The sequence below is a fragment of the Dermacentor albipictus genome, chromosome 2 (genome assembly GCF_038994185.2).
Source record: "Dermacentor albipictus isolate Rhodes 1998 colony chromosome 2, USDA_Dalb.pri_finalv2, whole genome shotgun sequence".
Taxonomy (NCBI): Eukaryota; Metazoa; Arthropoda; class Arachnida; order Ixodida; family Ixodidae; genus Dermacentor; species Dermacentor albipictus.
In genome coordinates, this window is record NC_091822.1 from 154,723,767 (window position 1) to 154,867,945 (window position 144,179).

The 144,179-nt window shown below is 47.3% G+C and overlaps 2 protein-coding genes across 6 annotated transcripts; one reads left to right on the plus strand and one right to left on the minus strand.

The window, feature by feature from the left end:
• Positions 1 to 10,177: 10,177 nt before the first annotated feature.
• On the plus strand, positions 10,178 to 89,925 carry LOC135915518 (putative nuclease HARBI1). 4 transcript variants are annotated; one of them, XM_070534116.1, is made up of 5 exons: positions 76,635 to 77,093; positions 77,278 to 77,382; positions 83,150 to 83,258; positions 86,687 to 86,807; positions 89,038 to 89,925. In XM_070534116.1, exons 3-5 carry the CDS (start codon positions 83,160 to 83,162, stop codon positions 89,199 to 89,201), a joined length of 384 nt encoding a protein of 127 aa, XP_070390217.1. In that variant the 5' UTR covers positions 76,635 to 77,093; positions 77,278 to 77,382; positions 83,150 to 83,159; the 3' UTR covers positions 89,202 to 89,925. The 4 variants fall into 4 exon arrangements, with proteins under 4 accessions (XP_070390216.1, XP_065304615.1, XP_070390215.1 ...); XM_070534114.1 differs by lacking the exons at positions 76,635 to 77,093; positions 77,278 to 77,382; positions 83,150 to 83,258; positions 86,687 to 86,807; positions 89,038 to 89,925 and adding exons at positions 10,180 to 11,958; positions 12,189 to 12,302; positions 22,023 to 22,183; positions 26,942 to 27,175; XM_070534115.1 differs by lacking the exons at positions 76,635 to 77,093; positions 77,278 to 77,382; positions 83,150 to 83,258; positions 86,687 to 86,807; positions 89,038 to 89,925 and adding exons at positions 10,178 to 11,958; positions 12,189 to 12,302; positions 12,385 to 13,276.
• On the minus strand, positions 13,418 to 49,266 carry LOC135915527 (angiomotin-like). 2 transcript variants are annotated; one of them, XM_070534117.1, is made up of 3 exons: positions 49,130 to 49,266; positions 47,167 to 47,287; positions 13,418 to 16,778 (listed from the first exon to the last, which is right to left on the minus strand). In XM_070534117.1, the coding sequence occupies exon 3, from the start codon at positions 14,361 to 14,363 to the stop codon at positions 13,971 to 13,973; it is 393 nt and encodes a 130-aa protein (XP_070390218.1). In that variant the 5' UTR covers positions 14,364 to 16,778; positions 47,167 to 47,287; positions 49,130 to 49,266; the 3' UTR covers positions 13,418 to 13,970. The 2 variants fall into 2 exon arrangements, 1 of the variants encoding a protein (XP_070390218.1); XR_010568640.2 differs by lacking the exon at positions 13,418 to 16,778 and adding an exon at positions 45,787 to 46,042.
• Positions 89,926 to 144,179: the final 54,254 nt, after the last annotated feature.

Consider the following 144,179-nt stretch of genomic DNA (forward strand, 5'->3'; position numbering starts at 1 on the left):
AATGCAAAAGCATTTACCGTATGTCGATCTCGGAATGTCACGAACGCGTACTTTCCACGCATGAACGCGCTCACGAGAGCACGCACTATAGGCGCACCTGGAGTCGGCGAGAACCGTGGAGCTGCCGCGGCGTCGACGAAGCGTGCTCATCTCGGATCCGTTCCCGCCCGGACCTAAATTGGCCACATTTCCTTATCGAATCCATTAATTTACTTTGATCACAGTAACACCCCCCGAGAAATTTGATGTGAATCAGAGCATTCTTGACGGCTTTTTACTCTTCGTGTCGTGAGCCAACTTTAGTATCGTCTTTCAGTCACGCGACGCCGACAGATTTTCGTGCATAAAGGGGCATACAATGCATTCGCACTAAAATATTTTTGCGCGAAGGTCCCCCTGGTGGGTCTCAAGACATTCTTGGAAATTTTCTCATGGTGAAATAACACCAGAGGGATGCTTGCTTCGAGCATGCTTATTAAAATTCCTGCTGAATGCAAAATCGGCAGCAGGAATGTCGATGAAAAAATTGCTATCGAAAACAACTATAACCCGGGCTTGTCCCTTTTTATTGCGACAGCAATTATATAAATTCCCAAGCGCATTTATGCCGTCGCCGTCGTCTTGGTGTTCCGTATAAATTCCAAACACGCTAACATCTTCGATGCGCGCTGTACGTTGTATGTGAGAGTAAAAGTTCGCGAGGGTCAGCCGACGATCGCGGCTCAATTTCTCATGTGCGACGGAGGAAGGCGCGGAGGAAGCGCACCGTCTTCTGTCGCGTGCGAGGCACGGTAGGAGGTGAGGGAAATGGGGGGGGGGTTGTCCTACTTCGGTGGCTTCTACTTACGGTGCGGTCGCGCGGATGCCGTATATTGCAAGCGATCTGCGAAGTGGACGGAGTACACGGAGTGCCGGTAGCATCCTATGCGACGTCCTTTCGACTTGTCGTTCGCATAGCAGCGAGAGACAGCGCGATGGTAAATTCGCTCCCTGCTGCTGCCGCGCTTCTTCATTGCAGCGTTTTGATCGTAAGTTTCCGCGGTCATTGAGCGAGATGTGTTCACGTTTACCTGTGAGCGCGTGAAACCGTGCTTGTTAATTTAGTAAGTGAGCGAACGTTTCCACGTTTATACGCGCGACAAAACTAACATATTTTCTTCGTATAGCTATCTACTAATTTGCTATCGCAATCTACGCTTCTATTTTCGGGCAAAACAGCGACATTTTTTTTTCGTTAACAATTTCTTTCGCGCTAGAAACTATTTCACTGAAAAAGTCACTGCTAACCTCAATACAATGTGCTGCTTGTGAGTCACTGTTCTTCGAAGTCTTCTGCTGCTTGTGTGCTGCGCCTAAAGGTAAATTATCGTTAATAAAGTGAGCATGTGTCCCACAATAGCGTGTGATCAGGCGAAAGTTGAAAAAATTGACAGTGCACCATCCTTAATAAATGTTGGAGACTTTATTGCTTTTACTGATCAATCTTACGACTAGTACGTAATTGTTTACATGTTATTTATACGATGATTATTATGAAAGGGCAAAAATATTCATTGAAAGATAATCTGTGATCCAAGTAGGCATCAAAGAAGTGTACTCGAGAGGAGCGTGTAACCAATACCAGATACCCTGTGTCCTGAGTTGGCATCCGAGAACCTCATGGAGGAGCAACACAGCCCGGTGCGGACATACATACATACATAATTACGTGCATACATACATACATACATACATACATACATCGACACCAGGTGCTGCCTTATTGTAAGAGCGGGGGAGGGGGGCTGCGGGAGAGTCGAGATAATAGCTGCAGTTGCGCTGCATGTTCGAGTGTTGTTTTATTCCAATAGCAACTATATGGGCATTCAGACAATTCTGCCGCAGCCGCCGGCGTCGCCGTGACGTTCCGCATAAAGTCCAAGGCAATAAATAACCACTTCGCGCGCTCGGTATGCTCTATGTGCGAGCAAAGCGGGCGAGGGTGGATCGACATGACGCACGCAAGGTAGGAAAGTCGGGAGGAAGCGCGCTGTCTTAACTTCGCGCGCAAGCCAACGGGGGGTGGGACAGACAGACAGAGAAAGAACATTACTATTGGACCTAAGGAACGGCGCTAGGGTACCTCGCTTTTCAGGGAGTCCCAGTAGCCGCACCCAAGTCGGGGTCGGAAGATCGTGGTCCTCCTCTTCCCTGTCGCAGGCCCTCGGACAGCCCGTAATTGCTCTGGGAGGATGCCGCTCTTAAGAGGAAGCTTTAGCTCGAGTGCTCCTATCTAAATACATGTAAAAGGAGAATTCGTTTTTCTCGGCAACCACTGCACCAAATTTGACGAGGTTTAGTGCATTGAAAAGACAAATTTAAAATCTAGTGACTGTTGGTTTCGAATTTTTGAGTTAGGTCGTCAATTTTTTATTAAAAATTGGCAAAAATCAAAAATTTTCAAAAAACGAAACTCTCAAGTTTACAACTCTGTAACTCAACCACTAAAAATGATAATACGATTCTGTGAATTGCATCTAATAGTACATCTAAAGCGGACAAAATTGATATGTTACACATGAATACAAAAAAGTTTAATCATAGGGAAATACAACTTTTGCAAAAACCATTGTAACCAACGTAACAAATTCACGTAAGATGTAAAATGACATATTGAATTTGTCCGCTTTGAATGATCTAATGGATGCCGTTTACAGAACCGGAATATCAGTTTTTGATGCAGAGCTATGAATTTGTAAACTTCGTGCTTCTATATTTTTCAAACGGTCAAATATTTGAAAATCGTTTTAAGAAAATTCAAGCCCTAAATCGAAATTCCGCTTCCAACAATCACTAGAATTTAAATTTCTCTTTCAAATGCAACAAATTTCATGAAAATCGGTCCAGGGGTTATCTCATAAAAATGTTTTTGCGTTTTACATGTATTTGAATAGGCCGCGTCGGAGTTGGGCCCGAGCTAAAGCTTCCTCTTAAGGGCTGCCTCCGAGTCGGTTAGAGCGGTAAGGATGAGCTGCGTAACGCAGGGCATCGCCACAGCATATGAGATAAGGAGCAGTACGCCTCCCCACAGTCTGGACAGTGGGGTTCTACCTTAGGTGCGAAGTGACTGAATCGGCCCCTGGAGGGGAACGACCCCGTTTGGAGCATGCGAAAGGCCGGCGATAGTGGTCTAGCAAGTTTTCTACTCCGACTGTGGCTGCTTATGTCGTGGCCGCGCGCGCGCTATATTGAAAGCAATCGCGATGGGGACAAAGTGCGCCGACTGTGCATACCTTGGTCTGCGGTGTGTTCTCGTCGCTTACTTCGCGTTGAAGCGAGAGGCAGCACTAAGGTGAATTCGCCCGCAACTGCTGCTGCGCTTTCACACTCCAGCGTTTTGACAGCTAGTGTGCATAGTCATCGTGTGTTCATGTTTGCTTTTGCGCGCATTAATTTATCCTTGTTAATTTATACAGCCAGTACTATCCTTTCCTCGTATAGCTGTCTACTGATTTGCTATCGCAATCGATGGTTCTCCTTTTGAGCGAAAGTGCGGCTCATGTGATGTTCACCGGTTACGTAACTGCCAAATAATAACACGATATACCTTGCGACGCTCCCTTCACTACATATCTTATCAATGCATCACGCACTAGCGATGTGACAACCGGAGGGGGAAACAACAAGGTTTTAACGCCTTTTAATGAAAGGTTCCACTCCACGTGGGCCAACTCAAATCTACCAGGTTGTGCATGAACCACTGTATTGATGCTACAAGGTAAACACGAGCGTTCCTTCAGCGACGGCTGCATATGCAATCACCCTGTGTGTGTGTGTGCGTATATATATATATATATATATGCCAAAGTTTTACAAATGAAAGGCACTCGGGACGAAGCAAATCCAGAATGTTAACACGTGCCTACCTAGAGTTACTCAGGCAATGTTTGTTATTTTCCCCTTAACTAACGGATTAGTTATGTTTAATTAATAAACTTTTTAAGCATTGGCTGCAGACCCCAAGTGTGATGCGCAAAGTTGTAGAGCACCTTGAGAAACCTCTCGATAAATTGTTTTCAACACGATATATCTCACGTGGTCGTTTTTTCCGCGTTCTAAAGAAAGCCCTCGAATTATGAAAAATACCAAGTGACGGGAGCATGCGTGCTGTTACTGTGCTGCTCTCAAGCGTGCGATGAATGAACGAAGTCGGCTGCAGCGAGACTGGCCGGCGACAGTGCGTTATGCCTGGTGCAGGTATCTTGGCATGCGCCTCTTATAGCATGACGGTGCAAACTCAGGCTGCCGGCGGAGCGTGGCCGAAGTGATAAAGCGTTTGAGGCCACGCAAAAGAAAAGACGAAAGCAGCATTTTGATTCTGCTTGAAAGAAGGGTGAAGCGCGTGGGAACGATGGAAGGCGATGACGCCTGCTACAATCGTGCCTTTGTATAGAAATGACCTTGTAGTAGTTCTCGAATTGAACAATGATGCCAATAGTTCAAAACCGCAGGGCTCGAACAACAGTGGGTGAATCACACGGGGACAAAACTAACTAATGGTAAAAAGAACCTTGGCTATACCGAAGGAAGATTACGCATGTCTTCTTCAGACGTTGACTCTTTTCGCACTGGCCCCGTCTGCTCTGCTTCTCACACACACTGTCTACCAGACGTTCTTTTTTTGATCTCGCACCCCGCACGTGCGCATCGCTTCATGATCGCAGTGTCGACTGCCGCGTCTGGCTTCACACTTGTGCACAGTGACCGGCACGTCAGTCCATGAGAGAGTGCGCCTGCAGGCTGTTCCAGTTCACCGGATGTACATCATACCTAATGTACCTCGTTCGAAGAGTGCTCCTTAGGCGCCCGTATCCCTGCGTGTTCTCCACAGCAAAGCTATTTGGCTGTGGCCAACCTTAAACGGCAGATCTGGCTTACTCCAATGAGGAAAGAGCGGATATGGTTTTGGCTCTAGGTGCATCAAGTATATAACAGCTGTGTCTTACCAGTACTCAAGTATGGGGCAGAAACCTCGAGGCTTACGAAAAGGGTTCTGCTTAAATTGAGGACGACGCAAGGAGCTACGGAAAGAAGAATGATGGGTGTAACGTTAAGGGATAAGAAAAGAGCAGAGTGGGTGAGGGAACAAACGCGAGTTAATGACATCTTAGTTGAAATCAAGAAAACGAAATGCGGCATGGGCAGGACATGTAATGAGGAGGGAAGATAACCGATCGTTATTAAGGGTTACGGACTGGATTCCAAGGGAAGGGAAGCGTAGCAGGGGGCGGCAAAAAGTTAGGTGGGCGGATGAGATTAAGGAGTTTGCAGGGACAACATGGCCACAATTAGTACATGACCGGGGTAGTTGGAGAAGTATGGGAGAGGTCTTTGCCCTGCAGTGGGCTTAACCAGGCTGATGACGACTATGATATGGATTCTGACCACTTTGTACAGGAAGCGTGCAAAAGCAGATTCGCGAATTTTTTTTTCCAGTCTTTAGCGCGAAATTTGTAGTCTGGCCACGTACAAACGCAAGCCCAGTAGGCTAACTCAAACTAATTTCCATCGCCAGCACTCAGCCAGGTGATGAATTTAGTCGGGCATATGTTTTAAACTAGTGGCACCAAGTATGTTCCGAACTCTGATCTCTACAAGAGCTTGTGCCGCTGTGTGCCACACACCTTGTGCCGACTCGTTTGCCAGGTGCTCGAGACTTTGGAAGCGTGGTAATGCAGTACGGCAGGTTGTCTCTCGTTGACCGACAGGCCCGTGTTACACTGTACTATCTGTGTTTTCAACGCTAGTTTTGTGCTTATGGGCGCTATCAATCGAGCTTGCGATTCTGTGGTCTTTGTGATTTTTGGCTGCGTTGGCGAGCTTTGAATCAGGGGTGTGTTTACTACAACCTTCTTGGTTTACTGTCAGCCATGGCTCTTAGTAAAGAGCGGGAGCAAAAACAACATCTGCAGGTGATCTTGAAGCTACGCAACCGAATTTCGCTGCACTGTGGTACCGAGGAAAGGCCAGCATTTTGCGTTCTGCACAGTGTGTGGCTGCAGCATTAGCATCTCGCACAGAGGCAGAATCGACATTACTGCTCACGTTACGTCCAAGAAACACACAAGTCACGTGCAGTGCCAAGAAAAGCAGCAGCAGCAGTTGAGGCACTTCTTAAAGCGGAACTCTGATAATGACGTGATCCGAGCGGAATGCCTCTTCACTGGGTTTCTGCTCGAACATAACCGTCCATTGACCGTCTCGGACCATGTGGGCCCCCTGCTCCGAAAGATGTTCCCAGCTTCGGATGTCGAAAAGCGGCACGGTGTGCCAGAACCAAGACAACTGCAGTTGTCGGTGAGATAGCTAACCATGCTCAGGAGCACATGGCGAGTTCCTTCAAACAAAAAGTTTTCTCGGTTGCCATCGACGGCACAGTGATAGCCACTCGTAGTCGTACCCGATCATGGTGACATATACGCGGGCAGTCGGGCTTGGTTGACAGTCAACTACGTTGTGTACGTTGACGGTACAAGCAAGTGGTCGCAACATAGGCAACGTAATTCTGGAGGCACTCGCGTCGCTTCATGTACCGATCACAAACTGTGGTGTTTTGTTCTCACAGCCACAATGTAAGGATCGGTAAAAAGAAAATGACGTGTCAGCGGCACTGACGGAAGTCCAAGAAAATTTTATCAAAATCGGATGCGGAAGCCACCTGATAAATATGGCAGCTCAGAAACGAGCACTGTGCCTTCCAGCAAGAGAGGACGAAGTTCTTGTAGCTATATTTTATTACTTGGAAAAGAGTGCTAAAAGAAAGGAGGCCTTGAGGTTCTTACACACAGAAGACTGACCCACCCTGTCTGATACGTGAGGAACGGCTTTATGTTCTTCTCAGCCTGGAATCCAACAAAGCATATTGCCTCTTTTTGCAGAAGACTATTCTCATTTTCGAGAAAGTGTTCTCGCTACAGACGCCAGCTCCCCAGATCTACATGCTCTAGTCACTTTGAACTTCTTCGACACATTCTCTCAAGATTTATAAACCCGTCCCTGATGAAGCAGTACCCAGAAGTGCTCGACACACAACATGAGGAGGGAGGTGCAGAAAGGGGATAAAGACTTAATCATTGGACAAAAAACTAGGAGTGTGGTGGATAAGCTAAAACCCAGTGTAGAACAGGTATTCTTCCAGGCAGTTCGACACTACTTTACAAGTGTGCGACAACATGAGACACAAATTTCCCCTGACGGAGCCTGCTCTGCTTAATGCAGATGCAGCTCTAGTGAAGACTCTGGATACCATGTCCTTCCGAAACGATTGCTTTTGTGTGGACTCATTTGAAGCCATGTTCATTGTGTGACAGGGAGAGTCCAAAACGGAAGCAATCAACGCATCGGAAGTTGCGTTTTCAAAGTCGTAGGCTCTAGATGTACCCCCAGATCTACTCCAAGAAGAACGGGTGGACACCCAGTGGAGAAGGATCTCACAGTTGAGAACAGCGGATGGGAACTTGAAGTTCAGCCAGATTGCTGAAGTGATGCTTGGAATCTTATCAATTTCACATAGCAATGCCGAGTGCGAGCGCCTGTTCATAATGTTGAGAAAAAAAGATGAATTTCGATCACCCGTGTCTGACAAAACTCTCAGACATGATCTCCTTGCAAAGTTTCATCAAAGCGGACATTGTCACAGCCAGACATACTCCGAGGACTTCTTGAAGGACAAGTCGGCGACCGCAACCTTTCTGCCAAAATAAAAAACAAGCCCCTCCCCCCTCCCCCCCCCCGCCCAATGGTTTTGCAAGGTCTTCCAAATTTCGTGACCCAGTACTTGGCAGGTCTGAGAGCCCCATTACAGCAAGATTCAAGGGCATGGAAATAAAACTGGCAAAGTAACTTCTCAACTTCATGATTCCAATGCTACGAGAAAAAATTGTTGGCGTCAGCTACCCCGAAAAAGGGCATTCACCAGCGCTTAAAGAATATGGATTTGGCATCTGGCGGCATCAAGATGCGAGCCTTAACCCAACGGAACGTGCCTAAACCATCTGAAAACACCTCCTGAAAACGGTCCACAGCTTCTTCTGCAGACGACACAAAACAGATTCCGGCTTGCTGATTCCCAATTGCAATTTCTTCATCCAGCTTCTACCGAACAATGCTAGGCACTGCCCGTTTACCACAAACAGAGGTAGCCGTCTCTCCTCCTCCCCCAAGCTTTACAGCGGCCGCAAAATTCCCGACGACTGGCAGCGTGCCTCCGCAAAAACTTATCAGCTGTACGTTGGAAAATTCCAAGACCGCTGACGGGAACAGTTGCGTGAACTTTGTTTCACTTACGGTTGAGGCACTAGAGCCCGTATCAAGTTCTATATCTAGTGGAATGGCGTTAATGACAACCTCAATGTGCATAGGTGCCGGCTCAGCCACCTGATGTGCCCAAAGGTAGCATGCTTCCGGCGTTTCACTCGCTCCGGGTGCCCCAAGCACTTCATCCACGGTGTTCAGGCGCCTCGAATCTGCACGCCGCACCTATCTTTTTACTCTAACATTTTTGCACACTCGTGCCAGATGCCATTGCGGCCCGCGTTTGTAGCAAACTGAGTTGACGTGTTGGCACTGGTGTGCTTGATGGCTCCCGCCCCAGCGGAAACACCCCCGTTCGCGACGCCCAGTTTGCACTATACGTTTGTTGCCACCATGGCACTTTCGACTGGCAATTGGACTGGCTCCGACTGTGGCAATGGGTGAGCGCTCAGAGTACGGGAATCTTCCCAAGCAGAAGCCTCGACGGCCCATACCGTACTCATTGCGGTTTCCAGGTTTAAATCGGCTGCTTGAAGCAACCGCATTTGTATTGGCACGTCGTCAATGCCACTCAGGATTTCGCCTCGCAGCATGCGGTCTCGGAATGACCCAGGTTTGCAGTCGTCGGCCAGTAGCTTTAACGACGCGAAGTACTCGCTCACCGCCTCTCCGTCCCACCTATGTTGTGAGAAGTACACGAAACTTGCTACCGCTTCCGACATCTTTGGCGCGAAGTGGTTGTTGAGGGCTTCAAAAACTGGCGCCAAGCTCGACGCGGCTGGTTTTTCGGGGCCCAGTAGGCTTCGCAGGAAGGAATACGTCGCGGCTCCGCAACACGTTAGGAATATGGCCGTCTTCTTACCGTCTGACACGTCGTTCACCGTCAGTAGTAGTTCCACTTGCTCTCGATACTTGGACCAGACTGCAGTGTCCGCGTTGAAATTGTCTATCTTTACACTGGCCGGCATGCTTGTTCTTGTGTCAGTGTCACTGGTGTGGTTTACTTCAAGCGTTTTCCTTCGTCGCCAGTTCTAGTGACCGGACCCGCGACTATATAGCGCACGGCAATGAAGACACAGTAGCTGCTGTGAGGGGCAGAGGCACACTGACCGCACAGGTCATGCGCTCCTCCGAGAACGTTCAATTCCCAAGCAGCCTGTAGCATTAACCAGTAAAACTGCCCACGACAACGTTATTAGCATATTCTAGTCGAGGTCCAAAATGCAAATACCAGATTGCGTTGTGAGGTTGCGGCGATATTCAGCTTTTTCTTAGATTTCATGGCCCGTAATAATCTGTCCGCGACTGTACATCGCGCGCCCCTTGGTGGTGTCAGTTACTGCAGGGCGGACGGACGAAGCACTGGTGCTTGATTGGATAAAGTATGTGTCCTGTCGGCGGCCTTCAGCACTGCTGGGGCTCCCATCAGTACTTGTACTGGCTTCTTTTCGCTGTCGCCTGGCTGACTTCGTGAAGAAACTGCTGCCCATGTTGCAACCACTTGATGTGTGCTAAAGAACTGCTATGTGGAGTAGATGAGGTCGAGAGAGCCTTAAGTGACTTCTGCCGGATCACTGAAACAGGTCTCACCAGCGATGCTCTGCTCATGAATTGCTTATGCTTAGGACTGCATTCCCAAGGAGCTTGTCCGTCGTGCATTAAAGAAATGTTCGATGTTTAACGCACTTCATGTCACTGAAGACGAGCTCCTCTGGCAGGATATCTCTCACAAGAGACTCTTTGAGGAACGTGCGACAGACAACTATGAGTAAATAGTGAAACGAACAGACAACGACGAACAATTAGTGAAATGCTATAGGCAATGACTAAACAGTGAAGTACAGTGGAAATAAATGCGTACAGTTGTGATGTGTGGTGCGCGACATGGTGCGGTGATCGGGACGGTCAGGAGCAGACGACAAGGAGTGCGCGCGCCGAGGCAAATTCCGTGCTGGAAGGTGAAAAACGACGACGCCGAAGAACGTCCGGCACGTGAACGCGCGGCGCAAGAAAAACATCTAAAAGAAGAAAAGCAAACCAATTAGGAAAGACCGCGGGGCGTCAGGCAGCCAATCGGAGAATGCCTAATCGGCCAGAGAAAAGAAAAAGCGTGGTGCGCTGGCAGAAGTGGGAGACGCATGGGAGACGCCAGGAGAGTTCCAGAAGCGACACAAAGAGCAGGTCAACCAGCGGAGCGGGCGTTGAAGACGGGCCGTCGGGTTCCGGACCCGAGCCACCAGGACTTCACCCGACCGGGGCCCCCTGCCAACCTGTTCCTGTGCGTCGCCCGTCTACCCGAGCGTGCCGTCAGCTCCTCAAAGCCGGTGAGCTTCTGTGCTCGTGGGCACGACGAGAACAATCGGGCTACGGGCCCGAGTTCTACGCCAGCTGCCCGGCCAGAACGCCGCCCCCGTCTGTCGTGCCGCCTGCTGCCCGAGGCCGGCGTTCGAGTTTCTGTGCCCGTGGGCAGGACAAGAGCAGTCGGGCTACGGGCCTGAGCTCTACACCCAGCTGCCCGGCCAGAACGCCGCCGCCGTCTGCTTGTGCCACCAAGCCGCCTGCTTTACCTCTCCAAGCCAGAGCTGGCGCGCTCCGGTCGCCCGGTCAGTCAACTTACACCACGACCTTTGGTGAGACCGGCGCAACTCCTTGCGTCAATTTGTCGCCGCGTCTCCGCATCGAGACTGGGCCTCTTCGATTTTCGGAGTTCTGGGAGCCCGCTGGCAGCCAGACGGCAGCCAGCTAGTTCCGGTTCTGAGAGGAAATTGCGTCATTGTCAGGTGGGCTGAAATTTGAAGGCGAGCCTCAGTTCGTAAAATCGAATGCCGCGGAAGGAGCGCCGGCGTCGTCTGCTCGCCGGCGTCGTCTGCTCGCTTGCGCGTTCTCCGCGTGTAAACATGATTGCCGAAGAACTCCTCCGAGTGGCTACATCGCTGTTCAGCCTGCTTTTCGCGAGACCATCCCGTAATGACAACGCCGACGAAGATTTCATCGATGATGAGTTCGCATTAGTTCACCATTTAACCAAGCTGCAAAGACAGGATCGGCACAGGGTGCCTTTGTACGTTGAAAGTGTCGTGCCAATGTACCTGGAATTTGAGTTTAAGAAGTTGTTCCGGCTCTCAAGAAGCACGTGTGGAGCCCTGGTCGAGGAGTTCGAGGCGTCGAGCTACTACCCAGAAGGTACCCGAGGACGTCCCCGAATTTCGGCCGAGAAAACGGTTCTTATTGCGCTAACCTACATAGCCACGCAACAAACTATGTATCACATTGCCGACAAGTTCGATGTCAGCGAATCAACCGTCCACGCTGCACTTAACCGTGTCTTGGATTTCATCTTCTCCATAAGTGCGAGAGAAGTCTGCTGGCCTGACCGCGACGAAAAGGAGCGGAGCAAGCGGGCGTTCATGGGGTTGGTTCGTCGCAGGTCGGGACTCCCGGACGTTATCGGTGCCATCGATGGATGTCACGTCCGCATTTCTAGGCCGTCGGAGTCTGAGCAAAGTTATTACAACAGGAAGAAATTCCACTCGATAATTCTTCAGGGGGTCTGCAATGCAGATATGCTGTTCATCGATGTGTTCATCGGAATTCCCGGGAGCGCCCACGATGCTCGTGTTCTCCGGGACAGCTTCGTGTACGACGAAGCACCGGCCAATTGCGAAGGTATGAAATCACCTCATTTCGTACCACTAATGCATATTTATTATAATGCAAAATTAAATTAAGTATAGCACGCAAGGGGTCAGAAAATGCATGCATATGCCCACAGGCATATAATGAATAAGCTGATGATGCGTAGAAGCTCGAATGTTTGATATAGCTGTAATATTTTCGTGTCATATTCAGTCTGTGTGTGTTTGAATTATTTTATCACCATACATTAACCGCCGCAGGAGGCTATCTGTTGGGGGACGCTGCATATCCTTTAACGACGTGGTTGCTGCCACCCTACCGCCAGACTACGGCGAACTGGCAGCCGTGGATGAGTGCCTTCAACTACGCGCACAGTAAGCAGCGAGTAGTAATTGAGGGGGCCTTTGGAATCCTCAAAGCGCGGTTCCAGCGGCTGCTATATATTGATGTCGGCAGCATCAAGCAGGCGGTACAGATTGTTCTTGCAGCCTGTGTGCTGCACAACAAGGCTCGACGTTGCGGCGACGTCGTGGAGGATCTCGAGGCGAGCGACAGCGGTACTCGTCTGCTGAACCCGCCGAAGGCGATGACGCACCAGCCCTGTCGGCAGCAGCCTTCCGCGATAGCATCGCCCAGAGCCTCTAAATCACGACCTACTGTATAAGGGTTCGTTCGCAAAGGTTATTTACACTTGTGGCTTGACTGTGATTTATATTTTACTGTACGCATGGCACACACACATATACGTTTCGTTTTTTCAGTATCCGTCCACTTGCGTGCCTCTTTTTTTTCTTTTTGCTTTTATTCTCACGCATTGATCAATCGAAACCAATATAATTTTCATATATGCTCCTGTTTTATATACCTGCACTAGCTCTTTAATATTCACGTGTCTTGTGCAGAAATTTAATCATATATACTTCCAACTTCATTGTATGCTTACTTTTGTAATGTCGAGCGCACATGTGTATGTACTTTTTGTTGCTTGTTCACTTCATCCTCAAGAGATATTACTCTTTTGATATATGCAACTAATTAAGAGTCTTTCATTGTTTGTATACATTCTAGTATTTTCGTGTGATTACTGTGCCATTGTGTTACACAATTTGTGCACCCTTTTGATAAGTAATTAACAATTTGATTTACTATTCATCCGAGCACACATTATGCCTGCAACCTGGGGTTGTTTACTACATGCTACATCTTGGAGTACATGGATGTGATGTTCCCTTTTTGAAATGCAGTCAGTTTTTATTCTCTTAATGATAAAAATAACCTTTATGGCTCTTCTGAACCAGGCCTGTATTGATGATGCTCAGTAACTACAATAAATATACTTTGCACTTGTTACACATGTATTCTTTGCGATGCATACACACGTGCATACAGCACGTGTTGGCACTACTACATCATTGACTAGTGTATTTTCGTACTACAAGTTTCCGAACAATTGCCTCACTGCATGCATATTGTTTCTTTATTCAAAATCCTACCAGATTAGATAAATATTGCCAAAATTTCAATACAAAATTAGGGGCTCTAAATTTATTTCGCCCACACCATACATGCTAGGCCACACTGCAACATGTAAACTTGTTGCATAATGGCTAGGATTTGGATAATCAATGACCCAAGATTTTTTTTCAATGAAATGTTTATTCCTTGGATAAATTTAACTCGCACAAAAGGTACAACACTACAGTTAAATGGCACAAAAGAATATATAACAAGTGAAAAGGAACAGTTGATATGAAAAAAAGCGCAATGCAACAAATAAAATGAACATTATAATTTAAATATGAAGGAAAAGTTAGGCAACACAACAATTAAAGGGTGCAAAAGGACAATATATAATAAATGAAAAAGAACAATCTATATGATTGAAAAGGTGCAATAAAAGAATTAAAATGATCATTATAATTTAATTATTAAGGAAAGGCTAGACAAAAGAACAATATATGTAACAAATTGAAAAAAAATTATATGAATGAAAACAAGATTACATAAATAAAATAAATTATAATTTAAATTTCATGAAAAAGCTAGCTAGCATCAGGAGCAGGCTGCTGCTGCTGCTGCACAACAGCATCTGCCACCTGCTTCAAGACAGCCAGGGCCTCCTGCATGACAGCCAGGGCCCCCTGATCAAGCCTCATGCGCTCATTGTGGCGCCGTTCTCTGTTCTCTTCCGACTGCTTTAGATAATTTAGAAACCCTTCTATAAGCACCCGGTTTGGATCTTGTCGAGGTCGTCTTCCTGAAGGGCCCTGTGGTGGTTGCTGGGCAGGACTGGGCTGCTGGGCAGGACTGGGCTGTTGTGCAGGACTGGGCCGTTGTGCAGGACTGGGCCGTTGTGCAGGACTGGGCTGTTGTGCAGAACTGGGCTGTTGCGCTGGACTGGGCAGTGGTGATGGACAGTCTGGGTCCAGCTCCATCACGTCTTCTGATATGTTGCCCCTACTTGTCGTTGCCTGGGGACTCTCGACAGCTGGCGACTGGGGGCTTGAGACAGCTGACTGGGCACTGCTGGCAAAATATTGTGCCCCAAGTTCAACTGTTTTACAAGATAAAGAGCATTCTACACTGATGAACTAGGAAGCAGTAATAATATTACTTATTGCCTCATCACTTAATTACAATAACGAATAGGTGCTATTTAGGCATGGAAGCTAGGTGATTATTGATGATATGCACACAATGCATTTCCATAAGAAAAAAAAATGAATTATAACTTGCCTCAATACTCGTCGACGTCCTGCCGCCGCGACGTAGACAGGATTAAATGAGTGCATAGTCTCGAAGACCTCAGCCAGCTGTACCCGCCGTGGTTGCTCAGTGGCTATGGTGTTGGGCTGCTGAGCACGAGGTCGCGGGATCGAATCCCGGCCACGGCGGCCGCATTTCGATGGGGGCGAAATGCGAAAACACCCGTGTGCTTAGATTTAGGTGCACGTTAAAGAACCCCAGGTGGTCAAAATTTCCGGAGTCCTCCACTACGGCGTGCCTCATAATCAGAAGGTGGTTTTGGCACGTAAAACCCCAAATATTATTATTATTATTATCAGCCAGCTGCCTGAAAAACCGAAATCAAGGCTACTTTTGTGGCAAGCTTTTAATTGGCAGACTGCTTTTCAGCATGTACCTTCATAAATCATAAGTTGACGGCTATACAACGGTGGACTCATTGGAATTAAGCTGAAAGCTGGTCGATTTGCTGATTTATGAAGTAGTTTCGATTTTTGAGCATCAAAAAAGTGGCTACAAAAGAACACAGAGAAAAAGTGTTTTAACCATGCAGAATGTATAGCTCGAACACTCAGCCATGCGAGAGCATTATGTAGAATTAGGTCGAACTAACATGCAGGGAAGGGTTTAAAAATGTTTTCTCACTCTTCAAAGTCGCAGGTCCTCCGGTCACTGCCAGACAAGCTGTTATGTTGCTTCCCTAGCCTGTACTTTTAGAGCGCAGCTCTTTGGCGTCCGTTCCTGGGTTTCGCGTCGTCGTTGTCGTCGGCCTCGTAACCAGCTCGCCGACGAATCTGCTCCGCCGCCGCGCATGCGCGCTGTCGGCTCTCCGGGCGAGGGAGGATGATGGAAGGGAGGAGGAGAGACTGTGGAGGAGGGCTGGCTACACAAATGGCTCTTTGGCGTCCGTTCCTGGGTTTCGCGTCGGCGTTGTCGTCGGCCTCGTAACCAGCTCCGCCCCCCTTTCATCCCCACAGCGCTAGCAGCGACCGACTGATACCGCTTTCGTGAGTCCGCTACCGCACTCACGAAAGACGTCGTGCACTTCCTGCAACTCGCATTAACCGTCCATCGATCCACACCGATGTTAGTAGTGGGGGACTTTAATGTTGACATAAAGACAAACAGCAATTTCCTAACACTTATGCGGGAGAACATCCCGTTCCTCTCGCCCGTAACGCGTCCCACGGCTGTGACAACCTCGCGAGGCACTTGTATAGATCTCGTCTTTGAGAATCAAGCATTGGTGTACCAAGTCGAACATATATCAGTCTATTTCTCCGACCACAAAGCTTCCTTCATGACTGTCAAGAACTGTTAGTGGAGTCTTTGTTAAAGGAATACGTGTGAAAAATAAAAAAAAATATGTGATAGCGCATACATGTGTTGCTCGATTTCTTTGCCTCAATCTATCGAAAAGGTGAAACAGCTTATTTGCTGCGCTCAAATTTCGCATTAGGAAGTAACGTAATCGTCGGTAATTTTTTTTCTAGCGATCTCCACTTATTTTCTATTTGCGAAAAAACCATTTCGCAATTAAACCTCTGATTAATTGCGTCCGCCAGCATTTCCCAAACCTGTCGTATAGATTTCTTCCTATTTCTTAAGTCGGATTGATAGCTCTTGTACAGTTCAATAAGGAACAAAACTTTGGCCTCGGGCCACATCTCCTCTACCCTCTCCTTTGAGGGACCTGGGACTGCATCTTCTGTCGCTTCAGAAATAACTCGAACTTGCACGCCTTCTGCAACAACAAAACCACGCTGCGCTAAGATTGCATGAGAAGCTACACAAATAGTAATATCGCGATCATGAGAGGAATAGTTTACTGTACCTGCGGTAATGTAGACCGGGTTGCCGTTTTCTATGATGGGAAGTCCGTCATCATCGAGGGCTGGGAAAATTTCCGTTTCTTCGTCTCCGAGGACCACTCGTAGAGACATCCTGCAACGGAGCGAAGTGAGCAAGGAATCGGGAGCTGCAACCGCGACGTCTTCGCTAATTGTAGGAAAAAAAAGAGGAGGATACCACCCATTAGAAGCAGGAAGAGATATCACCACAGAAACCGCAAAAGGAGCCGCAACATAGAAGCACCTAGCTGCAACCTGCGAGACACAAATCAGATGTACGTATATGTACATTTCGCATTAGGAAGTAACGTAATCGTCGGTAATTTTTTTTCTAGCGATCTCCACTTATTTTCTATTTGCGAAAAAACCATTTCGCAATTAAACCTCTGATTAATTGCGTCCGCCAGCATTTCCCAAACCTGTCGTATAGATGTCGTATAAAGCAAGAAAGCCGCAGTGCACCGCAAGGATTCCAGCTTTCGGCTCATGGATTGCCTGTTCACTATTTTACTTCTCGATCATTTCACCAGTGCTAAAGCAGAGACGGTTTATTTAACGGTTGCTAATAAGGTGTTTACGTTTTCTCTTCCCCAGCTTAAACTAGCGTGGACGAAAACGCGGGACTCTTTTCTTTTTGCCTAACTTCTATCGCACCGTCTCACAAGTCGGAACACAGTTTAGAAGATAAAGACGATACGCGCGCAGTGAGAAAACTACACGTGAAAATGATCATATCTCCGAAAGCTGGCAGCGACCGCGTCGCTCACCGGCGTTTCATCATACACTTGGACAAGACGCAGAAAAACAGGATGTCGGTAAATTTGCGGCACCGCAATGTGCGGGAATGAACGTCTACAATCTGCGTGGAACACGGCGAAGATAACATGCACACATGTGAGCGCGGCGCGCTGCACGGACAGACGCTTTACGGTAGACACACACACACACACACAGGTGCACACACAACTTCTATTGCTCGCCGCCTCTCGTATCGCACCGCCTCGCAAGGCGGTACGATGCATTAGAACGTTATAACCGAAGGTGACCGTAGCCAGCTGGCTGAGCGAGGTAAAAAGGCCCTTAGCGCCTGCGCTTCGATCCGTCAAGTCCCCACAAATATGGCGGCGAGCGCCCTACGCCTCTTTTAGTCGTCTGCTAGCCAGAGAACTTCCAGAGAGCAGCCAGACCAAAATCGTCCTGGCAGGTTCTGGCAGCCCGCGGGTAGCCAGAACCGTCCAGCCCGAGCAAAACGAACGCCCGGCGGAAGTGCGTAACGGGGTGGGCGGAGCAACCCGAGAAAAACGAAGACGCTCTGGCTGGCTCTGGCAGCCCGCGGGTAGCCAGAAGTGGAAAATCGAAGAAGCCCACTGTTATGCGTCCCTGCCGTCGGGGCAAGCCCGGACTCGCGCACTAGTTAGCTTCACACTAGCCCCAAATGTGTCTTACCGCCCTGATGTCTATTTGAGTGTTTCTTTTATGTTTTCTATTCTCTGTCATTTATTTTAAGCCTTTTTAGTTCCATTAAAAGTTTGTGTGTGTGTTCGAAACCAACGGCTTTGTCCTCAATTGGGTTCTCGGAGGCTCTGCCTAAGAGAACTGTTAAAACCTTTGAGTACACGAACCGTTGTCGCCATATTTGGGCATCACAACAGTAACAGCCTTCCACTCTTTAAATTACACCTCTGATTACTTGTGCGTGCAAGCTATACCCGTTTTCATGGAACATGTAGTCAATGAATTGCTGAACTTCTACATGTATACGTTTGCTTTCTTCCATAGTGGTAATGTGCATGCACTGATTGACAGCTTATGTCCAATGTTCCTTGCAAAATGAGCTAAAGAACTGGTTGAAACGCTCATGAGCATAAAATGGCAGCCTGGGAGGTCCCATCCTAGAAAGGAAATATATTGCCCCATTTCTATGCTCATAAAATCATAGTGAACAAGTGAACTAAGGGCAACAGAACCAGTAGCAGTGGTTTCTCACTAGCTCAGAATACAGAAACATGGACCTGACACCATGCGAGAAAAACGAAGCAAACTACAGCCTGCGGAGAGATGGTTAGGCCGATAACAGCTTCCTAAAGAAAAAATTGACTATGATAAATCACAGGCAACTGGCCACACATCTCCATGCAAGGAACTGTGTGGGCACTGATTTACCTGCCCATCGGGCCTGTTTTACAACATCTGTCATGGGCTCCCAACCCTGGTCATTTCATGACCACAGGCCAGTGCCACAACCATCTCCAAGTTCTCTGAGAAAAGTTTATAAAGCAAGAAAGCCGCAGTGCACCGCAAGGATTCCAGCTTTCGGCTCATGGATTGCCTGTTCACTATTTTACTTCTCGATCATTTCACCAGTGCTAAAGCAGAGACGGTTTATTTAACGGTTGCTAATAAGGTGTTTACGTTTTCTCTTCCCCAGCTTAAACTAGCGTGGACGAAAACGCGGGACTCTTTTCAGAAGCGAACTCACTTGTGCGCGCTTTGCCTCCGTGGCTTTCCCTTCATTGCCACAAAAAGTTGTCCGCGAGATATGTGCAGTTCGCTGTTTCGAGATGGAACGACGATGGAACAGGCGACCAGGTGCTCCCCTTCGGTACTGTGACCTCCGTCAAGTACCGGGGGATCCAGAACGAGAGCGCCAAGAAGCTCGTAACCCTCATCATGAACCACCTATAGGTACAATAGACTTTGCCGTGTTTCCACCTGGGCCGGTATATTGTAGCGATGCCTTTTCCGATTCTATGCTTCGTTGTGGTGCCTTCATTTGTTTTAAGGAAGGCATCAGGCCTATTTGGACTGGTCTTCCGATTCATCCGTGTAAGGTGCATACCACTCGTGAAAAAGAGGAGTGCAAGTCTAAACTTGCTGCTGCTGAAGTAGGGCAACTTGGGCTCAACAGATTGCCAAGCAGAAAGCAGCAGAAGCCATAGCTTGCCACTGACGCTGAGCAGACAGTTTGACAGAAAGTTCAAAAAATGAGGCCAAAAGGCTTCAGTGAAATGACACTGAGTTGCATGCAATAAGGCCAGCCAACTTCACCAAAAGCACTCTTAAGTACGAGCATGTGACACTTGCTCACAACTATACCGGGGAGACCTTGACCTGTAGGAGCATGAAAAAAACCAGGAGGTTCAGTCTTGCTTTAAACAACCCTGAGGTACGTTCTGTTTATACCAAGGAAAGAAAGGTTCACGCCAGTATATAATGATGATGATGATGATATGTGGGGTTTTATGGCGCAAGGGCCACTCATGGCCAAAGAGCGCCAGGCAATGTTTTAATGGAGTCAGTGATGCAAGTAATGATCAATGGCGTCGTGGTTAGCTACAATAATGGAACCTGGCTGTATAGGGGCCTTAAAACAATAGTAAAATTAATATATATCTGTTAAAATTGTCACAGTGACTTTTAAGGTGTACTATGAATTTAAAAGATATGTTCTCATGGAGGGATGGAATGAAATATGTAAATGCCAATAGCACTATTGCCTCAAGAGGCCCTTAAGTGCAAGGGCCTGTAGGCACGTGCTCTACAAATTGCTACTATCGCAGCAGCAGCGTCTGGTAAGGTGCTGTGCTACGAATCTCTTCGGCCTATAACTTGCAATGAATTAACACCTTCCAGAAAATTAAAAACTGATTTTCTGTGAAAAAATGCGTCAGCACCAAGCAACATTGCAGGATGAAAAGGAATGTTTTGTCGGTAGGCTAGAGGGAAGTGTTTTTTCCTTTCAGTTTCCATTTCTCTACAAACAAACAGCCCGGACGGGACTCCGTTCCCGTCCGGGCTGCACATCGTCAACTGCTGCCGTAAGGCTCACAAGAATCGCTCATTCCGCCATTCTGCTGCCGCCGATGCCGGATCCGATGCTACTAGCGTTGCATCTGCGCGACGCGTTCCGTCGCCATTCCTGACATCGCATTGGCGGCGAGGATAATATGCCTCCATTGCGCCTACATTTGAGTTAGGACGCACAATTTGCTTCTACACCGCGTCTTCTACTTCTGCTGCCCCCCTTTTAAGCAGGATTTCTGCACCTTTCTGAGTTTTGACGCTACAGCGACGTAATCTGCCTGACCGTTTGACACTACTGCGGTGTCTTTCTGCTGTTGTTACCTCAATACGAACGCAGCGATTCCCCCTGCACACTTCTTGCCATGTCCCGGTGTACCGGCCATTCCTTGGCTCAGATGGCAATGTGTTTCGCAGGACTACGTGGACGACGACGCCAAGACCGTTACGCCGGACCACAGGAAAGCGCTTCTCAACGCGCTGGGGGTAGAAGGCGCCAGCATGTACTACTCTCATGGAAGGAGAGACGCAGGCCGGAAGTGACGGTGGGACAGGGAACTCCGAGGCAATTGACGTACACAAAGCGCGCTTCAAGTCTTAGACAAACACTTTCATGAAGGACGAATTTTGCAGTCGCGTGCTATTAAAACTCAGAATACAAAGTCCTGCGGAGCCGACGACCAAATTCATTTGGGATGCTAAGACGGCTCGCCAAATCGTCAGTTTGGCACAGCTACCGACCTCATGGTTCAAGACGAGATCCTTTGCTGCTTGCAGTCGCATCAGCTTCACCACCGCTTCATCCAACTCGGCCAGAGCTTTACCGTCAAGAAAGCAATGGAGATTTCTCAGGAAGAGGAATTCACCGACAAATTAAAGCAGCAGCTCGGCGTTCTACAAGTAGACGCCATCCACTGTTCTCATCGCAGCGGTTCGCCGCGTTTGCAGCATCATACGGCGTCGACTATGTCACCAGCAGTCCGCACTACGCTCAAACTGAGAGGCAGAGAGAATGGTTCAGACAATCAAGGACGCATTCCACAAAACAAAGGATGCTAATCTGACCCAGCTCAGCTAACGGGATACACCAGGAGTAAATGGCATTCTGATAAGCGTTCTGATCTCCATTGCCATACAGTTCACTAGCGACATTAGGAACATAGCTGATGACGGCCGTTGACGCCGTCGAAGGCCAGCTTTTCTTTTTTTGCGACCGCTGTAACTATAAGGAATTTTTTTAGACATTGCATAGGCATCTCACATAAAATGTTCCTCATTCTCTTAAAATTTCAACTTTGTCACATAATGAGTTTTTTCAGGACATTGGGAATACTTGCGCAGTTCCTAATTCACTCTTGTATAAGCAATATTAAACATGGGACGTAGCGGGAGCAGGCTTGTGTTGAATAGAGAGAGAGATTGAAAAAAAGGTGACTTCACGTTCCGCCTGCGCGCTCCATGCAGCGCGCACGCCTGCATAATTTAGCTGAGCGGTTCACAGCAGCTTGTGCTACCGCGAACTCTCTTCTTTTTTCTTTTTCCAAGCCCGAAAGGTCGTTCAGGATCCCATTAACTGTTTTACACTGACAGGAAAATGTGCTAACTCGTGCTCCGCTCCCAATTTCTTTCTAGGAAAAGATGTTGGCAATACTTGTGAATAGAAGCTCTTGTATTAAGAAATGTTCTTCTAATATGCAGCATTCCCCGACAACACCCTACAGTTCGCTGTTTCGAGATGGAACGACGATGGAACAGGCGACCAGGTGCTCCCCTTCGGTACTGTGATCTCCGTCAAGTACCGGGGGATCCAGAACGAGAGCGCCAAGAAGCTCGTAACCCTCATCATGAGCCACCTATAGGTACAATAGACTTTGCCGAGTTTCCACCTGGGCCGGTATTTTGTTCCGATGCCTTTTCCGATTCTATGCTTTTTCAGGCTTTTCGCGCTTGGCCAGTGGTCAGAGCGACGGTCTGCCCACATTATCATCAGGATCAGGCGGCCGTGTGTGGTGGATGATAAGAATAGCATAGAATAAGGCATAAGGCATCGCTACAAAGTAGCAGCCCAGATTTCCTGTTTCCATCATTGGATGACATTTCGGTTGAGACCTATGCAGCGCATAAATACGAACACTGCATTAGAAATAACGTCGCATACGATTAATGCGTCGCTATAAAAGCTTATAAAAGGAAGGCGCGCAAAACACCCTTCATGATTGATGACTGCTGTTGGGTCTGTGTTTTCTTAGCCAGCCCAAGAGGTGGTTCATGGACCCTTTAACCAAGCCTCCTTACACCGAAAAAGACTTTACTGACTGTTGATCCATTTCCTTCTAGGATAAGTTGTTGGCAATCCTAATGATAAAAACATGATAAAAAACTACGTACAGCGTAGAGGACAAGGACTGCGAGACTACATACACTGCGCTGTGTATGTCGTCTCCTGCAGTCCTTGTCTTTCGGGCTGTACGTCGTTTTTTATCGTGAATTGCCTACTACCCCAAGCAACCACCCTAGAATGAACACTCGAATAAAAAAAATTGTTTTTCCAGAGCTCGGTAGTGGCAAGGTCAAGGTTCATCTGGAACACAAAAACACACCCCTAGACAACGGAAAGAGCAAGGCGGGAACTCGTGACCGCCGTTTACCGCGGTTTGAGTGACGAGCTCGCAAGGAAACTGGTGAAGAGCTTTGAAGAGGGATTGTAAATAGTGTAAGTATTGTAAATATTGTAAATATTTGACATTTATTTTGAGTTGCCTCTACCTCTTCAGTTAAAATGTTATTGTGTGTGACTAAAAGCTTCGTCGCAAGTGTGTGCATACGTGCGACGATATGAGGACAGGCACATTAGAAGCACCACAGACATGTTTTGTTCAGTTTCCACTGCGATTAATTGAAAACTATTCCACCGAGCTGGGGTGTCTGCCTCTTGCCCTACACGCAGCTAGGGAGGGGGGACATAGCAGTCCCCATGCGTTGATGACGGTTCATTTCCACTGCGAAAACCTTGCACAGACACAATATATTTAAATATATAGAAACGACGAAGTTCATTTTATTTAAGAGAAGGAGGTAACCAACTTGGCTATTTCTAATGGTATGAGTAACCTATGCCTGGAGAATGAATACGTTGCGATATGTTAACCCCGCTTCAAATTGCTCTCCATGCTCTTCTGACCCTGAAAAGAACTTGCAGTGAACCTTTGGTAGTGTCTTGCCAACGGCAGTTGAAATCCCCATGAAGGCTATGTGCCTCATTACTGCTTCTCTTTCTAGCAAGCAATATTATTTACAACATTTATTTGGGATGGAAACATCGTCACGAAGAGGTCATAAATATATGTAATTGACTCAGTAACCGAATTGGGACCAAGCTGGTTTCATTCTAAATCGTAATGAATAGCAGTCGTCCACACCAGCGCTTATACTCGGAGTCGCAGTAAAAAAAAAGGGCTGCAGTTTCACCAGAAAGGTGAAGCAGTATTAGTGATAGTGAAGTATATGCCGTATTTATTCGAATGTAGACCGATAGTTTTTTATTCATACAATTATATTCCTAACTCTAGGTCGGCTTAGATTTGAGGATTTTAAAAATGCGCCAGTTTTTCATTGAAACTGCTAAATATGGTGCATAGCTAGCGCCATCAAGAAAAGTCAGTATCGCAGCTGCTACTAGCCGTGCCAGTAGCCAACCGTACACAAGCGAGGTATTAAGACAGGTAGGTAGGTAGAACCATAACGCAGAATGGACCATTTGTTAAAGAATTGGTTTTCTTCAAATGACGATCCATCTATAAGATTTATATAATGAGTGGGACATTGCACCAAACTGGTAGCCCATGACGGTGAGGTGCTCATTGTTACCAACCTTCTAGTGAAAAAAATATACTTTCAAAGAACGCCCAAGAAAAGAAATGTATAGACATTGTTTTATGATGGCCCTTGACAGTGCGCTTTTTGCTTGAGAGGGTGAATGTTGCAAGTTTACAGAGATGCTGAGTGCATAATTGAATCATAGTGTCCGTAATTATGTATGCTGATGATGGTTTTTCATGATAGATATACAATGGAACAAAACTGCTTAATAGCTAGTGCTGTGGGTAGCTGAACAGAGAAATGCACATTATTGCAGGGACCTGAGCTTTAATCAAAGTGGTGACAATAGTGGTCAAAGTTTTCTTATTATTTGTTCTAATGCAATGTGAAGGTGGGGATCACAATCCTGGCAACGAAAAATGAAAATCAGTGACGGCAGCGGTCGGTGTCAGCTGAAAGAACTGGGTGGACAGGCAGACATGGGAAACCAGTACTTACGTGGTGTCGGAGAAAAGCTGGAACTTATGGCTGAGCCAAGTAACTTATCTGTGGCGCACACGATAGCTGCGCGCGGCTATGATATACTAGAAATCATCAAGCAGTATCTGCCACATGGTGTTAGCGCATGCTGTCTGCACTGATAGATCTCCCACCGAGCTCCTACATCTATACGAATACACAGCTACAAAATGCATGCCGAGATGCAGGATCCGTCCAGTAAAGGGAACAAATTCGCCAGTCGCTTAATATGACATTGACCGACACCTACAGAAGTCGCTTAATCATTTAAATAATTAGGTGAGAATGACTTGGTTCGACAGGCAAGGTTCTGACTGGTGTTGTATAAGTCGCGGGTCGCTTTTGAAGTCGCGACGACAGATTGGATTTTTTACAAGCACTGCTCCAGGAGGGCACATGACACCGGAGGCCTCGGGAGAGGTCCTGAGGTTACAATAAAGCACGCGGCGCAGGATCCCAAGGGCACCCAAGGGCTAGTGGGGAGATCAAAGCTGGAAGCAGGATGGCCCGTAGATTGAAGTGGCGTGCGAGGCCTAAGCGAGTGGAGGCCTAAGCGTGCTGGACTTAAAATAAATATTATTACGTCCAGACGCCAGCTTGTGCAACCAAGACTTCTACAACAGCAGTCAGAAGTTTGCCGTTTGACATACTAAGGCAGCAGCGGAAGCGGACGAAGACACAGAAACGTGAAAAAGAGACTCCACGCTACAAGTTAGTAGTACTTTAAAGTTTAAATTATGGCAATTGAATAACGCGCAACTGAGCCCTCTCGAAGCGTTCGACGCATGGAAAAATGCGCGAGAACGGTAAGATACCAGTGCGACAGGGGCACAAGCAAGGAACGAAAACGCACACACAGGGCAAGCTGTGAAGATGCTATATATTTTGCTATATATGTAATATATGCTATATCTATCAAGTGACTAGTGCCATGCTCTAATCTTGAAAGGTTGCAATGCTTTCGCAATGAAACTTGACAGTGTGCGCTGTGTGTGTATTTTGTGTTCCATCTCACTGCTCATCACGATGACGCCCGATTCTAATCGAATTTCGTGGTCGCGATTGCCTCCTTTGGACAAAATGAGCGGGAGACCCAATCACAGTCGAGAATTTCGATCCGGATCGGTACCGATCGCGATCAGAAATATACGTGTGACGCTGGTAGTGACAGGGCAACGCCATATCATACTCGCCTTCACGGGAGACCACTGACCAAACGACAACAATCGTTCGTGCCAGTGCACTGCGCCAGCAACACCCAAGGAGACGCATGAGGAAAACTTGTACACGATGCACGGATCGCCAGCCGACACATGGCAAAATACCGGCACGCCAGGGCACGCCTAGGGACAGAACGACCAAAGAAACTGCTCCTCCGTGGTATCTAGGCAAAGGGAGAAATTTCAGGCGCAAACGCCCCCAGACTTTCTCTCTCGCACTCGCTGAAACGACTGGCCAATCCCGTGGACTGCCGATTCCTCAAATGAACGTCTCGTGATAGTGGCTACATCCAACTTGCGCATTTTCAAGCGCTGTCGGTAGCTCAATACGAAGTGAAGCATGCAAAGGAGCCAGAAGTGAGCGCGCGCTGGAAAGAGTGCGTTCGCTCTGACCTTAAGTTTCGCGTTGTTCGAGGGTAGTTCAGTGTTCAAAATTAATCGAAAAAACGAGACCCGACAGCTATCATATCGATAGGCAGGGTGGGCAATGTACAATTTCTTCACGGGTGATCGGGGCCGAGCGTAACCAGAAGATAGTCGGCTTCCTGAGGCACGTAATTATGGAAATTCGAAAGCAGATTTTCGGCTGCTTTAGCCTGTTTACTAAACTGCGTCGGAAAATGCACAAATAGACAGTAGAAAGAAGCACACAGATCCAAACTTCTCCATTGGTATCACCTATTGGTCAATGGCAGTGGCATATGAGAATCTGCTATACTACGAAATAAAGTGCCCACAGTGGAGTGAGGAGCAGCCCTCTGTTGAATGGATCAAGTGTGAGAAAGAGGCGACTTCGCGCTTCGCTTGCGATCTCCAAGCGCCCCGCACGGCTGCAAAAGTTTGCTGAGATATTCACAGCAACGTATATTATCCGCGGTGTGCGTTTTCTTTCCGTCAAGCCCGAGAGGTGGTTCAGGACCGCTTTAACTTAATCTCCTTAACGCCGAAAAAAAAAACGTGGCAACACGTGCTACGCTTCCCATTTCCTTTTAGGAAAACTTGTTGAAAACCCCTTGTGAATAAATCCTCTTCAATTAAAGAAATTATTGTGATTTCCAGATCTGGTCAGTCGCAGCATCCTCATGGAGTTCGCCCTGGATGCTGGGAAGCAGGTTGGAGACTTCGCGCGTGGTCCAACGACCACCGTGACCTCCACCTTCAAGTGGGTCGACCCAGAAGACGCGAAAAGAGTGATTAGCTGGGTGATCTCGAAACTTTAGTTTTGAAATCTCCCAGCCGATCACGGCCCTCGATCGATGCTCAACAAAAGAACAAAAAAAATTAAAGTGTGCATTTCTGTTCCTTTCTGCGTGAGGTTTATTGCACTTGAGCAAATGATGGCTTCAAGGTCTTTTTAGCCTCTATAGCTAATGACATAGCACTCTTCTAAAAGCTGGTTTTATAGAATATTGGACCTTTAATACGGGTCTTCTAATCTGCAATAACGCTTTCCCACTCGAAGGTGTTATGGATAAGACATTACCTTCTAGCCAATGAGGTGTAAGGCTGTGATGGGCAGTATATTACTTCTTGTCCTCAGGGGCGTAAGTATGTGACGAGCAATAGAATAGCCCTTGCTATGAAGTTGTAGTATGGCGTTCTCTAGCAGGTACATATGCACTTCACTGCATGTTTCAGAAGTTACTGTGATGCTAGCACTCAGGAATGCTATGTAAGCATGGTGAGAATTCTATAGGTAATGTGTGCAAATACAGTTCATAACAGCTTTTGGGGAGAAACATTCACATATGTGCATTTTGCCTGATATTGTTATATTAACTACAGACAAAGAAAGCTTGAGTGCGTGGAGGGTCAATTATTCTAACCTTCTTTACAACTAAGCCTTGTAGTGGCGACGACTCTTCTGGCCATGCCACTTTTCAGGACAATCGCATCCAAAATCATGTTTCAGGGCACATGTTAGGCTGGTGGTGCCGTTGTGTAGCTTCGTTTCAATGTGCAAGGATGAGCCATCACAGATAAAGCATTTTCTCCAATTATCACGCTACCATCTCGTGCTTTCTTCCTACAAAAGGATTTGTTAGTTTGATGTCAGGAAAAGTTCATGAAACATAAGAACCAGGGCTTTCTTGTATCATTATTTTCCATTATCTTGGTTCCCACAAACACATGGATAGAGAAGATGCTCACACAAGTATTCCTTGCTGCCATGAAATTGCTATTCGGAAACCATAATGCATTTAATACTTCCCTCTATCATAAGTGTAGGAGAGACCGACTATATGATTATACCCGTTACACGCATAAAACTATTTACGAATGTAAATTTACATTTCTATATACAAACGATGTATTTACAAATGGAAAATGCTCGTGGAGACAGAATAGAGTCCTGCAAAAATAGGATAGGATATCTTTCTTCAATGGCGGGTATCCGCTGCGGGGGATTGGCCAATATTTGGAGGAGAAGGAAAACTTTATTTGCTCTAATTGGTTAGAAATTAGCGGTGGCAGATGTGGTCGGCCGTCTTCACGGTCATCTTCCCCATCTGCGCAGGGTCGACGCCCCTATTCCAAGATTTGGATGGTATTAGGAAGATGCCGGTATTACAAAAACTGCTAAAGGTGTCATGTAGAAACGGGCGCCGTGTCAAGTTTTCGTAGTCTTTTGAGTATTGTCGTCGTTCCCTTCTTCACCTCAACGTAGGACAAGCTCAGTCGACGGAAAATGGGACCAAATTACCATGAGGGAAATTCGTCAAAACTGTACGTCACGTTGCCGCTGATTCTAAATGTGCCTTTGATCTTCTTGCGATGCCAACAGACGAGTGCGGCCAAGCTGCCTGGCGTGGTCAGCATGGGCAATGGTGTTGCGGGCACAGACGCTCCTCGAAGCACGATCCGAGGAAAGCGAAGCATCCAAGTTCAACGCAGGGTCGAGACCGGACAAAAGATAAAACGGTGAATAACCGCCAGCTCCGCAACGTGAGGAACTATAAGCGGACGTGCCAGTAACAGTGGTTTGGCAACACATATCTTGGCGGCATGTCGGTGATGGTCCAGTTCAATTACTCCTGCCAGTGGCATCAGGAGGTTACGAAGAGATGAGCTGGTGCTTTGTAGAGCAAGACTGCATACTGTCGGCAATTACTTGGGAAAGCAAGGTACAACCACGATCCTCGGGCTGTCCTTGGGCGCCATGCACTCATATGATGTCGTCGAGGTGGAAATACGCGGCGTCACTTGCGCAGCTGATGGGAAGCGCTCTGGCAATTACGCAGCGCGTCATGTAATTCGTAGCCACAGTGACCCACCTGTTGCCGGACTTGGACTACGAAAATGACCCGAGAAAATTTAAACCCACTCGAAAAAATGGCTCAGCAGGGATGTCGAGGGGTTGAAGGTGCTCGGCAGGAAACGTCGCTGTTCTTTTTTTTTCGTTGCTGACGGTGCTCGCATGCCGCAACGTATCGCTACAGGGCGAGCAAGGCTGGCGCAGTGGAAGTGACGTTGGACACGGTTGTAGGTGCAAGCGACACCAAAATGGCCTGGAATTGGTGCGTCATGAATGTCGCAGAGGGCGATTGAACGAAGGCTTCGAGGGATGACACAGAAAAGGCAAGGAACGACAAAGTGAAAATTAAAGCGGTACAAAACGCCGTTCAGGAGGACGAACCACCCTATGTAGAAACTGGCGCTTGGAGATCATCTGTGGGCAAATTCGTTCGTGGAAGAAAAAAATTGCATTTCTATCTGCTAGGCCACTCTATTCCTAGCTCATTTGAATCAAGTGTGCGAATACCGGCTTCCTTATTGAAAAACAACGGAGTACGCGAATTCTGCCCATTGTTCTCTATGCGTATATGATCGAAGCTTCGCCGTACTACTTCAAAACGAAAGGCAAAGATAGGTTCACTTAAGCTAATTTCGCGCATGCGGGCGTTTCTGAGATATAATTGCGATTAAACTACGCGTAGTGGCACGTTATAAGTGGATTGGTTTTCCCGATCGTCGACAACTTGCGATGAGATTATGTGAGCACGAGTGGGACACCCACACAGCAGGAGTCGTTTTGCATTGAAGACGGCCGTGACACTGAAGTCACCGCATGGGCGTCTTGTTTGGCTCACTCCAGTGGAGTTTTCTGGAAAAGTCACCAGATGGATCTCTGGCCCTGTGATCGCTCAGCGTCCACATAAATAATAGATCGGGCATTGATGTGCGTAATCTTTATGCTTGTGGCTTCAGACTTTCTTGTGGCGCTAATTATTTCGTAATAGGACTTCCTGTGGGGCCGGCTTGTGCGTATACATTACATAGTGAGCGCGAAAAAAATAAAAATAACGCCCTTGTCCATCGCTGCACTTTCGCCTGTGTCTCTTTTTGCACATACTGTGTTAATTATTGTATTTGCTCTTCGTAAATTTATAAGCAATTCAAATTTATAAACATAGAAAGGCAAGGAGTTTCTCTGATCGTGTATAAACATTCTGAATCCTTGTATATATGGGCAAATAGATAAATAAATATTGAGAAGTATAAATTACCGAAGTCACAAAATTGTTTGTACTAACCATCATGCTGCCTGAACGCCCATAGGCTAGCAGCCCGCGTAGACGCTACAGTGCCAGATACCCTCTAGTAATCGCGTAGGCAAATTATGGGGCTCAGGGCCCGTGCAAGTATGTCACTGGGATCATTGGAAGCGGCCGGGTTACTTCAGCGGATATAAGCAGTTCTGCTACCAAGCGCTGGGTCGGAAGTTCGAATCCAAACAGCTGAATGGCCTCATTCCAACAGTTGTTAAAACAATATAAAATAAACCAACAATTCCGATACACCCTAATGCGAGAAATGGGCGCAGCTCTATACGTATCATTTCACGATATATAGGATGGTGTGGAGAATCTGTCTAGTGCTGCACGTTGCAAACGGGGCGAAGTGTGGCGCGATTGCATCGTCGAATCGAGAGGTCGCGAGAGGCTGCGCATGATTGACGCGTTGGCGCCGTTCACAGAATTGCCAACTGTTTTAACGCGAAAGCGTTAAGGAGCTTGTGTCGCAAAAAAGCCGGTGTCGGCGGCGTTGGCCATGAGCGATAAATCCCGGCAGGCACTTCATGAATAAAAAACAACTTGCAAGATGGGCTGGGTGGGAATCGAACCAGCGTCTCCGGAGTGTGAGACGGAGACGCTACCATTGAGCCACGAGTTCTTTTTTTTTATTGCCTTTTCACAAACGCAAACAAAAAGATCAAATACACTTCAAAGCGGTACAAAAGCGCCTCTAGTGAATGAGGTGTTGCCTTAGAAACGATCTGTTTCTAAGGCTCGGGCGAGCGTCGCTTGCTCAGGCGCACATTTCGTTGCCGCGCCGAACGCTGCGTTGCTCGACGCTCACCGCGTCTGATGCGGGGCGCGTAGTCGCTGCGCGGTAGCCCGCCCTTTGTCTTACACCCCTTGGCGGGTCGACGGGAACGCTGTCGCGTTCCACTCTTGAAGGGGCAGCTTAAGCGTCCTCATATTTTTATTATCGTGTCGGTGGTTTTCTACTCATCGAAAACTATGTTTATAAATTCCGCTTCGACATCTAGGACCGCCTTTGTGCAGTACTGTTGTACTCTCACTTGGAGCAACGGTATTAGGATACAGCCAGAGGTACGTTTGCCAGTTGGAATTTCCTCCGTGACACAAAAATATTGCCTTAGTAATACTTCGCATTTGCCATGACTGATATATTTCTCCATCAATAAGCGGTAAATATAGAAAATTCAAAGCAGAAACACAAATTCACAGTTATATTAATAATAGTATTATTCGAAACTTGCTCATTTTTACGTCTATCCTCTGTGTATATTATTAAGAAGTTTGTGTTACGATATTCCTATCTACAAGGCTGAATACCTTATTATACACTACTTTATTTCTTTTATTATCAGTTTATTTCTCATCTTGGATTATTCATGTATTTGCCCTTTATATCATTTATTTATTTATTTATTTATTTATTTATTTATTAACTACTTTATTTCATTTCTCAGTCATATTACCACCCGGTTCGTGGCCTGTCACCCACAGTGGATTTGTACCATTAATTCGGCCTTCACCATCATCATCATCGCTAACACCTAGCCTCTACATATACATCTAGATAGATCGTACCTCACGCTGGCCCCTGGAACCAGCCCTCGAGGTAAGCCCCCATTGCCGCAACGAACCATTCCTGTCTTGGGTGCCCCAGCGCGAGGACGTGTTCACACAGGCTCTGGACATCCTGTCCCTGACGTTCCCTCTGGACGCTCGAGAAGATCCAAGGTAAGCGCTGCAACTCTGGGGCGTTTGTGTAGGCGTTGGGTGGTTTGAGCTCGATTCTTGGCAATAATTAAGCGTCGTCCCGTCGATAGGTACCCGCTGCCATCACCGCGCGTTGTTGCTACTTTATCCGGTAGATCGCGTCTTGACAGTGTCCTCATAAATATACTCCATTTCATAAACTCAGGTGAGACGCTGTCGAGGCTAGTCATACGTCTTGCAGTGGCTGCGTCCGCACTTAGTAATAGCTTGGTGTTCTTTCTTGTGTCGTGCTGTACCCTGGCGTCAAAACTAGCACTGACTATTATCTGCAATGATCGCATGATGGCCAATGAGGTGTGATCACGCCACCTGCGTGATAGCCAGTGGCATGATGCGACATGTCTTTCAAATGCTATACGAGTCGAATAAAAGCCACGTTGACCAGACTCCAAGCGTCTCCGCGAACCTCGCTGCGTCGTCCTACCAGACGCTAGGCTCACGGCGAAAATTAGACCTTGGATGAAGCCGAAGAAATCGGTCAAGAATCGGAAGCGGCGTAGAATGCCGACCAAGCGTTCGGCGACGCCGAAAACGTTCAGCCTGTCGGAGGTGCGCAAGATGGCGGTTCGGCGGCGCGGCGTTCGGGTCAATATGGCCATGGCCTCCTGCCCGCCAAGGTGGCTCAGCGTACTCAAGATAGCCCAGCGTGTCCGAACACCTGCCCGGCGCGTCGCCGGACGGCGTCCAAACCAGGGACAATCGGCCGAATGAAAATCGTTCATGTTCTAGTCAAATCGGTCCGTGTTACAGGTGTGGCGGCTTGTGGCACTCGGCGTCTTCAGGAATTGTCCGGCCAGGAACAAAACTTGCTACATTTGCCGCATCAAAGGACACCTGGCCACCGTTTGACGATGAAAAAAGGCGCATCGCCAGTTCAAAATGTTGTTCGTGATTTAATACTTTCAAGCACGAGGGATTTTAGCGTTTGCCTGGACGTTGGTCGGGTGTGATCACGCCACCTGGGTGATAGCCAACGGCGTGATGCAACATATCCTTAACATGCTATACAAGCCCAATAAACGCCACGTTGGCCGGAGGACCCTTTCAGTAGGAAGAAGCGACTCCGCCAGCCTCACTGCGTCGTCCTCCCAGACGCTGGGCCCCTCCCGTCGGCCGGCCTCGGGTTCGAGGCTGCATTCTCGATCGCAATTGTGCGAAACTTCTTGGTATAGGCTGCGTATTGAATGAAAAACATCTTAATCGTCAGAAACAAACAAACTGTTCTATACGGTTATCTAATGCGTTTTTTTTGTATCAATTTGCTTTTCATTGCGTTGTTACTTTTTTTTGGCAGCCCGTCGCGGCAGCCTCCCGTGCAAGCTGGCGCGAGCATCCGCCTTGGACGCCCAGCCAGGCCCGGACGCAACGCGCGGAGTGATACATTTTCGTCATCGAACTTATTGCGTAGCTTGCAGAGTGTTGCACCTGAGGTCTGAAATGGAGTACACAGCGTGGTGCAGACCGAACCGTTTCCGATGCTACTGCGGCAGCGGTGAAACAGCGCGGTCAAAAGATATGGGACGCCTAATATCAAGCCTGTCGGAGGGTCTAGCTCAAGTGTTTACATGAAAAATGATTCAGCCTTTCGGTACTGTGGCGAGCTCCAACGCCAGCTCGCAGATTGCTGTCTCATCCCCTTAGACACGACGCTGAGCAGCTGACAGATCCTTTGCCCGTTATTGTAGAATGCTCTGAAATTTCATGGGGCATATTTCTCGTTGGCGTTACATACCGTATTTAGTCGAATGTAACGCGACCAAGATTGTAACGGGAGGGTAGACTTTCCATTCAAGCGAAATAAAGAATAATAAACTGCGAATGTAAAGCGACATGAAAAGAAGAAAAAATCTGACGGCATGCATGTTAATTTATTTAGTAAGCCAATGTTTACAAGTTTATACGGCCGATAAAACTAACCTCACTTCATGTAGCTATCTACTAATTCGCTATCGCAATCGTTGCTTCGCCTTTCGGCAAAACTGCGACATTTTCACACATGATGTCGCGGTGTGTAACACAGAACACGTCCCGATTGAAATTACACCAACCAAGAAAAGCGAACGCAGGGTCTTTGTACTAAACCTATGCAGTTCGCTGGGAGAGCGACAACGTTTCGGGGCCCTGTTCGGCTAAACATTAGACATAACGAAGCATAACAACATCATGGTTGCTGGGGATTTCAACCCCCCACATCCGTCATGTTACCGCAGCGGTACCTTTAAGGGACAGAGCCTGTGGGCAGAGTTGGAGGCGCAAGCTAAAAGCCCTCCATACTTTACCGCTGTGATGCTAAAGCCCCTCAATACTTTTATTGCTGTGACGAAAGGAGCTTATTGGTAATCGAACACTGCCTTAGCGGTGCTTCCGCTCCTTCTTCAATGTCTTGCACTGCGAGAGGTACGGTGTAGCGGGGCGTGCCTACAATGCTACGCCTCCTATACGTCACCGTGGCGCGCAGTTCAAAGTTGTTCATGGATGTTAACGTAGACTCCACTATTTCCGGTTTTGGCGCCTGCGACACGCCAAACGTACGCCAAAGACCTCAGCGAGCCGCACTCGTAGAGTTTCTCACCATAACACGTAGAGGGAAATCATGGCGCCGCCATATGTGGGAGTTTCCTAAGGGGCGCTGTGTGCATATGTATAGAGGCTACAATGTTATATGTATCTGCGACGCTTGTGTTGGATGGTGGTGTAAGAGGCTTCGTCTAAAAAGTGGATATATGGCTACAGAAAAACGCGTTCTTAAAGCACAACCTTCATAAAATGCTTCCATTCACGTATATTACATCTTCCAGTGAAGTTTACTCCCCTACAATGCATAAATAAACCAAGAACAGCAATACCAGACGACAAATTGTTTCAAAGCGAGCGCGAATCTAGTTCTCTGTCCTCCAACTTTAGTGGCCCGCTGATACTTTTTTTGTTTTCTTATCGGACTACTCCCCATACTTTCACGGGTAAAACGCCCTGCTGAACTCTTTCTGCGACGCAAACTGAGAATTCGGCTAACACTGCTCCCACCAAATGTTAGGAGGGAACTGCTGGAAAAGGCCGAGACTGAAAGTGCCTGCAGACAATCGGCGCGACATGCCGCGGTCAACTTCTGTCGGTGATTCTGTTTTGGTGGGCTCAATGCCAGGTCAAGTTATTAAATGGTTGCCAGGAAAAGTGACACCAGTGAAATCACTACGTGCATATTTGGTAATTGTCGCTAGCCGCGTGCGATACGGACATGCCGATAATTCGAGGACTTTTCTGAAAAGAGACGAGAACTCTGGGCATCGCGAAATTGATTTGCCTCATGCTGCGCAAGTGCTGCGAAAGATCCACTCGTAGAAAAGTTGGGAAGGAGTGTTACATCGAACGCGCGGCGGCGTTTCATCGAAGGCTTGGTAGCGCTGCATCCAACGCGCTGCGGCGTTGCATCGAACGCGGCTCGGGAGAGTGCCGCGACTGTGATCGGGGGACTCGTGTGTTCTGAGCATTTGCTATGTGAGGTGACAGTATTCTTCGTTGCTCCGGCTCGGACTGTAATATAATCGTTTTAAACACACAGATTCACCAACCGAACGTCTTTCTCGCGCAGACCTCGCTACCCTAGAAATTCGAGCTATTGTTCAACGATTGAAGTTCCGATACTTGGTATTACACAGTGCGCTGAAGTTGGATCCTGCCACTTTTCTAAAGTACAAGCTTACTAGACCGACTCGGCATAAACACGCTTTCACGCTAGAGGAATATCTTTGTAACAACAATACTTTTTTTCTTTTCATTCTTTTCGCGAGCTGTGCGAGAGTGGAACTGCTCAAACCCTGCTATTACTGCCCAGCCCACATCAGAAACATTGCTGGTGTTCACACACCGGCAAGCCCGGCTGAGCGCGACCCGCAAGTCGCAATCCCGGAGATTATCGTTCTCAGCGAGAACTCTCCGAATCTACGCGGAATTTGCCGCGACGCGGGAGGAGTCCGGATGTAGACACATGAAAGATCACTTCCGGTGTACCGCTGATTAGTTTTGCGACCACAGTCGCGCGACTCAAAAATCGCCCAGACACTGCACAGTACACGGGCCTCTGGAATTTCGCCTTCATAGAAATGGCTTAGTAGCTTTGGCGGCAGTTTTGGCGGCTGGCCAAAAATGGCCGCTTTTCGAGAAAAGCGACCGTTTGCGACCATTTGCGACTGGTCGCTTGGCGACCAACTTGGTCGCGCGACCACTGTCATTCGCCGATGTGAATTAGCCCTTAAACCCAGTGGCTCAGGCCGGGGATCTTGGGCAGCATTTAAATGAACCGAAAAAAAAATGGCTGTGGCTTAGGTAAGGTTAAGCCCAGGATGCGAAGCATACTAGCCTTTATTTTAGTTGTTGAACCACTGTTTAGCCTGGTGAACTGCTGTTGCTTGGCTATATTTGGTTCGGCTAGACGAAGAAACAACTCATGCATTACTTCTTCGCCTTCAAGAGTGGAACGCGACAGCGTTCCCGTCGACCCGCCAAGGGGTGTAAGACAATGGGCTACAGGGCAGCGACTACGCGTCCCGCATTGGACGCGGTGAGCGTCGAGCAAAGCAGCGTTCGGCGCGGCAACGAAATGTGCGCCTGAGCAAGAGACGCACGCCTTAGAAACAGCGCGTTTCTAAGGCAACACCGCATTCACTAGAGGCGCTTTTGTACCGCTTTGAAGCGTTGTACTCGTGGCTCAGTGGTAGCGTCTCCGTCCCACACTCTGGAGACCCTGGTTCGATTCCCACCCAGCCCGTCTTGCAAGAGTTGAGCCAAAGCCACTTCTCCTCTGTCGTGACGTCACGGTGTCACGTGATTTCATGGTCACCGCCGCGCCTGAGGAGCTGGGTTGAGCCCTCGTAATATGCTTCGCATAAAAAAAAGAACGCTCGCGTACTTAGATTTAGATGAACTCTAGCAATGGGTGATAAAAATTGCCCGCTATGGCTTCCCGCATAATACGCCGCATTATCTTGGAACGTTAGCCACCGCGATTTAGATGCGACGCTCGACCATGGATAGTTCAGATAGATAAAATCCGCAGACTTCTGTTTGCTAAAAAAAAAATAGCAGAAGGGGAATGATAGGTAGCGAGCATTATAAATAATAATAAACAAATAATTGTGGGGCAGCACACAATGAGACTGTTTAGCACTGCAAGCTAGCGTATGATAGGTGTCGCTCTTTAGATGAAAACAGATGCCTGATTCACGAATTATGATACTTCGATCGTTGTTGGTCGAGGCCGGAAGCGAAATAGATGCCAATGTTTTCTCATTTCACACAAATAACGAAAGAAAGTTTCCGCCTAATTGCATTTGTGGTGACAAAGTTAAGATGCACATTGATTTTGAAAAGAGAGTGAGTGAGAGAGGGAGGCAGAGAAATGCTCATCGCTCAGAGAAGAGCAACGAGCTGCGCATCGGCAACGAAATGCTACGCAGCCAATTGCGACTTTGTGATGCGGTGTAACTGAAGGAACCGTGTAACAACAGCGTGACCAGCGTCTCTCCTGTCCCGAACCGTTTCTTTTTTCAGCCCCCTGTTGCGTCTCAACAATGCGTGCGGGGGACGCCTGAGCGCGGGAGGCGCTCCGACACAGGATACCCGCTGCATGTAACGGGAGTAGCGTGGCGGCTGGAGGAGGCGCGGGCGCGGCCTATCGTTTTAACGCGACAGCGTTAAGGAGCTCGTGTCGCAGAAAAGCCGGTGTCGTCGGCGCCGTCGGCTTTGGCCGTGAGCGAAAAATCCCAGCAGGCACTTCATGAATAAAAAACAACTTGCAACATGGGCTGGGTGGGAATCGAACCAGGGTCTCCGGAGTGTGAGACGGAGACTCTACCGCTCAGCCACGAGTTCGATGCTTCAAAACTGTACAAAAGCGTCTCTAGTGAATGCGGTGTTGCCTTAGAAACGAGCTGTTTCTAAGGCTCAGGCGTGCGTCGCTTGCTCAGGCGCACATTTCGTTGCCTCGCCGAACGCGGCGCTGCTCGACGCTCACCGCGTCCGATACGGGGCGCGTAGTCGCTGCGCCGTAGCCCACTGTCTTAAATCCCTTGGCGGGTCGACGGGAACGCTATCGCATTCCACTCTTGAAGGCGAAGCTTAAGCGTCCTCCCATTTTTTCCAGTCGTCCGGCAACTCGAGTTGCCCTCCGGCGACACAGAACCTCGGCGGCAAAAGTGTACCACGTGCACCGGCCACACGTCGCGTCACGCAACCGGTGTCGGCGTCTACGCGTCGGGGCCTCGTTTATCCCGCTTTCACACGGCCGCCTCTGGGGGCTCAGTCACCGTGGCATTCTGCTGCTGAGCCACGGAGCTGGTTGTTGGTTCGATTACGCACGTGGGCCCACGATACCTATACGATGCCACACCGGGCCCATGATACCTATGATGTCACTGTCAGTGACGTCATCGGTATCGACAGCGTCAGTTAGGAACCGCTTATTAATTTACCGATTGATAAAGCTTCCACTTTTAAAGCACCACGTGGCTGAAAAATTGAGGGTTTTCAGCGCTTTCTCTGCAGAAAATGGTAAAAGTGCGAAAATGCTTCGAAATCAGTGACGCCGTACAGACGTACCTGCGCTGCGGTTCAGGCTTGAAACTCAGAAAGACGTATTCCGCCGTTCATTTTCTTCTCTGCTGAACTAACGCAGAAGAGCGACAACGGTCCAGGAGCAGAAAGGCAACTGACTTTATTGCCAAGAAAGGCTTCTTCTTATACAGAAAACGCTATGACGTCACAGGGTCATGTGGCGTCACTATATCAGAGCATAGTTAGATATCACAAGACGTCGCACACGAAGCTTGCGCTACGACATCTGCCAGCCAACGTTTTCCCGCCAGGTGAAATACCTGTAAGGTCTTCAAAGCTTTTCACCTGTCTCGAGTAATTTGCCGATAGTCAGTGTCGCTCAATAAACAAAACACGTAGGAAAAACACACAAAGATCTCCCATTTTCGTCTGGGTGGTTATCGTGGTGGTTCCCGCACATGCTGCTCACTGCGCAGGTTCCCTTTACTGCGTGCACTTACATGCGTGCACTTACTGCGTGCCTTACGTGTTCTATAAGCAAGCATTTTGTTCTACCATTATATTGAGAGCAGTGATCCCTACTCACTGGTACGTCTTTCATGCCACAGGTGTTCTTCGTATGCCACTGTTGATTTCAACCGTATTGCGTTCATGCCCAGATTGTGAATATAGCTTATACAGCGTCTCGCCTTGCCCATTTCATTAAGACCAGGCGTACTTCATTGCTATTTAGGTATGTCCTGGCTTGAATATGTCTCACCATGATTTTCAGCAAGCCATGACGATCGGCTACAGTTTTCAAGGTGCCGCGAGCGGCCACTTGGCCATAACGGACTCAAAGGTGACCGAGGCGAATGCCAGGTTGTCAGAAAAAGGGGTAAGCGTTTGCTTTCTGTCAATTCAAATACACTTCCTTTGGTTTTTGTCACAAGCTTTAGTGTATATGTCAACTCTACCAATTTTACGTTACGTTTACGAATTCCGAGGCACCTAAGCGGGCCCTAACCCACTTAATGTTTATCGAAGTGGAGAAATGATGATGTGTGGTTTTTTGTGGCGCAAGGGCCAGGTTTGGCCAAAGAGCGCCATGACAAGTGTTAATGTTGACGGTGTATTATGAAGATGTGACTTGGCTGTAGAGTGGCCTAAAAATATTCGCTGTAAAGTGCGTAAAATCTACGTACTATAAAATTATGGCGATGACTAATGAATACTATGAACATTAAAATCCATCGTACAAGAATGATGCAAAATATAAAATGTATAAGATGGTAACATTACTTGGAGCACTGCTGCCTCGCCAGAGCCCTTGAAAACAAGGGTCTAGAGGCATGTGCTATACCAAGGAGCTATCACAGCGGCGTCCTCTGAAGAGAGGACCCGCTATGAACATGTAGGGCTAAAAACATGCAAGACAACATCTTTCAGAAAACTCAGGACTGCGTTGGTGTCAAATAAAGGTTCTTGGCCGAGTAACATAACAGGATGAAGGGGGATGCGCTGCCGGTAGGCTAAGGGAAAATGTTTCTTTCTTTCATATTCGGCTTCCCGACACTCCAGGAGGACGTGGAGGACGGTCAGCCTCTCCCCGCATCTACCGCAGGTTGGAGGATCATTTTCAGTGAGTAAATAGTTATGCGTGCCAAATGTGTGTCCTATTCTCAGACGACAGAATAGGACATCTGTTCGGCGTGATTTTGTTACAGAGGGCCAGAATCCTAACTTTGGTTTTATCACGTGGAGCTTATTATTTGTTTCCGCGTCCCATAGGCGTTGCCAGTGGTTCCGTAGTTTCCTCCGTAAGAAGGGCTTCAGATCTGTGACAGGAACTGGAGCAGTGGGATTAGCAGAAGGCCGTACAACTGACGTGGCCATCTGGTCCGCCAGAACATTACCTTCGATGGTCCTATGACCTGGCACCCAGCATATAGTCACATGCTGGTTAGATACATATGCTTTACATAGGACGGAATAGAGTTCAATTATAACAGGATTTTTGTGCTTGCAGAACGATATCAAAGCCTTCACAACACTTAGGGAGTCCGTATATATAACTGATTTTTTGAGTTTTAATTTCCTTATATGCTTCACGGTCGACAATATTGCGTAGGCCTCAGCCGTGAAGATACTAGTTTCCGGATGCAGTGCGTCGGATTCCGAGAAGGATGGCCCGACGGCTGCATAGGACACCCCGTCATGTGACTTCGATGCGTCTGTGTAGAACTCCGTGCAGGAGTGTTTGTGCTGGAGTTCCCGGAAATGCATTTGGATTTCGATATCTGAAGCGTGCTTTGTAACTTGAACGAAAGATGTGTCGCATTGTATCAGCTGCCACTCCCAAGGAGGTAGCAGCTTGGCTGGATGCATTAGGGGGAGCTCGAGGAGTGGGACATGCATTTGATCACTAAGCTCCCTCACACGCAGCGAGAAAGGCTGTCTTACGGAAGGACGATTACGAAATAGTGTAGCATATGTCATATCATTAATGGTGTTAAAACAGAGATGTTCGGGATTAGAGTGGACTTTCAAAAAATATGTTTGGCTGATGTATGTTCTCTGGATATGAAGTGACCACTCATTCGATTCTGCATATAAACTTTGTACGGGACTCGTTCTGAAAGCTCCTGTGGCTAAACGGATACCCAGATGGTGAACAGGGTCTAGCATCTTTAGTGCGCTCGGGGCGGCAGAGTGATAAATGACGGCACCGTAGTCAAGTCGTGATCGAATGAGGCTTTTATATAGATTCATTAAACACTTCCTGTCACTACCCCACGTAGTCTGGGAAAGAAGTTTCATTATGTTCATTGTTTTCAGACATTTTTCTTTAAGATGTTTAATGTGGGGGACGAAAGTGAGTCTGTAGTCCAATATGACACCTAGAAATTTATGTTCTTTGTTTACAGGTATCTGTTGTCCACACACTTCCAAGGAGGGATCCGGAACTAGGCCTCTCTTCCTTGTGAACAAAACACAAGAACTCTTATGAGGATTGATTTTGAATCCATTTTTCTCTGCCCACCCTGACACCTTGTTCAAACCATGCTGTACCTGTCTCTCGCACACTGCGAGATTACAGGATTTGAAACCGATTTGAATGTCGTCCACATAGACGGAATACAAAATGGCCGGTGGTAAGGAAGCATGAAGTGTTGTCATCTTAACAATAAAGAGTGTGCAACTGAGCACGCCACCCTGGGGTACACCGGTTTCTTGTGCAAAAGGACGTGACAGCACATTGCCTACTTTCACCCGGAAGGTACGATTGGACAAGTAGCTTTTTATTATGTTTAGCATATTACCATGAATGCCCATTTGTGACAAATCTTTCAAGATTCCGTAGCGCCAGGTCGTATCGTACGCCTTCTCCATATCGAGGAATATCGATAAGAAGAACTGTTTGTGTACAAACGCGTCACGAATATGTCCTTCAATACGTACAAGATGGTCGGTTGTGCAGCGCCCTTCTCTGAAGCCACACTGAAAGGGATCAAGCATTTTGTTTTGTTCAAGGAAATGGATGAGTCGCCGATTTATCATTTTTTCAAATACCTTACACATGCAGCTTGTGAGGGCTATCGGGCGGTAACTTGCCACTGAAGAAGGGTCTTTGCCTTGTTTCAAAACAGGGACTACAATGGCTTCCTTCCACGCGGTTGGAAGGTACCCTGCATCCCAGATGGTGTTGAAAAGTGTAAGTAGTGTAAGTTGCGTGTCATTGTGTAAGTTTTTGAGCATTTCATATAAAATTCTATCAGATCCCGGTGCGGAACTCTTGCATGCGCTCAAGGCCGCTTTCAACTCGGCAGCACTAAATCGGCAATTATAGGGTTCATTCTGTCGGCATTTATTGATGAGTGGCTTGCATTCTTCTATTTCTTTATATTTCAGGAATGATTGCGAATAATGCTTGGAGCTTGAAACACTCTCAAAGTGCTCCCCAAGTGAGTCTGCTTGTTCAAGCAGGGTATCGCCTTGTGGGTTTACCAGGGGGAGTGAATAAGTTTGTCGTCCTCTTATCCTGTTAACCCTATTCCAGACCTTCGATTCCTCTGTATAAGAGTTGATGCCCGATAAAAACTTTTGCCAGCTTTCTCTTCTAGCCTGCCGGCGGGTTCGCCTGCCTTGTGATTTTACTTTTTTAAAGTTAATAAGGTTCTCCGCAGTGGGGGAGGCGCGTAGCAACCCCCACGCTTTGTTCTGATTTTTACGTGCGATCCTACAATCGTCGTTCCACCACGGAACACGCGGTTTGCACGACAGGCCTTTTACTTGTGATATACATTTAGATGCGGCATCTATTATAAAGGCTGTAAAATATTCGACAGCAGCGTCAATTCCTAGCGAGGACATGTCATCCCATGAAATACAAGATAGAGTTCGGAATTTTTCCCAGTCGGCAGTGTCAATTTTCCACCTAGGAGCCTGTGGTGGATATTCCTTTATTTCAGATGTTCTAAGCAGGATTGGGAAGTGGTCGCTCCCGTAAGGATTTTTCATAACTTCCCATTCGAGTTCAGGCAATATACACGGGGAAACTAGGCTGAGGTCAATTGATGAAAATGTTCGGTTGGCGAGAGAATAATATGTGGGTGCCTTCTTATTCAGCAGGCATACACCAGAAGAGAAGAGGAACTGTTCAACAAGACGACCTCGCGCATCTATACGAGAGTCGCCCCACAGGCTGTTGTGCGCATTGAAATCCCCAAGTACAACGTACGGTTCTGGCAATTCATCTATGAAGGACTGAAATTCATGTTTGCTTAGTTTGTAGTGTGGAGGTATATAAATCGAGCAAATAGTGATAAGTTTGTTTAGCAAAACAATTCGAACCGCCACTGCTTCAAGGGCCGTTCGTAGCTGTAAATGTTGACATGCTATGCTCTTTTGGATTACAATCGCAACACCTCCCGATGATGCGATTGCATCATCGCGATCTTTGCGAAAAGTAACATGCTGTCGGAGAAAGTTTGTGTGTTGTGATTTGAGGTGTGTTTCCTGTAGACACAGCACTTTTGGATTGTGTTTGTGTATAATCTCTTGCACATCATCAAGGTTCCTAAGAAGACCTCTGACGTTCCACTGTATGATTTGTGTATCCATATTTAAAGTAAGTTGGTGCTGTGTGTACGGAAACTGAAAGATGTCTTAGATTACAGAGCTCTTTCGAGGCCCTGTAATCGGGGTTTTGCCCTTTTTGGAGCGTTCGAGGGAGCCTCGCCGCTCCTTAGGCGCTTGGCGCGCCGTGAGGGCAGTTGTAGTGTCCATTGCCTCTTGTGAGGCGCTGGACACATGCTCTTGCGAGCGAGTTTTCAGAGAGGGTCCCGCCTTGGAGGGCAAGACCCCTGCTCCCACCAGCCCGGAGACCGATGGGGCTCCCTGAGGGATCTGGCTGCGCCGGCCGTTGCCAGCGCTGGATGGGGCCGGGGAGGTTGGTGTAGCCTCGGTTGCGCCCACCTTCGGGGTCAATGGCCCCGTCTGCTGTGTTGGCGTAGCAGCGTTAGCTGCAGCCGCCGAGGGGGCGGATGGCGTCACTGCCGCCTCACTGAGTGTGGGTCGGACAGCCGCCGGAGGCCGTTGTGGCGCTGCCCCCTGACGCGCCACTTCGGCAAATGTGTTCTTAGGCAGGTATGCCACCCGCCTACGTGCCTCCTTGAATGATATATTTTCTTTCACTTTGATCGTGACAATTTCTTTTTCTTTTTTCCAAGATGGGCACGACCGCGAGTACGCGGCGTGCTCTCCATCACAGTTTACACAATGCAAAGAGTTCGTGCAGGCTTCAGACGTGTGTTCATGAGCACTACATTTTGCACAGGTTTGGCGGCCGCGGCAGTTCGATGAGCTGTGGCCAAATCGCTGGCATTTAAAACATCTCAGAGGGTTTGGGACATACGGTCTGACCCGGAGCTTCACGTATCCTGTCTCAATACTCTCAGGGAGCACACTTGTACCAAAGGTGAGAATTAGATGTTTTGTTTTGATTTCTTTTCCATCGCGCCTTAGCAGAATTCTCTTTACATTGATTACGTTTTGATCATTCCAGCCTTCTAATAGTTCAGCGTCCGAAAGTTCCATCAGGTCATCATCCGAAACTACACCACGGGTGGTGTTCATCGTGCGGTGCGGGGTAACTGTGACTGGGACATCTCCAAATGATAGAAGGTTAGGCAGTTTCTCGTGTTGTTTTTTGTCACGGAGCTCCAAAAGGAGATCACCGCTAGCCATCTTTGATGCTTTATATCCTGGTCCAAACGCCTGAGTTAGAGTTCTTGAAACAACAAAAGGTGAGATTGTTCGTGCTTGTTTTCCTTGTTTTTCAGAATGGATTACATGGAATCGCGGGAAAGTTTCTTTTTGGCGTCCAAAAAATTCAAAGATATCTTCGGTGCGCCCCCTTTTCAGGGAGCGATCAGATAGTGGAGGGAAAGAACTAGCCATAAGTGGGAGTGTATTTTTCGGTAGTAGCGCCAGCCACCCACCATGGAGCCCAACAAGGGGACGCTGCAGGGCCTGTAAAACAGGGCCTACAAGCGCCAGCTGTACGCTACCGCTATAACCAAATATGATATAACCAAGGTTGGCTACTCACACAAGGTTAACCCTTGCTGCCAGGAAGGTCGGAAGTAATAAAGAAATGAGAAGGAGACAGGAAAGGTGGAAAGTAAGGAAAAGACGAAGGTTGTAGGGAGAGAGAGACAGGAAAAGGCAACTACCCATTTCCACCGGGTGGGTCAGTCCGGGGGTGCCGTCTATGCGAAGCAGAGGCCAAAGGGGTGTGTTGCCTCCGCCGGGGGGCCATAAAGGTCCAATCACCCAGCATCAGCTCAACCCCCAGGATCCCCCTTTCCCCAGACACGGCTAAGCCGCGCACGGCTACACGCGGGAGGGTCCAACCCTCGTGTGCTCGGGTCCGTGGTGTCGCCACACACCAAACGCCTGCTTGCGCAGACGCCCCTGCGGGGGAAGTGGAGAAAAGCATTCGAAGTTAAAATACGCTATTTATTAAACACCTTTTGACGAAAAGTACTTCGATGCGCTTCAACAGAAGTGGATTTATTTGCAATCAAATGCGGCGTTCGCGGTGCGTCCGCTCCTCCTTCAATGACTTTCACCCCTCCCCTGCTTGGACCGGCTCACAGACGTCCAATCACAAATGACGCAACACGGCGAGAGAGGTCCTCTGTTAACCCTGTGGCGACAACCGTCACACGGGTGCCTGTTGGGTGTTCGTGGCCAAGCCAACACCGCTGGTACAGCGTCTGAAGGTGGAATCGGGCGCGCATATTTTCCAAATCTGGAAAGAGAATTTTTTTTATTCGAGTGTTTATTCTAGGGTGGTTGCTTGGGGTAGTTGGCAATTCACGATAAAAAACGACGTACAGCGCGAGAGACAAGGACTGCAAGAGACGACATACACAGCGCAGTGTATGTGGTCTCACAATCGTTGTCCTTCACGCTGTACGTAGTTTTTTATAATGTTTTTATCATTAGGGTTGCCAACAACTTATCCTAGAAGGAAATGGATCAACAGTAAGGACATTCTTTTTCGGTGTAATGAGACTCCGTTAAAGGGTCCATGAACCACCTCTTGGGCTTGCTGAGAAAACACAGACCCAATAGCTGACATCAATCATGAAGGGTGTTTTGCGCGTCTTCCTACTGTTACTGCGTGAAGTAAATGAGGATCTGCTTGCGATATTATAATAATTACGTACAATAATAATTACAGCCCATGCTCGGCCTCAAGGGTGAATGAGCAAGCAGCACGGCCTTAAAGAATGATAGAATGGTCCTTTGTACAAGTCTAAAAAATTGCAGTTAGTTACAGCCCGCAAGTACGACTAGGAATAAAAAAAGAGCAAGCCTTCCAAAGTGTCTATCGCACGGCCGTCATCAACTTAGTTCCTAGTGTCGCTAGCGAGTTTTATGGCAATGCAAATGCAATGAATATTAAATCCAAGTCGTGGCACCGTTAACTTTTATGGTGAAATTAGGAGCGTTCCCAATAATTGCTGGGTGCTATTTGTTTGGATGTTAAGAAGTTTTGTAGAATGTCTGCCCTGTATCTTCGGTGGACTAAACATGAAGCCTTGCTTACAGTTGATTAAAATTAGGGGCAAGTTATGGACCAGGTATAGACGAAGTTTCAAGCATGTGGAATAATGAGAGCCTCAGCAGTAGTAAATTATGTATGCAAGGGCTCTGCAGCATTCATGGTCTAGAGCACCACTGCAGTGCGATGTGCCCAAGACCATGGAGGCACTGGATTACCCACATTATGAGTTGCGATCACTGCTATGCAGGCGCAGTTGGTCATGCGTGTCTCTTGGTGCAGAATATCAAACTCTACTATGCAGTCGTATCATATATCGGGAATTCTATGGAATCACAGATATTGAGAGACGGGGAATCTCTTACCAGTATTTACAAGATGCGTGTGGTGTCCACATGTAGGTTCAGCCGGAAAGGCATTTGCTGCTTGTTGGAGGTTGTCTATGCTCAACGACAAGTTGCACTCGTCGATATTTCTTGCGCGCACCTGCAGTAAGAATATTTCTTTCAGTCTTTCTAAATTAAACAATGCTGGATCGAGACATGGTGAGAAAGAAAGTGCTTGAATTTTCCTTTTCTAGGCAATCTAAGCTGCGCTGTAGTAGCTCGAGAATATTTTAGCCATTCCAATTGGAGCTGTAAAAAAATGCTTTATGGTTTCAATTCGAAATTGTAGTGAACTGATGGGTTCACTAACAAAGCGTGCCTCGCCATACTGACAGTCGCTTGCTACCGTTTCGTGCTACCTTTGCGTGATGGGTGTGCGATATTGTCGATAAAGGCTACTGAGCGCCACTATGAAACATTTCATCGCTTGCAATTGATTGGCTCTCGATCTCAACAACGAAACTTTTCTCTCAGGTGATTGCTACTATGGTATTTGTGAATTAACTATGTAAATACTCTACGTGACATGCCGTCATGTTAGCAGCCATGAGCGTTTCGTTTTTTGGAGGCCTGTTTCAGGGAGGGGTGAAACTAGCAGCAAACTTTTTCATATAAAATGGGCGCTTAACTCTTTCTTTTACGCATTAAGAAATGGCCATATTTGGCTAGAACAACTCACCAGAGTAATAAAGAATCATGATGACAGCTTCGCAGGGCAATGTCTTTCTAACACGGATAACATCCTGACGCCAATCACCAAGAAGTTTCTTTCATGTAAAATGCAGTGTCTCTCATAGCTGAATACTAACGGAATATTAAGTGTTTAGTCAAGCATCGTACACAACTTCGCGTATTGAATTTGCAGACATTCTTTTTACGCAAAATTTATGGACAGAGACGGCGCATATATGCATTGTAAAACCAGTAGCCCCGTTCAACGCTGCATAGCTTGCGATATCCAAGCCCGAAATTTTATTGACTCACGTGCTTTAGGAGAAGGAACTGTGGTTCAGGCATGGCAGCAGAAAGAAGCCGACATACCCTTCAATAAGTGCGGCTCGAGCAACCCATACCCCAAGCATACACGAAGGAAACGAGCGCGCGCGGCTGCCGAGCGAGACGGAGCGAGCGGGGTCCTGGCCGTGACGTCACACGCGAGAGGGCGCCACTCCTAATTCTCGCCGCTGATAGTGTAAATATGAGCGTTGCCAATAATTATAGATACTAGTACTTCGGCAGGTTCTGCAGAAACGGAGTTATTGGCAATCAATTTAGAAACTAGATTTCCCTTTTAACAAGCTTTGTAGAAGGTTTCTCCTGTATCTTTGGTGGACTGAATATGAGGCGTCGTTTATATTTGAATGAAATTAGGGGCAAGAGTTGACGAAGGTGTAGTAAAAGTTTGAAGTGTGCATGTGTAATTATTACAGCCTCAGCAGTAAGTATACGTATGCAAGGGCTGTGGAGCGGTCGTGGTTTGACTCACCGCCTCACTGCAATGCACACAAGACCGGTTGGTACCGGATTGCCTATCTTATAAGCCACGCTCGCTTCTATATAGGCGCAGTTGGTGACGTGTGCATTTAGCTGTGCAGAATGTCGAACGCTTCGTAGGAACCGGTGAGCACATTTGCGTGTCTCTCCGTTAACGCGACGTCCAAGGAAATAGCGTGAATGAGCAGGCACCAGGGCCGTAATGGAAAAAAGAGAGTTAGCTGGCCACTCTAAATGTTGGTGCGATGTCGTAAGCTGACAAAACAATTTTTTTTTTTTGCTCCAGCGGTCATAAATTTACGCCTTGTATCACATTCGGTTTTATACAATGTTAGGCTCAACAACAAACGTCAAAACAGTGACCACATTTTTTAATTTTGTGCAGCACTTTCCGGGACATGCACATTCTATGCCAGCAAAAAATTTCGAAATACTGAAAAGCACTTACTGTCAGCACATGATTGTCGGGTGTCCCCGGCGATCACCTCGATTTCCTGCGTCATTTCCTGTAGCGCGTTGGTTTGGTGTACGCGTGCCCAAATTGTGTTGGGCTCTTGGAAGTAAATTCCCACCTGTAGAAAGATTTCTTTTAGCATTGTGGTGTCTTACTACAAGATCTCATAAGTAAATGCCCATCATAGCAATATTTAACATACGTGAGCATAGTAAGTAATATAATGAAATAGCAAAAAACTAAGGCTAAGTGATTTGTGAAGTATTTTTCGTGTCCGCGGAAGCTGAGGCTCGCGAGAATCGCAGGAAAACTGAAAATAACCGCGAAGATGTGTGCAAGTAGCGCATACATGTTGGCACTGCCACTGTAGCTACAGACCGGCGCTACGTAATGAAGATGCGGTGGCGCTGCCATAGGGAGCGACTTTCACGCGGTATAGGCACGTGCTCCGCCCCAGAGCGGGCGCACCTACACCTCGATTGCCGCCGGGTTTCCGCAGGTCCGTGTGCGATTCACTGTTCTACAACAAAGGAAACGCAGTACGACAACAAACTGCGTTGCGGTAGATTGCGCCGAAAGTGACAAGAGGCTGGAGTTTTTGTTTTCACAAGTTGCGTGCTCGGGAAAGTATAGTCGCAAGCAACGGGATTCTGCGGTGAAAGACGAAAGTACGATTCCGTCACCAGCTCGTTGAACATGCGCCAAACGTGTAGTTTCGTGAAAGTCACGCTTCTATGTTATTGGCGTGAATTAGCCAAGAAGTTGCTTAGGATCGTTAACAGACTGTCGTTATAATTTCTTATGCCCGTTTCACATGGTGAGAACTTGAGTGCGTTTTTGCACTTGCTAATCCGCAGTTGCGCAAATATACGCCGTCGCATCCTTCGTGCACGCGATTTTTGGATGTTCGAAGTGCTGAATTTCGAAGTGCGGCATAACACAGATGCGCAAAGGACTGGGGACTCATCACTAAGTGGATTGTAAGCATGCCATTGCGATCTGCCTTCTTAATTTTTGTTTTTAAAAAGTAACGCACTCAAACACAAACAGCTGCCACGAAAGCAGTTTCTGAGTTGTTTTACTTTGTTTTCGCCGAACCAAACTGACGCCAAGAATCCTCCGTTCGGCGTTCACACGTGCGAAAGTCGCAGATGCCGCGCTCGGTGCATGTACGCGAAGTTTGCATTTGCGGAAAGCGTAGCTGCGAAAAACGCAGTTTGAAATCGCGCCATGTCAAACAGGCTTTACCCTACCGCGAGAAAGCTCGATTAGGATAACCCTTACACCTAGGCGAAGCGAGTAGATAGATGCACCTGACGGGCACACGTCATATTAGCAGTGTAGATATTCAACAAATACACATAACGAAGCTGCATAGTCATTGCAGTGTGAATATTGTGACCACACCCAAAAGTTTCACATGCGCGAAATGAAATGTGCAGAGTTGGCCATTCACGGAAGCACGGATGAACTCGATTTCGGCAATGCTTTACTCGTCGGAGCAGGTCACACGTCGCATGACCTTGCGTCTGACTTGACGTCCCGACAGCCACCCAAACGATTTCTAAAACACCGTGACGAAATGCAGCCTCGGCGCTGACGGCCCGTTATCGCTGCACGATGGCTGAAGCGATTGGACGGTCGAGGCCGAAAACACCAACGACGTGTAAGCCTCTACACCGCCAGCGTCAACGTAGGGTAGTTATCCCCCGCCGTTCCCATCGCCCAGCGGGGGCATCGCATCTATTGCTGCGTAGGGCGAGTAAAAGTAGGCTACAGTTATGTCTGCGGGCCTGTAGCGTAAAGCAGGAGCCAGTACCACACCACTGGCGTGATCGCGAGAAACGATCCGACGGCATTTCGTTTACCAGTAACCGAAGCGCCTGGCCATAAGGTATGTTTGCAGTGTCTGCCAAAGTGTCTTGAGAGCCTTTGTGAAAATTTCAAAGTCCACGATTCGACTTATTTACGTGATTCACGACATAAGCAGCACACGAGCGGGCGTCTGGGGTGATGTGAAGGTCCATGTGTTCGTGTCGAGTATGGAGGCGGCCCACATATTTAATGCGTTGATACATGTTATATCGTGCATATCACTCAGTACGACAGGAATGGATACATTACTCATCCTCTGCGTTTATTCCATCCTCATTTGCCTGCCCCTTGGGCGGCTCCAAGCGCGCGCCTTCTCATGGCGCTGCGGTAGGCAGCGACGCCTTATACAACATATCCCGTCGTGATAAAAAAAAAAAGAATGTCCGGTATTTCTTGATGTAGTCATGCAGCTTCCTTGGTGTCTTGTTGCGGGCGCTTCTTCTCACGCGCTCTTCGCATCTTGGCATATTACTTGAAGCTTGTTGTGTGCGCCCTGCAGCAGGTGGTTCAGGATTCAGGGGTGCATTATCTGCGCTTGATGTGCCAGGTTGTGACGAATGGCTTACAGCCGCACTAGTTGAGTGATCGGATGCCGGTGACCAGTTCATGACAGCAGTGTTACCTAATTTCATTCTGCTGATAGCTTCAGTGTGAACGGCCGCTAATTTGGAAGCATTCCACACATCATCATAAAAACTTTATTGTAAGACTGAGGAGTTTGGAGCACGCAGGCTCTTGGGCCGCCGCACGATTCCACTGCACTCAAGCGTTTATGTTGCTTCGCTCCATAACGCTGGCAGCCCGATCAGTAGCCATAGTCTGCACGGCCGGGTCTCTAGAGCGCAGCAGGGTCTCCCAGTCCTCCCAGGACTTCAGGTGCTCGAGGCCCCGCGGGGGAGTATCCGCCGGGCAATGAGAAAGGAGGTGGAGAACAGAAGCGCGAGGTTCGGGACAGAGACTACAGGCAGATGTGAGGAAAATTGGGTGATAATGAGAAAGAGTCAGAGGAGATGGGAGAGTGTGAGTTTGTAATCGGCGCCAAAGTTTTTGTAATACCGGCATCTTCCTAATATCATACAAATCTTGGAATAGGGGCGTCGACCCTGCAGACGGCCGACCACATCTGCCACCGCTAATTTCTAACCAATTAGAGGAAATAAAGTTTTCCTCCTCCTCCAAATCTTGGCCAATCCGCCGCAGTGGATACCTGCCATTGAAGAAAGATATCCCATCCTATTTTGGCAGGACTTTATTCTGTCTCCACGAGCGTTTTCCATTTGTAAATACATGGTTTGTATCTATAAATGTAAATTTACATTTGTAAATAGTTTTATGCGCGTAACGGGTATAATCATATAGTCGGTTTCTCCTGCATTTATGATAGAGGGAAGTATTAAATGCATTATGGTTTCCGAATAGCAATTTCTTGGCAGCAAGGAATACCTGTGTCAGCATCTTCTATATGCAAGTTTTTGTGGGAACCAAGAATATGGAAAATAATGATACAAGGAAGCCCTGGTTTTTATGTTTCATGAACTTTTCCTGACATCAAACTAACAAATTCTTTTGTAGGAAGAAAGCACGAGATGGTAGCGTGATAATTGAAGAAAATTCTTTATCTATGATGGCTCGTCCTTGCACATTGAAACGAAGCTACACAAAGGCACCACCAGCCTAACATGTGCCCTGAAACACGATTTTGGATGCGATTGTCCTGAAAAGTGGCATGGGCCGAAGAGTCGTCGCCACTACAAGGCTTAGTTGTAAAGAAGGTTAGAATAATTGACCCTCCACGCACTCAAGCTTTCTTTATTCGTTGTTAATATAACAATTTCAGGCAAAATGCACATATGGGAGTGTTTCTCCCCAAAAGTTGTTATGAACTGTATTTGCAAACATTACCTATAGAATTCTCACCATGCGCACATAGCATTCCTGAGTGCTAGTATCACAGTAACTTCTGAAACATGCAGTGAAGTGCATATGTACCTGCTAGAGAACTCAAAAGAGAGATATCAAAACTAAAGTTTCGAGATCACCCAGCTGATCACTCTTTTCGCATCCTCTTGGTCCGCGCCCTTGAACGTTGATGTAACAGTGGTCGTTGGACCACGCAGGAAGTCCCCCACCTGCTTTCCAGCATCAAAGTCGAACTGTATGCATATGATCCGGCTGATGAGGTCTGGAAATCACAAAAATTTCTTTAATTGAAGAGGTTTTATTCACAAGGGTTGCCAACAAGTTTTCCTAAAAGGAAATAGGAAGCGTAGCACGTGTTGCCACGTTTTTTTTTTCGCCGTTAATGAGAATAATTTAAAGGGGTCCTGAACCACCTCTCGGGCTTGAGAGAAAAAAACGCACACCGCGGATAACATACGTTGCTGTGAATATCTCAGCAAAATTTTGCAGCCGTGCGGGGCGCTTGGAGATCGCAAGCGAAGCGCGAAGTCACCTCTTTCTCACACTTGATCCATTCAACAGAGGGCTGCTCCTCACTCCACTGTGGGCACTTTATCTCGTAGTATAGCAGATTCTCATATGCCACTGCCATTGACCAATAGGTGATATCAATGGAGAAGTTTGTTTGGATCGGTGTGCTTCTTTCTACTGTCTATTTGTGCATTTGCCGACGCAGTTTAGTAAACAGGCTAAAGCAGCCGAAAATCTGCTTTCGAATTTCTATAATTACGTGCCTCAGGAAGCCGACTATCTTCTGGTTACGCTCGGCCCCGATCACCCGCGATGAAATTGAACATTGCCCACCCTGCCTATCGATATGATAGCTGTCGGGTCTCTTTTTTTCGATTAATTTTGAACACTGAACTACCCTCGAACAACGCGAAACTTAAGGTCAGAGCGAACGCACTCTTTCCAGCGCGCGCTTACTCCTGGTTCCTTTGCCTGCTTCACTTCGTATCGAACTACCGACAGCGCTTGAAAATTCGCAAGTTGGATGTAGCCACTATCCGTTGATTAAACTGGCGCAAGCCAGACCGACGATACGTTCATTTGAGGGATCGCCAGCTGCTTGTGCGCAGGCGCGAGTAAGAGCGGACGCGAGAGAGAAAATCTGGGGGCTTTTGCTCCCTAAATATATGACTCTGCCTGGGCACTGCGGAGTAGGTTTTTATGCAGGTGTTTGTCCCTAGGCGTGCCGCCGTTGCGGATTGGGATCGTTGGTTTACGTTTGGACGATTGCTGCTGGCGTGGTAAAACAGGTGAAGCAGCGGGCACTGACGGCCGACTTGGCGACCGCTGTGTCGGACAGATTGTCTCGCACCTGCGGCGCTCGTGCAAACTCAAATCGGGGCGGATCATAGCTTTCTCGCGCCTTACGGGAATGTGCCTTGTAAATAACAGCACAGATATTTCTGTGGAGCAGTAGCGACCGTATAGTTGAGCCCGGAACGCGCATATTGAATATCTAGACGGCAGAGCGCGTTAGCAACCGCGCTCTAACGCAAGTGGCTGAAAGGCCGCCGGTGACGATGACTGATTCAGCACCGGCGCCGCAGGTGCGAGAAAGTCTGTCCGATGTACCTTCAGGGGCAAAGTTCTGTCTGGTGTTGCAGAAGACGAGGGGCACGGTAGTGCTGAACTTAGCGTCACAAGTTGGACGTAACTGTTGGACGCTGGACGTAATTATATTTACTCAATCGTGTTTTTAATAACTGTAACAACGTGTCATTATTTCATATTGGCGGCGACTAGTAGCGTACTATCAGGATGAAGCTGTGACCCCAGCAAGATATGTTTAAGCATAAACACTAAAGATCGCAGGAGCAGTCGAATACCACTGCCTCGATTGAAGATTTAACAAGGATTGCTACGCCCGCGCCCCTCGTTTTCCTCTCTCCGCGAAAAGCTTGATAAGAAGGAAAGACTAAGTCATCTGCTATGTCATTGTGCAACCAAGCTTCAGGAAGGACTGAAATGTGTGGGTCATGTTCAATTAACTTTAATTTTAGGCTATCTTTCTTGTTAATAATGCTCTGGGCATTAATATTTAAGTCTCAGGTACTTTTTCTTTGGCTTAGCGCGAGTAACATAACTAACGGTTTCATTGTAAAAGTGTGATGAAGTGCTGCTTTTGATACTATTGCTCATGTTTTGTGCTGTATTAGCATGCAACTGCGCGTCTAAGGGCGATTTGGTTTGTTGTTTTCACTTTTTTTTTTCAGGTGTACTTTATCATCTCTGTTCTCAGCCCACACATAGGCCACGTTATTGATATAAAGTTTATCAAAAGCCAAAGAAACCTTATCATGCTTTTCACGGTTTATTTTTGCACTTGCCCATAACTTTCTTCTGACCTCACGTACTTTAAGCGAGAAATCTTCGCCAATAGAATATTCAGTATTTTTTAGTTTATAACCTTTCTTTAGAATTTTTACTTTATTACGCGAGTTCGTTAACTTGAATATCACTGGCCTTAGCTTTCTAGTGTTTGGTCGGCCCAACCTGCGAATGCGCTCTGTATCAATGTCATTAATTTCAAGAATTTTCTTAAAAATAGCTTTATTGATGGCATTTTCAAGTGATTCGGTATCTTCTTTCTCAGATTCCGGAAGACCACAAATGATTAAATTGGATCGTCTCCTATGGTTCTCTAAATCGTCAATTCGCGCCTCAAGTGACTGAATTGTGTTACTCATGTGTTCAATTTGATTCTGGCACGATGAAATTTTCTCTTCCAAGACAGCCAGAGCGTTCAATTTAACACCAATAGCGGATAATCTTATGCCTTTGATATCTTTGAGGTCGGACGCCATAAATTTCAGTTGATTCGCAATTTGTGGTAGGTCACGACCAGGATTTGACTCTGTATCCCCTGCAAGTAACAACAACGGTCGGAGTGAATAAAGTACCACATGCAATACAAGGCTCATCAATGGGCACGGCAGCATCAGCAAACATGGGCTACTAGATCGAAAACATTTAACATGACGCCTTCTCACCTGCGTAAAGAAGAGAAGCGGATTGTGAAGCAGCCGCATGTTCTGGAAGCCGCCGTGCCCAGTGGCAAGGAAATTTCCTGGAAGTCCTTGACGCCCCCTGCAGGTCCCACAGGAAGCACACAGTGCTTGCTGACGTGATGCGATGCAGGAAATCCGTTGGCATCCATATCGGATCTTGATACACGTGTCGTGGTGAAGCGTCGCGGTCATGCGCAAAGGCGGTGATCGCAATGACATCCTGGCATTTGTCAATGCCAATGATGTCAATCCAATGATGGAAACAATTCACGCAGATGTCGAATTTATTGCACGTATGCAAAGTTCAGAATTAGGGAAACTATTTTCAGCGCCGTCGTCTGGCCGATTCCTCGGTAGACCACGGCCACTTCGGTGCCAAAGGGCTGCAGGTGGTCACCGTGGCCGCCGTCTTGCCAACGGCTCAGCTGCAACCTGAGGACGCCAGTGCCCAGGGCTGCAAATCACAAGAACTTTTTAAATACAAGAGCTTCTATTCACAAGTGTTGCCAACAATTTTTCCTAGCAGAAAATGGGTAGCGGAGCACGAGTTAGCACTTTTCCCTGTCAGTGTAAAGGAGACTCAGGTAATGGGATCCTGAACGACCTTTCGGGCTTCGCTAAAAAAAAAAACAGTCCGCAGTAGCAAAAACTGCCGTGAACAGCTCAGCTAAATTATGCAGGCGTGCACGCTGCATGGAGAGAGAGAGAAAAAACCTTTATTTTTACGCCAGCGTCCGGCGCTCAACCCTGGTCGGTCAGCTACCAGTCTTCACCCAACACGTCTCTGACGTGCTGCATAAGCACCGGAAGGAGAATGTTAGTTGCATAGGGTGGTGGAGTGAGCCAGTCCGTCCATGACCGTGGCTTGATGTTAGTGGGAATGGTAGAGAGGGCTGACTGCAGTTTGGGTTGAGTGTGAGGGCAATGCCATAGACAATGCTCTAAGGACGGATATTCCATGCAGTTCGGGCATTTCGGTGGCCCAGGTAGGCCTTGAATATAGTGACGGAAAAGAGGAGTCACTATTGAGTTTGTTTGAAGTCTTCGGCGAATAGAGCTGTCTTCTCGCGAGAGGTTAGCAGGGGGAGTAATAAAGGCGACGGCATTGGCGCGCGAGAGAGAGAATAAACATTTATTTCATAAAGCGAGTAGAAAATTTCCTCGATGAGTGGGGCCCTCAGTCCAGGGCTCCATTGCCATGCGCGACTTCGCGAGCCCGCTGGATCAGCCGTTGCTGTTCCTGCTGGCTTGTGCTGAGCAGCGCAGACTCCCAAGAGGAAAGGGTAAAGTTGGGTATAGGAGGAACACCTGAAGGGTTAGGGCATTCCCATATGGAGTGATACACCGTGGCTTTGGCCCCACAGTGGGGACAATAGGAAGGGTACAGGGTGGGATGAAAGATATGTAGCATGTGGAGAGAAGGAAATGAATTGGTCTGCAGTTGCCACCAGACAGCGGCATCTGCTCTATTAAGCGAAGGATGAGGAGGGGGATAGTTATGGCGACGTTGTCGGTAGTACTCGAGCGTCTCAGTGTACTGTAGGGGCTCTTGCGGTGCGTTGTCTGGGTTGGACAGCTCTTCCGATGGTGCCCGGCCTGTCAGACCTCGGGCGACCGCATTAACGCGTTCATTACCATGGAGAGAGGCGTGTCCAGGAGTCCAGACGATACGCACCCTGTGTAACGTGGGAGGGGGTACAGAGGAGAGAATTCGATGTGTGTGTGCAGTCACGAGTCCTTGCGCGAAGGCCCGGCAGGCAGCCTGCGAGTCTGTCACTACGGGGATGGGGGTGTCTTGTGCGGAGAGGGTCGAGGCATGGACAATGGCCAGGGCTATCGCCCCTTCCTCTGCTGCGCAGCTGTGCGTTGTTAGAACTGTGGCACACACCCTAAGCGCGTCTGTATTGTCAGTTACAGCTAAACACATGGCCCGCCTCTCTGGGTAGCGGGCCGCGTCCGTGTACAAAACCGGTGTAATTGTGGTGCGGTCTCCAAAAATGCGTGCCAGGGCCTGAGTTCGGGCGCGTCTACGGCCGGCGTGTCGCTAGGGATGCATATTGCGGGGAATTGGAGCTACTTGTATGCTAGCGCGTAGAGCAGGAGCGAGGCGATATTGTGGGACGTGTGTGGGTGTCTCAGGTACACGGTAGCCAAGGCGAGAAAGTATAGCGCAGCCCTGACGGCTGCGTCTGAGACGTTGGAGCTGACCATTGCGATGAGGATCCAAAAGCTCGCCTACGGTGTTGTGAACGCCAAGCTGAAGAAGCCGTTTTGTGGAAGCATGTGGAGGCAGCCCAAGAGCCGCTTTCACTGCCTTCCGCAGAAGGGCGTCCATCTTCCGAGTTTGAGTGAGGGTGAGATTGTGATAGGGGAGGTGGTATGTGAGCCGGCTGATTATCAGAGCCTGTACTATGTGTAGGACGTCTTTCTCGCGAAGGCCTTTTCTACGATTAGTAATGCGGTTTATCATATGTGTGACTTGTGCTATCTGCTGACTCAAAAGGTGCGTAGTGTGCGAGGCTTTGCCATCCGACTGAATGTGGAGGCCCAAGATGCGGAGCCTAGCCACTTGAGGGATGGGGCTGCCGTGTAAGAACAGGGAGATATTAGGGGATTTGTCGGTTCTGCGGCGCCGCCTGTGCACGAGGAGCAATTCGGATTTTTCGGCTGCACAGGAAAGGCCTCCCGTGGCTGCATGGTTCTGCACGACACGTACAGCTTCCTGGAGAGCATCCTGGATGGCCCCGTCGGATCCCTGGGTTGCCCAGATCGTAACGTCGTCGGCATAGAGAGCGTGCCGGATGATGGGTATCTGGTCGAGTAAGGGGGGCAGCTTAGCCATAGCCACGTTGAAGAGGGTGGGCGATAAGATCGAGCCCTGTGGCGTTCCTCTACCTGTGAGTGCGATGACGTCCGACCGGAGCTCTCCTATGCCGATAGTGGCTGTGCGGTCCGACAGGAAAGCTCTGACATAGTTATAGGTACGTGTGCCGCATTGTGAAGAAGCCAGATTGTCGAGAATTAGATCGTGGGAGACGTTGTCGAAAGCCCCTCTGAGGTCCAGGGCCGGAATAGCTCTGGTTTGTGCCGTAGTGGGGCCATCCACAACGTCCTCCTTAAGCTGCAGCAAAATGTCTTGCGCAGAGAGGTTAGGGCGGTAGCCGAAGAGCGTATCCGGAAAGAATTGGCTGTCTTCGAGGAAGGGTTGTAGCCGCGAAAGTACAACGCGCTCGAAGAGTTTACCTACACAAGAAGTTAAGGATATAGGTCGGAGATTCTGGAGGGACAGTGGCTTGCCTTGCTTAGGAATTAGCATGATGTCCGCATGGCGCCATTCCTGTGGAAGCGTGCCATTCCTCCAGTGCTCATTGTAGAATGCAGTTAAGTCTTTAATAGCCCCATCATCTAGGTTGCGTAGGAGTGTGTATGGAATCCCATCAGCCCCGGGTGCAGTGTTGCGCCTAATACCCTGGAAGGCAGCCCTTACCTCGGCTTCTGTAATATCGGCGTCTAGGGAGGTGGCGTCTATGTGTGGGTAGTCTGTAGGTGGGGCGGGTGCCTGTAGCAATGTAGCGTTTCTGTAGAGTGTGAAGTAGAGTAGTGTCATCGAGGCCTGATTTGTGGAGTATGGTGCGGACTCTGTTGCTAGTGTGTATTTTGGTTTGCGTAGGGTTTAATAATGCGCGGAGTAGCGACCAGGTCCGACGTGTGCTTAGAGTGCCGCTTAGGCGATCGCAAAGGCTATGCCAATTGTTATTAGTGAGGGTGTTCGCGTAGTCATCTGCCTCCGTAGTTAGGCGGGCAATACGCAGACGAAGTTTCCGACCTTCCAGAGATGGAGCAAATGGAGATCCGCATCGGGTGTCTCTGTTGTCGCAGTGATGTGTTGAGTTGCCCTTTTTAGATCAGTTTGGAGTTGTTTGATCCACTCCTGAAGGGAGAGGGTGTCCTGAGGAGCTAGGGAGGACCGATTACGCCTAAATTTATCCCAATTGATTAGCTTAACAGTACGTTCAGGAGTGCGTGTTGGTTGTACCTGCAGTTCAGTAGCTAGAATGTAATGGTCGCTGCCCAAGTTCTCCACGAGATAGCGCCAAGAGTGTTGACCTACCCCTCTGACCATGGTGAGATCAGGGCACGTGTCTCTGCTTACGCTGTTGCTACAAAATACCGGCCCAGGTGGAAACTCGACAAATTCTATTGTACCTATAGGTGATTCATGATGAGTGTTACCAGCTTCTTGGCGCTCTCCTTCTGGATCCCCCGGTACTTGATGGAGATCACAGTACCGAAGGGGAGCACCTGGTCGCCTGTTCCATCGTTGTCCCATCTCGAAACAGCGAACTGTAGGGTGTAGTCGGGGAATGCTGCATATTAGAACATTTCTTATTACAAGAGCTTCTATTCACAAGTGTTGCCAACATCATTTCCTAGAAAGAAATCGGGAGCGGAGCACGAGTTAGCACATTTTCCTGTCAGTGTAAAACAGTTAATGGGATCCTGAACGACATTTCAGGCTTGGAAAAAGAAAAAAGAGAGAGTCCGCGGTAGCACAAACTGCTGTGAACCCCTCAGCTAAATTATGCAGGCGTGCGCGCTGCATGGAGCGCGCAAGCGGAACGTGAAGTCACCTTTTTTCAATCTCTCTATTCAACACAAGCCTTCTCCCGCTACGTCCCATGTTTAATATTGCTTATACAAGAGTGAATTAGGAACTGCGCAAGTATTCCCAATGTCCTGAAAAAACTCATTATGTGACAAAGTTGAAATTTTAAGAGAATGAGGAACATTTTATGTGAGATGCCTATGCAATGTCTAAAAAAATTCCTTATAGTTACAGCGGTCGCAAAAAAAGAAAAGCTGGTCTACGACGGCGTCAACGGCCGTCATCAGCTATGTTCCTAATGTCGCTAGTGAACTGTATCGCAATGGAGATCAGAACGCTTATCAGAACGCCGTTTACTCCTGGTGTATACCGTTAGCTGAGCTGGGTCAGATTAGGATCCTTTGTTTTGTGGAATGCGTCCTTGACTGTCTGAACCATTCTCTCTGCCTCTCAGTTTGAGCGTAGTGCAGACTGCTGGTGACATAGTTGACGCCGTATGATGCTGCAAACGCCGCGAACCGCTGCGATGAGAACAGTGGATGGCGTCTACTTGTAGAACGCCGAGCTGCTGCTTTAATTTGTCGGTGAATTCCTCTTCCTGAGCAATCTCCATTGCTTTCTTGACGGTAAAGCTCTGGCCGAGTTGGATGAAGCAGTGGCGACGCTGATGCGACTGCAAGCAGCAAAGGATCTCGTCTTGAACCATGAGGTCGGTAGCTGTGCCAAACTGACGATTTGGCGAGCCGTTGTAGCATCCCGAATGCAATCCTAATTCTGCTTAAAAGGGGGGCAGCAGAAGTAGAAGACGCGGTGTAGAAGCAAATTGTGCGTCCTAACTCAAATGTAGGCGCAATGGAGGCATATTATCCTCGCCGCCAATGCGATGTCAGGAATGACGACGGAACGCGTCGCGCAGATGCAACGCTAGTAGCATCGGATCCGGCATCGGCGGCAGCAGAATGGCGGAATGAGCGATTCTTGTGAGCCTTACGGCAGCAGTTGAGGATGTGCAGCCCGGACGGGAACGGAGTCCTCGTCGCCAGTCTTATGTCGGCGTGGCCGCCGCGATCGTCACGCCAGGCGCGTGGGGCATGCCGGGACAGTGGCCTGAAGAGAGACGCAGTGACATGGGGACCGAGGCTGAGAGCGAGATTGTTGAAAGCGTTGTGCTTTAAATAGGATTAGCGTCGCTATCACAACGGCCCCCTGAGGGCAAGTTTCGGTATCGAAACCGAGTCCCCGAAGTAACAGTTTTCATAGCTCTGATTATGGACTGGCGTGAACCTTTCTTTCCTTGGTAAAAAACAGAACGTACCTCAGGGTTGTTTTAAGCAAGACTGAACCTCTTGGTTTTTTTCATGCTCCTACAGGTCAAGGTCTCCTCGGTATTGTTGTGAGCAAGTGTCACATGCTCGTACTTAGGAGTGCTTTTGGTGAAGTTGGCTGGCCTTATTCCATGCAACTCAGTGTCATTTCACTGAAGCCTTTTGGCCTCATTTTTTAGAACTTTCTGTCAAACTGTCTGCTCAGCGTCAGTGGCAAGCAATGGCTTCTGCTGCTTTCTGCTTGGCAATCTGTTGAGCCCAAGTTGCCCTGCTTCAGCAGCAGCAAGTTTGGACTTGCACTCCTCTTTTTCACGAGTGGTATGCACCTTACACGGATGAATCGGAAGACCAGTCCAAATAGGCCTGATGCCCTCCTTAAAACAAATGAAGGCACCTTCCACAACTAGGATGGTGATAACAAAAGATTACGGAGACACCAAAGCCACCACCATTCAGTAGAGAGGAGAAGCTGAGCAGTCATCAGTCAATAGCAGCGGATGTTGGTGAGGGTGCCTCTCCTGTCATTATTCTCTGCTTTAGCACTGGTGAAATGATCGAGAAGTAAAATAGTGAACAGGCAATCCATGAGCCGAAAGCTGGAATCCTTGCGGTGCACTGCAGCTTTCTTGCTTTATAAACTTTTCTCAGAGAACTTTGAGATGGTTGTGGCACTGCCCTGTGGTCATGAAATGACCAGGGGTGGGAGCCCATGACAGATGTTGTAAAACAGGCCCGATGGGCAGGTAAATGAGTGCCCACACAGTTCTTTGCATGGATATGTATGGCCAGTTGGCCGTGATTTATCAGAGTCAATTTTTTCTTTAGGAAGCTGTTATAGGCCTAACCATCTCTCCGCAGGCTGTGGTTTGCTTCGTTTTTCTCGCATGGTGTCAGGTCCATGTTTCTGTATTCTGAACTAGTGAGAAACCACTGCTACTGGTTCTGTTGCCCTTAGTTCACTTGTTCACTATGCTTTTATGAGCATTGAAATGGGGCAATATATTTCCTTTCTAGGTTGGGACCTCCCAGGCTGCCATTTTATGCTCATGAGCTTTTCAACCAGTTCTTTACCTCATTTTGGAAGGAACATTGGACATAAGCTGTCAATCAGTGCATGCACATTTACCACTATGGAAGAAAGCAAAAGTATACATGTAGAAGTTCAGCAATTCATTGACTACATGTTCCATGAAAACTATAGCTTGCACGCACAAGTAATCAGAGGTGTAATTTAAAGGCAGCAGAAATGGAAAAACATGTTTTCAACTGCATATAGTCAGAGGAAGGCTGTTACTGTTGTGATGCCCAGATATGGGGACAACGGTTCGTGTACTTAAAGGTTCTAACGGTTCTCTTAAGCGCAGCCTCCGAGAACCCAATTGAGGACAAAGCCGTTGGTTTCGAACATACACAAACTTTTAATGGAACTAAAAAGGCTTAAAATAAATGATAGAGAATAGAAAACATGAAAGAAACACTCAAATAGACATCACGGCGGTAAGACACATTTGGGGCTAGTGTGAAGCTAACTATAGTGCGCGAGTCCGGGCTTGCCACGACGGCAGGGACGCATAACAGTCTCGGTGCGGAGGCGCATGGATCGTCATTTGAAGAAAACCATTTCTTTAACAAATGGTCCATTCTGCGTTATGGTTCTCCCTACCTGTCTTCGTACCTCGCTTGTGTACGGTTGGCTACTGGCACGGCTAGTAGCGGCTGCGATACTGACTTTTCTTGATGGCGCTAGCTATGCACCATATTTAGCAGTTTCAATGAAAAACTGGCGCATTTTTAAAATCTTCAAATCTAAGCCGACCTAGAGTTAGGAATATAATTGTATGAAAAAAAAATCTATCGGTCTACATTCGAATAAATACGGCATATACTTCACTATCACTAATACTGCTTCACCTTTCTGGTGAAACTGCAGCCCTTTTTTTTTTATTTACTGCGACTCCGAGTATAAGCGCTGGTGTGGACGACTGTTATTCATTACGATTTAGAATGAAACCGGCTTGGTCCCAATTCGGTTACTGAGTCAAATACATATATTTATTACCTCTTCATGACGATGTTTCCATCCCAAATAAATGTTGTAAATAATATTGCTTGCTAGAAAGAGAAGCAATAATGAGGCACATAGCCTTCACGGGGATTTCAACTGCCGTTGGCAAGACACTACCAAAGCGTCACTGCAAGTTCTTTTCAGGGTCAGAAGAGCATGGAGAGCAATTTGAAGCGGGGTTAACATATCGCAACGTATTCATTCTCCAGGCATTGGTTACTCATACCATTAGAAATAGCCAAGTTGGTTACCTCCTTCTCTTAAACAAAATGAACTTCGTCGTGTCAATATATTTAAATATATTGTGTCTGTGCAAGGTTTTCGCATTGGAAATAAACCGTCATCAACGCATGAGGACTGCTTCGTCCCCCCTCCCTAGCTGCGTGTAGGGCAAGAGGCAGACACCCCAGCTCGGTGGAATAGTTTTCAATTAATCGCAGTGGAAACTGAACAAAACATGTCTGTGGTGCTTCTAATGTGCTTGTCCTCATATCGTCGCACGTATGCGCACACTTGCGACGAAGCTTTTAGTCACACACAATAACATTTTAACTGATTTACAATATTTACAATATATACAATATTTACAATATTTACACTATTTACAATATTTACACTATTTACAATATTTACACTATTTACACTATCTACAGTCCCTCTACAAAGCTCTTCACCAGTTTTCTGGCCAGCTCGTCACTTAAACCGCGGTAAACGGCGGTGACAAGAGTTTCGGCCTTGGCCTTTTTCTTCAAGATTAATCTTGATCTTGCGACTTCCGAGGTCTGGAAAAACATTTTTTTTTTATTCGAGTGTTCATTCTAGGGTGGTTGCTTGGGGTAGTAGGCAATTCACGATAAAAAACGACGTACAGCCCGAAAGACAAGGACTGCAGTAGACGACATACACAGCGCAGTGTATGTAGTCTCGCAGTCCTTGTCCTCTACGCTGTACGTAGTTTTTTATCATGTTTTTATCATTAGGATTGCCAACAACTTATCCTAGAAGGAAATGGATCAACAGTCAGTAAAGTCTTTTTCGGTGTAAGGAGGCTCGGTTAAAGCGTCCATGAACCACCTCTTGGGCTTGCTAAGAAAACACAGACCCAATAGCAGTCATCAATCTTGAAGGGTGTTTTGCGTGTTTTCCTACTGTTACTGTGTGAAGTAAATGAAAATCTGCGTGCGATATTTTAATAATGACGTACAATAATAATTACAGCCCATGCTCGGCCTCAAGGGTGAATGAGCAAGCAGCACGCGGCCTTAAAAATGGTAAAATGGTCCATTGTACAAGTCTAAAAAATTGCAGTTAGAGCGTGCAATTACGACTAAGAATAATAAATAAGAGCAGTCTTCGAAAGTGATTATCGCACGGCCATCATCAGCTTAGTTCCTAGTGTCGCTAGCAAGTTCTATAGCAATGAAAATGCAATGAATATTAAGTGCATGCCGTGGCACAGTTAACATTCATGGTGCAATTAGGAGCGTTGCAAATGTTGTTGGGTCCTGATTTGTTTGGATGTTCAGAAGTTCTCCAGAATGTTTCCCCTGTATCTTCAGTGAACTAAACATGAAGCCTTGCTTACAGTTTATTAAAATTAGGGGCAAGGTATGGACCAGGTATAGACGAAGTTTCAAGCACGTGAAATAATTAGAGCCTCAGCAGTAGTAAATTATGTATGCAAGGGCTCTGGAGCGTTCATGTTCTAGAGCACCACTGCAGTGCGATGCGCCCAAAACCATGCAGGCACTGGATTACCCACATTATGAGCTCTGCTCACTTCTATGTAGGCGCAGTTGGTCATGCGTGTCTGTTGGTGTAGAATGTCAAACTCTTCTATGGAATCGTATCATATACAGGGAATTCTATGGAATCATACATATTGAGATACAGGGAATATCTTACCAGTTGGAACTGGCTGTTGCTTGTGGCCAAAAGTAGCCACTTCTTCCATGGCGTCTGAGGCGGCTTTCTCATCGACAATCTGCAGCATAACCGTGCGGTTATCCACACGGGTAACAGCAACCTGCAGAAGGAATATTTCTTTCAGTCTTTCTGCTCTCTTACAACAAGGTGCCATGAGTAAATGCACACCTTAGCAAGATCTAACATACGTGAGCATATTAAAGAATATAATAAAATAACGAGAGTTATGGCTATTTAATTTCTGATCTAAATTTGGCGGTCGCGGTAGCTGATGCTTCCGAAGCATTGCACGGCCAGTGAAAATAACTATGAGGTGTACGAGTATCGCGTGTCTGTCGATATCCAGTGCACCTAAATCCCGGTGGCGGTCATATACGTCAAGCACAAATTTCCGTATATATTTAGGTATGTTTATGCCATATGCCCCACCTTGCTATATGACATGCGGCATGTGTGGGTTATGTTGTCACATCATTCAATCACTGAAGTTGCTCATACCTGGTAAATGGCGTAACTTTCGTTCGGGGGGGGGGGGGGGTAGTCCTCACGTTGGAGCTTGGCCTTCTCACAGAATCTGTCGAGGCATCAAATACATGAATAATAACTGCATTGCCATTGCCAAAGATGCTGCAAACAAATTATGATCGCTACGCACTGTCAAGACAAGTAGAATATGTATTTTTTTCATAAAAGAATATATTCTTATGTCCTAAAAATTGTGACAAAAATACCTGATATCAATGATTCCATGTTGTTTGTCTATTTATTAAGAAATAAAATATCACACGAACTTTAGAACTATATCAGTGCGAAACCAGCAAAGCAGTGCATGTCACCGATATGATAAATGTAAAGGCTGTGAAATAAACAAGTTGAGGACAAATATGTTAATGACACTTTGTCATTTGAAAGCCTTGTTCTCATTTTTGTACCTATGCAACGGCCAGGAAAATATCTGAGTGACGCTGTCCTTCATTCCAATCTACTGCGCAGGAGCAGCTGTCACCTGTTGCGTATTGTAATTGCACCTAAATCGTAGTCGCAACAGAGATCACATATAAAAATCAGCAGTTCTGCAAAATATACATTAGAAATTCGAAGTACAATGGAATACACAAATGCGAAGACAAAGATTGATAAAAAGCAAAAAAGTGTCACTGGAAACTAAGTTCACTGCATGTATTCACAAAATCTCGCAACAAGATATTTAAATATACGTATAAGCACCCAATAAATCTACGCATCTAGGCCGAAAAACTGAATCATTTTCCATGTAAACACTTGAGCTGGACCCTCCGACAAGCTTGATATTAGGCTTGTTTAAGGTTTTGATATTAGGCTGACAAGCTTTTGTCCGCGCTTTTTTTTATTGACCGAACTACAGCATTCGGTACTCCGAACCATTCTATTCTTTTGTATAACCTAGTGACTTACGGCATCACTGGTCCTTCATGGCTAGCTAACTAATCGGTCTCAAGTTGTACATGGCAACGGTCAGCTTTCATCAGCTAGCTTTATCAACTTTGGTGTTCCTAAACAATCTACCCGATGTGCTTACCAGTCACAAGTTCCTCTTGTATGCTGATGACACAACCATTTATTCATCTCACTAGTGAGTGATTGGCAGTAATGCAAGATCAGCGTAACGCTGAACTTGGCAATATCGACAGGTGGTGCTCACTAAAGCACCAAATTATCTTTGAAACAGTCCATCAAAAACATGTTTTGTTTCATAACCTTCAAACAACAATTCCGCCTACTACAGGTGCATCATTAAGTAATCATGTCCTACCAATATTTGACAGCGTTACAATTTTGGGTGTCATTTTAGACAAGCTATATAATACGCATGGTTAGCTTACTTCTAAAAAAAATTTCGTTTTGTACTCACATTATCATCAAAACACGCAGCTATTTTCAACCTCATATCTCATATTCTTCGCTCGTTGCATATCATTGTTACGTACATTGCCATTTATCATATTGTAAGCAGACGCTGCGCAGACACGGTGGCGCGCATGAGCACACCTCGATGGGCACTCGGAGTTCCAATCAACTAAGAATTTGTGCAGCTTCCACAGTGCTGCAACAAGCCAGCTATTTTACTCCTGAGCGCCAGCGTTTTACATCCATTGTTTATTTATTTATTGACGTTCATTCGGCTTTCAATGCAAGATTATTCATCCTTGTATTTCCTACCAAAGCATTGCCGTATTCTATCCGCTGATTTCGTGTCTTTTTATTTACATTTCCAGTAATACAAAAATTTATTTCGGAACTGATGCGAATACTCATTACTGAAACAGTATAGTACGGCAACCGTACGAAATAACTGAATTGCAAATAGACATTTTAGTATGGTGGTTAGAAACGTGCGAGCAGTTCCCCCGTCATGCAGTTTCAATAAAGAGAGACGCGACCAGTGCTCCCAATATAAATGGATTCAATACTGAGAACAAAAGTCCGCTCCACGAAGACGCATCGAGCCATCGCACGAGCGTGGGAAACGTAGAAGGGTATTGACAGCTGACGCAGAAAACGAATGGGACCGCAGGGAGAAGTGGCGACGCGTCGCTGTTCGGTCGTCTTCGATTATAGCCTTACAGGCAAAGCACCCTTTACACGAGAATTGTGAGTCAAAGAGCGCCTTGATGCCAGCAATGTCGTCGCTGTCGGGGCATCCTACCATTCGTGTCATTTTTTCTCCTCGTGCCGACTTTAGTCACCAGTATAAGTTACGTGTATGCATCCCACTGCACATTTTGGCGATTAAATAATGTAACTAACCAGCAACGGCACTTCTTTGTCGAGTACTTGCGTTGAGCGCCGGTAGCCTTCAACTCCGCGATATAAATTAAATTTAAAACTTCACAATAGCATCTCCAGGTTTGACTTATAATGAGCTTATGAGCAATTCGAGCACAATTCCTTATTTTTTTCTACGTTTGTTAACACGAACGGTAAGGTTTTCTTTTCTCTTCCTTTGTTTTCCTTTTTAACCTAGGTAAGACATTAGGCAGTATAATAGCAAGAGCTTGGTGGCGCAACCCACCGCCCAGTTTCAAAGGGGACGGTCATAACATCCATCCATCCATCGGAGTGAGGACCAGCTTCGAGTCGAGGATCGTTTGAGAACACGGGGGAATGTCTTTGTTTAACAAGTTACAACCCCTCCTCCCCCCTTTCTCGTATCGGGTATGTGTTTCTAGCCGTTTTCGTGGGCTGACCACGAACATAGTGCAGTCTAAAAATGTGCACCGATCCCGAAGATAGCGCAGACCAAATATTCAAGCAGTCCGACGCTCCTCCTACTCCCTTCACGCGAGGGATGACGCGCTAGAGCGCCGTGTGATCCCGCCCCATTCTCATCCCAACTTGCTGAAAAATACATTGTGATTGATCAGCTTCGACTAGAGATTGAAACACTTTTTATAATCAGCCACCGTTTTCGACGGGCCGATCCCGCTGACAACGTGGGTGGATGCACCGCTCGGACTGATGAAACGAGATAATGAATATAATCGTTCCGTTATCTAGCCCATGCATATACAACGCTTCCTAGACAGCACAACGTTGGTGAACTCCGATGTGTGACGTCGTGCTACTTTGCCCGACTGCGATGGAATGTAATGGGGACGTTCCCGAGTAAGCCGCGGGGATTTTGACGTCAATGCTTTCGTCACGCCGGGCTTGGCAATGGAAAGTTCGGTCGAAGTAACATGACTCATAAAGAGAGTGCACAAGCCTGTTGCCAAAAAGGCGCTGCCGTACCTCAACCGAGAGCCAGTATTCTGTGACGTTCCACGTCATTTTTATCATCCGTCCTTCCCGATGGCTGATCCCAACAATAACGGCGCCGCCACTTCTGTTTGTGCCAATGGCAAAAACGATGTGAAATGAACTGGACCATTAAGAAATGCGACACCCAGAGAGTACGCCAGTGCTCACACTGAAGAGTTCACAGCAGAACAACAACAACAACAAAAAAAAAAAACACATCGGACGTTGAAACAGCGTTACTGTAGCGTCTCACTCAGGATTTTCACAAACGGCGATCCCAAGATTAGTGCATGTCATAAGTCTTGAGTACGCAGGAAAAGAAATACTGCAGTTTTTGGTTATGGGCATGCCGACGGCAGCCAACGTTGTTTCGCGATGTGCACTAATGGCATATTCGACTTGCCGCCTCCATCCTCCGAATCAGAGTCGGGCAGATCCGGCGCTCCTCGAATTCAAATGCAGGGGACAGGCATGCAAGCCCAACGTGCAACCAGCTCTCGGAGGAGGAAATGGCAGACGGGAAACTACGTTACTGTAGCGACCTGTATATTGGCCTGTATATTTTCATAGCCAAACCTGCCAGCGGCACTGCCCGCGAAAAAACGGCGGACGCACGACGCCACCAGGCATGCGGTTATACGGTGAACCGTCGCCAACAGCGGCGACGCTGCGTTATACCGCAGAGTGTTACGCTGATGTGGCTGGAAACGCTGTCAAACTCGACGGCTGCTCCCACGACAGGGCTCGGAGTGCCTGAGAGCGCTCGACTAGTTAGGAGAGCCATATCTGGAACAGAAACAGCCGGACGTAAGGCGCGCACGCTCGTTCGAAGACAACGCTGCTCTCGAGAGCAGCCCAGAGAGCATCGCTCCGAAAGGACCAGCCGAAGGTGCCATCAAAAAAAAAAAAAAAATCGCGCACTTCTGGCGGCCTTTCTGCCACCGATAATGGTCGTCTTTAATCTTGGTTCTATGCAGCGACAGTCCCGGCGCGGTAGTGCGCGTAGATGTTGCGCGTGGCGCGAGCCAGAAGCGGCAGCGCTCATTGAAGAGGAACAGTGATCACCTTCCTATAATTTTTCAACTGCTTACTGCGTTAACTAGTTTAAATAGTAATATGCGTACTTTTGTTAATTATGAAAAACTTAATGCTTTAAAATCAGCTTTACAAGCCCAAGAGGGCATGGAGATGGATACTAAAGCAATGAGCATATGTTCAATACTAAAACAGTCATCAAAAAAAGCTATATTCGCTGTGAAATCTTATAAGGATTGATCATACTGTCCCTGGTGGAATTCTGAGTGCGAACGAGATTTTAGACGTAGAAAGGCTGCACGGAAAAAGCTTTTATACAACCATCTGTGTCCTGTTAATTGGGCTGATTATACATATATAGCGACCACATTTAAACGAACAGTCTCAAAAGCTAAGGAGGATTACGATTCCAGGCACTCCACATACCTTTCGAAGTCTAGCAATAAAAAAGCCCTGTTTAAATTTCTTCGATCGCAAAGTTATACCGGCCCCTGTGAACGTCGAATCTGTCGTTCTATCAACAAAAGAATTATGAGAAGCACTTGAGAAAATTGCTCAAGGACTTGCGCGACGTTTCACTCATCAATTGCCTCCCTTGGTAGACGACTTTGTAGCAGTAACAGCGACAGAGAGCTTGAAGGCATAATTAATTCTTTGCCGGCGTCAGCCTTCGGTCCAGATGAAATTACAACAGGAATGCTAAAAGTCTTATTTGATTATGCGCCTCAGGACTTACTAAACATAATAAATTTCTCTCTCAAGAATTCATGGGTTCCAAGAGAGTGGAGAATAGCTAAAATTATCCCACTATTGAATAAAAAATCATCCGGACTTGACTTAGAAAACATAAGACCAATTTCTCTTACCTCAAATGTGGTCAAACTAATAGAAAGGGTTCTTCACGGCCGTATAGCTAATTTTATGCAGGATGATAACCTTCTCAGTCCTTGTCAGATTGGATTTCGTCCGGGCCACTCCATATGGTGCGCCCATGTAGATTTAGAGAGCCGCATTAAACTTGCTCGCCGCAAAGGAGAGTACGCAGCTTTGGTGACGCTAGATTTAGCAAAAGCATATGACTCTGTAGAACTTTGCATTCTATTCGACAAGCTTCACTCTACGAATTTCCCAAAATATATAACCGCTTGGATCTGCGAATTTATAAGGGATAGAGAATTTTATTGTTACCATCACGGTATTTCGACGTCTAAACACAAGCAGACAAGAGGTGTGCCGCAGGGTTCCGTTCTTTCCGCTGTATTATTTAATATTTTGCTAAGCACCATTCCTTTGTCTCCAGAAGTACATGTTTATGTTTATGCGGACGATATCGCATTTTTTTCCTCCGCAAGCAATATACATTCTTTACAACAGTCATTGGAAAATTACTTAAGAATGCTGGAGAAATGGCTAGATAAATTAAGTAGGTCATTAAATATCAGCAAAAGTGCGGTCTTAGTCTTCTCATTAACTGCATAAGTGCATATATCTTTGCAATACCGACAGGAAACCATTCCTCAAGTTGACGAAGTCAGGTACCTTGGTGTTATTTGCGATGGCAAACTCACCTGGCGGAGTCACATTGAACATATCAAAACAAAGGCAGAACGAGCCGTAGCTATGCTTCGCCGGCTCAGCCACCGCCGCTCTGGACTACGCAGGGATACCTTATTGATTATTTATAAAATGTATGTAAGGCCCATATTAGAATTTGGCTGCGTAATGTTTTCCGGTTGCCCCGCCTACAAAATTAAACCTCTCATACTTTTAGAAAGAGAAGCTCTACAGTCATGCCTCGGGCTTCCTAGATTTGTTGCCAACGCTGTTTTATATCAGGAAGCCCATATACCCACCCTAGATTGCAGATTCCGCATGCTCACGGTTCAGACATATTTAAAAATTGTTTCAAAAGGCTTTTAAAAAAGTTTTCAAAAAGGCGCACGCAATATGCTTTTATCACTGAACCGTCTGAGTTTTTTCAGGCATCGTGGTTTAGATTCCACTGCCCTCAGATATTTGTGCAAGCACAGTTACAACAATTGGACGTGTCCATACGCCAAGTTTGTCATTCAAATAATGACTTAACAGACCTCAAAATTGAGTTCGAGGAAATATTTCCGAATCATGCTAAACTGTTACCAAGGCGAAATTTAATTAACATCTTACACGACCACCTATACCAACTAACCACTGTGCAATGAGAAAGCGGGAGTGGGGATCTTCTCTGAATCTCTACAATGGTCTTACTCGCTTCGCCTTTCCGATTCCACACCTATATTTCAAGCAGAATTATTAGCGATTATATTAGCGTTACGAAAACTTCCCTAAAACGACTCATTAGCTGTTATTGTGACCGACTCGCTATCTGTATGTGCAGCACTGACTGCATCTTTAGATACAAGAATTCAAAGAACCTTTCGCTCGATGGTACCTCCGTACTTACGCAAAGTATGTTTGCTTTGGGTACCGGGACATCATGGGATACACTTGAATGAAATGGCCGATTCACTCGCACGAGCATCCCTCAACGGCCCTATCATATCGGTTTTGCCGACATCAGCTTATGTCACCGCGGCTAGGTACAGAAATTTCGCTATATCCCAAAACTCTGCAACAGCCATACTAACACCGTCGTCTGATTTCCACCATCTAGGCTTCCCACGGAATAATAATTGGTGTCCTTCAAGACAATTGGAAGTTTCCTTTACAAAATTGGGATGCCGTATACCTCCTCTAAATTTTTACTTACACAGGTCTGGTCTCGTTCTGTCCCCGCTATGTTCGTTTTGCAGTGCACCTGAAACTATCGAGCATTATTTTCTCTCCTGCCGCCGCTTTGTAAGACAAAGAAAATTATTAGTACACTCATTCACCAAACTTGGGCTATCGCTAACCTCACCAGCCGTTCTTTCTTTTGGTGCGACCTCACTGGTATCAAGCCACAGGGATGCTTTTCTTGCAATTTACAATTTTATTAGAGATACAAAAAGAGTACCTTGCTGACTTTCTAAAATTATCAATATTTTCTCTTATTTCATTTATTTATGTTGACTTATTTTATCAAAATTCTTCACAATATTTTCATCATACGTCTAAATTACAGTTCTAGTCTCACGCTCCACAATTTAAATCTAGTTTGGCTTTACTACTAAGCACACGAAAAATCGCCTGCTTCTTGGCCCATCCCCCATAGTGAGTATGCGCCACTGTCTGGGACACAAGACAAGACAAGTTAACACTGCAAAGCAACCTTTCAACCTGCTACCGGACCAGCGACAGTACCAGGCAAGCGACGCTTTCGTCGAAAGTCAGCGAAAAACGTGAGTGCGTCAATGGGACTGTGGCTGCATAGAACCAGGCGCGTTTATAGGGCATTTTTCCGCTGCGTGCTAGCGTGCGCTGGCATGGCTCAGTGGTAGAGTAGCTGAGTGGGAATATTTTTTTTCTCATTCCCGGCGAAACTACACGTTTTCTGGGAGCTTGAGCGAGAACGAACCTTGAGAACCTTGAGCCAGAGCGTTTTGTGGGAGCTTGGTGGCTTTCCTTTTTTTTTCTTTTTGCTGGAGGAGGAAAGGGTTGGCGCTGTTCATTCGAAAAAGACCAAGGTGAATGAGCAAGCACATATGAAACGGTAAAAGAAAGTCTCGTCTGCTTTGAATAACTTTTATGTGTCAGCGCTATAGAAACAACGGTTTAAGGGTAGTTTTTAATACTTTAGGCAAAGTGCGATTTACGCACAGAAGGATCCAGAGTATAATTGCCGAAATTTGCAGCAGATAACTTGTAGTTTGTAGCTTTGACTGCTTTCGACACACCTGTGCAAAGCACTGGCATTGCTTTCGCAGCCAGTTTGAGCGGTTATTTCGCGCTTACGGTTTTCAGTGAACAAAAAAAAAAATTATATTCTACGCTTTGGATAAGACTAAATACATAATATTCCGCTCACGATGCACAAAACTTGACACAATTCAGGCACGCAAATTCATATTGAGGGTAGTGTTGTATAGAACAGCTAGGTATTATAATATGATTAGGTATGTTATTGAATTGCAACTTGAACTGGAGACCACATATTTCCAGTATATGCTCTAAATTATGTCAGCCTCTCGGTGGCACGCCGCACGTTCGACGAACCCGGAAAATTAAATGTCAACAGAGCCGCGGTCGCGAAAAGGTAGCGGGCCAAACATTTTGTGTCGACTTCTTTATCGGGAAATGTCAGCCTTTTGTGACATTTGTCCGAATAGCTTAATTCGCGCAAGTGACATAGCGATCATTTTACGATCGAGATATTTGGTTCCCACGAATTTTTTATTACGTGCACATGCGCCATTGAGAATGCATTTTCCACACATGCATTAGGCGAGCGTGTTTTGTTGTTGTTGTTGGTTTCGTGTTTTTATTTTATTTTAGAAATATAGCTTTTTACTTCGATGCGACCGCCTCTGTGCACAGCCCAAAGCTTCCACCACATTTTCTTATGAAAGCGTGGCCAAGGCGATTGGTTATCTGCGCCCATCTGCAGACATACGGTTTCGTCAAAGTATGAATGCGTTGACTGCGAAAGCTGTCGGTCGAACTAAACGAAGGCTCCATACTTTAATTTGGTTTATTCTTCAACGGCGTCGGCAGACACTGTTCGGCTGTCTTGTAAACTAATCGCTAGTCGATAAAGCGCTTAAGCTGCATTCTACTCGGGGAAAGTGTCACGTTGACCTCGAATGTTTTATACAGAGAGCATTTCTTCATATCGTGCAAATCAAAGACTAAATGGCTGTTAAACCTTCAATACGAGTAAAGACGCTCAGCCCCGAGTGAGAAAAGAAATGAAACGCATTAACACCCGGTGAGATTGACACTGACAACATAATATTCAATGAACCTTGCAAGCACCAAGAGGCTTTCCCAACATTTTCGAGCTTTGAGCGTGTTATCATTTTTTCGAATCCCTTACTTTTCCATTTTACATATCCTCCTCAGAAGCGATGGCATTCTAAAGGACATAATCATTTTTGAAGTCGATGCTTACCATCGACTGGTACACTTGTTAATCGCGCGAAAACCCTGTGTTTTATTTAAATGCCACGGTTATATGTTGAATGCGGCATCTCCGTGTATACGTGGAGAGAGCGGTAACATTTTCCTCGCGTTTCCTGACGTAAAAACCAATTTTCTCTGCCTGAACACAACGCTGGTGCAACGTCGTGTGATAGGCTGCCATATTGGTGTTTCATCCTGAACATTTATGTCGACTAGCGGTACCTGAAGCGCCATTCACGGATGCTATTCGTCATCCGTGACGAGCCAACGGTTTACATCAAAATAGTGTCAACTTTCACGGAATATGACGGCGAGAGCCTCTGAGTTGAGCCAGCATCCGACCTTATATTCCGGATGAATATCTTACGTGATCGCTTCCTAGTTAATTCCCAAAAAAAGATACAAGAAAAAAATTGATTGTAGCCAACTTATATTATAATGCGCAAATGGGTTTTATGAGAACACGCGAGTCGTTGGACATGCGTGATAGACGTCTCGGCTTGCCCCAATGTCTGTGGCTGGGAAAGACGTTGCAAACGTAGCGGTACAATACTCAGATCTGACAAAGAAAAGAAAGATAGAGAGGCAAGAGAGACGGTACTTCAAGCCAGTTGTTTCCACGTGTGCATGGCAGCTCGTGTTTGTGTGCTTACAAAAAGTGTCTCGAAGCTGTGCGACGGGCGTACGCTGCTAGCGCGTGTGGGTCATCTGGCTGGCCAGTGTTTCCGAATCAAGCGTCCTTCCTTTCTTTCGATCACTATCTGTCTATCTCTCTGCCCGTGCCGATCACGACGTTTGGCTGCGCGCATCATTTCCCCCTCCGGGATACCGAGTTCTTTGGTTCGTTCCGCTTGCTCAGGCGCACGTTTCGTTGCTGCGCCGAACGTTGCGTTGCTCGACGCTCACCGCGTCCGATGCGGGGCGCCTCGTAAGTGATCGCTGCCCCGTAGCCCATTCTCTTACACCCTTTGGCGGGTCGACGGGAACACTCTCACGTTCCACTCTTGAAGGCGAAGCTTAAGCGTCCTCCAATTTTTCTTCTCTGCCAGCCAACCTTTTCCCGCCAGGTGAAGTACCTGTAAGCTCTTCAAAGCTTTTCATCTGTCTCGAGTAATTTGCCGATAGTAAATGTCGCTCAGTAAACAAAACACGTAGGAAAAACGCACGAAGACCTCCCATTTTCGTCTGGCTGGCTATCGTGGTGGTTCCCGCACATGGTGTTCACTGCGCATGTTCCTTTTTCTGCGTGCACTTCCTGCGTGCCGTACGTGTTCTACAAGCAAGCATTTTGTTCTACCATCATATTGAGAGCAGTAATCCCTACTCACTGGTACGACTTTCATGCCATAAGTGTTGTTCGTATGCCACTGCTGATTTCAACCGCATTGGGTTTATGCCCAGATTGCGAATATTACTTATACAGCGTCTCGCCTTGCCCATTTCATTAAGAGCAGGCACAGTTCATTGCTATTTAGGTATGTCCCGGCTTGAATATATCTCACCATGTTTTTCAGCGAACGATGACAATCGGGTACACTTTCCAAGCTGGAGCGAGTGGCCACTTGGTCACGACAGATAACAAGGTGACTGAGGCAAAGGCAAGATTTTCAAAGAAAGGGGTAAGTGATTGCTTTCTGTTAATTCAAATACACTTCCTTGGTTTTTGTCACAAGCTGTTAGTCTATATGTCAACTCTACCAATTTTACGTAACGTTTACGAATTCGGAGGCACCTAAGCGGGCCCTGATCCACTTAATGTTTATCGAAGTGGAGAAAAGCATTCGAAGTTAAAATACGCTATTTCATAAACACTTTGTCACGAAAAGTACTTCGATGCGTTTCACCAGAAGCGGATTTATTGGCAATCAAACGTGGCGTTCGCGGTGCTTCCGCTCCTCCTTCAATGCCTTTCACTGCCAGGGTTACGACAGAGCGGGTTGTGCTCACAAGGCACCGCCTTCTGTATGTCACCGTGGCGCGCAGTTCACATGCGATTTTGGATGTTATTGTAGACGCCACTGATCCCGATTTCGGCAGCTCCGACGCGTCAAACCTAAGCCAAACGCGCTTGTCATGAGCGAGCAGCACAGCGCTGAGCCAGTGGACTCTTCGGGGCCCCCTGCCGTATGTGCGCTACGTGGCAGACCGGAGCCACATGCAGATGTAGTGCGTATTGCGCAGCGTTTGCTTTGTGCCCGACAGGGCCCGAGTGCGGTCCTCGCGCTCGTACGATCCAGTCTGACCATGCTGCGTGGTGCGGACCGGCTTTGTGCTCCGCCTGCATGACCGACTGATACACCGGGGTTCGCGATCGACTTCCTGTAACGGATGTAACGTCGGCGCCAATGAATAAAATAGCTAGCTGGTTGCAGCACTTTGGATGCTGTACCAATTCTTAGCCAATAGGAAGGCCGAATTCCCCCTCGAGATGTGCTCATCCGCGCCGCATCGGCTTGCCTCGCTGTTACATGCTCCATGGTTGTGAAGTGACGTAAAAGTTCGACGCAGTAACCATGAGCTGCCCCTACATGCATGCGACAGCAGGACCCGTATTCTGAAACGTTCGCCTTCCGCGAAACTATCGCCTTGGCCACGTCTCCGCGCGGATTGGCTGTTTGGGCGGTGGGTTGCGCCTCCAAGATCTTGCTATTATACTGCCTGATGTCCCACACTAGGTTAAAAAAGAAAAAGAAAACGCTACGAAATCGCACACCCAAATTTTCTGACGCCATATTGCGAACTTTCCTATTGTAGTTCTCCGTTTTGTGTCGTTTCCCTACTTCCACAAATCTTCCCATCGCCTCTTACTAATCTCTATTGCGGACATGTTTACTTTTCCCCTGCTCTTGTTGAACGCAAGGGTTTCAAGGAGGCCATTAGTGCCTCAATTGACCGCTGGGCAGACGTCTTCACATTCTAATAAAACGTGCTCCATCGTTTCCCTAGCTTTTCCGCAGCAAGAACATGCTTCTTCCTTCTTATATCTCGCTTTATAGGTTCTAAGGCATCCTGATCTCGCTTCGAAAAGTAATGAGCTTCTCTTTGGGTTATCATAAATAGTTTCTATCCTGATTTTGTGTTTTACTCTTAAGTAGTTACTCATGGCGTAAAATAAACAGCGCCGTCTATTAGTTCCGGCCTACGTCATTTTAACGTCATGGTGTCGATGGGTGCTCTCCACGTGTATTGAATAGGGCTGGTGGAGTGTAGGAGAGATCAGAAGTGGTACTTTATATTATGGCGTTTTTCACTGGTCAATTCGGAGCAGGATTTCTTGCTCCGTGGCAACGAATCCAAATTTCACTGGTCGATCTGGAGCGGGTTCGCGCGTTCCACTGGTCGTTTCGGATCAACTCGCTCCGCGCCGGATTGCTCTCACTTGCTCCGCCGCCGAGGCGCGGATTCGGGCGGAAATAGCTCGCGTCACTTCCGTCTTCAAGCGAAATCGGTACCCGGTTGGTACGCACAACATTAGAGACGTTTAGCTTGTACGCTATTCCGGTAAACGGGAGCGGTTTGGGCGGATTACCGGATGGTCGGGGCGTAAACTGAGCGGTGAAGCCGCCTGGTGTTGTAGAGCTCAACCAGACAAACGCATAGCTAAAACTGCCGCAACTCACCATATCCTGCTTCGCCACTCGTGCAAATTTTTGGCAGCGGCGTAATTGTGAACACGATTATGCCACTGTCGAAAATTTACGCCAGCAGCTAAGCAGAATACAGTAATTAGCTCTGTGTTTGTGTGGTTGAGCTTTGCGCCACCAGCTGGCGCCACCGATCGGGCCGCTCACCTTGACGCCCCCGCTAAACCGGAACACCGCCCGCGCTTGCCCGGGTACCGGACACGCTAAAGGTCTCTATTGTGTTGCTTCGCAAAATGGCTGCGTTCGGTGCTGCTGCAGCGCTCGCGTATAGCGATGAGAGCGCGGACTACAGCGATTACGAAGAGACGCAGGTGCTGTACGAAGACTTCTATGCACGTTGTCTTTGCACAATCCTTGCGGGCGCGACATGGAAATGACGGACTATGCGACTGCCACGGTCAAATTACACGCGGGGGACGGTGAGTTTGGTTGCCGTGGAAACATACAGAACGGAAGTAGGGCATGGTTTACGGAACCGGTTCGTGCGACGTGTACGCAGACTTCCTGTGTGATCCGCCGCGGAGCGTTTTTGCGCTCCGCTGGCCGATTCGGATTTGTGAAACCCGAGCGCTCGCTCGAGGATTTCGGCGGCCGCTCCAGATCGACCAGTGAAAAACGCCATTAGTGTTTTTGGTGGCTTCTTACACGCGTTGTTTCGTGGCGATATTTGTGGATTCGTTTAAAATAAAGTATTTCACACTTCCTTTTTCAATTTATTTTTCCTAAAGTGGCCGTAATCAACCGTGGTCAGTGCGCAGTAGCCGTATGCGGCCACTACGCGAAAAAAACACCCGCGCCACTCTGCACTCGCAAAGTACGCTCTCATGCGAGGTGAAGCGTTCGATAGCGCGTGTTGGTAGTGCACGGTGACGTCACGGGTAAGCAGTCGCTTGATTTATTGAACGTGACTATCGCGGAAGGCGAACGTTTCAGAATACGGCCCCAGGCATACGCTTTACCTGCACCCTTTCCCTGCAATTACCTTGCCGCTTCCTTAGCAAGTAGTACGGGTGAATGCTCTTGAAAATGTTCACCTGCGCCACAGCGCCTACTCGTCGTCTACTTGGCGTTTGCTCACTACTTTCATCATGTGCCATGCTTGAGCGCGGTAGTAAATTAAATGATCCAGTAAACAATTAGGCTTTTATAGCGTTCCGCATCGTCAATGCATCACCATGGATGGATGGATTGATGTTATGAGCGTCCCCTTTGGAACGGGGTGGTGGGTTGCCCCACCAAGCTCATTATTTTATTGCCTAATGTCCTACCTATGTTAAAAAAGCAAAAAAAAAAGAACCACGATGAATTCCCGCTATCAAAGTTTCTGAACCCGTATTGTGAACATGCTTTTGTACGCCTTCGTTGTTTGTCGTTTCCCTCCCGCCAATCTTCCAATCGCCTCTTACTGATCTGTTGCTAACGTTAATGCTGTGGCGCCATCTGCTAACTAGAAACCAAACCAGTTTTACGGCTCGGTGCGGTGTCTGGCGTCCTATAGCAGCATGAAAACAAACAGCCGATCTCAGTAATTACTACAAGCCATGCCTAATTAGCATATCCAGACCTCAGCTGTCGAGACCTCAGCTTGAGATGAAACTTAGCGTTCACGCATTTCGCCGCTTGTTTCTTGGTGACAGCGGCGAGAGCCAGTAACAAGCGCGAATTCAAATCAAAACGGGTGGTCGGCATTGCCATGTCCACGGTTAGGGTTACCTATTACTGCAGTCATTTGAACGGTATATCTTTTTTTAAACGGCAACAAATGTGTGTTACTCGGAACATCATTATAGAGCTCAGTGAAGTCCGACAAGGAGTTCTTGGACAGTTGCAAACAGATTTTTAAAAAGTACATAAATATTTTATTTAGGGGATAATAAACAGTTTGTAAATGCCTGCTAATAGTTCACAGGATGTTACTAGCAAGTTGTTAGGATGTATAAACGTTGTTAATAAATAGTTGCGTTACAGTTTTTAGGAACTACATAATTTTATTCAGAGATAATAAAAGGTTATTTTGGCAATGTATAATTGCAAAAGAAATTATCTCTTGAATAAAATTTTTATGTACTTCCTAAATACTGTGAAGCGAGTATTTATTACCCACTCTTATACATCCTAACAACTCGCTAGTAACATCCGACATTTTATATATGTATGTTCAACTCAATATTGGTGGCCAATAGTCGGTAGGCGGTTACTAGGAAGTTGTTACAGTGTCTAAAGATAGTTTATTGAATGTCGATAGGTTCTAGTAACATTTGTCTAAACACGCATTATTTATGGCTACTAAAAATTTTTTGCAACGGAAGCCAGAGAGGAGGAAGGAACGGTCTATACCAACTTTCCCATGCATACCACTATTAAGGCCATTAAATACCACAGCGCAGCAGCACCAGATTTCCCTCTAGGCAATACGGTGAGAAACTATATGGCCGCACTGCGCTGAGCCAGGGGATTCGTCACGGCACCCCGCGGCAGCCACAGTATTCCAGCGATATGTATACCAAACCCCTGCGACATGCAAGTTGCAACTGTAGCGCGCGTTGCGCAGCGTCTGCTTTGTGCACGACAAGGGTTCAGCGCGTAATATGTGGTGCGGACCAGCTTTGTCCTCCTCAAGCTTGACTTACACATCCAACCAGCGAAATTTTTGAAGCGGCTAACGCGTCTAGCCAGGAGCGGCTAGTAGTGAACGCACGCTGGCAAGCGCGCTTAAGGTCTGACCTTAAGTTTCGCTTAGTTCGAGTCTAGTTTAGCATTCAAAAGTAGTCGAAATTAGCGAGACCCAACGGCTACGACACGGATAAGCTGGGTGGCCAAACGTTAATCCCTACGCAGGTGGCCACGGCTGAGCGTGAGCAGACGAGAGTCGGCTTCTTCCAGAAGTACGTAATTATCATCAAAATTTAAAAACACAGCATCGCTTACTTCAGCCTGCTTATTGAACTTTGTCAAGAAATATGCACATTAACAGTAGGAAGAAGCGCACTGATCCAAACACTCTTGTTGGTTGACGTTAGCTATTGGCCAATAGCAGCAGCGTGTAGGAATCCATTATATTACGAAATAAAGCGTCCAGAGGAGAGTGAGAATCAGGATCCCGTTGAAAATGTGGCGTCTTTTGTGGGCCGGACCCGGAGATAGTGCACAGCCGTGCCAATAAAGTTTTTGTTGTTTTGCAAATTTAATATTTAACTATGAGAAGTTGGAAGGTAAAATATGCAGATCGAATGCCCTGTGGGAATCGATGTAAGTGAAGCTTTGTCTGCTGTTTGCGTTAATTGCTGGCGATATATTGACCGCATATGACAGTCGTGATGTGCAATGTTACCCTAGCTGCTCTGCTCGGCGCTTTCTGCGAGCCTTTGTCTCCTCGGCACTAAGTGCACGCTTGGGCGCCATTCTGGATTCTGGCGTTGTAGGTCGCAGAACTGCCTCCCCATCTCTCTATTTCCTTGCTAACATTCTCCCCGCCTTCTCCCTTTGCTGTCCTTGCTGTTGCAATGAGCAAGGACACAAGCGCACCAGCTCCCGCACTCCATTTGTGGGGGGTCGCGCCTAGTTACGGCGTCCAGAGGGCACTGTGCACAGGAAATACAGCGTAAATTTGACTAGCGATTTTCGGGTCATCTTTGCGCCACACTCCTGTCATGTACACTAAAGGCTCAGTGTCGCGAAAAATCCGCTGTCGACACAGCAGGCATCGCTAGGCGAATAATCAGTGTGAACCACCGCCACGCAGGTTCGCCGACATGACGCAACAGGGCGAAGTATATGCCGTGGACTCCCTTAGAGTCATCATGCCGAGCCAGCAGAGAATAGCTGAACTGAATCAGCAACATCATAACGCTGTAAGTGATTGCTTTTTGTTAATTCAAATACACTTCCTTGGTTTTTGTCACAAGCTGTTAGTGCATATATCAATTCTACCAATTTTAGGTAAAGTTTACGAATTCAGAGGCACCTAAGCGGGCCCTGAACCACTTACATGTTATCGAAGTGGAGAAAAGCATTCGAAGTTAAAATAGGCTATATGATAAACACATTGTCACAAAAAGTACTCCGATGCATTCACCAGAAGCGGAGGCCTTTCACTGCCAAAATTACGACAGAACGAGGCGTGCTCACAAGGCACCGCCGTCTATATGTCACAGTGGCGCGTAGTTCACATTTGAATTTGGATGTTAATGTAGACGCCACTGCCCCCGATTTTGGCACCTCCGACGCGCCAACCGTAAGCCAAATGCGGCCGTCATGAGCGAGCAGCACAGCGCTGAGCCACTGGACTTGTCGGGGCACCCCGCCGTATCTGCGCTACGTAGCAGACCGCAGCTGCATGCAGATGTAGTGCATATTGCGCAGCGTTTGCTTTGTGCCCGACAGGGCCAGTGTGCGACCTCGGGCTCATACGATCCACTCAGACCATGTTGCGTGGTGCGGACTGGCTTTGTCCTCCGCCTGCATGACTGGTGAATAGTAGCCACATACGTACGACAAGTGCATTGTAACATGAAGGTGTTTTGTGCCGGGGAACTTCCTGTAACGGATGCCACATTTATTACCTATGCTCTACAAAGGTCATCCCATATTTTTCATTCTAAAGTACTCCGGTAATACTTTGCCCGCACTAAAATCTGTCAGAAATCAGTTTATCCACTTGCGAGAAAAGAATGGAATCATTTACTACAATGTATTGTTGAATGCATATTTCATGTTTCATTTGAAAATATGTTGAAAAAGCATCTTTTTTAATCCCTCTCCTGCTTGGGCAGCATTGCTGCCTGCAATATTGTGTAAATAAATAAATAAGCAATGGATGTAACATTGGCGTTAAGGAGTAAAACAGCTGGCTTGTTGCAGCACTGTGGAAGATGCACAATTTTTTAGTGTATAAGAACGCCGAATGCCCATCGAGGTGTGCTCATCCGTGCCACCTCGTCTGCGTAGCATCTGTTTACAGTATGATAAATGGAAATATATGTAAAAATAATAAGCGCGGAATATGAGGTTGAAAATACCTGCTTGTTTTGATGATAAAGTGAACATAGAGTGAAATTTATTTGAGAAGCGAGTTAAGCATGCATATCTAATATGTACCTTGTCTAAAATGACACCCAATATCGTAACGCTATCAGATATTGGTAAGACATGATTACTTAATGATACACCTATGGGAGGTGGAATAGTTGATTGAAGGTTATGAACTAAAATAAACGTGCTTTTGTAGGTATTATTCATAGACAATTTGGTGGTTTAGTGAGCACCACCTGTTGATGTTGCCAAGTTCAGCGTTCAGCTGATATTGCAATACTGTCAGTTACTAGAGAGATGAATAAATGGTTGTGTCATCGGAATACAAGAGGAACTTTTGACTGGTAAGCTCGTAAGGTAGATTGTTTATGAACAACGGAGACAGTAAGGGACCTAATAATAAAACCTTCAGGAACACCCAAGTATGTAAAGTTAGCCGATGAAAGGTGGCCGTTTCCATGTATAACTTGAGACCGATTAGTTATGTAGCTATGATGTTTTAAGGGAGGACCACTGATGCCGTAGGTCACCGTAGTTCATACAAAAGAATAGAATCGTTCAGAGTACCAAATGCTGTAGTTCGGTCACTGAATGCTGCTCCCACAATTAACCCGGTATCTATAGACCTGATTTTTCATGGCCTCGTAGCGCAAGTGTCAGCGTAACGAGCGAACGAGCACAACGGCGAAGGCTCAAAGAGCGACACGGAGTGCATCGGAAAACAGTGAAGAGATCGCGAGGAAGAAAGCAGGGGAGGGGAGGGTGCGGCGAAAGCGCGAGAAGAAAAGCGTAGTGCCCTGTATGACGCGGGCTTTGTGGCAGTGATGGCTGCGAGATGGCGCCAGAGTAGAATGCGTCGTCTGTATGGAGGGAGTGCTGCATGAACGCACGTCGGTCTGCGGCGGCTGCTGTGAATCCCGCCCACGCATCACGATTAGCGAGACCGTCTCGCTACGCTTCGCACTGTTTGCAAAGAGCTGCACGAGACAGATTGTCCACGCCAGCCAATATGTCGTGAAATGCAACCACGTAACCGCAGATGAATTTTTTAACCTTCGGCTCGCATGAAACAGTGTACTTTTAAAAAAATCTGGTGGGGCTCGCATATGCGAGTAAGAGCAGGTGCGAGAGAGTAAACTATTGCTCCTTGAATATGAGTCTGCCTAAGTGGCCTAGGCACTACAAAGGAGTTTCTCAGCACGTGTTGCATGCATTTGTCCCTTGGCATGCCGGCAGAAGTCGTGGAGCGTGGTACTGCTGAAGTTGGCATCGCAAGTTGGCGGCTGGACGTAACTATGTTTGTTCAGCTTTGTTTTTTAGTAATGGTAACGTGCCATTATTTCGCATTATTGGCAGCTCCTCCAGGACACCAAAGCGGCAACGGGGACACCAAAGCTAGAAACCGGACTGGACCTTGGGTTGGGGTTCGCCGAGGCCTGCGCGACCCCAGCACATGGGCCGCCCTGCTTCTTTCTAGCTTTGGTGCCTCCCACTGCCTTTTGGGTGCCCTGGAGCTCCTGCGCCACCTGCTTTACTATAATCTGAGGTGCTCTCCTCAGGCCTCCATTAGCTGGTTACATGTGCCCTCCTGGAGCAGTGCTTGTAAAAAAAAAATGCAATCTATCGTTGCAAAAAAAAAGCTACCCGTGACTTATACGACATCAGTAAGAACATTGCCCGTTCAGACACGGTGATCACCAAACGGGGCACCCAAGCCCACTGCCACACTGCATGGGCAGCCAGTGGCGGAGCATAAACAAACTCGACTGCACTTCGTAATGCCGGCATGTCTAGGGGACAATTCTACAACATGTGCCAAGAAACCTCCTCCGTAGTGCCCGGGCAATGTCACATATTCAAGGAGCAAAGGCCCCCCGATAGAATTTCTCTCTCGCACCTGCTCTTGCTCGCGGCTGCACAGAAATGTCAAGCGCCACAAGAAATGCCCCACGCCACTGTACCTACTAACAACTGTAATGCCACCGGGTTGTAGGTGCCCTGGGAGTAGCGACAGACACACGCTACTCTGCACCTCTTCATGGTTCTTTTCATTGGTCGTACAATGCTTTGGAAGCGTCAGTTTCCGCGACGGTGAAATTTAGTTCAGAAATGAAATAGCCATAATTTTTGATATTTCATTATATTCTTTAATATGCTCACGTACGTTATATATTGCTAAGATGTGCATTTACTCATGACATCTTGTTGTAAGACAACAGAAAGAGTGAAAGAAATATTGCTTCTGCAGGTGGCAGTTGAGAAGCTGCGTGACGACGAGATCACGGTCGAGGTGAACGACTACGCTGCTGCGGAGAACATGGTGAAGGCTTACTCGACAGTAGGCCACAGCAGCCACAGCGTACTGACAGGTAAGTGATTCCCCGTACCTCAATATCTATGATTCCAAGGAATTCCGATACGATATACGATATAAGAATATACGATACGACTGCATAGAACAGCTTGACATTCTGCACATAGAGACACTCGTGACCAACTGCGACTATATAGAAGTGAGCGGAGCTCACTTATATATATATATATATATATATATATATATATATATATATATGCTCTAGATGATGAATGCTCCAGAGCCCTTGCATACGTATTTTACTACTGCTGAGGCTCTAATTATTTCACATGCTTGAAACTTCTACACCTGGTGCATAACTTGCCCCTAATTTTAATCAACTGTAAGCAAGGCTTCATGTTTACTCCACCGAAGATACAGGGGAAACATTCTACAAAACTTCTTAATATCCAAACAAATCAGGACCCAACAATTACTGGCAACGCTCCTAATTACACCATAAATGTTAACTGTGCCACGACTTGCACTTTGTATTGCATTTTCATTGCCATACAACTCGCTAGCGACATTAGGAACTAAGCTGATGATGGCCGTGCGACACTTTCGAAGACTTCCTCTTATTTTTATTCTTAGGCATAATTGCACGCTGTAACTAACTGCAATTTTTTAACCTTGTATAAAGGGGCATTTTGCCATTTTTTAAGGCCGTGCTGCTTGCTCATTCACCCTTGTGGCTGAGCATGGGCTATAGTTATTATTGTACGTAATTAATATAAATTCGCAAGCAGATTTTCACTTCACACAGCAACAGTAGGAAGACGTGCAAAACACCCTTCATGATTAATGTCAGCTATTGGGTCTGTGTTTTCTCAGCAAGCCCGAGAGGTGGTTCACGGACCCTTTAACTGAGTCTCCTTAGACTCAGTTATGCAATCAATCGTTGCAAAAAAAAAGCTACCCGTGACTTATACATCAGTAAGAACATTGCCCGTTCAGACACGGTGATCACCAAACGGGGCACCCAAGCCCACTGCCACACTGCATGGGCAATTTGGTGGTTTAGTGAGCACCACCTGTTGATGTTGCCAAGTTCAGCGTTCAGCTGATATTGCAATACTGTCAGTTACTAGAGAGATGAATAAATGGTTGTGTCATCGGAATACAAGAGGAACTTTTGACGGTCATCGCCGTCGGCATGGACATAGAGTTTGTTCGCAAGCTAACGAACTTTGTGTTATCATCATCATTACCAACTACCCCAAGCAACAACCCTAGAATAATAACACTCGGCTAAAAATAAAATCTTGTTTTTCCAGCGATGAAGGGCAACAAGATATCCCTGCGGTTTGAAAAGAAAGCTTTACCAGGAACGAGCAAGGAGGAGAAGCAAAAATATGGCACGCTAGTGACGGTCATCGCCGTCGGCATGGACATAGTTTGTTCGCAAGCTAACGAACTTTGTGCTATCATCACTGTGATCAAACGCCATCCGTCATATGTAAATAAATCAATCATTTCACCATAGGCTCCAACTATGGGGGCTGTGCAGCAGCGCCTCCCCGAGTGATACTGCGGTTTGAAAAGAAAGCTTTACCAGTAACGAGCAAGGAGGAGAAGCAAAAATATGGCACGCTAGTGACGGTCATCGCCGTCGGCATGGACATAGTTTGTTCGCAAGCTAACGAACTTTGTGCTATCATCACTGTGATCAAACGCCATCCGTCATATGTAAATAAATCAATCATTTCACCATAGGCTCCAACTATGGGGGCTGTGCAGCAGCGCCTCCCCGAGTGATACTGCGGTTTGAAAAGAAAGCTTTATCAGTAACGAGCAAGGAGGAGAAGCAAAAATATGGCATACCCTAATGTTGCTTTGTTACACAGAATCTATCCCGAGATACGATCAACCAATATTTGCGAGCTATGTTCAGACGTAGACGTAGTAAGAACATTGCCCGTTCAGACACGGTGATCACCAAACGGGGCACCCAAGCCCACTGCCACACTTCATGGGCAATTTGGTGGTTTAGTGAGCACCACCTGTTGATGTTGCCAAGTTCAGCGTTCAGCTGATATTGCAATACTGTCAGTTACTAGAGAGATGAATAAATGGTTGTATCATCGGAATACAAGAGGAACTTTTGACGGTCATCGCCGTCGGCATGGACATAGAGTTTGTTCGCAAGCTAACGAACTTTGTGTTATCATCATCATTACCAACTACCCCAAGCAACAACCCTAGAATAATAACACTCGGCTAAAAATAAATTCTTGTTTTTCCAGCGATGAAGGGCAACAAGATGTCCCTGCGGTTTGAAAAGAAAGCTTTACCAGGAACGAGCAAGGAGGAGAAGCAAAAATATGGCACGCTAGTGACGGTCATCGCCGTCGGCATGGACATAGAGTTTGTTCGCAAGCTAACGAACTTTGTGTTATCATCACTGTGATCAAACGCCATCCGTCATATGTAAATAAATCATAATCATTTCACCATAGGCTCCAACTATGGGGGCTGTGCAGCAGCGCCTCCCCGAGTGATGCCAAAGTCAACTCCCCTAACCTAATGTGTTGAATGAGTTCCGCACTGTTTGCATTTTGTGAACGCTGTCCTCGCTTATTTTGTTCGGCCTACATTCGAAGTTATATATTTTTTTGTTGGCTTCAGACTTTAGAGGGTCAGCTTAGAATCGGGGTCGGCCTAGATTCGAGTAAATACGGTAAAAGAAAATCCGTCCAAGCGGACAATTCTATGAGGTCACATGAAACGTGCACACGGAGGGCGAAATAGATGGGACACAGCTATATATATATAATGTCGCAGAACATAAGGAAGTGAGAACGAAGATGCATAAACCAATCAGCCCAGCAAGTTCAACTGGAGGTGGCTAACGCAACAAGACAAAGAGAAACAACTTAATTTACAACCGTCGGGTTCGGATAGAGTTACAAACAGGGCATCGAGGAACTTGACAAAGTCGGTGGAGTGCCTGATGGACGTCATTGACCAGATGTGGAAACAATGAAGAGCACCGGAGATGTGGAAAAAGGCTACCACCATACTTATCCCCAAGCTGGGCAAGCCTCCAGCCTCGACAGCCTCTGACGGACAACCTCTGGCCAAACCTCAACGAATCGGTCCACAGACCTGCGCGAGGAGTCGTCGACTGTGTCGCTACCGTGTGGCACGGCGCTGAGCTGATGGACAATTGGGACCCTCCCTCTTCATATAACGAACATGCCAAAGATTTTTGCATGGCACAAAGATAACCTCTGCCACATAGGAAACTATGCAGACCATAGGCTCCAATGCTCTGGTTACTCGAGGTCGGGGCATACCCTAATGTTGCTTTGTTACACAGAATCTATCCCGAGATACGATCAACCAATATTTGCGAGCTATGCTCAGACGTAGCTAACTTAGAACACATGCTCTGGCAGTGCGAAGAGTTATGCGACGGGGGCGGCTTTGGTCGTCCGAACGGAAAGCTGCCCTAAGGAGCCCTAATATTGAAGCACAGCTACGGCCTGACCATTTGGCCCACGACTCAGCAGAGAGGCTCGGCCTTTCTGTACCGACGTGGGAGCAACCCGCTACGCGCTGACGCGTGTTCTCAAGGACCAGAAAAAATGGCAGCAACATTTCTTTCTCTGATAAGGAGACTAACGGGCAACTTACACTATTTATTTTCCTAATCTCGGCAGCTTATTCAGTTTCTCTGTTGAGCTGGTCATTGTTTGTGGCTAGCAAATGAGTGCGGTCAAACGGGGGTTGCATACGCATTGTGCGCAAGGCGCGACAACGTGGCGTGATAAGGCTAGTTTCTCAATGATATGCCAGTGCTCACGTAATCGCTCGCTGATGCAACTGCACCGCCGTCCTTCTGAGCTACTGTGTAAATAATGCCGCACAAACTAGCCCACCATGGAATCTGTCCCTTTTGCAAGCCACCAATAGTGATTGTCCAGACAGTTGAGGATTTATAGCAGTTTTAGGCGTTGGATAAATCTTCTAGAGCAGTTTATGAGAAGCCACACCTGCATTTCGGCGCAGTTTTGGAGGGGGGGAAAATATGCCTTTTTGGAACACTTGGAGTATTATAGCAATAATCTGTAGCCGATTGGCAAAGTTTGTTATTACTGTGCAATCGCGTCAGTGCTGCTCAAAAGTGAAGCACGACACAATCAGTTGATAGTTGCGCCTCTTCCTATCGTCTTACTTGTGTCCGTTGTTTTGCGCTAAACAAATTATGGATTATCACCAATTAGCCCACCAACGCATTGTGCTGTGGCAGATAGCTGAATTCCACTTTATGAGCCGGTCTACTCGAAGCGGTGGACACTACTTGCAAAAAAAAATTTAAATGCAAAATTGGCTAATTAGGAAGAATTATATAATTACCTTTTGGGCTAATTATCGTATGACGCACATTGCAATTTACAAATTCTAGCCGTGGAGTTCGCAAGGTGGATCCACTAGTAGTATAAATTCCCGAACTTTGCGGAAAAATGCATGAGAGCATGTGACGGCACCATTCTGTGCTAACAAGGACGGTTCCGAGAGGCTGCCCGTGCTCATTGTTGGAAAGTTTGCAAAGCCACGGTGCGTTAAGAACTTGAAGACGCTGTCATGCAGCTACAACTTCAACAAAAAGGCGTCGGTGACATCTTCACTCTTCAGCAATTTCTTTGCAGCAGCTGGATAACAAAATGGGGGCTAAGGCAAGGAAAATACTGCTTTTCGTGGACAATGCACTATGCCAACCACCCGACACGTCCAGCCTGAGGAACATAGACTGTTCTTTTTCCCACCCAACTGCACAAGCCAGCTGCAGCCGCTGGATGCAAGCATAAGTGTGTCGAGCAAGGGTACCCGAAGCGGTTACTGCAGCGTCGGCTGGCGGCTACGGAGTGCAGTGAGTCGGAAAAAAAGAAATCACTGTGCTCGACGCCATACATTTTATTGCCAGTTCGTGGAACGCAGTGTCATGAAGCACAATCGCTAACTCGTTCAAGCACTGTGGCTTTAAACTGCCTCCTCTGCTGGGGACGCAACAACCTCGATGCAACTCAAGGCCGATGCAGGCTTCACCGCCGCCAAGTCCAAGGGTTTAAACCTCAGCACGACCTTCACCAAGTACGTGGAGGCCAACGACAACGTTGCGATCTGCGGCGAGGTGTCGCTGGACGACGCGATCGAGGAGGCTTTGCCTAGTGCCGACACCGCTGCGACATCAGACGAGGACAACGACAACGCCACAGATGCCGTGCCTGTGCCTACCACGTTCGCCGAGGTGCTACGGCACATAGACAGCATCTGATACTTCGTCGCTTCACGCGACGGCGCAGAGGACCTCGTTTTTGACATTACCCAGCTCGAGAGAAAGCTCTTGGTTCATGGATCAAACAAGGTTCAAAAGAAACTTACCGACTTTTTTAAAAGTTCACGCCGGCTGGTGGGAATTGTTGCAGTGGACAGTGAAGTGCCGTAAAGGTTTGTTTGAATAAAGCATGATAGGTACTTGTACTGCTGCATTATTTCTTATCGCATTTACTCTTTTGGTAATTTGGGTTTCCAAGCCACGCAGAGTAATAGGTTACATTGAAGTTTCTCGTAAATCCGTCACGCGAAATAAGTAGTATTTTTATAAGTATAAATTATGTTCGGATTTTAAGACACCCGCGTTTTACGACGCTTTTTCGCAGTCCGGAGAAAGTCATATAATTGGCGTTCCACTGTAAACTATTTGACACCCAACTGTACCAGCTCTTCGTAATGTAAAGTGTTGTGCATTCATTGTGGCATAAGGCACAAGCCGCTGACACAAATCAGGCTAGTAGGGCTACAGCAGCCCATGACCCGTTTTTTTTATGCGAAGCATATTACGAGGGCTCAACCCAGCTCCTCAGGCGCGGCGGTGACCATGAAATCACGTGACACCGTGACGTCACGACAGAGGAGAAGTGGCTTTGGCTCAACTCTTGCAAGACGGGCTGGGTGGGAATCGAACCAGGGTCTCCGGAGTGTGGGACGGAGACGCTACCACTGAGCCACGAGTACAACGCTTCAAAGCGGTACAAAAGCGCCTCTAGTGAATGCGGTGTTGCCTTAGAAACGCGCTGTTTCTAAGGCGTGCGTCTCTTGCTCAGGCGCACATTTCGTTGCCGCGCCGAACGCTGCTTTGCTCGACGCTCACCGCGTCCAATGCGGGGCGCGTAGTCGCTGCCCTGTAGCCCATTGTCTTACACCCCTTGGCGGGTCGACGGGAACGCTGTCGCGTTCCACTCTTGAAGGCGAAGAAGTAATGCATGAGTTGTTTCTTCGTCTAGCCGAACCAAATATAGCCAAGCAACAGCAGTTCACCAGGCTAAACAGTGGTTCAACAACTAAAATAAAGGCTAGTATGCTTCGCATCCTGGGCTTAACCTTACCTAAGCCACAGCCATTTTTTGTTTTCTTATTGTATGATGCTATAATACGCCAACGGGAAATAGAAATGAGATCGAGCTGGGTGGGCAACACCGGATCCCACTGGAGCAAAATGGGATGCTCAAAACGTGCTGCATACAGCAAGGAACGGAGATGCATTTGGTTTATCACTTCCTACTAAAAGCGTGCAGCACACTCCCAAAATCACAACGCCCTACACCCTGCAAAACAGATAGATGAAGGTGCTTACAGTAATAGGTTCGGCGGCGATAACAATGAATGCGCCATGCGACGACCTGGGAGGAGATTTGCAGGTACGCGAATAAAAAACTGAGTGCACGCCAGCATTTTCATGGCAGACAGGTAGGTGAATATTGTTGAGAAATGAATGTGGTGGGCCACTACATTTCTCAACCACTTGCGCTTCACGCCTTTTCTTGTTTACATGGGATCTAGCGGCCAGAAAACATATTATATGATCCGCATTTGAGTTATTGCCTATTAAGAGTGTCTAGGCAAGTGGCCGCACGTTTCGGTCCGTCCCTGCGTGCTCGTGCCCCGCGCGGCACCAACCACGCGACAATTTTAAGCCTTTTTAGTTCCATTAAAAGTTTGTGTGTGTGCTCGAAACCAACGGCTTTGTCCTCAATTGGGTTTTCGGAGGCTCCGCCTAAAAGAACCGTTAAAACCTTTAAGTACACGAATCGTTGTCCCCATATTTCGGCATCACAACAGTAACAGCCTTCCCCTGACTATATGCAGTTGAAAACATGTTTTTCCATTTCTGCTGCCTTTAAATTGCACTTCTGATTACTTGTGCGTGCAAGCTATACACGTTTTCATGGAACATGTAGTCAATGAATTGCTGAACTTCTACATGTATACTTTTGCTTTCTTCCATAGTGGTAAATGTGCATGCACTGATTGACAGCTTATGTCCAATGTTCCTTGCAAAATGAGGTAAAGAACTGGTTGAAAAGCTCATGAGCATGAAATGGCAGCCTGGGAGGTCCCATCCTAGAAAGGAAATATATTGCCCCATTTCTATGCTCATAAAAGCATAGTGAACAAGTGAACTAAGGTCAACAGAACCAGTAGCAGTGGTTTCTCACTAGCTCAGAATACAGAAACATGGACCTGACACCATGCGAGAAAAACGAAGAAAACTACAGTCTGCGGAGAGATGGTTAGGCCTATAACAGCTTCCTAAAGAAAAAATGGACTTTATAATAAATCACGGCCAACTGACCATACATCTCCATGCAAGGAACTGTGGAACTGTCCATGCAAGGAACTCATTTACCTGCCCATCGGGCCTGTTTTACATCTGTCATGGGCTCCCACCCCTGGTCATTTCATGACCACAGGCCAGTGCTACAACCATCTCCAAGATCTCTGAGAAAAGTTTATAAAGAAAGAAAGCCGCAGTGCACCGCAAGGATTCCAACTTTCGGCTCATAGATTGCCTGTTTACTATTTTACTTCTCGATCATTTCACCAGTGCTAAAGCAGAGAATAATGACAGGAGAGGCACACTCGCCAACATCCGCTCCTAATGACTGATGACAGCTCAGCTTCTCCTCTCTACTGAATGGTGGTGGCTTTGGTGTCTCCGTAATCTTTTGTTATCACCATCGTAGTTGTGGAAGGTGCCTTCATTTGTTTTAAGGAGGGCATCAGGCCTATTTGGACTGGTCTTCCGATTCATCCGCTTAAGCTGCATACCACTCGTGATGATGATGATGATGATTGGAGTTTAATGGCGCAAGGGCATCTAAGGCCAAAGTGCGCCAGGACATATGTTTTTGTTTAGTAAAATTGTGGGTTTGGTGCTGTGACTTAAAATAGAGGCTGTATAGAGGCCTACACGTAAAAGAAATCTATAAATACTGGTGGATGAATTCTAAAATTATAGGTTATAGGGACACATGGTAAATTGTTGCGGATTGCCCGAGTCCCTTGCTGTACAATTCTTGCCTACGCAAGAAGTGCAAGAGCTCAGACATACTTATGTGCATCAGACTGTACTTCACCTGTGAGGCACAGTCTGATGGTTAGCATGGAATGAGATGATATCTAGAAAGTTAGCTTGAGCAAGATAATTAAGCACTCTTTTAAAGTTCAAAAGTGCATCTTCTGATAAGAACATCGAGGGATGGGGTGGTATATGGTGTGTGTAGAGTTCCTTAAAATGAGCTAATCGCTCTTGGTGAAGTTCGGGACATTGAATGAGGATATGTAGGACGGTTAAGTTCTCACCGCAGCGTGTGCACGTCGGGGGGTCAGTAGCAGTCAATAGGTGTTTGTGTGTGCCATAAGTGTGTCCTATTCTGAGTCGTGCTAGGACGACTTCGGTGTGCCTATCAAGCTTCAGTGGAAAAGGTTTGCTTAATCGCGGTTTAAGCAGGTGTAGCTTATTTTCCACTTGCTTGTCCCACTCAGCTTGCCAATGGTCATGAAGCACCTTTCGTACAGCAGGTTTCATATCTACACCAGGTACCCAGCTTACATCAATAATATCCCGATGAGCCGCTTGTCCAGCATTCTTGTCTGCCATTTCATTGCCTGCAATCCCAGAGTGTCCTGGCACCCAGCATACAACAAGAGCTAGGTTTTGTTTATATGCTAGGTGAATGTGTTTAAGGAGCATGTTTAATACAGGGTTTCGGCTTGTTTTGCCACAGGACAGGGCTGTGACAACACTTAAGGAATCTGTGTATATTATGGACTTTTGTATCTTGTGCTGCACTATGTATTCAACAGTGATCAGGATACCATACGCTTAGGCTGTAAAAATACTGCTATGGTTATGTAAGGTTTTAGCGTTGGAGAAGCTTGGGCCATGGGCTGCACATGATACCGAAGTTGCCGACTTCAAAGCATCAGTGAAAAATGCCGTTGACCTATACTTGTCTTCAAGGGCCAAGAAATGTTGCTGGATGAGGGCACTTGGACAACTCTTTTTGTTCAGTTCTCTAAAGGACAAGTCACAGGTAACTGTACATTGTTCCCAGGGTGGAATAGGTTCAGCATTGTCACTTTCCTGTAGATCTGTGAAAAGTACTCCGAGTTCTTCCGCAACAGATATTACTGCCAACGGGAACGGTGGGGCGTGTGAAGGCCTGTTTAAATACAACTGGTTTGTGGACTGATCACTTATGAGTGCTTTGCATGGGTGGTGTTTTAGTGACATGATTCTTATTGCATAGGTGACTCCCAGATATGTACGTTGATAATTCAGCGGCCACTGATCCGATTCTGCGTATAGACTTTGGACGGGGCTCGTCCTAAAGGCACCAAGAGCTAGGCGGATACCTAAGTGATAGACAGGATCGAGTTGCTTAAGTGTTGTCTTTGAAGCAGACTGGCAAACAATATATCCGTAGTCTATGCGTGACAACACAAGGCTTTTAAAAAGAGATAGGAGGCAATACCTATCTGTTCCCCACGACTGATGGGATAAAATCTTTAAAAGGTTCATGGTTTTAAGACATTTCAGCTTCAACTGTTTCATATGCTGCGTGAAGGTTAGCTTACTATCGAATGTTATACCAAGAAATTTTTGTTCTTTTCTATTTACCAGGTTTCTCCCATGCATGGTAATGCAAGGGTCAGGACATACACCTCTTCGTCTGGAAAACAGCACACAGGAAGTCTTTTCTGCATTGAATCGAAACCCGTTTTCGTCTGCCCATTTCGTGAGCCGATTAACACTCTACTGTATCTGGCGTTCACATATGGACAGGTTGCAAGATTTAAAGCTGATTTGGATGTCGTCCACATAGACAGAATACGATACCATTGAAGGTATAACAGAGCGGAGAGAGTTATTTTGATTATAAAAAGTGTGCAACTTAGCACTCCACCCTGTGGTACACCGTTTTCTTGAATAAAAGTACGCGATAGTACATTGCCAATTCTAACGCGGAACTTCCTTTCAGATAAGTATTTTGCAAAATATTCAGCATACTACCACAAATTCCATAGGAAGACAGGTCTTGCAGAATACCGTATCGCCAGGCAGTATCATATGCCTTTTCAAGATCAAAGAATATAGATAGACAGTATTGGCTATGTACAAATGCATCACGTATATATGATTCAAGGAGAACTAGATTATCGGTAGTAGACCTCGCTCTTCGGAAGCCAGATTGGCGAGGGTCCAATATACCATTATATTCCAAAAAGAAGACAAGGCGTCGGTTAATCATCTTTTCAAATACTGTAAGTAAGCAGCTAGTGAGTGCAATAGGTCTGTAACTGTTAACTAAGGAAGGGTCTTTGCCGTGTTTGTGTATTGGTAGGACTATTGCTTCTTTCCAAGATGAAAGTATTTGACCAGTAGCAAATATCTTATTGTAAAGGCCTAACAGGCAGTTTAGGGTCTCATGAGGCAGATTGTTGATTATTTCATAAGTTATTGCGTCAGAACCTGGAGCCGAGCTACCACAAGAGCCTAGGGCAAGCTTGAGTTCATGGAATGTTAACGGTCTATTGTACCCTTCTGATGACTTGTTTGGACGCAGAGGAATATTTTCAGCTATTCTTTTATGCTTTAAGAAAGTTTCGGAATAGTTTTCTGTACTTGATACTCTCTCAAAGTGCTCGCCAAGAGTGTTTGCTTGAACTCCTATTGACTCACCAGAGCTATTGACGAGAGGAAAAGGATTTGGACGTTGTCCGTTTAGTTTACGTACCCTATTATATACTTTGCTAACGTCCATGTATGAGTTTGAGGATATGTAGCGTGTCCAGCTTTCTCTTTTGGATATTCGGCGGATACGGCGTCCATTTGCTTTGCAGCGCTTAAATTCTATTAGGTTTTCTGTGGTTGGATAGCGTGAAAATCTACTCCATGCTTTGTTCTGGCGTTTCTTTGCAGTTTCGCAGTCTTTGTTCCACCACGGCTTCGGATTGAGTTTATCTGTGCAGGACTGAGGTATACAGTTTTTAGCAGAACAGAAGATATGTTCAGTGATGTAGCTGGCCAGTTCCTCTACACCTAGGTGGTCCACACCTTCCAGGCACACTTTACATATGTTTCTGAACTTTGACCAGTCTGCACTATGAATTTTCCACTTTTGGGGGTAAGCTGGTCCATCGTGCCACTTCGTTGTTTCTAGGAGTGTAGGAAAATGATCGCTCCCATATGGATTACTGATAACTCTCCATTCCAGGTATGGAAGAAGTGACGCTGACCCTATTGCTAAATCTATACATGAAAACGTGTTGTGTGTGGAACTGTAAAAGGTTGGCTCTGCCTTGTTAAATAGGCAGGCTCCAGAAGAAAGAAGGAAGTTCTCTATTGCCCGTCCTCTCGCATCACATCTTGAGTCACCCCAGAATGTGCTGTGAGCATTGAAGTCTCCGATAATTATATAAGGTTCGGGAAGCTGGTCAATCAGCTTTTCAAATTCAGCAATATCAAACCTTTCATCAGGCGCTAAATATATAGAGCAAATAGTTATAAGTTGGTTAAACAATATAGCCCGAACAGCCACTGCTTCAAATGAACTTTGGAGTGCTACATGCTGGCATGCAACTGACTTTTGGACTATGATTGCCACACCGCCAGAAGAAGAATTACCATTATTTCTATCTTTGCGGAAAACTATGTACTGTTTTAAGAAGTTCTGGTGTGTAGAGTTTAAATGTGTTTCTTGAACACAGAACAGACGTGGCTGATATTCCGCTAGTAGATCTTTGATATCATCTAGATTGCGAAATAGGCCCCTGGCATTCCATTGAATTATTTGTGTAGCCATATCGAGGAAGATTTTGGTTGTCTGTGTTCAAGAGCACGTAGTAAAGATAGATGGATATGTATACTAGGGCGGTAACCGTTTAGGTTACCGGTCCCTTTCTTTGAGTAGTTACAGGAATTTTATCTCTCCTAGCGCGCTCCTGAGAGCGCTGATCTTTCGGCGTCGATGACGCCGGGGATTTTTGATCGACCTCCATAACCTTTTCCGAGGTGCTGGAGGATCGTGAACTAGGCGCTGAAACTCGCGTCCCAGGCCGTGGAGTTCGGATTAGCTTAGGGGCCTGCGGGACTGGAGACGGCAGGTACACTTTCGATGTTGGTGGAGCAGCACTTGCTGCAGCCACCAGGGGGGCAGGCGGAGTGATTACCGGGCCACTGTCAGTGACCGCGGTAGACTCCCGAGGGATTTGTGACGCTGCCCCCCGTCGCGCCACCTCGGAAAAGCTCGTGTGATTCAGGTATGACAGACGTTTTCTTGCTTCGTGAAATGTTATATTTTCTTTGACCTTTAATGTAATGATTTCTTTTTCTTTCTTCCACTTAGGGCACGTTCTAGAGTAAGCTGGATGGCTTCCGTCACAGTTCACGCAATGTGGAGATGAGTCGCAAATGTCTGATGCATGATCGTTCGAGCTGCATTTGGCGCAAGTCTGCCGTCCTCGGCATGTCTGGGAACCGTGCCCATACTTCTGGCACTTAAAGCACCGTCGAGGATTTGGAATGTACGGCCTTACACGTACTTTGATACAGCCTGCATCCACTGTACTAGGCAACACACTGGTACCAAAGGTTAGTACAATGTGCTTTGTTCGAAGTTGTTCGTTATTCCTGCGGATTAGAATTCGTTCTACTTTGATGACATTTTGATCCTGAAAACCTTCAAGCAGCTCTTCATTACTAAGGTCTATGAAGTCGTCTTCAGAGATTACTCCACGGCTCGTGTTCATGGTTCGATGTGCGGACACAGTGACCGCTACATCGCCTATGCATTTCAGGTCATTCATTTTCTCATATTGGATTTTATCTTTTAATTCAAGGAGTAGGTCTCCATTAGACATCTTTGTGGCTTTATATCAAGGTCCTATCGTGCTTGCAAGGCATTTCGCCACCAAGAAGGGGGAGAATTTGCGCACGCTTGTGTTGCTTTCACTGTGTATGACATGGTACTTAGGGAAATGTTCCTCATTGCTCTTCAAAAAGAATTGGCAGCTTGCATCGGTGCGCCCTCTTTTCAGAGGGCGATCAAGGGATAGTGGTTTACTTGAAGCCATATAGGGGTCTTGAGTTCGGCAGCAGCGCCAACCGCCCACCACCGAGCCCAACATGGGGACGGAGCAGATCCTATGTGTAAGACAAGCCCTCGCCAGTTGTACGGTGCTGCTATAACCCAATCTGGAGTACCCAAGGTTGGCCACCCACACAAGGTTAACCCCCGCTGCCAGGAAATTCGGAAGAAAACAGAAGAGACGAGAAGACAGGAAAGATTGAAAGGAAGAGAAAAAGACGCAGAATGGAGAGGGGGATATGAAAAGGCAACTGCCGATTTCCCCCGGGTGGGTCAGTCCGGGGGTGCCGTCTATGTGAAGCCAAGGCACAGGGGTGTGTTGCCTCCGCCGGGGGGCCTTAAAGGTCCAAACACCCAGCTTCGGCTCAACCCCCAGGATCCCCTTTTCCCCAGACACGGCTAAGCCGCGCACGGCTACACGCGGGAGGGGCCAACCCTCGTGTGCTCGGGTCCGTGGTGTCGCAACACACCAAACGCCTGCTTGCGCAGACGCCCCTGCGGGGGCATACCACTCGTGAAAAAGAGGAGTGCAAGTCTAAACTTGCTGCTGCTGAAGTAGGGCAACTTGGGCTCAACAGACTGCCAAGCAGAAAGCAGCAGAAGCCATAGCTTGCCACTGACGCTGAGCAGACAGTTTGACAGAAAGTTCAAAAAAATGAGGCCAAAAGGCTTCAGTGAAATGACAGAGTTGCATGGAATAAGGCCAGCCAACTTCACCAAAAGCACTACTAAGTACGAGCATGTGACACTTGCTCACAACAATACCGAGGAGACCTCGAACTGTAGGAGCATGGAAAAAACCAAGAGGTTCAGTCTTGCTTAAAACAACCCTGAGGTAGGTTCTGTTTTAAACCAAGGAAAGAAAGGTTCACGCCAGTGAATAATCAGAGCTATGGAAACTGTTACTGCGGGGACTCGGTTTCGATACCGGAACTTGCCCTCAGGGGCCGTTGTGATAGCGACGCTAATCCTATTTAAAGCACAACGCTTTCAACAATCTCGCTCTCAGCCTCGGTCCCCATGTCACTGCGTCTCTCTTCAGGCCACTGTCCCGGCGTGCCCCACGCGCCTGGCGTGACGATCACGGCGGCCACGCCGACATAAGACTGGCGACGAGGACTCCCTTCCCGTCCGGGCTGCACATCGTCAACTGCTGCCGTAAGGCTCACAAGAATCGCACATTCCGCCATTCTGCTGCCGCCGATGCCGGATCCGATGCTACTAGCGTTGCATCTGCGCGACGCGTTCCGTCGCCATTCCTGACATCGCATTGGCGGCGAGGATAATATGCCTCCATTGCGCCTACATTTGAGTTAGGACGCACAATTTGCTTCTACACCGCGTCTTCTACTTCTGCTGCCCCCCTTTTAAGCAGGATTTCTGCACCTTTCTGAGTTTTGACGCTACAGCGACGTAATCTGCCTGACCGTTTGACCCTACTGCGGTGTCTTTCTGCTGTTGTTACCTCAATACGGACGCAGCGATTCCCCCTGCACACTTCTTGCCATGTCCCGGTGTACCGGCCATTCCTTGGCTCAGATGGCAATGTGTTTTGCAGGAGTGCGTGGACGACGACGCCAAGACCGCTACGCCGGACCACAAGAAAGCGCTTCTCAACGCGCTGGGGGTTGAAGGCGCCAGCATTTACTACTCTCATGGAAGGAGAGACGCAGGCCGGAAGCGACGGTGGGACAGGGAACTCCGAGGCAATTGACGTACACAAAGCGCGCTTCAAGTCGTAGACAAACACTTTCATGAACACTTTCACATTCATGAACACTTTCACATTTTCCCCGCGCAATACCCGACTGCTCTTTGCAAATTATGTCAGGAGACTACAGGTTTTCCCGCTCAATTTAATCCAAGCGCCAGTCAATTTAATCCGAGCGCCAGCCAATTTAATCTAAGCGCCAGTCAATTTAATCCAAGTGCCAGTGATTTTAATCCGAGCGCCACTCAATTTAATCCAAACGCCATTCAATTTAATCCAAACGCCAGCCGAAATAATCCAAGCGCCAGTGAATTTAATCCAGACACAACGGAATTCAAGAACCTTTGGATTTCAAGACTTCTGAAAATTTGTGAACATATTATGAGTTAACACCTTGAAAATGAAAGAGCGAGGTGGTAGACCAGTAGCTATCCTGCCACGGGACTAAGGACCACTTTTGGAGGTTTTGAAGCGAAAAGCTTCACTACGCTAGCCGGCGTATGTCGGAATTGGCTCCGTGAGCGTGTGAGGAGTCGAATTGGCTCCATAAGCGTTTCGGAGTCGGCGCAGGTGGCCACTGCCGCGCGCTATGCGTTATCGTTTGACGTTGCCCGCAAGCGCGTGTTTGTCGCGGAGGCCGACTATATAACCGCTTGCCAGAGTATAGGCGTGCGCATTGAACATGGAAGCAGAAGAGAGATACTACCGATAGAAAGAGCTGTGTTTATGGCTGTACAGAGATCGCAGGACACTGTGCCCAACAATGATGAATAAAGAAGTGTAATAATCCTGCATTACTTATGGTATACCGTATTTACTCGCGTAATGAACCCACTCGCGTAATGAACCCACCCCCCACTTTTGTCGTCGAAAATTGTTTTTTTTTTTTTTTTTTTTTTACGTCGCGTAATAACGCGCACCCGCCCGCAGGGTCGGTGTTCAGCATGTTCGCGTTATCTCGGCTCAATTGGCCGGCGCTGTCGACGATCATAAAATTGTCTGATCGCGCAGTGATAAAATAAACATCATTTGAAGCCAACGATGCTGAACACCGGCGACGCGAACGCGGGTGACGCGGGCGTCGACTGCACGCTTTCGTTGATCGTTCATTGACCTTGCATGATTCGTTGGTGGATGCGCAAAGGGCTTTACTGGGGCGTCCTCTTTGAAATGGGGTGACGGCAGTTTCCACCACGCTCGGCTATTTCCTTTGTATTTCTCGAACCAATTTGTCAAACTTCTCTAGATTCTTTTTTTTTTTACAATGATGATGATGATGATGCAGGTTGCCGAGTGCCATCTATTAAATGCAAAGCAAACCTCTGCTTATAGCGCCATGCATGCGCGGCGGCGGCAGAACGAAGTAAAGACAACGCACTTGGACAGCGTCGGTCGCCATTTCGCCAGTCCTATTTTGTTGCTGTTTAAGTGCTTCGCTACGACATTTGCATTATTTCGTGCGTGCTGTGCATTTTCTGCGCGTTGTGCGATGGGGCGTAACGCTAGCTACACGGCCGGTTTTAAGCTCAAAGTCGTGGAGCATGCTTTGGAGCATGGCAATCGCGCGGCTGGACGGCATTTTAGTGTAGACCCCGTGCGTGTGCGCTACTGGAGGAATCAACAAGAGGAACTCAGAGCGACGAAGAAAGATCGCCGGGCCTTTCGCGGGCCGAAGCAGGGCAAGTTTCCTCGCGTCGAGGAAGAAGTTCTGAGCTATGTGAAGAGGCTCCGCAACGAAGGATGTGCCGTATCCCACGAGCTGATACAGAATCACGCGCGGCCCACTGCAAGAAGTCACGGCATTGCCGCGAGTGAATTTAAGGCGAGCAGTGGTTGGACGACTCGTTTCATGCGCCGGAACGTGTTGTGCCTCAGAAGGCGTACTACGTTATGCCAGCGGCTGCCGGCAGACTGTGGGGACAAAGTGGGGACAGACCATGAGCAGCCAGCAGCATGAAAATAAAAATGAATTTTTAATTCACATTCATCGCGTACGTGTTTTTACTATAAAGGTAAGGTTGGGATTGCGATTTTCCTATCTTCATTGTGACATGAAATTTCGACCTAAAAAATATCTAAATTTTTTTCCCCGCGTAATGAACCCTCCCCCCAAATTTATGTCAACTTATCTGGAAAAAAGGTGGGTTCATTACGCGAGTAAATACGGTATATCATTCATAAGCAATTTGAATAACTTACACAAGGCACACGTATAGCATAACCATAAGTTAGCGAAAGCATATTCATAAGTGAAATCGTAAGCATAACCGTAGGCTAAATCATAAAGCATAACCATAAGCTGAACCGTAAGCATCAGCGAACCTTTTCCCTTCGAGATATCCAGGCTTAACCTTAGCTAAGCCCCAGCCAATCTTTTGTGTATTTTCTACTTAGTTATGAGAGCGACACAGCAGATGACAATTGTCGAAATTAATTGAGAGGAAACGTCAGCATGAGTACGTCGAGTTAATGGTACACATGCGATTTGGTCATGGCTATCAAATGAAACAATAAAGGTTGATTCGATGATAATCACTAGGCTCTCGCCGGGAGGCTTCGGTCGGTAGCAAATACTCGTATACTCGTATAGTTATGTCACTGATGAATATTATTTACCTATTTTACTATCCCTGAGGCAGCTTTCCCTCGTGAGTGCCGTCAGTAGTATCAATGAAGCTGTAGCACGATGAGCACTTTTGCGTTACCACTGCCAACTGATATCTAATAGTCATGGATATATATCAAAATGTTATTGAATTAGTATTTTCTCTACTACCATTGCTACCTGATAGTAAAGAGTTATTAGTGATCACTAGTGATAAGCTCAGTTCAGCGCTCTGTTACAATGAGAGTTTATAGTGTCATGGATGTCAAATGATAATTCGATGGATGATTCAAATTTTATAACCTTGGGTTGCTAAAAATTAGTCACTTAGTAATCACGAGTCACTTTGACAATGGTAGCTATCATTCGTTCATTTTGCTATTGGTGAATATTTTTCCTCTGAGATTGCAGATGTGGTCGAAATACTGGTGGTCAATGGTGACTATGTGCACTTCAATTTTCTTGACTACTCACAAATCACAGCTTCATGGACATAAAATGAATGGTCGCTCAAAAGGTGATACGATTATGACCACTAGGAACAGACATGTGTGAGCCAATTGACGCAAAGAAGCTGAGGTGAGGTTATAGTTGCTAACTCTCTGAATTCTTAAGGCTTGTTTCACTAGAACGGCGCGACAGGCACCAATTGACTTGAAGAAATAAATGGAAACAGAAATGTTAACGTAGCAGGAGCAACGCTTCATCAATTGGCTTATAGTAAACTGATGTGCAAAAGCGCCAATTCGAAATTTAGCAGGAAAGGTTAGAATGTTAAATGCCTTTAAACTCTTATGAAGCAATTGATTGCGTTGCAAAGGCGACGCCTGTGAATCGTTTATGTAAACAATGACCATAACAGTTATGTGTAGATCTGAGAGAGGAAACTTTATTAATATAAACCAAAAGTACTTTGTTGCAAGACTGTCGACTTTTCTTTGAATGCAGCACTGAGCAGTTTTCACATGTCGTGGCACGCTAGGGCAGCTTGCACAAAAGTGTAGTTGTGCCTGTCGTAGGCAGCACATTCAACTCGCAGGATGTGCTTCATTGACTCTCCCGCGGCCTCAACCAACAGTGCCCGGCGATGCTGTTTCTTGGATATACCTGGTGGTGTCATGAAAAGACGGTCGCGCCGTTCAGCAAGAAAAGCCTTTACACCAGCCTTGAACTTTGAAAAAACTTCTTCGATTGGATTGAAGAATGGGCTGTAGGGTGGAAGCCGCTTCACTGAGTGATCATTGGTGGCCAAGACAACCTCCTCAGCACGGCGGTGCGCTGGAGCGTTGTCAAACAAGAACACAGCTTCAGTGCCAGGTTCCTGATGATGAACCTTCTTGGACAGATCATGGAGAATTTCGTTGAATACAGCCCAGTGGATCTTGTCCACGAAAGTCCAATGCAGAAGGCCATTTGCAGACATGCAAGCCAAAACATTTATATTCGCGCCCTTTGTGCTGGTTGCAAGACGAATAGCTGGGGCGCCTCGTTTCGCTCTGCCAAAACTTCTTGCGCACCACACGTTGAAATTAGTTTCGTCGATGTAGTACCGCGTGACTGTGGTACCCTCGTTTTGGAGCCATTGAGCGAACTTGCGGCGCTCTTCCTTGACATCAGCCCGGTTACGGTCAACCGGCCTCTGAGTAATTAACTTAATTGTATAACCATGGCCATCCAGAAACCGATCGATGGTAGACTTGCTGATTTCGGTACCGGGAAACTTCTCTGTCAACGACATCCGGATTTGCATAAGCGTGAAGGATGGGTTCTTTTCTAGAATTTCACGCAGGGTATTGACCACATCTTGGCCAAACTTTTTTGACGAGCCACCACGTTTCTTGGCTGTTTCGCGATCTGTTGCGGCGATTGAGCGCACAGTCTTTATATTTATTCCCAGTGTTTGGGCCAATTGCTTCAAGTCCCCACCTCGTCGGTACGCATCGATGATGCGGGAACGATCCACGGCAGAAACGCGAGCGTACTTGGTCTTTTCTTCATCAGGCATCTTTCTTGGTCGTCCAGCAGCTCGCATCTTGCCCGCTTCCATGGCACAAATTTTCAAAATATTCACTTTACATTAAAGCTGAGGCACGCCTCTCACGATGATCGCACAACGACTGACGCTGGTCATCTGCCTGTCGTCTGCACGGAAGTGCGGCACCCCTGATAGAATCAGCCGCATGTCGTCTGCTTTAGTTAGAATGGTAGTCTTTCCTCTCGAACATTAGTTAAAGAATTTATGTTTTGTAAAACGCTGCCATAATTCACAGACACAAGCTCTTACGGTCTTTATTACCCGATATAATGAAATGCCTCATTTACGATATCCAGACAATCATGGTAACACCCCACAGACCAATGCAATTTCATTGATCGTCTGCTCGCGCCCTGCAAGAAATGGCTTTCACTATCTTGAACCTTCTGCGAAATTTAAGCGAGAAACATTCGATAAATATCAGGCAAGCTTCGGTTCGCCTCCTTGCGTTCACTGGTGTAAGTTGACGCGTTAGCACAAATTATTAGGCTGATGAATAAAAATTACTTTGAACTTTTTCTCTACGACATCAAAGCACTTTGATGCTCGGAAGTCTAGCTATTCCAAAACCCACCTAGCTTCTTGCGAGCCCATACTATATAGGGATGGTCTTACTTTTGCCTAGCCAGTAGCATATGGCAAAGACCGGAAGCGAAACAGTGATACTCAAACGGGAAAATTCATTGTGGCCGTTCGAAGGGCTTCTTAAAGTCGAAACACGAAAGTGGCAGGCTCATGCGGTCGCGAGAGTAAGCTTTCCCGCAGTTCAAGATTCGCCACTTTTGTCAGCCATTGATGAAGCTCAGGAACGCCTGGCCTTTGCGTCACAAGCGCGCATCCAGCGGACGCACACAGTGAACAGAATTATACAGGAATATTGACAAGAGAGCATCCCATACAATGGACCTGACTAATGTCCACAAGCAATGACTGAGAGAGATGACGATAAGCAAGGCCATATATACAAATTAAGCTCTCCCTGATAGGAATAATGTACGCAGAAACACGTCAAAGCAAAACAAATGCAACCGTTCTCGGCATTTATCATTTACCCTGTTATTAGTACGGCCCTCTTTAAGTGAAGGAAAACAAAACACAAATTGTAGTGCACGCAGGTATGCTTCCTTCTCAAGAAGCGTGATGCTTTTTTTAAATTATTGTAAAGCCCTTCTTGCCGATTGCATCTTGAGCAATTATGTGTCCATTCCAGTCCTTTTGGGCGTTTCGTCGTTTGTCGCCACCCTTTTTACTCATTCACATCATTCGCCTTTTCAAGAAATTTGTTAGAACAGCAAACCGTCAAATGGGCCGCCTTTCTCTGAACGCATCTGACCTGCGAGAACGTTTTGTTCGCATCACAGCCACCATATGCATTGTAAAGCACCGTGAACGTCCTGCTCACTTCATAGCGTATTACCGCAGTTTACATATGTGCGACGTACGGGAAATGTGATGTGATCTGTCATCTACAGGGACCAAACTATATGAGATCCCTCACAGCATAATCTAATTACGCTGCTAACGACTTTTCATGAGATGCCCTTACAGTGAAGAATTGTATATACCCGGCAAACACAACTGTGCAAAATTACTACTTATTGGTAATGACTCGCTGATGTTCTTTATATTCTTCAAATTATTGCTGGTTTATTGAAACTTTACTCAATATCAGCACGTACAAGTAGACGCTGTAATGGTAAAAATTATTGATATTTACTACTAACTCAAACTTCTCATTTCATAATTGTCCTAATGCTATACGTGTGCCTTGTGTTGCTATGCAAATTGCTTATCAATGATATATACCATAAGTGATGCAGGATTAATAAACTTCTTTATTCATCATTGTTGGGCACAGTGTCCTGCGATCTCTGTACAGCCATAAACACAGCTCTTTCTATCGGTAGTATCTCTCTTCTCCTTCGATGTTGAATGCGCACGCCGATACTCTGGCAAGCGGTTATATAGTCGGCCTCCGCGATAAACACGCGCTTGCGGGCAACGTCAAACGATGACGCATAGCGCGCGGCAGTGGCCACCTGCGCCGACTCCGAAACGCTTATGGAGCCAATTCGACTCCTCACACGCTCACGGAGCCAATTCCGACATACGCCGGCTAGCGTAGTGAAGCTTTTCGCTTCAAAACCTCCAAAAGTGGTCCTTAGTCCCGTGGCAGGATAGCTACTGGTCTACCACCTCGCTCTTTCATTTTCAAGGTGTTAACTCATAATATGTTCACAAATTTTCAGAAGTCTTGAAATCCAAAGGTTCTTGAATTCCGTTGTGTCTGGATTAAATTCACTGGCGCTTGGATTATTTCGGCTGGCGTTTGGATTAAATTGAATGGCGTTTGGATTAAATTGAGTGGCGCTCGGATTAAAATCACTGGCACTTGGATTAAATTGACTGGCGCTTAGATTAAATTGGCTGGCGCTCGGATTAAATTGACTGGCGCTTGGATTAAATTGAGCGGGAAAACCTGTAGAGCGACGCTGTCACACATGTTGTGGGAGTGTCGGGTTACATCAGCTACAATGGCAGTAGCTCCGGAGGCTCTTGCGTCGAAGTGGGCCGCCGCTCTGCGCAGCTCCAACCTCAAGACACAAGAGTGGGCTGTCCAGCAAGCCCGAGAGGCGGCGACGAGGCAAGGCCTCGAAGTCCCCTCATGGGAGACCTGAGCCCGGGTCGACAAATTTGCCGGATTCAAAATAAAGTTGTTTCCATCCATCCATCATGAAGAAGAGGACGAATTTTCCAGTCGCGTGTTATTAAAACGCAGAGTACAAAGTCCTGCGCAGCCGACAACCAAATTCATTCGGGATGCTACAACTGCTCGCCAAATCGTCAGTTTGGCACAGCTACCGACCTCGTGGTTCAAGACGAGATCCTTTGCTGCTTGCAGTCGCATCAGCTTCGCCACCACTTCAACCAACTCGACCCGAGCTTTACCGTCAAGAAAGCAATGGAGATTGCTCAGGAAGAGGAATTCACCGACAAATTAAAGCAGCAGCTCGGCGTTCTACAAGTAGACGCCATCCAATGTTCTCATCGCAGCGGTTCGCGGCGTTTGCAGCATCATACGGCGTCGACTATGTCACCAGTAGTCCGCACTACGCTCAAACTGAGAGGCAGAGAGAATGGTTCAGAGAATCAAGGACGCATCCCACAAAACAAAGGATCCTAATCTGACCCAGCTCAGTTAACGGTATACACCAGGAGTAAACGGCGTTCTGATAAGCGTTGTGATCTCCATTGCCATAGAGTTCACTAGCGACATTAGGAACATAGCTGATGACGGCCGTTGACGCCATCATAGACCAGCTTTTTTTTTTTTTTGCGACCGCTGTAACTATAAGGAATTTTTTTAGACATTCCATAGGCATCTCACATAAAATGCTCCTCATTCTCTCAAAATTTCAACTTTGTCACACAATGAGCTTTTTCAGGACATTGGGAAAACTTGCGCAGTTCCTAATTCACTCTTGTATAAGCAATATTAAACAGGGGACGTAGCGGGAGCAGGCTTGTGTTGAATAGAGAGAGAGATTGAAAAAAAGGTGACTTCACGTTCCGCTTGCGCGCTCCATGCAGCGCGCACGCCTGCATAATTTAGCTGAGCGGTTCACAGCAGTTTGTGCTACCGCGGACTCTCTCTTCTTTTTTTCTTTTAAGCCCGAAAGGTCGTTCAGGATCCCATTAACTGTTTTACACTGACAGGAAAATGTGCTAACTCGTGCTCCGCGCTCCCGATTTCTTTCTAGGAAAAGATGTTGGCAACACTTGTGAATAGAAGCTCTTGTATTTAAAAAGTTCTTGTGATTTGCAGTCATGGGCAGCGGCGTCCTCCGGCTGCAACTGAGCCGTTGGGAAGACGACGGCCAAGGACACCATCTCCAGCCCTTCGGAACAGAAGTGGCCGTCGTCTACCGTGAGATCGAACACACGATGGCTCTCAAGATTGTTGCCTTAATTCTCAATTTTGCATTTTAGCAATAAATTTGACATCTGCATGAATTGTTTCCATCATTGGATGATATTTCAGGTGAGACCTATGCTGCGCATAAACAGAAACGCTGCACGAGTATAAACGTCGCATATACGATAAATGCGTCGCTACAAAAGCTTATGCTGAGGGTAGTACTGCATATTGCAGCAAGCAGTGGGCTTAGCCTTAGCTTTTGCTATTTCATTATATTACTTACTATGCTCACGTATGTTAGATATTGCTATGATGGGCATTTACTTATGACATATTGTAGTAAGACACCACAATGCTAAAAGAAATCTTCTTTCTACAGGTGGGGATCTACTTCCAGGAGCCCAACACAATTTGGGCTCGAGTAAATCGCACGAACGCACTTAACGACATGACGAACAGAATCGAGTTGATCACCGGGGACACCCGAACATCATGTGCCGAGAGTAAGTGCTTTTCAGTATTTCGAAATTTTTTGCTGGCATATAATGTGCATGTACCGCAGAAGTGCTGCACAAAATTAAAAAATGTGGTCACTGTTCTGACTTTGTTGTTGAGCCTAACATTATATAAAACCAAATGTGATACAAGGCGTAAATTTATGACCGCTGGAGCGAAAGAAAAATTGTTTTGTCAGCTTACGACATCGCACCAACACTTAGAGTGGCCAGGTAACTCTATTTTTTTCCACTACGGCCCTGCTGCCTGCTCATTCACGCTATTTCCTTGGACGTCGCGTTACCGGAGAGAGACACGCAGATGTGCTCACCGGTTCCTACGAAGCGTTCGACATTCTGCACAGCTAAATGCACACGTCACCAACTGCGCCCATATAGAAGCGAGCGTGGTTTATAAGATAGGCAATCCGGTACCAACCAGTCTTGTGTGCATTGCAGTCAGGCGGTGAGTCAAACCACGACCGCTCCACAGCCCTTGCATACGTATACTTACTGCTGAGGCTGTAATAATTACACATGCACGCTTCAAACTTTTACTACACCTTCGTCAACTCTTGCCCCTAATTTCATTCAAATATAAACGACGCCTCATATTCAGTTCACCGAAGATACAGGAGAAACCTTCTACAAAGCTTGTTAAAAGGGAAATCTAGTTTCTAAATTGATTGCCAATAACTCCGTTTCTGCAGAACCCGCCGAAGTACTAGTATCTATAATTATTTGCAACGCTCATATTTACACTATTAGCGGCGAGAATTAGGTGTGGCGCCCTCTCGCGTGTGACGTCACGGCCAGGACCCCGCTCGCTCCGTCTCGCTCGGCGGCCGCGCGCGCTCGTTTCCTTCGTGTATGCTTGGGGTATGGGTTGCTCGAGCCGCACTTAATGAAGGGTATGTCGGCTTCTTTCTGCTGCCATGCCTGAACCACAGTTCCTTCTCCTAAAGCACGTGAGTCAATAAAATTTCGGGCTTGGATATCGCAAGTTATGCAGCGATGAACGGGGCTACTAGTTTTACAATGCATATACGCGCCGTCTCTGTCCATAAATTTTGCGTAAAAAGAATGTCTGCAAATTCAATACGCGAAGTTGTGTACGATGCTTGGCTAAACACTTAATATTCCGTTAGTATTCAGCTATGAGAGACACTGCATTTTACATGAAAGAAACTTCTTGGTGATTGGCGTCAGGATGTTATCCGTGTTAGAAAGACATTGCCCAGCGAAGCTGTCATCATGATTCTTTATTACTCTGGTGAGTTGTTCTAGCCAAATATGGCCATTTCTTAATGCGTAAAAGAAAGAGTTAAGCGCCCATTTTATATGAAAAAGTTTGCTGCTAGTTTCACCCCTCCCTGAAACAGGCCTCCAAAAAACGAAACGCTCATGGCTGCAAACATGACGGCATGTCACGTGGAGTATTTACATAGTTAATTCACAAATACCATAGTAGCAATCACCTGAGAGAAAAGTTTCGTTGTTGAGATCGAGAGCCAATCAATTGCAAGCGATGAAATGTTTCATAGTGGCGCTCAGTAGCCTTTATCGACAATATGGCACACCCATCACGCAAAGGTAGCACGAAACGGTAGCAAGCGACTGTCAGTATGGCGAGGCACGCTTTGTTGGTGAACCCATCAGTTCACTACAATTTCGAATTGAAACCATAAAGCATTTTTTTACAGCTCCGATTGGAATGGCTAAAATATTCTCGAGCTACTACAGCGCAGCTTAGATTGCCTAGAAAAGGAAAATTCAAGCACTTTCTGTCTCACCATGTCTCAATCCAGCATTGTTTAATTTAGAAAGACTGAAAGAAATATTCTTACTGCAGGTGCGCGCAAGAAATATCGACGAGTGCAACTTGTCGTTGAGCATAGACAACCTCCAACAAGCAGCGAATGCCTTTCCGGCTGAACCTACATGTGGACACCACACGCATCTTGTAAATACTGGTAAGAGATTCCCCGTCTCTCAATATCTGTGATTCCATAGAATTCCCGATATATGATACGACTGCATAGTAGAGTTTGATATTCTGCACCAAGAGACACGCATGACCAACTGCGCCTGCATAGTAGTGATCGGAACTCATAATGTGGGTAATCCAGTGCCTCCATGGTCTTGGGCACATCGCACTGCAGTGGTGCTCTAGATCATGAATGCTGCAGAGCCCTTGCATACATAATTTACTACTGCTGAGGCTCTCACTATTCCACATGCTTGAAACTTCGTCTATACCTGGTCCATAACATTCAAAATAAAGTTGTTTCCATCCATCCATCATGAAGAAGAGGACGAATTTTCCAGTCGCGTGTTATTAAAACGCAGAATACAAAGTCCTGCGCAGCCGACAACCAAATTCATTCGGGATGCTACAACTGCTCGCCAAATCGTCAGTTTGGCACAGCTACCAACCTCGTGGTTCAAGACGAGATCCTTTGCTGCTTGCAGTCGCATCAGCTTCGCCACCACTTCAACCAACTCGACCCGAGCTTTACCGTCAAGAAAGCAATGGAGATTGCTCAGGAAGAGGAATTCACCGACAAATTAAAGCAGCAGCTCGGCGTTCTACAAGTAGACGCCATCCAATGTTCTCATCGCAGCGGTTCGCGGCGTTTGCAGCATCATACGGCGTCGACTATGTCACCAGTAGTCCGCACTACGCTCAAACTGATGATGATGATGATATGTGGTGTTTAATGGCGCAAGGGCCAGGTTTGACCAAAGAGCGCCATGACAAGTGTTGATGTTGACGATGTATTATGGAGATGTGACTTGGCTGTAAAGTGGCCTAAAAATTGTCGCTGTAAAGTGCGTAAAATCTACGTGCTATAAAATTATGGCGATGACTAATGACGAATACTATGAACACTAGATGTATTGGGAAAAATGATGCAATGTACAAAATATGTGAGATGCTAAAATTTTCCAAGGGCACCACTGCCTCGTCAAAACCCTTGAACCCAAGGGACGAGAGGCATGTGCTATTCGAAACAACTATCACAGCGCTATCCTCTATAGAGAGGAGGCGCTACGAACGTATGGGCTAGTTACATGTAATACAACATCTTTCAGAAAAGCTAGGACAGTGCTGGTGTCAAAGAGAGGTTCTGCACCGAGTAACATAACAGGATGAAGGGGGATGTGTTGCCGGTATGCTAGGGGAAAATGCTTCTTTCTTTCATATTCGGCTTCCCGACACTCCAGCAGGACGTGGAGGACGGTCAGCCTCTCCCCGCATCTACCGCAGGTTGGAGGCTCGTTTCCAGTGAGTAAAAAGTTGTGCGTGCCAAATGTGTGTCCTATTCTTAGGCGACAGAATAGGACATCTGTCCGGCGTGACTTTGTTACAGGAGGCCAGAAACCTAATTTTGGCTTTATTACATGCAACTTATTATTTGTTTCCAGGTCCCACAATCGTTGCCAGTAGTTTCGCAGTTTCCTTCTTAAGAAGGGTTTCAGGTCTGTGACAGGGACCGCAGCGGTAGAATTAACAGTGTGTGATGCAATTGATGTGGCCATCTCGTCCGCTAGAACATTACCCTGGATGCCCCTATGGCCAGGCACCCAGCATATAATCACATGCTGGTTTGATACATATGCTTTACATAAGATGGAATAGAGTTCAATTATTATAGGATTTTTGTGCTTACAGAACGACATCAAAGACTTCACAACACTAAGGGAGTCCGTATATATAACTGATTTTTCGAGTTTTGATTTCCTTATATGCTTCACGGTCGACAATATTGCGTAGGCCTCAGCCGTGAAGATACTAGTTTCCGGATGCAGTAAATTGGATTCCGAGAAGGATGGACCGACGGCTGCATATGACACCCCCTCGCGTGACTTCGATGCGTCTGTGTAGAACTCAATGCAGGAGAATTTGTACTGGAGTTCGCGGAAATGCATTTGGATTTCAATCTCTGGAGCATGCTTTGTGACTTCCATGAAAGATATATCACATTGTATGAGCTGCCACTCCCAAGGAGGTAGCAGCTTGGTTGGATGCATTAGGGGAAGCTCGAGGAGTGGAACATGCATTTCTTCACTAAGCTCCCTCACACGCAGCGAGAAAGGCTGTCTTACGGAGGGACGATTGCGAAAGAGTGTAGCATATGTCACGTCATTAACGGTATTAAAACAGGGATGTTCAGGATTTGAGTGGACTTTCAGTAAATATGTTTGGCTGATGTACGTTCTCTGGATATGAAGCGACCACTCATTCGATTCTGCATATAAACTTTGTACGGGACTCGTTCTGAAAGCTCCTGTGGCTAAACGGATACCTAGATGGTGGACCGGATCTAGCATCTTTAGCGCGCTTGGGGCTGCAGAATGGTAGATCACGGCACCATAATCTAATCGTGAACGGATCAGGCTCTTATAGAGATTAATTAAGCACTTCCTGTCACTACCCCACGATGTATGGGATAGAAGTTTCATTAGGTTCATTGTTTTCAGACATTTTTCTTTAATATGTTTAATGTGGGGGACGAAAGTGAGTCTGTAGTCTAGTATAACACCTAGAAACTTGTGCTCTTTGTTTACGGGTATTTGTTGTCCACAAAGTTCTAAGCAAGGATCCGGAACCAGGCCTCTCTTTCTTGTAAAAAGAACGCAAGAGCTTTTGTTAGGATTTATCTTAAATCCATTCTTGTCTGCCCACACTGAGACTTTGTTCAGGCTATGCTGTACCTGTCTCTCGCAGACTGCGAGATTACAAGATTTGAAAGCTATTTGTATGTCGTCCACGTAGACAGAGTAAAAGATGGCGGGTGGTAATGAAGCGCGAAGCGTGTTCATCTTCACGATGAAAAGTGTGCAGCTGAGCACGCCTCCTTGGGGAACACCCGTTTCTTGTATAAAAGGTCGTGATAGTACATTGCCGACTTTTACCCGGAAGGTACGACTGGACAGATAGCTTTCTATTAGGTTAAGCATATTTCCATGGATACCCATTTCTAACAAGTCTCTTAGGATTCCGTAACGCCACGTCGTATCGTACGCCTTCTCCATATCGAGGAATATGGATAAGAAGAATTGTTTGTGTACAAATGCGTCCCGGATATTTGCTTCTATACGTATAAGATGGTCAGTTGTGGAGCGTCCTTCTCGGAAGCCGCACTGATAAGGATCAAGATGTTTGCTCTGTTCAAGGAAAAAGATGAGTCGCCGATTTATCATTTTTTCGAACACCTTACAAATGCAACTTGTGAGGGCTATCGGGCGGTAACTTGCCACTGAGGAAGGGTCCTTGCCTTGTTTCAAAACAGGGATCACAATGGCTTCCTTCCATGCAGCTGGAAGGTACCCTGCATCCCAAATGGTGTTGAAAAGTGTGAGTAGTGTAACCTGCGTGTCATTGTGTAAGTGTTTGAGCATTTCATACATGATTCTATCAGATCCTGGTGCGGAGCTGTTGCATGCGCTCAGGGCAGCTCTCAATTCGGCAATACAAAAAGGACGGTTGTAAGGCTCATTTTCTCGACCTTTTCTTGTTAATGGCTTACGTTCTTCTGTTAGTTTGTATTTGAGGAAGGATTGTGTATAATTTGTTTGACTTGAAACGCTCTCAAAATATTCCCCAAGTGAGTCTGCCTGGTCTTGCAGTGTATCGCCCTGTGTGTTTACCAGGGGGAGTGAATGTGTTTCCCGCCCTCTAATCCTATTAACTCTGTTCCAGGCTTTGGCCTCATCCCTAAACGAGTTGATACTCGATAAGAACTTGTGCCAGCTTTCTCTTCTGGCCTGTCGGCGGGTTCGCCTGCCTTGGGATTTAGTTTTTTTAAAGTTCATAAGATTCTCTGCAGTGGGAGAAGCGCGTAGCAACCCCCACGCCTTGTTCTGATTCGTACGGGCGATCCTACATTCGCTGTTCCACCACGGTACACGTCGTTTGAATGCAAGACCATTCGCTTCGGATATGCATTTTGATGCGGCATCTATTATGAAGGCTGTAAAGAACTCGACTGCAGCATCAATTCCTAACGAAGACAGCTCAGCCCATGATATACTAGTAAGAGATTGAAATTTCTCCCAATCAGCTGTCTCAATCTTCCACCTAGGAGCGTGCGGTGGATATTCGTTTTCTTTTGGAGATCTTAGCAGTATAGGGAAGTGGTCGCTTCCGTAAGGGTTGTCGTTAACTTCCCATTCGAGCTCAGGCAGTAGAGACGGCGAGACTATGCTAAGATCTATGGAAGAATAGGTTCTGTTTGTAAGAGAGTAATATGTGTGTTCTTTTTTATTCAACAGACAAGCACCAGAAGAAAAAAGGAACTGTTCAACAAGACGTCCTCGTGCATCTATACGAGGGTCGCCCCACAGGTAGTTATGTGCATTGAAATCGCCAAGAACAGCATAGGGTTCTGGCAATTCATCAATAAGGGACTGAAATTCATGTTTGCTTAGTTTATAATGTGGGGGTATATAAAGTGAGCAAATAGTGATAAGCTTGTTTAGCAGAATAACTCGAACCGCCACTGCCTCAAGGGCCGTTTGTAGCTGCAAACGTTGACAGGCTATGCTTTTTTGAATTACAATGGCGACACCGCCCGATGATGCGATAGCATCGTCGCGATCTTTGCGATAAGTGACGTGCTGTCGAAGAAAATTTGTGTGTTTTGGTTTTAAGTGTGTTTCCTGTAAACACAGCACTTTTGGATTGTGTTTGTGGATGAGTTCTTGTACATCGTCAAGGTTTCTAAGGAGACCTCTGACGTTCCATTGTATGATTTGTGTATCCATATTTAGTGTAAATTAGTGCTGTGTGTACGGAAACGGAAGTGATGCATTAGATTACAGAGCTCTTTCGAGGCCCTGTAACCGGGGTTTTGCCTTTTTTGAAGCGTTCGAGGGAACCTCGCCGCTCCTTAGGCGCTTGGCGCGCCGTGGGGGTAGGTGTTGTGTCCATTGCCTCTTGTGAGGCGCCGGACACGCGCTCTTGCGAGCGAGAAGTTTTTCGGGAGAGTCTCACCTCGGAAGGCAAAACCCCTGCGCCCACCTGCCCGGAGGTCGATGGGGCTCCCTGTGGAATTTGGCTGCGCCGGCTGTTGCCAGCGCTGGGAGGAGCCGGGGAGGTCGAGGCAGCCTCGGCTGCGCCTACCTTCGGGGCCACTATCGGTACTGCGGCATCGCTGCGTGTAGCGCAGGTTGCCGCCGATAACTCTTGTGGGGCCGGCAACCCAAGGGTAGCCTGGCCGGTTTGCTGGCTGGATGGAGTAGGCTTACCTACTTCCACCCTAGGGGCAGAAGCCAAAGGTGCCTGCTCGCTGCACGCGGGCATGGCACTTGGCATTGGCCGCTGCGACGCCGCCCCCCGACGCGCCGCATCAGCGTAAGGTGTGTTGTGGAAAGGAGAGCACCTTTTACGGGCTTCCTTAAACGAAATATTTTCCTTGACTTTAAGGGTGATTATATCTTTTTCTTTCTTCCAGTTTGGACAGGAGCGTGAGTAAGCGGGATGGTCACCACTGCAGTTCACACAGTGAGGTGTGCCACTGCAGTTGTCGGAGGGGTGGCCCTGCACTCCACATTTTGCACAAGTTATTTGACCACGGCAGCTCTGCGAGCCATGGCCGAACCTCTGACATTTGAAACACCTTCTAGGGTTGGGGATATATGGTCGAACATTTAATCTGATGTATCCTGTTTCGATAGTTTCTGGCAGTGTGCTGGATGCAAATGTTAGGATAAGATGCTTTGTGGGGATTTCCTTGTTGTCTCGTCTAATTATAATACGTTTTACTTCAGTGACATTTTGTTCTTTCCATCCTTCCAAGAGTTCAGCTTCTGTCAAGTCTAGGAGGTCTGCCTCTGACACGACTCCCCGTGAGCTGTTCATTGTTCGGTGTTGTGTAATAGATATTGGTATGTTACCAAATGTCACAAGACTGCCAAGCTTTTCGTACAGTTGTTTCTGAGGGATCTCAAGGAGAAGGTCCCCGCTAGCCATTTTCGTTACCTTATAACCTGCCCCTAAGGCTTCGGTCAAAGATTTTGCTACTGTGAATGGAGAAATAAATCTAGCTTGTTTTTCAGGGCTCTCACTGTGTACTACGTGGTATTTTGGATAGGTCTCTTTCGTGCGGTTGAAACAATTGCTTAAGTCTTCGGTGCGTCCCCTCTTCTGAGGGTGACGATCAAGTAGGCGGGGAAATGCGGGTGTTCCCATAGTAATTTGAAATGTTTTCAGCAGCAATGGCGGCCACCCACCATGGAGCCCAACTTGGGGACGCTGCAGGACTTAACGGGTAAGGCTACAGGCGCCAGCCGTACACTGCCACTATAACCTAATATATTATACCCAAGGGAGGGCACATACACAAGGTTAACCCTTGCCGCCGTGGAGACAGGAAGTAAATGGAAGAGAGAAGAAGACAGGAAAGTTGAAAAAGGCGAGAGAGAAAGACGAAGATTGGAGAGGAGGACAGGAAAAGGCGACTGCCGATTTCCCCCGGGTGGGTCAGTCCGGGGGTGCCGTCTATGTGAAGCAGAGGCCAAAGGGGTGTGTTGCCTCCGCCGGGGGGCCGTTAAGGTCCAAACACCCGGCATTGGCTCAACCCCCAGGATCCCCTTTTCCCCGGACACGGCTAAGCCGCGCACGGCTACACGCGGGAGGGTCCAACCCTCGTGTGCTCGGGTACGTGGTGTCGCAACGCACCAAACGCCTGCTGACGCAGACGCCCCTGCGGGGGCTCAAACTGAGAGGCAGAGAGAATGGTTCAGAGAATCAAGGACGCATCCCACAAAACAAAGGATCCTAATCTGACCCAGCTCAGTTAACGGTATACACCAGGAGTAAACGGCGTTCTGATAAGCGTTGTGATCTCCATTGCCATAGAGTTCACTAGCGACATTAGGAACATAGCTGATGACGGCCGTTGACGCCATCATAGACCAGCTTTTTTTTTTTTGCGACCGCTGTAACTATAAGGAATTTTTTTAGACATTCCATAGGCATCTCACATAAAATGCTCCTCATTCTCTCAAAATTTCAACTTTGTCACACAATGAGCTTTTTCAGGACATTGGGAAAACTTGCGCAGTTCCTAATTCACTCTTGTATAAGCAATATTAAACAGGGGACGTAGCGGGAGCAGGCTTGTGTTGAATAGAGAGAGAGATTGAAAAAAAGGTGACTTCACGTTCCGCTTGCGCGCTCCATGCAGCGCGCACGCCTGCATAATTTAGCTGAGCGGTTCACAGCAGTTTGTGCTACCGCGGACTCTCTCTTCTTTTTTCTTTTGCCAAGCCCGGAAGGTCGTTCAGGATCCCATTAACTGTTTTACACTGACAGGAAAATGTGCTAACTCGTGCTCCGCTCCCGATTTCTTTCTAGGAAAAGATGTTGGCAACACTTGTGAATAGAAGCTCTTGTATTTAAAAAGTTCTTGTGATTTGCAGTCATGGGCAGCGGCGTCCTCCGGCTGCAACTGAGCCGTTGGGAAGACGACGGCCAAGGAGACCATCTCCAGCCCTTCGGAACAGAAGTGGCCGTCGTCTACCGTGAGATCGAACACACGATGGCTCTCAAGATTGTTGCCTTAATTCTCAATTTTGCATTTTAGCAATAAATTTGACATCTGCATGAATTGTTTCCATCATTGGATGCGGGATGAGCGATGAGCTCGCACGGAAAGTGGTGAACTACTTTGTGCAAGGATTGTAAATATTGTAAATATTGTAAATATTTGACATTTATTTTGAGTTGCCTCTACCTCTTTAGTTAAATTATTGTGTGTGACTAAAAGCTTCGTCGCAAGTGTGCGCATACGTGCGACGATATGAGGACAAGCACATTAGAAGCACCATAGACATGTTTTGTTCAGTTTCCACTGCGACTAATTGAAAACTATTCCACCGAGCCGGGGTGTCTGCCTCTTGCCCTACACGCAGCTAGAGAGGGGGGACGAAGCAGTCCCCATGCGTTGATGACGGTTCAGTTCCACTGCGAAAACCTTGCACGGACACTATATATTGAAATATATAGACACGAAGAAGTTCATTTTATTTAAGAGAAGGAGGTAACCAACTTGGCTATTTCTAATGGTATGAGTAACCTATGTCTGGAGAATGAATACGTTGCGATATGTTAACCCCGCTTCAAATTGCTCTCCATGCTCTTCTGACCCTGAAAAGAACTTGCAGTGACCCTTTGGTAGTGTTTTGCCAACGGCAGTTGAAATCCCCATGAAGGCTACGTGCATCATTATTGCTTCTCTTTCTAGCAAGCAATATAATTTACAACATTTATTTGGGATGAAAACATCGTCATGAAGAGGTCATAAATATATGTTATTGACTCAGTAACCGAAACGGGACCAAGCCGGTTTCATTCTAAATCGTAATGAATAACACTCGTCCACGCCAGCGCTTATACTCGGAGTCGCAGTAAATAAAAAAAGGGGGGGCTGCAGTTTCACCAGAAAGGTGAAGCAGTATTAGTGATAGTGAAGGATATGCCGTATTTATTCGAATGTAGACCGATAGATTTTTTTTTCATACAATTATATTCCTAACTCAAGGTCGGCTTAGATTTGAGGATTTTAAAAATGCGCCAGTTTTTCATTGAAACTGCTAAATATGGTGCATAGCTAGCGCCCTCAAGAAAAGTCAGTATCGCAGTCGCTACTAGCCGTGCCAGTAGCCAACCGTACACAAGCGAGGTACGAAGACAGGTAGGTAGAACCATAACGCAGAATGGACCATTTGTTAAAGAATTGGTTTTCCTCAAATGACGATCCATCTATAAGATTTATATAATGAGTGGGACAATGAGTGGGCGGCCAGAACGCCGCCCCCGTCTGTCGTGCCGCCTGCTGCCCGAGGCCGGCGTTCGAGTTTCTGTGCCCGTGGGCAGGACAAGAGCAGTCGGGCTACGGGCCTGAGCTCTACACCCAGCTGCCCGGCCAGAACGCTGCCGCCGTCTGCTCGTGCCACAAAGCCGCCTGCTTTACCTCTCCAAGCCAGAGCTGGCGCACTCCGGTCGCCCGGTCAGTCAACTTACACGACGACCTTTGGCGAGACCGGCGCAACTCCTTGCGTCAATTTGTCGCCGCGTCTCCGCATCGAGACTGTTATGCGTCCCTGCCGTCGGGGCAAGCCCGGACTCGCGCACTAGTTAGCTTCACACTAGCCCCAAATGTGTCTTACCGCCGTGATGTCTATTTGACTGTGTTCTATTCTCTATCATTATTTTAAGCCTTTTTAGTTCCATTAAAAGTTTGTGTGTGTGCTCGAAACCAACGGCTTTGTCCTCAATTGGGTTCTCGGAGACTCCGCCTAAGAGAACCGTTAAAACCTTTGAGTACAAGAACCGTTGTCCCCATATTTGGGCATCACAACAGTAACAGCCTTCCTCTGACTATATGCAGTTGAAAACATGTTTTTCCATTTCTGCTGCCTTTAAATTGCACTTCTGATTACTTGTGCGTGCAAGCTATACACGTTTTCATGGAACATGTAGTCAATGAATTGCTGAACTTCTACATGTATACTTTTGCTTTCTTCCATAGTGGTAAATGTGCATGCACTGATTGACAGCTTATGTCCAATGTTCCTTGCAAAATGAGGTAAAGAACTGGTTGAAAAGCTCATGAGCATGAAATGGCAGCCTGGGAGGTCCCATCCTAGAAAGGAAATATATTGCCCCATTTCTATGCTCATAAAAGCATAGTGAACAAGTGAACTAAGGTCAACAGAACCAGTAGCAGTGGTTTCTCACTAGCTCAGAATACAGAAACATGGACCTGACACCATGCGAGAAAAACGAAGAAAACTACAGTCTGCGGAGAGATGGTTAGGCCTATAACAGCTTCCTAAAGAAAAAATGGACTTCTATGATAAATCACTGCCAACTGGCCATACGTCCCCATGCAAGAAACTGTGGAACTGTCCATGCAAGGAACTCATTTACCTGCCCATTGGGCCTATTTTACAACATCTGTCATGGGCTCCCACCCCTGGTCATTTCATGACCACAGGCCACTGTCACAACCATCTCCAAGTTCTCTGAGAAAAGTTTATAAAGCAAGAAAGCCGCAGTGCACCGCAAGGATTCCAGCTTTCGGCTCATGGATTGCCTGTTCACTATTTTACTTCTCGATCATTTCACCAGTGCTAAAGCAGAAAATAATGACAGGAGAGACACTCTCGCCCACATCCGCTGCTATTGACTGATGACTGCTCAGCTTCTCCTCTCTACTGAATGGTGGTGGCTTTGGTGTGTCCGTAATCTTTTGTTATCACCATCCTAGTTATGGAAGGTACCTTCATTTGTTTTAAGGAGGGCATCAGGCCTATTTGGACTGGTCTTCCGATTCATCCGTGTAAGGTGCATACCGCTCGTGAAAAAGAGGAGTGCAAGTCTAAACTTGCTGCTGCTGAAGCAGGGCAACTTGGGCTCAACAGATTGCCAAGGAGAAAGCAGCAGAAGCCATTGCTTGCCACTGACGCTGAGCAGACAGTTTGACAGAAAGTTCTAAAAAAATGAGGCTAAAAGGCTTCAGTGAAATGACACTGAGTTGCATGCAATAAGGTGAGCCAATTTCACCAAAAGCACTCCTAAGTACGAGCATGTGACACTTGCTCACAACAATACCGGGGAGACCTCGAACTGTAGGAGCATGAAAAAAACCAAGAGGTTCAGTCTTGGTTAAAACAACCCTGAGGCACGTTCTGTTTTAAACCAAGAAAAGAAAGGTTCACGCCAGTCCATAATCGGAGCTATGAAAACTGTTACTTCGGGGACTCGGTTTCGATACCGAAACTTGCCCTCAGGGGGCCGTTGTGATAGCGACGCTAATCCTATTTAAAGCACAACGCTTTCAACAATCTCGCTCTCAGCCTCGGTCCCCATGTCACTGCGTCTCTCTTCAGGCCACTGTCCCGGCGTGCCCCACGCGCCTGGCGACGAGGACTCCCTTCCCGTCCGGGCTGCACATCGTCAACTGCTGCCGTAAGGCTCACAAGAATCGCTCATTCCGCCATTCTGCTGCCGCCGATGCCGGATCCGATGCTACTAGCGTTGCATCTGCGCGACGCGTTCCGTCGCCATTCCTGACATCGCTTTGGCGGCGAGGATAATATGCCTCCATTGCGCCTACATTTGAGTTAGGACGCACAATTTGCTTCTACACCGCGTCTTCTACTTCTGCTGCCCCCCTTTTAAGCAGGATTTCTGCACCTTTCTGAGTTTTGACGCTACAGCGACGTAATCTGCCTGACCGTTTGACCCTACTGCGGTGTCTTTCTGCTGTTGTTACCTCAATACGGACGCAGCGATTCCCCCTGCACACTTCTTGCCATGTCCCGGTGTACCGGCCATTCCTTGGCTCAGATGGCAATGTGTTTTGCAGGAGTGCGTGGACGACGACGCCAAGACCGCTACGCCGGACCACAAGAAAGCGCTTCTCAACGCGCTGGGGGTAGAAGGCGCAAGCATTTACTACTCTCATGGAAGGAGAGACGCAGGCCGGAAGCGACGGTGGGACAGGGAACTCCGAGGCAATTGACGATGGAGCAGGCGACCAGGTGCTCCCCTTCGGTACTGTGATCTCCGTCAAGTACCGGGGGATCCAGAACGAGAGCGCCAAGAAGCTCGTAACACTCATCATGAATCACCTACACCTACGACGATGGAACAGGCGACCAGGTGCTCCCCTTCGGTACTGTGATCTCCGTCAAGTACCGGGGGATCCAGAACGAGAGCGCCAAGAAGCTCGTAACACTCATCATGAATCACCTACACCTACGACGATGGAGCAGGCGACCAGGTGCTCCCCTTCGGTACTGTGATCTCCGTCAAGTACCGGGGGATCCAGAACGAGAGCGCCAAGAAGCTCGTAACACTCATCATGAATCACCTACACCTACGACGATGGAACAGGCGACCAGGTGCTCCCCTTCGGTACCGTGATCTCCGTCAAGTACCGGGGTATCCAGAACTAGAGCGCCAAGAAGCTAGTAACACTCATCATGAATCACCTACACCTACGACGATGGAACACGCGACCAGGTGCTCCCCTTCGGTACCGTGATCTCCGTCAAGTACCGGGGGATCCAGAACTAGAGCGCCAAGAAGCTCGTAACACTCATCATGAATCACCTACACCTACGATGGAACAGGCGACCAGGTGCTCCCCTTCGGTACCGTGATCTCCGTCAAGTACCGGGGTATCCAGAACTAGAGCGCCAAGAAGCTAGTAACACTCATCATCAATCACCTACACCTACGACGATGGAACACGCGACCAGGTGCTCCCCTTCGGTACCGTGATCTCCGTCAAGTACCGGGGGATCCAGAACTAGAGCGCCAAGAAGCTCGTAACACTCATCATGAATCACCTACACCTACGACGATGGAACAGGCGACCAGGTGCTCCCCTTCGGTACCGTGATCTCCGTCAAGTACCGGGGGATCCAGAACTAGAGCGCCAAGAAGCTCATAACACTCATCATGAATCACCTACACCTACGACGATGGAACAGGCGACCAGGTGCTCCCCTTCGGTACCGTGATCTCTGTCAAGTACCGGGGGATCCAGAACTAGAGCGCCAAGAAGCTCGTAACACTCATCATGAATCACCTACACCTACGACGATGGAACAGGCGACCAGGTGCTCCCCTTCGGTACTGTGATCTCCGTCAAGTACCGGGGGATCCAGAACGAGAGCGCCAAGAAGCTCGTAACACTCATCATGAATCACCTACACCTACGACGATGGAACAGGCAACCAGGTGCTCCCCTTCGGTACCGTGATCTCCGTCAAGTACCGGGTGATCCAGAACTAGAGCGCCAAGAAGCTCGTAACACTTATCATGAATCACCTACACCTACGACGATGGAACACGCGACCAGGTGCTCCCCTTCGGTACCGTGATCTCCGTCAAGTACCGGGGGATCCAGAACTAGAGCGCCAAGAAGCTCGTAACACTCATCATGAATCACCTACACCTACGACGATGGAACAGGCGACCAGGTGCTCCCCTTCGGTACCGTGATCTCCGTCAAGTACCGGGGGATCCAGAACGAGAGCGCCAAGAAGCTCGTAACACTCATCATGAATCACCTACACCTACGACGATGGAACACGCGACCAGGTGCTCCCCTTCGGTACAGTGATCTCCGTCATGTACCGGGGGATCCAGAACTAGAGCGCCAAGAAGCTCGTAACACTCATCATGAATCACCTACACCTACGACGATGGAACAGGCGACCAGGTGCTCCCCTTCGGTACCGTGATCTCCGTCACGTACCGGGGGATCCAGAACGAGAGCGCCAAGAAGCTCGTAACACTCATCATGAATCACCTACACCTACGACGATGGAACACGCGACCAGGTGCTCCCCTTCGGTACCGTGATATCCGTCAAGTACCGGGGGATCCAGAACTAGAGCGCCAAGAAGCTCGTAACACTCATCATGAATCACCTACACCTACGACGATGGAACAGGCGACCAGGTGCTCCCCTTCGGTACCGTGATCTCCGTCAAGTACCGGGGGATCCAGAACTAGAGCGCCAAGAAGCTCGTAACACTCATCATGAATCACCTACACCTACGACGATGGAACAGGCGACCAGGTGCTCCCCTTCGGTACCGTGATCTCCGTCAAGTACCGGGGGATCCAGAACGAGAGCGCCAAGAAGCTCGTAACACTCATCATGAATCACCTACACCTACGACGATGGAACACGCGACCAGGTGCTCCCCTTCGGTACAGTGATCTCCGTCAAGTACCGGGGGATCCAGAACTAGAGCGCCAAGAAGCTCGTAACACTCATCATGAATCAACTACACCTACGACGATGGAACACGCGACCAGGTGCTCCCCTTCGGTACCGTGATCTCCGTCAAGTACCGGGGGATCCAGAACTAGAGCGCCAAGAAGCTCGTAACACTCATCATGAATCACCTACACCTACGACGATGGAACAGGCGACCAGGTGCTCCCCTTCGGTACCGTGATATCCGTCAAGTACCGGGGGATCCAGAACTAGAGCGCCAAGAAGCTCGTAACACTCATCATGAATCACCTACACCTACGACGATGGAACAGGCGACCAGGTGCTCCCCTTCGGTACCGTGATCTCCGTCAAGTACCGGGGGATCCAGAACTAGAGCGCCAAGAAGCTCGTAACACTCATCATGAATCACCTACACCTACGACGATGGAACAGGCGACCAGGTGCTCCCCTTCGGTACCGTGATATCCGTCAAGTACCGGGGGATCCAGAACTAGAGCGCCAAGAAGCTCGTAACACTCATCATGAATCACCTACACCTACGACGATGGAACACGCGACCAGGTGCTCCCCTTCGGTACCGTGATATCCGTCAAGTACCGGGGGATCCAGAACTAGAGCGCCAAGAAGCTCGTAACACTCATCATGAATCACCTACACCTACGACGATGGAACAGGCGACCAGGTGCTCCCCTTCGGTACCGTGATCTCCGTCAAGTACCGGGGGATCCAGAACTAGAGCGCCAAGAAGCTCGTAACACTCATCATGAATCACCTACACCTACGACGATGGAACAGGCGACCAGGTGCTCCCCTTCGGTACCGTGATCTCCGTCAAGTACCGGGGGATCCAGAACTAGAGCGCCAAGAAGCTCGTAACACTCATCATGAATCACCTACACCTACGACGATGGAACAGGCGACCAGGTGCTCCCCTTCGGTACCGTGATCTCCGTCACGTACCGGGGGATCCAGAACGAGAGCGCCAAGAAGCTCGTAACACTCATCATGAATCAACTACACCTACGACGATGGAACACGCGACCAGGTGCTCCCCTTCGGTACCGTGATCTCCGTCAAGTACCGGGGGATCCAGAACTAGAGCGCCAAGAAGCTCGTAACACTCATCATGAATCACCTACACCTACGACGATGGAACAGGCGACCAGGTGCTCCCCTTCGGTACCGTGATCTCCGTCAAGTACCGGGGGATCCAGAACTAGAGCGCCAAGAAGCTCGTAACACTCATCATGAATCACCTACACCTACGACGATGGAACACGCGACCAGGTGCTCCCCTTCGGTACCGTGATCTCCGTCAAGTACCGGGGGATCCAGAACGAGAGCGCCAAGAAGCTCGTAACACTCATCATGAATCACCTACACCTACGACGATGGAACACGCGACCAGGTGCTCCCCTTCGGTACCGTGATCTCCGTCAAGTACCGGGGGATCCAGAACTAGAGCGCCAAGAAGCTCGTAACACTCATCATGAATCACCTACACCTACGAGGACGGAACAGGCGACCAGGTGCTCCCCTTCGGTACCGTGATCTCCGTCAAGTACCGGGGGATCCAGAACGAGAGCGCCAAGAAGCTCGTAACACTCATCATGAATCACCTACACCTACGACGATGGAACACGCGACCAGGTGCTCCCCTTCGGTACCGTGATCTCCGTCAAGTACCGGGGGATCCAGAACGAGAGCGCCAAGAAGCTCGTAACACTCATCATGAATCACCTACACCTACGACGATGGAACAGGCGACCAGGTGCTCCCCTTCGGTACCGTGATCTCCGTCAAGTACCGGGGGATCCAGAACGAGAGCGCCAAGAAGCTCGTAACATTTATCATGAATCACCTATAGGTACAATAGGTGATTCAACTCCAAACTGATCTAAAAAGGGCAACTCAACACATCACTGCGACAACAGAGACACCCGATGTGTATCTCCATTTGCTCCATCTCTGGGAGGCCCGTAGAGGCCTGACCCGGCGGTGGCACCGGCAAAAACATAATCGGAAACTTCGTCTGCGTATTGCCCGCCTAACTACGGAGGCAGATGACTACGCGAACACCCTCACTAATAACAATTGGCATAGCCTTTGCGATCGCCTCAGCGGCACGCTAAGCACACCTCGGACCCGGTCGCTACTCCGCGCATTATTAAACCCTACGCAAAAACCAAAATACACACTAGCAACAGAGTCCGCACCATACTCCACAAATCAGGCCTCGATGACACTACTCTACTTCACACTCTACAGAAACGCTACATTGCTACAGGCACCCGCCCCACCTACAGAACTACCCACACATAGACGCCACCTCCCTAGACGGCGATATTACAGAAGCCGAGGTTAGGGCGGCCTTACAGGGTATTAGGCGCAACACTGCACCCGGGGCTGATGGGATTCCATACACACTCCTACGCAACCTAGATGATGGGGCCATTAAAGACTTAACTGCATTCTACAATGACCACTGGAGGAATGGCACGCTTCCACAGGAATGGCGCCATGCGGACATCATGCTAATTCCTAAGCAAGGCAAGCCACTGTCCCTCCAGAATCTCCGACCTATATCCTTAACTTCATGTGTAGGTAAACTCTTCGAGCGCGTTGTACTTTCGCGGCTACAACCCTTCCTCGAAGACAGCCAATTCTTTCCGGATACGCTCTTCGGCTACCGCCCTAACCTCTCTGCGAAAGACATTTTGCTGCAGCTTAAGGAGGGCGTTGTGGATAGCCCCACTACGGCACAAACCAGAGCTATTCTGGCCCTGGACCTCAAAGGGGCTTTCGACAACGTCTCCCACGATCTAATTCTCGACAATCTGGCTTCTTCACAATGCGGCACACGTACCTATAACTATGTCAGAGCTTTCCTGTCGGACCGCACAGCCACTATCGGCATAGGAGAGCTCCGGTCGGACGTCATCGCACTCACAGGTAGAGGAACGCCACAGGGCTCGATCTTATCGCCCACCCTCTTCAACGTGGCTATGGCTAAGCTGCCCCCCTTACTCGACCAGATACCCATCATCCGGCACGCTCTCTATGCCGACGACGTTACGATCTGGGCAACCCAGTGATCCGACGGGGCCATCCAGGATGCTCTCCAGGAAGCTGTACGTGTCGTGCAGAACCATGCAGCCACGGGAGGCCTTTCCTGTGCAGCCGAAAAATCCCAATTGCTCTTCGTGCACAGGCGGCGCCGCAGAACCGACAAATCCCCTAATATCTCCCTGTTCTTACACGGCAGCCCCATCCCTCAAGTGGCTAGGCTCCGCATCTTGGGCCTCAACATTCAGTCGGATGGCAAAGCCTCGCACACTACGCACCTTTTGAGTCAGCAGATAGCACAAGTCACACATATGATAAACCGCATTACGAATCGTAGAAGAGGCCTTCGCGAGAAAGACCTCCTACACATAGTACAGGCTCTGATAATCAGCCGGCTTACATACCACCTCCCCTATCACAATCTCACCCTCACTCAAACTCGGAAGATGGACGCCCTTCTGCGGAAGGCAGTGAAAGCGGCTCTTGGGCTGCCTCCACATGCTTTCTTTCACAAAACGGCTTCTTCAGCTTGGCGTTCACAACACCGTAGGCGAGCTTTTGGAGGCTCATCGCAATGGTCAGCTCCAACGTCTCAGACGCAGCCGTTAGGGCTGCGCTATACGTTCTCGCCTTGGCTACCCTGTCCCTGAGACACCCACACACGTCCCACAATATCGCCTCGCTCCTGCTCTACGCGCTAGCATACAAGTAGCTCCAATTCCCCGCAATATGTATCCCGAGCGACACGCCGGCCGTAGACGCGCCCGAACTCAGGCCCTGGCACGCATTTTTGGAGACCGCACCACAATTACACCGGTTTTGTACACGGACGCGGCCCGCTACCCAGAGAGGCGGGGCTTGTGTTTAGCTGTAACTGACAATACAGACGCGCTTAGGGTGTGTGCCACAGTTCTAACAACGCACAGCTGCTCAGCAGAGGAAGGGGCGATAGCCCTGGCCATTGTCCATGCCTCGACCCTCTCCGCACAAGACACCCCCATCCCCGTAGTGACAGACTCGCAGGCTGCCTGCCGGGCCTTCGCGCAAGGACTCGTGACTACACACACACATCGAATTCTCTCCTCTGTCCCCCCTCCCACGTTACACAGGGTGCGTATCGTCTGGACTCCTGGACACGCCTCTCTCCATGGTAATGAACGCGTTAATGCGATCGCCCGAGGTCTGACAGGCCGGGCACCATCGGAAGAGCTGTCCAACCCAGACGACGCACCGCAAGAGCCCCTACAGTACACTGAGACGCTCGAGTACTACCGACAACGTCGCCATAACTATCCCCCTCCTCATCCTTCGCTTAATAGAGCAGATGCCGCTGTCTGGCGGCAACTGCAGACCAATTCATTTCCTTCTCTCCACATGCTACATATCTTTCATCCCACCCTGTACCCTTCCTATTGTCCCCACTGTGGGGCCAAACCCACGGTGTATCACTCCATATGGGAATGCCCTAACCCTTCAGGTGTTCCTCCTATACCCAACTTTACCCTTTCCTCTTGGGAGTCTGCGCTGCTCAGCACAAGCCAGCAGGAACAGCAACGGCTGATCCAGCGGGCTCGCGAAGTCGCGCATGGCAATGGAGCCCTGGACTGAGGGCCCCACTCATCGAGGAAATTTTCTACTCGCTTTATGAAATAAATGTTTATTCTCTCTCTCGCGCGCCAATGCCGTCGCCTTTATTACTCCCCCTGCTAACCTCTCGCGAGAAGACAGCGGTATTCGCCGAAGACTTCAAACAAACTCAATAGTGACTCCTCTTTTCCGTCACTATATTCAAGGCCCACCTGGGCCACCGAAATGCCCGAACTGCATGGAATATCCGTCCCTAGAGCATTGTCTATGGCATTGCCCTCACACTCAACCCAAACTGCAGTCAGCCCTCTCTACCATTCCCACTAACATCAAGCCAGGGTCATGGACGGACTGGCTCACTCCACCACCCTATGCAACTAACATTCTCCTGCCGGTGCTTATCCAGCACGTCAGAGACGTGTTGGGTGAAGACTGGTAGCTGACCGACCAGGGTTGAGCGCCGGACGCTGGCGTTAAAATAAAAGTTTTTTTTTCTCTCTCTCTCCATGCAGCGTGCACGCCTGCATAATTTAGCTGAGCTGTTAACGGCAGTTTGTGCTACTGCAGACTGTTTTTTTTTGCCAAGCCCGGAAGGTCGTTCAGGATCCCATTAACTGAGTCTCTTTTACACTGATGGGAAAATGTGCTAACTCGTGCTCCGCTCCCGATTTCTTTCTAGGAAAAGATGTTGGAAACACTTGTGAATAGAAGCTCTTGTATTAAGAAATGTTCTTCTAATATGCAGAAGTAGAAAACACCGTGGAAGTCACCCTGTCAACGTGGTCAGAGCAAGGACTGGGCGACAGACCCGCACCGTTTGGAACGGATGTGCACGCCGTGTCCAACGGGCTCTCGCAATTTGATATGAAGAAAATCACATCGGTGGTGATCAACCACCTTTAGGTACAATAGACTTTGCTGATTTTCCACCTGGGCCGGTATTTTGTAGCGATGCCTTTTCCGATTCTATGCTTTTTCAGGCTTTTCGCGCTTGGCCAGTGGTCAGAGCAACGGTCTGCCCACATTATGAACGGGATCAGGCGGCCGTGTGTGGTGGATGATAAGAATAGCATAGAATGAGGCATAAGGCATCGCTACAAAATAGCGGCCCAGATTTCGTGTTTCCATCATTGGATGACATTTCGGCTGAGACCTATGCAGCGCATAAACAGGAACACTGCACGAGAATAAACGTCAAATACGATAAATGCGTCGCTATAAACGCTTATGCTGAGGGTAGTACTGCATATTGCAGCGAACAGTGGGCTTTTCAATATATTAAATCATAAAGTAGCTTAGTAAGTAATTTGTATAAGTAACCAGAAACATAATGGAAGTTATACAAAGTGGTGTCTTTGTGGCACTGCATTTAAGATTGGTTCCAATTGCAGATGCACAGCCATGGGTTCTGTTGTATATTAAACGTTTACATCAAGGATCGTGCGCGTCTTGCCAGGCTCCTCTTGCTTGTTTGGTAGGTAGGATCCTGAATCACTTAGTTTCGGGCCTTACACATGTACCACGGTGTAAGAATAATTTAGGTGCTGACACTCGCCGCTCCCCGTAGAGAGAACGCGCGGGCAGATTGTGTTCGCAGATGACCTTGAATCGGCGGTAGTTTTCGCCGCAAGGGTACAGATGGCGCTGTAGTATGGGAGCCCAGGGGCCCGCGCTGCCCGCTCGGGTGCGTTCAGAAATTTTCACGCCACGCGCGGGGTGAATACACGTGGTATAGGTGCAGAAGTGTACTTGCTGAAACTCGTGTGTGTGTGTGTGTGTGTGTGTGTGTGTGTGTGTGTGTGTGTGTGTGTGTGTGTGTGTGTGTGTGTGTGTGTGTGTGTGTGTGTGTGTGTGTGTGTGTGAAGGCTTCTCCGGATTCTCGAAAAGTGTTTGGTTGTGCCTGTCAGTCCTGTGAGTGCATTGTTCGGCTGATTGGTATTCTGCTGGGATTCACTCAACGTATACCACGCCGCGTCATGTGACGCCGAGTGCAATTAGTTGCGCTCAGGCTTGCTGCGCTTCAAAATGGGCAAGAAGTGCTTTGTACCGAATTGCAAGTCGGGGTGTCGGACAAGCACGGAGCGTGTGTCGCTTTTCAAGGCTCCGCGTGAACCCGAACGTTTAGAAAAGTGGCGACGGGCGATTCCGAGAGCAGACAGAGTTTTGCAGCCTACCGACCACGTGTGCGCGAAGCACTTCCCGAATGAAGTGATCTCTGCAACATATCACGCGGAATACAAGGGGAACGTCCTTCTGCACGCACAAAAAAAGCCGGTGCTCTCACCCGACGCTGTGCCTAGCATTTTCCCGAATTGCCCAGGATACTTGACTGTGCAGCAAAAAACGAGAAAACCTCCGCGGAAACGGCAGGCTCTGCCGCCGACTTCTCAGAAGCCTAAGAAGCAAGGACAGCCAGAAGCGTCGAATGCTTCTGAAGAGCTACACCTGGCCGTTGAAAATACACCAAGTTTATTGCTGGTTGACACAACGAGTTCAAAATATTCTGATGCCGAATCAACAGACGCGCCTTGTAAGAGGCCACGCTTGGATTTCAGCAGCGTCGCGCCCCCTCCACGTGAAGAAAAGGATCCTTTTCAACACGATACTGACACATTGAGTGGCACATGCACTGCCGACGCACCTAGTCACACAGCTGAAAAGGTAATTTCCTGTTTTAAATTCAGGTGGCATTCCTCCAGCCGCTTCACCTAAGCTCACTAGGCGCAACAAATCATGATATTGTTCTACAATACCTACTGAGCGGAAATTATCGTAAATACGATACGGTTGCTGCAGCCGTGTTTTCTTCCCTTCAGTATATTTATTTGATTATAATTAATTAGCCAGGATCTCATTGGACATCTAAGAGCACAGTGTGCTAGTAATCGCATAAGCTTTGCTCACTATTAGGTGCCATCCGGAAAGTGCACGTTCATTTATTTAATTTCAGCGCCGTTCAGGCGTTAAAGAAGAGGTTGGTAACAGGAAAATTTTAGATTAATAAGAAATAATAAAATAGTAAGAAACATATAACACCGACTTGTTAAGAGAAGTAATGACATAATATAGATGACGTAAACGAAACTTTGGCTTAGTTCGGACGGCAGAAACATTCCTAATTCTATCATTTCTTTTCATTCAGCAACAAGTTTCTTCCTCATCTCAAAAAACTACGGAGCAAGAGAGAAGTCATGGACCAACGCAAGAGCAGCGATCCACCGAGTCCCTGTTCCTCCAGGACGGAGGACAGCAAATGACAATTTCCGCTCTGTCAGGCTGTGCTTCCAGCCTTAAACTCCCAAGTGAAGCCTGGGCAGTCCAAGTTTCTGACAGATTTGGGGTTAAATCTGTTGTTTTCAGTGAGCTAGAATTGCCGAAAGAGAGTAACCAGGCGCCTTTTCATAGAAAAGTACTAGAAGTAACCACATCACATAATGACTCCTTGTCAGTAAAATGTTTTGTTTATGGCCGTTTTGTTAACGTACAGACCATAAGTTCTGGTTTGCCCATGAATTCCCTAGCTGATATAGAGTATGCAGTACGGGTCTTTCATGAAATGCATGTGTGTGCAGGTGGTCCCAGTGGTGAAATGTACAATAATATACGCCCCGAGTGCGCATATATTGACAAATGTGGAACCTGGCGGCACAACCGTTGCCTACTAGTGACAGAGAGTACAAGTTGCAATCAATGCATGTGCTAAGTTAAAAGATGTACTTCGTATTCATGCTGCACGAAAGAAAAAGAATTCTCAACTGAAACACATCCGCATTACGGCCAGTCCATCGAAAAAAACACGCATTGAAATGTTGCGGCGCGCCAGGATTGCCTGCTACAAGTCAAAAGTGCGGCTTGAAAAACAAAAACATAATCTTGAACAAGAATTGGCTAACTGCAAATCAAAACTACTAGAAATCAGTAATGAAACACTCGAACGCCTTTCCAGAGAAGCAAACCTTCCTGAAGCGCAAAAGCTGGTGTTGAAAGAGTGTGTAGCTGCAGGCAAAGCTCGCTCAAAAAACGGTAGAAGATACTCAGATGACTGGATCTTGCTCTGCCTTCTCCTCCATATTAGGTCACCTGCAGGATACAGATTCTTGATGGAGAGTGAAATTCTCGCCTTGCCTTCAGTACGAACAATACACCGCTACATCTCATTGGTGGGCTTTAAAACAGGCTTTGATAGTAAGTTCTTCATAGCCTTAAAAAAGAAACTTGAAAAGAAAGATGACTTCAAGCGGCACGGTATTATCATCTTTGATGAGATGCAAGTCCGTAAAAGTAAGGCTGTCAACTCAAAGACAATGATCTACGTCGGTCTGGCATCAGAGACGGAAAACAGTACCGAGCTTGCAGACCTTGCTCTTGTTTTTATGTTCTGCCCTTTTGGTGAAAGTTGTGCTCAGCCAATAGGTGTTTTTGCAGCAAAAGGTGCCACGAAGGGTACTATTCTTGCACAGTTGCTCCTTCAGGCAGTTTTACTTATGGAGGAAGCTGGAGCAAAAATTCATGGGTTTGTTTGTGATGGAGCTTCGACAAACAGGACTATGTGGCGAACACTGGGTATAAGTGGGTCACTAGAAGCCTGCCGGAACTCCTTCACACATCCAAGCGACCCCACACGAAAAGTTTTTGCATTTTCTGATGCTCCACACCTCTTTAAATGCATCAGGAACCGTCTTTTGCAACAAAGGTACCTGAAAAAGGAGGGACGTTGGATTAGGTGGGAGGACTATGCAGCAGTTTATAAAGAAGACCAAGCGAATGTTGGAGCTTTGAAGGTGTGTCCAAAAATAACACATTCCCACATTTATCCAAGCAACTGTGAAAAGATGCGGGTAAAGCTTGCCACGCAAGTGTTCAGTCGCTCGATGGCAGCAGGTATTGAATTTTACAGAAACCGTGGTGTGCGCAGTCTGGGAGACACTGAAGGCACGCAAGAATTCACATTGTTTCTTAATAATCTTTTCGATGCCTTGAACCGGCGGTTTCCTCATGAAGGTGTCACAAAGCAGGGCTCTGACCTAGGCATTCTGTCACGTGGGGTAGAATGGTTGGATAACTGGGAAAAAGAGCTGCAGAGTGGAAATATCACGAAAGATATGTTCCTGACAAAAAGCACTTCTGAAGGGCTCCGAGTTACCTTGAGATCAACTAAAGAGCTTTGTGAGGTTCTTTTGCATCAGTACGAGTTCAGATACGTTCTTACAAATAAAATGAATCAAGATCCGATCGAAAGATTCTTTGGCAAGATAAGACTTGCTGGAAGCCAGAATGACCATCCTTCAATGCCAACATTTATGCAACTGTACAATACAATGTCCATTTACAGGCTTCTGAGGCCTCCCAAGTTTGGCAATTGCTGCGTGGTCGATGAGAAGCCATTACTAGACGCATCAGACTTACGAGCCCTGATCGAACTAGGCAGTGCAAGCAACTCTTCGCCTGGCTTCATTGATCAGCTAAAAGAAAAGCTTGATAAACTGATTCTTGTTGAGGACTGGGAATGTGAGGATGTTATCCCAGTAAACGGAAAGGATACAGCGCAAGTCGTTGACTGCATACTTTACTATGTGGTTGGATTCTTGAGCCGAAAGTTGATGAAAGCCACCACGTGCGATTGTTGCCGGTCTGCTTTTACCATTCCGCAAAACAGCTCTGCTGAAGGATCCCTGACCAACACAAAGAGCAGGGGTGGACTGTTGCACCCCAACGCGAATCTCTTTGAGCTGTTGAGAGTAGCTGAGGAGCACTTTGCAAAAAATGCCGACAGTCAGTCTGTATACTGGGAAACGGTGGAGCATGTGCTTGACACAAAGACCTTGACTTTTCCATGTGCTCAGCACAAAGAAGAGGTCATTGCACAAATTCTGCACTATTTCTTAACCATGAGAATGAGGCAGCACTGTAAAGCTGCAACCATGAACTTGAAAAAACAAGCTCAAGAGAAAAAAAAGCTTGCGAAACTTTGTTCATCCTGAATCGTGTTGCCAAGTTTACAGAATGTACTAATTTTGTTAGATTTTTTGTGAATGTATGTATTAAACAGTTTGTGCCATGCAATGTATAGTTTTGTAACAGAATAAATTATATGTTCAGCCCCCCTTTCAGCATGCCATTCCTAATATTCTACACAAATGTAAGAGCACTGTACACACCACCAGACCTACTTCAGGTCGGACATTTTTTTTTTCTAATATAAGAGCGCGCATTGTTCTCTTGAAATGACAGAGTAGAATAGAAAAATTATGCCCATTCATGGGCAACTAGCGCAAGATATACTGCTTTGAGAGTTGCGATGGATTTAGCCGTGTGACATGCCCTTCATCAAGCTGTACTGCACACGGCTTGCAGTACTGGCGCAAAGTATAACCGCCATCGCCTTAACACTGAGCAGAAGCCTGCGTAGGGGTCGCGTGTCGAGCGAAGTTTGTAACCAAGTACATGTGTAAGCTAGAGGTGCAATGGTTCAAGGTGCTTTGAGGACGTTTATTTTGTAAAGAGGAAGATGAGCAGCGGCGGCAGCCGCACCGCCAGCGCACAGCGCGAGATTGCTGGGTTGACGACCGAAGATCGGAACGGCATTTTGGCTAGCTGTCCTTACGCTATTTCCCCGAAAATCCGGCTACAATTTATTTATTTTTGCTTTAATTAGCTAACATTGGCGGGCGCAACTAGAAAATACGATTGATACACTGGCTTCAACGTATGCTAGATACCAGATCTATAATAAAAACGTCGTCGAGAAATCAGTTGCACATTCATTTAGATAATCAGTCTTGTTACTGCAGAATCCCGGTGGATTCATGCCTGTGCATACTTTTCTATATACCCCGATATCGAGCTCGACAAACGAGCAACGCTTAGCATCGATAACCTACGCAGCGCAAATCCGAGAGCCTCCACCTACTAGCGCCACCTGTCGCCGGGAAACGGAAACAGCGCCGGCGGCGAACACAACCAGGACGGTGCGCCGGCCGCAGTGTCAACACCTAAATTATTCTTACACCGTGACATGTACACACACAAAAAAAGAAAAAAAAACATGAGCAATTCACTCTATGAAGGTGGTTGACCAGCAAAGCTGTTTACCACACGACACCGAGGTGACACATACTTTTGAACAAAAATACGAGCTCATTTATTGTCTTGATGGGTGGTCGTCGTGGCGAAAAGTAGGCAGACTCATTGTCTTGATCGGTGGTAATTATTTCACTCGCAACTGCAAAAGTCAAATCGCTGCGCGTACGCCGCTGGGTGGTCGGTTGGGCTGGATCGTTGTGGCATCGCAAGGGGTATGTCTGCAACACGGAGCACTTAAACCGCTCCCTTTTCGGTACCGACACGTCCACATTGAAATGATTGACAACGATAACAGGGTTTGTGTCATTGCAGCTAATTCTTGCAAAGTGAGTAGCCATGAACCTTACGGGGCCGAGTCATCGCCTAAACCGCCACCTTTTCGGTACCGACACATCTACAATGAAATCACCGACAAAGACGACACAGGTAGAATCATCGCAGCTAATTCACGCAGAGTAGCCATGAACCTTACGGGACTATGAGTCATTGCATTTTTTGTCGACAAGTGATGGCGACACCGGCCAGTACTATATCCATTGAGATATTCCAGAACATGCGGCTGCGTCACAATCCGCTTCTCTTCTTCACGCAGGTGAGAAGGCGTCATGATAAATGTTTTCGATCTAGTAGCCCATGTTTGCTGATGCTGCCGTGCCCATTGACGAGCCTTGTATTGCATGTGGTACTTTATTCACTCCGACCGTTGTTGTTACTTGCAGGGGATACAGAGTCAAATCCTGGTCCTGACCTACCACAAATTGCGAATCAACTGGAATTGATGGCGTCCGACCTCAAAGATATCAAAGGCATAAGATTATCCGCTATTGGTGTTAAATTGAACGCTCTGGCTGTCTTGGAAGAGAAAATTTCTTCGTGCCAGAATCAAATTGAACACATGAGTAACACAATTCAGTCACTTGAGGCGCGAATTGACGATTTAGAGAACCATAGGAGACGATCCAATTTAATCATTTGTGGTCTTCCGGAATCTGAGAAAGAAGATACCGAATCACTTGAAATTGCCATCAATAAAGCTATTTTTAAGAAAATTCTTGAAATTAATGACATTGATATAGAGCGCAATCGCAGGTTGGGCCGACCAAACACTACAAAGCTAAGGCCAGTGATATTCAGGTTAACGAACTCGCGTAATAAAGTAAAAATTCTAAAGAAAGGTTATAAACTAAAAAATACTGAATATTCTATTGGCAAAGATTTCTCGCTTAAAGTACGTGAGGTCAAAAGAAAGTTATGGGCAAGTGCAAAAATAAACCGTGAAAAGCATGATAAGGTTTCTTTGGCTTTTGATAAACTTTATATCAATAACGTGGCCTATGTGTGGGATGAGAACAGAGATGTTAAAGTATACCTAAAAAAACGAAAACAACAAACCAAATCGCCCTTAGACGCGCAGTTGCATGCTAATACAGCACAAAACATGAGCAATAGTATCAAAAGCAGCACTTCATGACACTTTTACAATGAAACCGTTAGTTATGTTACTCGCGCTAAGCCAAAGAAAAAGTACCTGAGACTTTTAAATATTAATGCCCAGGGCATAATTAACAAGAAAGATAGCCTAAAATTAAAGTTAATTGAACATGACCCACACATTTCAGTCCTTCCTGAAGCTTGGTTGCACAGTGACATAGCAGACGACTTAGTCTTTCCTTCTTCTTATCAAGCTTTTCGCAGAGAGAGAAAAACGAGGGGCGCGGGCGTAGCAATCCTTGTTAAATCTTCAATCGAGGCAGTGGTATTCGACTGCTCCTGCGATGTTTAGTGTTTATGCTTAAAGATACCTTGCTGGGGTCACAGCTTCATCCTGATAGTACGCTACTAGGCGCCACCAATAATATGAAATAATGAAACGTTGTTACAGTTATTAAAAACACGATTGAGTAAATATAATTACGTCCAGCGTCCAACAGTTACGTCCAACTTGTGACGCTAAGTTCAGCACTACCGTGACCCGCGTCTTCTGCAACACCAGACAGAACTTTGCCCCTGAAGCTACATCGGACAGACTTTCTCGCACCTGCGGCGCCGGTGCTGAATCAGTCATCGTCACCGGCGGCCTTTCAGCCACTTGCGTTAGAGCGCGGTTGCTAACGCGCTCTGCCGTCTAGATATTCAATATGCGCGTTCCGGGCTAAACTATACGGTCGCTACTGCTCCCACAGAAATATCTGTGCTGTTATTTACAAGGCACATTCCCATAAGGCGCGAGAAAGCTATGATCCGCCCCGATTTGAGTTTGCACGAGCGCCGCAGGTGCGAGACAATCTATCCGACACAGCGGTCGCCAAGTCGGCCGTCAGTGCCCGCTGCTTCACCTGTTTTACCACGCCAGCAGCAATCGTCCAAACGTAAACCAACGATCCCAATCCGCAACGGCGGCACGCCTAGGGACAAACACCTGCATAAAAACCTACTCCGCAGTGCCTAGGCAGAGTCATATATTTAGGGAGCAAAAGCCCCCAGATTCTCTCTCTCGCGTCCGCTCTTACTCGCGCCTGCGCACAAGCAGCTGGCGATCCCTCAAATGAACGTATCGTCGGTCTGGCTTCCGCCAGTTTGATCAACGGAGAGTGGCTACATCGAACTTGCGAATTTTAACGCGATAGCGTTAAGGAGCTCGTGTCGCAGAAAAGCCGGTGTCGTCGGCGTCGGGTGTCGGCGTCGGCGGCGTTGACCGTGAGCGATAAATCACGGCAGGCGCTTCATAAATAAAAAGCAACTTCCAAGATTGGCCCGGTGGGAATCGAACCCAGGTCTCCGGAGTGTGAGACGGAGACGCTACCACTCAGCCACGAGTTCGATGCTTCCAAGCGGTGCAAACGCGCCTCTAGTGAATGCGGTGTTGCCTTCGAAACGAGCCGTGGAAAGTTATACTGCGGTGTATATCGGTAATTATGAACATGTAACGTACAGAAGTCACAATTACACGAGTTGCGAAGTGCTTTTCCGCTGCATTTCTTCTGCGCTTTCCGCACACGCAGAGCCATCTTGCGGCAAACACAGAAGACCCCCTCCTCTCAATGTACGGCGCTGCCCCGACAGGAGGCGCGCCGCGCGCGCATTGGGACCGCTGCCAGGCGCGTCGCGGGACTCCCTCTCCCCTGACGACGCTTCGCCGTGCTTCCGGTTTAGATTACTATCTATCTCTCTGCCCGTGCCGATCACGACGTTTGGCTGGCGTAGATCGTTTCCCCTCCGAGACACCGAGTTCTTTGGTTCGTTTCGTTCGCTCAGGCGCACCACGTTTCGTTGCCGCGCCCAACGCTGCGTTGCTCGACGCTCACCGCGTGATAGGTGGGCGCTAAGTCCGATGCGGGGCGCATCGTAAGTGATTGCTGTGCCGTAGCGCATTGTCTTATACCCCTTGGCGGGTCGACGGGAACGCTGTCGCGTCCCACTCTTGAAGGCGAAGCTTAAGCGTCCTCCAATTTTTCAAGCGCTGCCGGTAGCTCGATACGAAGTGAAGCATGCAAAGGAGCCAGGAGAGAGCACGCGCTGGAAAGAGTGCGTTCGCTCTGACCTTAAGTTTCGCGTTGTTCGAGGGTAGTTCAGTGTTCAAAATTAATCGAAAAAAAGAGACCCGACAGCTATCATATCGATAGGCAGGGTGGGCAATGTTCAATTTCATCGCGGGTGATCGGGGCCGAGCGTAACCAAAAGATAGTCGGCTTCCCGAGGCACCTAATTATGGAAATTTGAAAGCAGATTTTCGGCTGCTGAAGCCTGTTTACTAAACTGCGTCAGCAAATGCACAAATAGACAGTAGAAAGAAGCACACAGATCCAAACAAACTTCTCCATTGATATCACCTATTGGTCAATGGCAGTGGCATATGAGAATCTGCTATACTACGAGATAAAGTGCCCACAATGGAGTGAGGAGCAGCCCTCTGTTGAATGGATCAAGTGTGAGAAAGAGGTGACCTCGCGCTTCGCTTGCGATCTCCAAGCACCCCGCACGGCTGCAAAATTTTGCTGAGATATTCACAGCAACATATATTATCCGCGGTGTGCGTTTTTTTTTTTCCGTCAAGCCCGAGAGGTGGTTCAGGACCGCTTTAACTTAATCTCCTTAACGCCGAAAAAAAAAAACGTGGCAACACGTGCTACGATTCACATTTCGTTTTAGGAAAACTTGTTGGCAACCCTTGTGAATAAAACCTCTTCAATTAAAGAAATTATTGTGATTTCCAGACCTCATCAGCCGGAACATTTTCATGGAGTTCGCCCTCGATGCTGGCAAGCAGATGGGGGACTTCCTGCGTGGTCCAACGACCACCGTTACCTCTACGTTCAAAGGGATCGACCAAGAGGATGCGAAGAGAGTGATCAGCTGGGTGATCTCGAAACTTCAGTTTTGATATCTCTCTTTTGAGTTCTCTAGCAGGTACATATGCACTTCACTGCATGTTTCAGAAGTTTCAGAAGCATGGTGAGAATTCTATAGGTAATGTTTGCAAATACAGTTTATAACAGCTTTTGGGGAGAAACACTCACATATGTGCATTTTGCCTGAAATTGTTATATTAACTACAGATAAAGAAAGCTTGAGTGCGTGGAGGGTCAGTTATTCTAAACTTCTTTACAACTAAGCCTTGTAGTGGCTACGACTCTTCTGGCCATGCCACTTTTCAGGACAATCGCATCCAAAATCATGTTTCAGGGCACATGTTAGGCTGGTGGTGCCTTTGTGTAGCTTCGTTTCAATGTGCAAGGATGAGCCTTCATAGATAAAGCATTTTCTTCAATTATCACGCTACCATCTCGTGCTTTCTTCCTACAAAAGGATTTGTTAGTTTGATGTCAGGAAAAGTTCATGAAACATAAAAACCAGGGCTTCCTTGTATCATTATTTTCCATATTCCTGGTTCCCACAAAAACATGCATAGAGAAGATGCTGACACAGGTATTCCTTGCTGCCAAGAAATTGCTATTCGGAAACCATGATGCATTTAATACTTCCCTCTATCACAAATGTAGGAGACACCGACTATATGATTATACCCGTTACGCGCATAAAACTATTTACGAATGTAAATTTACATTTCTAGATACAAACGATGTATTTACAAATGGCAAACGCTCGTGGAGTGAGAATAGAGTCCTGCCAAAATAGGATAGGATATCTTTCTTCAATGGCGGGTATCCGCTGCGGGGGATTGGCCAGGATTTGGAGGAGGAGGAAAACTTTTTTTGCTCTAATTGGTTAGAAATTAGCGGTGGCAGATGTGGTCGGCCGTCTTCACGGTCATCTTCCCCACCTGCGCAGGGTCGACGCCCCTATTCCAAGATTTGGATGGTATTAGGAAGATGCCGGTATTACAAAAACTGCTAAAGGTGTCATGTAGAAACGGGCGCCGTGTCAAGTTTTCGTAGTCTTTTGAGTATTGTCGTCGTTCCCTTCTTCACCTCAACGTAGGACAAGTTCAGTCGACGGAAAATGGGACCAAATTACCATGAGGGAAATTCGCCAAAACTGTACATCACGTTGCCGCTGATTCTAAACGTGCTTTTGATCTTCTTGCGATGCCAACAGACGAGTGCGGCCAAGCTGCCTGGCGTGGTCAGCATGGGCAATGGTGTTGCGGGCACAGACGCTCCTCGAAGCACGATCCGAGGAAAGCGAAGCGTCCAAGGTCAACGCAGGGTCGAG

Coding starts and splice junctions, on each gene's coding strand:
- LOC135915518 (XM_065448543.2), top strand. CDS start 11,115: ATGCCGCGGAAGGAGCGCCGGCGTCGTCTGCTCGCCGGCGTCGTCTGC. Junction 11,959..12,188: donor AGCACCGGCCAATTGCGAAG/GTATGAAATCAC, acceptor TAACCGCCGCAG/GAGGCTATCTGTTGGGGGAC.
- LOC135915527 (XM_070534117.1), bottom strand. CDS start 14,363: ATGGAGCTGGACCCAGACTGTCCATCACCACTGCCCAGTCCAGCGCAA.